Below are 129106 nucleotides of genomic sequence, written 5' to 3'. Positions count from 1 at the left end.
CGAGGTCAGCTCAGGCCGCAATGACCTTCCTGCCATCTTCCCTTGCCTCTCCTCCGGCAGCATTCTCTGCGTCCTACTTGGAGCTCGGCAGAGGCGCAAGGAAGTTACTCCTGGTTCCCAGTTTGGCCACATTGGGGTGGAGCCGACGCCATTTTTGTAGGGCCTCCTGTGTGAGAATGTGGGCTTCTGCCCCTGGTTCGCGCCACACTGACCGCGCCGCCAAGGGGACCCGTGGGAACACCTGCCTCGGGCTTCTTGGCTTTCCGGCACGTGGGGAGTTAAGTCCTGGGAGCGACTCTGAACTTTGAAAAGGGGTAATGCCCTTCTTGCTTTCGTGCCCATCTGGCACCTCCTGCATAGGCTTCTTTATGAACACTTACTTGATACTGTTGAGGCTTCTCCCGAGTAGCCAGTGGTCAGTACGTCCGATGCACTTTTAAAGTTATCTCTTTACTCCATAACTTTACGAGGCATAACTCTACCCTCCCCCCCCCCCGGCACCCCAGAGCGCTTCATCCTATTTAGCCAAGTTTTCCACTTTTGCTACAGATCATGGATTTGTTTTAATGGAAAAATAAAAGCCTTTGAAGTTCCTTCTCTTCTGGGAACATGTTCTCAAGTTATCAGTCATGAGGGCACTTTTAATTTGGTATCTCCAAAATGAAGAGGCTCATCTAAGTAGAAGTACAGCATCCCTAAGACCAGCCTCAGTTTTATCTATTTTGTGGTAGTGGGTTTTTTTGTAGAACCGAATCTATCCTTAGCAGGAGTCTGCTGCTGCTCTGCCCTCAGGCTAAACCGGAACTCACTCAGTAGCTGGGACTAGCATTGAACTTGGGAATCTTCTGCTTCAGTTTACCAAATAGCTGGAATTACAGGCTTGTGATGTTCATTGTATAATTGTGCGAGTAAAAATAGAGGAAAAACTTGTGTTTCCCACAGGAGAGGGACCCATTACCCGACCCTTGGGCCAGTTGGTGGTGGCTCACACCTTTACTCCCCAGCACTCAGGAGACATGCCAGGAGGATCTCTGAGTTCCAGGACAGACTCAGGACTACACAAAGAAACCCCGTCTCTAAAGACCAAAAATAAGATAAAAATGAAGTCGTCTTTGGGCAGAAGAGATATCTTCCTGATTAAGAGAAGCAAAATTGGGTTCCCACACCCGCACGGGGCAGGCAGCTCCTGACTCCTATAACTTCAACTCTGAGGCCAGTAGGATCTCTGAGTTCCAGGACAGTCAGGACTTATACAAAGAAACGCTGTCTCGAAAAACCAAAAATAATAAGATTAAAATGAAGTCTTTGGGCAGAAGAGTTATCTTCCTGGTTAAGAGAACCATAATTAGCATCCCATACCCACCCACATAGGGTAACTCATGAGCGCTTGTAACTTCAGCTCTAGGGGATCCAGTGACCTCTTTTGGCCCACCTGGGCACCCCACCACACACACACACAGGTGCACACGTGCATTTTATTAAAACGAAGTCTTTGATAACTCATCCTTGGGGCCACCTCGCCCCCCGCCTGCCAGTGTTCTCTTTTCTGCTTGATAGCTGACTCCAGGGAGTCTGCTTAATTACCTAGCAATGTTCTGAGTACTTGGTCACAGTTTTGTGGACAAGTTGATTTGAGATCGTCTTGCTGTGTGGCCCAGGCTGACCTTGAACACACTGTCCATGCCATGCTTCAGGGCTTCAAAAATCAACGTTGCCAGTCTTTTTGTGTAGCAAGAATTTTTACTGATTGTCCTGAGAAAAGTGTAATTATAGGCATAATGTGTTCAAAGTCTTCAAATTGCTGTCTGTAGACTTCCTTATTCTGAGATGGCAACTGGATCACATCAGCAGGTGAGGTCTTATTCTCGCTTTAATTCTAGTGACTAGATTTTTGGTTTCCACACTAGTTGTAAGTCCTAAAAGGACGGGAATGGTGTCAGTCATAATGACATTGTCTCGATAGCACTTAGCCTAAAAGATGCTCAATAAGTATTTGTTGGACTTAGTCATTTCCCTCTGGTGACTCCACCCATAGGTGAATAGTAAGTTCCCCTTTGGTCCCAAGGAGACAGAACTATTCTAAATCACATCTTAGTATGTTTTAAGAAAGATCCTCCATCCTCCCTGGCCTTCTCTGAAACACCTCTGTTAAAGAACGAATTTGAGAATTGTTATTAAGCTTAAGAACTAGATAGTCTTTTGGAAAGAAAGTGGAGTTAAAAAGATGGTTTTTCTCTTTATTGCTGTTTTGTTATACACTCAGGCTTGGTCTTGTTTCAGTTTTTATTTTTTTTCTTTTGTTTGTGACAGGGTCTCACTGTGTAACTCTGGCTGTCCTGGAACTTATTCTGTAGACCAGGCTGGCCTCGAACTTACAGAAATCTGCTTGCCTCTGCCTAGCAAGTGCTGGGATTAAAACTGCACGCCACCACTGCCACATTTCTTTATTACTGTATAATATCCCTTTGTATTGTGTCACCATTTGTATGCTTTCCTAGAGAATGGCTCAATAGTAATTCCCAACACCTATATGGCAGCATACAATTGTCTGTAACTCCATTTGTAGGGAATCCAATGCCATTTCCCAGTACCTGTTTTGGCACTGGACATGTCCGTGATGGACAGACATACATAAACGCCAAACACCCTTAAACATTAAAGCACATTTTAAAGGAGGCTCTCGAGGCGGTTGACCTTGCTTTTAAACCAGACTGTCTCAGGTATGGTACATTTTAAAGGATGAGGTTCAGAATCTTTAACTGTTACTAGTCTTCTACCATCATGAGATAAGTATGCTCCATTCCAGTAGCCATAGCTTCATGTTTCTGCCTCCTCTCATCTTTTTACCAGCTCTTCTTTTCATAGGAGGGGTCAGGTATGAGAAAGGCGAGGTGTTTTTGTAAAATTTGTCAGGGCTCAGGATGGTGGCTCACACTCATAATACCAGCATTCAGGGGGCTGAGACAGAAGGACTGCCGAAGTTTCAAAGCTAGTCTGAGCTATAGTGTGAAACCCTGTCTCAAAAAAAAAAAAGAAAGCTGAGGCCCATGTAGTTAAGAGTGTGGTGACAGAAGTCTCCAGAAAGGAGCCCAAATATGAGGACTTTACTAGGACAGAGAGGGTTAGGGTTGGATCTGGGGTCCTGAGCTCATTGACTAAAATCTTGAGTGAGTTATTTAATATCTGACCTTTAGTAAACTTACTGATAAACTGGGAATAAATGTTAATATTCAAGGTGATTGTGACAAGTAAACAGATGGCATTCTTAAATAGTTAAGAATGGTCATTGGTCATCTACCGACTCATAGGGGCTGGTCCCACGCCCAGCAGTAGGTGGCCAGCACAAAAGGAACCCAGCAACATCTTTGGAAGTTCTTTGATCACATGTCCTGTTGGAACTTTTTTTTACCTTAACTGTTCTTTTGCTTATATATTATGGCTTCTGGGTGTGAGTTTTTTTGGGACTCATGTTTGGTTTTGTCATGTATCAATTTGTTTTCATTTATCTTATTGTGTTGTATTATTCCTTAGATGTCTATTCATTTTCTCATGAGAGAAGGGGGTGGATCTGCATGGGAGGGGAAGTGGGGGAAGTGAGGTATTGGAGGGAATCAGAATATATTAAGAAAAACTGGGGGGGGGTTCAAGACAGGGTTTCTCTGTGTAGCTTTGGAGCCTGTCCTAGAACTAGCTCTAGTAGACCAGGCTGGTCTCGAACTCACAGAGATCCGCCTGCCTCTGCCTCCCGAGTGCTGGGATTAAAGACGTACAGCACTGCCACCCAACTGAAAAAACATTTTTAATAAAAGGAAAAAAGATGAGGATGTTACTTAAGATATAAAGTCCCCAGGGAAAACTCTATGAGGGGTGGTGAGGGTAACACGGAAACATAAACCTGAATATGGTAAGTTTAACATGATTGACCAGATTAGGCGGAGTTTTAAATTTAATTGAATTTTAAAGATGGTTTTCTTTCTTTTTTCATAAACTTTTTTAATTTAACTTTATTTTACATGCATTGGTGTGAAGGTATCAGATCCCCTAGGACTGAAATAACAGATAGTCGTGAGCTGCCATGTGGGTACTGGGAATTGAACCTGGGTCCTTTGGAAGAACAGTCAGTGTTGTTAACCACTAAGCTATTTCTCCAGCCCCTAAAGATAGTTTTCTAAGTCTGTTAAACAGTATATGTTTATCACTGGTCCTTTGCAGGATGTTTTGCAGATGATTGATAACCTTTTCTTTTAACAACTCATTAGGAAAAGGAGGTAAAAACAGACGTAGAGGAAAGAATGAGAATGAATCTGAAAAGCGAGAGCTGGTGTTCAAAGAGGATGGGCAAGGTAAGAGCTGGATAGTTGGGTTCTTGTTAGATTTTTCTAGTTTATTTTTCTGTATTGGGGATCAAACATTTTCTGACTAAGAGACTAGACTTCTGGCTTCTTGCCTTTGAGTTTATTTGTACAGACAGTTGGGTGTTGGCTTTTTAAAGGATTTTAGTTAAGAATTTGGCATTTTAGGCTAGGCAGGGTAATGTATACCTTTAATCACAACACTTGGGAGGCAGAGACAGGCAGGTTTCAGGCTAACCAAGGCTATATGGTGATATCCCCACCCCAATCTTTTTTGTTGTTTTTCTAGACAGGGTTTTTCTGTAGCTTTGGAGCCTGTCCTGGAACTAGCTCTTGTAGACCAGACTGGCCTCAAACTCATAGAGATCTGCCTGCCTTTGCCTCCCGAGTGCTGGGATTAAAGGCGTGCACCACCACCGCCCAGCACAATCTTTTTTGTGTGTGTATTTCTTTATTATTATTTAAAGTTATACATAGCTTTGTTTTTTATTTATTTATTATGTATACACATGCCAGAAGAAGGCACCAGATCTCATCACAGATGGTTGTGAGCCACCATGTGGTTGCTGGGAACTGAACTCAGGACCTGCGAAAGAACAGTCTTGGGGCTCGAGAGATGGCTCAGTGGTTAAGAGCATTGCCTGCTCTTCCAAAGGTCCTGAGTTCAATTCCCGGCAACCACATGGTGGCTCACAACCATCTGTAATGAGGTCTAGTGCCCTCTTCTGGTCTGCAGACATAAACACAGACATACACACAGACAGAATATTGTATACATAATAAATAAATAAATATTTTTAAAAAAAAGAAAGAAAGAAAGAACAGTCGGTGTTCTTAACCTCTGAGCCACCTCTCCAGCCCTGCCCAATCATAAGATAAAGAAAATAGCCGGGTGATGGTGGTATATACCCTTAATCCCAGCCCTCAGAAGGCAGAGGCAGGCTGGTCTCTGAGTTGAGTTGGAGGCCAGTCTGGTCTGCAGAGAGTTCCAGGACAGTCAAGGCTACATAGAGAAACCCTGTCTTGAAAAACCAAAATAATAATAATAATAATTTGGTATTTTACCCAAGTAAAAGATAATTCTGGCTTTCTAAGAATAATTATTGTTATACTGATTCAGTAAGGATATCACTAACATTTAAAGTACTTGGACTGAGGATTCCATGAGATTGTTCTAAGGATTCAAAGAAATAAGGCTATGAAACAGGTAAAGATCTGAATGTGAACTGTATGAGGTATAATGTACATACTGGGACATGGCACCTTTGATCTCTAGACGTAGTGCGTGGTCACAAGGGCAGGAGTCAGTCTGTCTCCTTACTGAAAACAAGTAGATAATTAAAACATCTAATAACAGACCCAGGTTGTTATATTACAAAGTCTTGTTTCTGGTTCAACCATTAACTAGCCAAGTGTTTAACTCCCTTGTATTTATTTTATATTTGCCCAATGTATATTTATCCCTAACCAATGCAGTCACATGTTCTTGTCAATTTTCAATGGACATAAAAGGTGCTTTCATCAAAAAAAGCGAATAATATTTCATTCCTTTTTTTCTCCCCTACTCCATCCACGTAGAATATGCTCAGGTAATCAAAATGTTGGGAAATGGACGATTAGAAGCAATGTGTTTCGATGGTGTGAAGAGACTATGCCATATCAGAGGGAAATTGAGAAAAAAGGTAAGTGTGTGGACAGAACAGTTGTTTTGTTCTAATGTGAAAATGTAGAGGAGAGTAGAGGAAATGCCTTTACAGGTAGGGGTGTGTGTTTGTGTGTTGCGGGGAGCCACCCCAGAGCCCCTTAACATGTTACGCACAACCACACTTCAACCACTGAGCTACATGTCCAGCCTCCTACCTCTACAGATTTTATGGACCTGAGGATATTAGTGTAAGTCCAGTAGAAGACCATAGTGATCATTTTACAGATTACATTGTTTAAAGAATCATTTGCCTCACTTGTGTTGCATTCCTGCCCAAAACATGTGGTCTGAATCTGAATCATTAGGAAATGGTCAACAGATCTAATTTGGGGAACATTCTGGTGTTATGAAAGAGGGAAAGGACGAGGGAACTGTTCCAGTTTTAAGGAGAACTAAAGAATCCTGGCAGGTGGCCCTTTGGGTTCTGGGAAGTCCCGGCTCTGAGTGAGAGTGGGGTTCAGGTTGAGAGTGTATTTTATTTTGTTGATATCAATCCTTCACAAGGATAATAAATGATCATGAAAACTATATACATTTGGGTGGGTAAAAGACAGAAAAGTACAGCATTTTTCTGTTTTCATAGTAGATAGCCAAGTGCTTTTGGAACTCATCTGTTTCTAAGTGAATCATCTCTGAAATTTCTTGATTCTGCTTTATTATTGAAAATAGATTATGCAGTGACTTTTCTTTTGTAGGTTTGGATAAATACCTCAGACATTATATTGGTGGGCCTCCGAGATTACCAGGTAAAAATCACTTTTAAATTTGTTTATATTTTGTTGAACTTGATGAACCATTTCCTAAGAGCCCATTCATTGTATTGTAGCCATTATGCTTGGTGTCCCTGGCAGTGTGGTTCCCAAATGCCAGTGTAAGGAGTCAAGCATTTAGCTTGTATAGTGCAAAATGGTTTCCTTATCTTTACTATTTGAACTTTCCTCTTTTAAAATAAGTCATGTGGGACTGGAGAGATGGCTTGATGGTTAAGAGCACTGACTAATTCTAGGTCCAGGGGATCTGGCACCCGTGGCAAAACACTAATGCACATAAAATAAAAATAATTAGAATAGATGATACTACTATGTGGTCATTTTGTTCCTTTTTTTATTTTTTTTCTCTTCCTGTACAGATCTTTAAAAATCTAGAAACCATTATTGTAGGGTCTTACTGCTGAATGAATCCTGTTGCATCCCACAATGGAATATAGCCTGGTATTTTTTTTTCTAATCACTGACAAAAGCAAAAAGAGGGAAGGGTTTATTTTGGTTCAGTTTGAGGGGACAGTCAATTTATGGTGGTCATAGCAGCAGGGACCTGAGGCAGCTAGTCTGTCGCTTGTTCTTTGTGTGCTGAGATTGGGTTTCTGAGGGTCACCTTGAGTTCCTGACCCTCTTGTACACCCCCCCTTGTTGGTATTACAAGTGTGCACCCTTTTATTAAATTCCTATTATTGTGGCTTTTATCATACTTAGTTTTTGTGAGTTTTTTACTTTTGTGTTTCAGATTAAAGCATTGACATCTTTGTTTCAAACCGTAGGGTTCTCTGTGGGTGATTTGACCCTTCGGAGGGTCCTAGGCGGTGTGTGGAGACTCTTCTGGTTACCATAACTTGAGTGAGGTTCTTAGTAAGTGGTAGGTAGGTAGAGTACTGGGGATGTGGGACACCCTCTAATGAACCACATCCCACAGCAAAGATGATCTGACTCAGAATTATCATTAGTGCTTTGGTTGAGAAAAGCTGCTCCAAACTCATAAACCATTCATTCTTTTTAGATTTTAACAGTAACCCTAGAAGAAGAAAGGCTTTAATTCCTTGTTTGAAGGGACACTAAAATTTAGAGAGGCTTAATACTGACTATAATCTCCTATGATCCTTTCTCTGTCTTCTGTCACTTTGAGGGTGGTCCAGAGAGATTGTGGCATTACTGTCTTCTAGGGTTGAAGAGATGGCTTGGCCATTAGGAGCACTTACCCTTGCAGAGAATCTGGTTTCCGTTTTCAACACTAACACCATCAATAGTTCCAAGGGATCTGATGGCTCCTGATCTGTGAGCACCAAGCACACATGTGATGGACATACATAATACAGGCAAAATATTCATACTCAAAAATGAATCTGAAAAGGAAATTTAAGAAAAAAAATTTCAAGTTCTTGCTATCCACATCCCTCTTTCTGTACACTTTTTAAAATTTTTAAAGTGCTAGTTTAGATGACAGTGCCCTTAAAATTGAAGCAACCCATTCTTCACCTTTAGAAAGAGTGGAATTCTTCTCAAATAGGGAAATGTAAACATTTTGAGACATAATGTCTTGCTAGTGCAGCACAGACGAAATAAGATTTTTTTTAAAAAAAAAATTTACGAAGACAAATTGGGTGCCAGTGAGACAACTAGATAAGCCTGATGACCTGAGTTTAGGCCCCCGGAACCCACACCAAGATGGAAGGAAAGGAAAGATTCCACAGAGTTGCCCTCTGATCCATTTATTTTCAAAAAAAAAAGTCTGATTAATACCAAGTATTAGTTTACTTACTATGCAAAGTTACCTTAAAAAAAGCAGTGTAAGTAATCCCAGCACTCGGGAGGCAGAGGCAGGCGGATCTCTGTGAGTTCGAGACCAGCCTGGTCTACAGAGCTAGTTCCAGGACAGGCTCCAAAGCCACAGAGAAACCCTGTCTCGAAAAACCAAAAAAAAAAAAAAGCAGTGTAAGTAAGAATTCGTTTGGTTCACGGTTTAAGGGTGTATTCCATCATAGTGGGGAAATGACAGCTGGAGCTGGGACAGTTGGTCTCACTGCATCTGTAGTCAGGAAGCAGAGGAAGGTGAACGAATGCTAGTATTCTTATCTTTCTGTTTTTTATTCAGTCCAGGACCCCATCCCATGGAATGGCACTGCCTACATTTAGGGTGAACCTTCCTACCTTAATAAACTTAATCTAGAAACTCCACTCACAGAAAGACCTAAAGATTTATTTTTGTTGTGATTCTAGATCTTGTCAAATTGACAAGATTAATAATCATTACAGTTGGCCTTAACATATATGAAAAGGCATATTTATTTCCTTATATCAGGGCTGGAAAGATGGCTCAGCAGTTAAGAATGCTTGCTGCTCTTACAATGGACCAGAGTTTGGTTCCCAGCACTCACATCAGGTGGCTCCCATCCACCTGTAACTCCAGTTCCAGGGGATCTGATGCCCCCTTCTAGCTTCCACAGGTACCCACACATACATGCGTGTATATACACATATACATTTTTAAAATTCCTTAGGCTATGATACCAAGTCTCACTCTTTGGCTTGCATCTGTAAATCTGTTTGATCACTCTGTAAATTGTAGTTTCAGGGGGGCATTTGTGCTTCTGATTAAAGGATAATTATAAATAATATAAAAATGTCATTCTGCTGTTATAGATGTGAGCTATATCTTTCTGAATTTTTAATCATTGCTCAGTTGTGTTCCTAAAATTTCTTTTGGAGTTTAACCTAAGGAAGGTGAGGAGGATTTTATAGCAAAACATTAAGATTTGATCTTTTTAATTCAATTTGAAAGTAATGTATGACATAACAAATAATAGTGTGTTAATCAAAAATTACTTGTTTTTTTAAGGATAACAAAGCCGATGTCATTTTAAAATACAACGCAGATGAAGCTAGAAGTCTCAAGGCATATGGCGAGCTTCCAGAGCATGGTAATGAATGGCTGAGTCTTTATTAACTTGTCACATGCTAGTGTTTAGGCAATGAAATTTTGTTCCTCCTATTTGTTTTTGTGTTTGCATTAGTAGAGTTAAATATACCTGCTTATACTTCATACTAGATACCATAGAAAGGTTATTAAAATTCTGTTCTTGATAAGAGTGTTTAATGAGAAATTACATTGTCAGCCAAAGGAATTATTTCTTATGGTATTTTAAAATCTCTTCAAGAAAAGTTGGCAGTGCAGTTCGGTAGAGGCCACCTTCGCATGTACAAGACCTAGATCGAATGACAAGCACTACTGAAAAAGATCTCTTCAAGAGTCTGTCCTTTATATGTGTAAATACAAAGTCAGTGATTAAGTAGTATGGATTGTTTCCCCCTCAAAATACAAGCCTTCTGTAACCTTATCAGAGGGAAAAGAGATATTTGGTGGTGGAGTAGCATGTCTTATTTCTTTTCATTCCTTAGGGAAAAGTATGATTTGCCCAAATGTTTCTTCCTAATTAATGATTGGTGGGTGTAGGGGATGTGTTACATCTCTGGAGCTCCAAAGATATCCTGGCTTATCAGGAAGCCAGGCTATACTTACAGCCGCAATAGGACAACTCAGCCCTAGAGGGAAAGTATCCTTACTTTATTGGGAAGCAGGCTACCTGAAGCTGTGTTGTGTTGGGGGATAGTCTCTCTGCAGGACATAGCAATCCTGCTCTTCTGGAGAGCTGCTACAGCTGAGCCTCTGTTAAAGGAATGTCCTAGCCGAGCTATCAGCTTGTCCCAAGATGTTACTTCTTTTGCTGACACCGCTAAAAGGCAGCCCCTGCAGAAATGCACCACTCTTCTCCCGCTCTTCGAAAAGTTCTTTCTTTCTCTGCTCAGCCTTGCTCAGCCCCCATCCCCCACCTTAGGGAGCATCCCAGCAAGGTTTCTCAGCTCAATCCCCTAAGAAGTGTCCCAGCCAGGTTCTTCTATTCTGTGCCTGCAAGTGAAGATCTTTAACCAAGACTTTTGAGAAAGAGATTTATTTGGGAAGGAGTTCAAGAGAGTGGCTGTTTCTGCAGCAGGTAGAAAGAACAAGTAGAAAGGTTTACATAGGGCTTCTTAGGGGTGGAGTTTTCCAGGGAGAAGAGGAACTGATTAGTTCTCCCTTTTCAGGGATTGGTTAGTTAGTTAGGGGCAGAGATGGTTCTGATCTCGAGGCCATACTATTTCTTTCACTGGTCTTTTTTAGCCTTGTGACTCTCATCTTAGGACCAGGGCGTATTTCTTTCACTGACTCTGATTCTAGGGACAAAGTGTGTTTCTTTGACACTGGTTTCAGAGTCGGGGCATGTTTGTTTGGTCCTGGGTTTAGGGATAAAGATGTTTCTTTTACTGGCTCTGAGTTCAGGGTGCTCAGGGACTGGTTGGTTTCCTGCTCCAGTTGTCCCTTTTACCCTATAGTGGAAATAAGTTCTTTTCTTATTAGTGTTTGATTGATTAATTGATTGATTGATTGATTGATTCTGTATGGTTCATTTTTTCTGGACACTTGAAACAATCACTAATCCCAAGTCCAGCAAATGACTCCTCCAACTTTTCTCCCTCCTAGAATAACTCACTTTTTCTTTCTTTCTTTTTTTGAGATAGGAAATAAAGTTGTTAGTATATGCACAAATTTCTGAAGCATACCTAGAGGGTATAATTGCTTCAGAGAATTAGAACTTGACTTGCTAAATAGCCCTTGTGTACAAAAGAAATTCTGTATAGCCAAATTAGTAGAAAGTTGGAAGTCAACATTTTGATTATATTATCAGTATTTTTCTTGTGTGTTTTTGTTAGCTAAAATCAATGAAACTGATACATTTGGTCCTGGAGATGATGATGAAATTCAGTTTGATGACATTGGGGATGATGATGAAGACATCGATGATGTAAGTAGATACAGCCTGCTTTTTCTGGTTTCTGTTCATGAGTTACATACATAGATACTGTCCCTTTCCCTTAGATTCCTATAATACTGGGAATATAGAACATTTGAGTGAGAGAGTCTATTTAGGGGTGAGAGGAACATGAAAGTAAAGGCACTGTTCAGAAATAGGAAGATCAAGGTGAAGAGATAAAAGGATAGTGGGTGAATATTGAATAGAGGCAAAATGTACATGTATAAAATGTCACAATGAGAGCCACTATTTATCCCTGGTGATATATAAAAATAAAAAGTATATTTTGAGACTTAGCTGTGTGTTAAAATCACAAGAAGTATTTAGAGGTCAAACTGTTAGCAAGTGTGGTAAGATATACCTGTAATCCTGATAATTGGGAGGCTGAAGCCAGGTGACTGCTGCAAGTTTGAGGTCAGCCTTGATTGTAATACCAGCACATACCAGGCCAGCCGGATCTACATAGCAATACTTTGCACCACACCCAGAGTACATACAATTTTTATTTTATGTACATTGGTGTTTTGCTTGCTTGTATGTCTGTGTGACAACATCAGGTCCCCTGGAACTGGAGTTACAGTCAGCTGTGAGTTGCCATGTGGAATTGAACCCTGGTCCTCTGGAAGAGCAGTCAGTGTTCTTAACCACTGAGCCATTTCTCCAGCCCTACTCAATACATCTTTAAAAACACATAATAGCCGGGCGGTGGTGGCGCACGCCTTTAATCCCAGCACTCAGCGGTGGTGGCGCACACCTTTAATCCCAGCACTCGGGAGGCAGAGGCAGGCGGATCTCTGTGAGTTCGAGACCAGCCTGGTCTACAAGAGCTAGTTCCAGGACAGGCTCCAAAGCTACAGAGAAACCCTGTCTCGAAAAACCAAAAAAAAAAAAAACATAATAACTCATAACCATCTCTGACTCCAGTTCAGGGGACTTACATGCCTTCTTCTTGCCTCTGAGGCCATTAGGCACACGTGTGATATGCACAAAAAGGAAATAACATTTTAACAATAGAAAGTGATTTTTTTAACTTTTTCTTTTCCAACACAGGGTTTTTCTGTTTAACAGCCCCAGCTGTCCTGGAACTCACAGAGATCCACCTGCCTCTGCCTCCGAAGGAGTGCTGGGATTAAAGGTGTGCGACACCACCACCACTCTTGAGCATTTTTAATGTAGTTTTCTTGAGCCTAGCCAAAAGCATTTCTCTAATTACCCCCAACACACACACTTTTATGATGTAGCATATAATTACTGTGTGATTCTCTAGTAATTCAGAAAGAGAGGAGGAAAGGGAAAAATAGGAAGCCACAGGTGATGCCGAATTTATGTTTCCCTTTTTAATTTTTTTTTCTTAAGTGTAGTTTTGGTGGTTTGGGTGCCCATGGAGACCAAAAGAGGGCATCAGGAGCTGGGATTAAAGACAGTTGTGATGCACCCAATGTAGGTGCCAGTAACAAGACTGCAATAGCAGTAGATACCCAATGAGCCATCTCCGCCCCAGAATTTCCATTGTTATGAACATTATTCTGAAACATTTATTTTGTATGTATGAATGAATGATGGACATGTACACTCATGCTAGGGGATGCATGTAGAGGTAAGTTCATGTGGGTTCCAGAGAACCTCAGGCCATTTTTGGGGGGTGATGGTGGTTTTTTGTTTTGTTTTGTTTTTGATTTTCGAGACAGGGTTTCTCCAAAGCTTTTGGTTCCTGTCCTGGAACTAGCTCTTGTAGACCAGGCTGGCCTCGAACTCAGAGAGATCCGACTGTCTCTGCTTCCCGAGTGCTGGGATTAAAGGCATGCGCCACGACCGCCCGGCATGGTAGTGGTTGTTGTTTGTTTGTTTGTTTGTTTTAAATAAGAGTTTGTTGTATCACCTGAGAACTCTGCTCTTTCTCTTGGGGGACATTTCTCTGGCTGTTTTCTAAGTGTTGATAAGTGTTCTATCTGTACTCCTGTAATCAACTTGAAAGAAAAGGTTTGAAGACATACCTACCTAGTTCTCAAAAGAGATCATGTTCCTTCATGTCTGTTGCTACTCCAAAAGTATAAAATCTCAAATCTGGGCTAGAGAAATGGCTCATTGGTAAAGGATGCTTGTTGCTCATGCAGAGGACCCTGCTTTGGTTCCCAGCACACACATGAGGAGGCAGCTCACAACTGCCTGCAACTCCTGCTCCAGGGAACTTGACGACTTCTGGCCTCCACTGGCACCCACATACATAAGTGCACACACAGGTACACCCATACACACAAATAAAGAAAACTTAGTCTTTTTTATTTAAAGAAGTAAAAATGTAAAATAAATTATCAAATACGCAATGCAGAGGGAAGGAGACAGCAAACCTCATTAAGAATATTCTCGTTCTCTGTTAGTTCAAGGCCAGTCTGGTCTACAAAGTGAGTTCCAGTATAGCCAGGGCTATACAAAGAAACCCTGTCTCTAAAAAAAGAAAAATGAATGTTCTCGGGGGCCAGACATGGTGACACAGTACTCAGGAGGCAGAGGTGGGCGAATCTCTTTGAGTTCAAGGTCAGCCAGCCATATAGAGTGAGGTTCCTCCCCCCCCAAAAAAAAAAAACTAAAAGGAAGGAAGGACAATAAAGAATAGTCCCGTAGACTAGAGAGATGGCTGGGTGGATGGTTAAGAGCACTTACTACTGTTACAGAGGTCCTCAGTTTGATTCTCACACTGCCTATAACTCCAGCTCTAGGGAATCCAGTACCATCTTCTGGCCTTGGTAGGTACCTGCACACACAAATATACTGACCTCGAACTCTATACTACCTAACTACCTACCTGCCTACCTGCCTCAGCCTCCCAAGCGCTGGGATTAAAACTGTACCACCTCACCTGACTAATATACATATTCTTTAGAAAAATAGCATGTATCACGTAAAATATTATGAAAATCAGAATTTCTCAAAGTGAGCTGCAATACAGAAAAGCTTATTTGGGGAATTTTCTCTTGACTGGGTGGATTTCCTATATGGCCTGTGAGAACATTTCCCTTGCACACAGAGTATTAGAATTTAAGAGTACTTTTCTCCTGGATTGGCTCAGGGTAAAGTGCTTGCCAGGCCCTCAAGAATCTGTTATAGAGTCCACATACTGCTGGCTATAGTACCTTCTCTAAACCTAGGGTTTTTATGGCAAGATTGGAGGAGGAGGCAGAGGAATTTTTGGAAGCTCTTAGGCCAGCTAGCCTGACATACAGAACAGTGAACAATGCTAAAAGTGAGGGCCAACACCTGAGGTCCTCGTACTCCAAGCCACCTAACACACACAGCACCCAAAGTAGTACATGTAAAGGATCCTTTTAGAATTGCTTTTTCCCTTTGACTTAATGTCCTTTTCTCTTTCAGATCTGAAATGAACTCAACATTTTACATTCCAGTCCTTCTGAAGATTGCCCTGCAAGTTTGGAATCTGGTCATAGACTTCAAGGAAAAGTTTTCCCTGATTGATTGTAATTTGTTGAGACAGACTCAATTCAATACTAAGGTCGCTTTTTTCAAAGCTGAAAATATCTTAAGTGATATGTTAAGCCCACTTTGATCATTTGATGTAATTGAACTCAAAAAAGATCATGTAAGAAAAAATATACATTACTGCCTTTCCTACTTTGACCCCTTCCAGTAAGTAAATGGATGTTTTGAATAAACAATTTGCCTTGTATGCATAAATTATGATTAAGCCCTCCCTTTTGCATAGCTGTTGACTGTACAAAGTACAGTCTTTGTGTATATTCCAGTTGCCCAGAAATTTTGATACAAATGGAGGCAGAAATCTGTTTTATGTTTTATTGTGTTATATTTTGAGACAGAATCCAACTTTGTATCTGAGGCTAGCTTGGGATTCACTATAGTCCTAGTGAACCCATACTCACTATGATCCTCCTTTCTCAGCCTCCTGGGTGCTGAGATTAAATGTATTTACCACACCAGGCAGAAATCTATTTAAAGGCAAAAGTGATAGGTTTGCTTTTCATATTTAAAAGTATGTATGTGGCTATTTTTATACTAGTTTTGATAACATGTACGTTCTTAGGATTTATTTTGCAGTCATCAACTTACTGGGGGAGGAAAGGCATTTCCAAAATGTTTTTAGAAACTGGTTTTTAATATTTTAAATTAAGGTCGGTAGTTGCAGAAATTGAACACTAGGTGGTGCTCAGTTGTCTTAACATTGGTAATAACTTTTAATTAATTAAGATGGTTTCTTTTCTCAACTAGTGTGATTAGGAAATTCCCAAACGAGGAAAAGATTGTTTTACTCATGTGCATAGAATATTTTTACCAAAATATCGTGTGGGAATGTTCCTTTTTCAGGAGTCTTACTCGCCCAAGCTACATTTCTGAGGGCTTTATAAATACATAAAATAGGCAAGTGAAATTTTCAGCTCATAAGAATATGAATATTGTGGAACAAAGTAAAAATTAATGTTTTTTTCAGGTTTCCCTAAATTGAGGGGAAAATGAGGGAAGCAAACTTAAACCTGATATAATGGCATGACCTATAACCCTGCACTTGTGAGGTCTAGGCAGGAAAATCAGTTCAAAAATAAACGTAGTGAAAAGATGTTTTCTTATTTCTGAATCAAAGAGCTGTAGCTGAGAAAATAGCATGCTGCAGAGGATATTATACTTTGACTTTACATTAGGGAGAAGTTTATTATGTAGACAGTCCAGGGGGTTCCCATTTTCTTTCTACTGGGAATTTAGGTTTGCTCTTATTTAGGAGTTATTATTGCAGTTAGATGGGCTAGTCAGAACTCACTGTACGCACTGAAAGCTTGCAAGTTTATAAACTAAGATCCATCGTGCAGTTTGTGGACCTTGTATTCTAGTAGCATCCAGAAAATTTCATTAATGAAAAGTAATACACAAAGGAATGCATATTACATGGTTTCAAAAACCAAGATCTTTTCTGTGATCCCTTTCTTTTTTGGGTTTTTTTTTTTTTTTCGAGACAGGGTTTCTGTGTGGTTTTGGAGCCTGTCCTGGAACTAGCTCTTGTAGACCAGGCTGGTCTCAAACTCACAGAGATCCGCCTGCCTCTGCCTCCCAAGTGCTGGGATTAAAGGCGTGCGCCACCACCGCCCGGCTTGTGATCCCTTTCTTAACTATGACTTCATCTCAGGTTTTCTTACTCAGTTTCAAAATTTATGGAACAGTAGGAAAGATGAAGTGATGTGGTCTGTATTTCTTAATCTGAGGAGTTTCTTAGTGCATATCTATCTAGGCAGAGTATATCTGAGAACAAGGGCTGAAACTAACCTTGAGATACTTGCTAATCATCGTCTTCATCAGTAATTAGACCTCTGGACCTTAAAAGTGTTTCACCAGCTGGATGTAGCATACACCTGTGATCCCAGCACAGGAGAATTTGTTAATATTGGCCAGGGCTACATAAGACTCTGTCTCAAAACCAACAATGAAAACCATTTTTACTAAATTTGCAGAGTATATAGTTAAGCATTTTATGGGCAGTGTTTTAAGTCTACATAGGTGATACAGCTCAAATCAAAAGTTGATTTTCTTCCTGTAACAAACAGGATTTGAAATGTTTTTAGAAATTACATATGACCCCGTTTCCTGTACCTTCTGGTGGTTTTAATCTATTTTCTTGCCTAAATAGTAGCAACATTAACTAATGAGTGTTCTTGTGTCCCGGATGATCTGGAGTCATACTGGTTTAAAGTAGTTGAATACAGTTGTCACTAATATGCAAATGCTACCTGGAAGAGTTCTTTGATGTGTATTTGGTATGGAAATTAATACGTTTAACTAATTCAACTTTATTTCAAATAAGGAAAAGGAAATGGTCTTCAAGGAAATTTTGTATTTTATTTTTGCTTTGACTTCTATAGTATAACTCTATTATAAGCAGTGCCCATAAAGAAAAATAAAATGTTTAAAATCTAAGAATAATGCTATTTTGTTTTGTGTAGGGGAGGGTTTTTTGTTGTTGTTGTTGTTGGTGGTGGTGGTGGTGGTTTTTTTTGGTTTTTTGGTTTTAGTTTTTCAAAACAGGGTTTCTCTGTAGCTTTGGAGCCTGTCCTGGAACTAACTCTGTAAACCAGGCTGGCCTCAAACTCACAGAGATCACCTACCTCTGCCTCCTGAGTGCTGGGATGAAAGGCATGCGCTGACACCACCCAACTGTTTTTGGTTCTTTGAGACAGGATCTCATATAGCCCACGCTAGCCTTGAAATACCAACAGCTGATGCTGACCTCGAACTTCTGATCCCTCTACCTTTACCTCCCAAATGGTGGGGTGACAGGTGTGTACAAGCACACCCAACTAAATAGTATGTCTTCCTGCTAAGATGAAGTAACAGGTTAATTAATTTGATAATCTCACACCAGGCTTTTGTTCTGATCCTGATCACCCCATGAATGAACCCAGAACTCAGTTAATGGGGTTGTCGTTTTCCTGTAATTTTTTTTTCCAGATAGAGCATGAACATGGTGTGTTGCTACAGTGCCTGAGTAACCACACCAAGCATCCCTGTAAAAAGACTTGCTGAGATTTAGTTGTTTGCCTTGTCTGTTGAATCTTTCTTACCATCTTAACTTTTAAGGGAACTTTTAGGAGACTACAAAGTATTCATGACCTGAATTTTATATTTTATTTGGAAAATAGCCATTGGTTTACTCATCCCATGTATGGAATCATAGCTATAAGTTGTCACTTAAAAATTTCGTGACTTGTAATGTTACTTAATCTCAATTGTCTTAGTAAACTTTATATAACTGTTGAACAACATCTTCAATAAGTAGAAGTAGTGTTGGCTGCAGAGTAACTGAGTAATCAAATATGTTAAAGCATGTTTTAAATAGATTTCTACTCAATTTGTATTCTGTACAGATTTAATGATGTCCACTATAAACTGTGGCTTACAGGTAAAGATCAGAATGAAGACAGTTCTGTATGTTACCCTGCCTTTCATAAAGATTAAAAAGATTTGTATCAGTGTATGATATTTATCCTGCTTAGTAAGGATAAAAGTTTCATTTATATAGTGATAGAACCCCCACAGACTTTTGCACAGTACCTCTTTATGTGCGCGGTTTTCCTTAAACCATCATTTTCCATCCTTGTTCAGAAAAGAATAAAATCTGAATTAAGTTGTATTACAAGTGTAAGTAAACACTAGAATGAGCAGTTGAGAGGTTGTACTGAACAGCTCTACCAGTTTCTTGAGAGACAGTGTGTTAGAAATAGAGAAGGAAGAACGTGGGCCCTGGGGCTAGTTGTCCTGTACCCTATACCCCAGTCAGTGCTCTATTAAGTATCCACCACTACCTTTCCAGCTTGTCTCAGCTTCATAAGCCTGATCTGGGATATAGGGCGGAATATAACACCTTCTGTAGAATTATTGGAGGGTTAATAACATGTTTGTATGTGTGACACTATTGGTGTCTGCTTTGCACATGGAAACCCAGGACCACATAAGACAGAAGATACATGTCTCCTGTGTTCACTGTGTCTTGCTTGCAGTTGTTAATTACTATGATAGAAGGAGTGTGTAGAATATATATTTGTATTGTGCAGACACTACAGTTACTACCACACTATTGTTATTTAATTCAACAGGTGGGAGTCTCCCAAGTTGCTTGCAGCTATTTTATGGAATTCCAGCCGCTCTATATTCAGAGAAAGTTTGTAGTTAATAATAATGCTGGCTGTGGTAACGCCATTTTTATGCTTTAATGAGTCCTTTTGCTAGAGATTCCCATCATGTGGAACAATGTAAAGATGTCAGATGCAAACTACAGCAATTAGGAAATAAACCACAAAACAACCCAAGAATGTAAAGAATTGGTTCTTTTCCTACTAACATATTTAACTACTTAGATGTTAAAGGTGATTCTTAGTTTTGTTGGGTTTTTTTTAAAACTTAAGTGTGATTTATTAGAAAAAAAGTGCACTTGTACATTTTATCCAGTTCTGTTTTTATAAATCTGATTTTGATTATTTGAACTGAATGGATGCTTGATGTCATGCTTCTTAGTGCAAACCTGTAGTGAAGAAGACATTTCCTAATGGTAAGTCATTTGTTCAAAATGAACTCAAATTACAAAAGTGGTATTCAGTGCACCTTCTGTGCTATGCAAATACATATATGTGAACCTGAGTTTCTGGCCAACATGTTGGCTTCTACTCTGGTCTTGTGGAGAGTGAGTCAGGTAAGAGGATCACACTGTGTAGCTCATGTGGATCTTAAATTCCCAATACTGCCTCAGCCTCCCATGCGGTGGGATCGCAGGCACACACCACTCACCATCCCCAGCAAGAGACCCATGCCAGAAAGTTTACAAATTTGAATGTAAACTCAATTTTTCCTTTACTGTGAGTTGGCAGACACTGACCAGATATCTGAACTTGCCTCCTCGCGCACCAAGCAGATCTACAGTGTGTGCGAGCTGACCTCTGACGCTGCCTGGAGATTGTCACATCCCACAGGCTGAATTTGTCCCATCTTGCATAAATGCAGGGTATACACCCCAAGTTTTTAACTATGTTTCTAAACAGTAGGCCATATAATTCAAGGTTCTTAAACTCCTTTTTGGCTTTCAGATGATTCTGGGATATTTTGCATGTTTATTTTAAAGGTTACTACAAAGGATACTTTAGAATGCCTGATAAAGATTTGAATGGTGCAGGGGCACAGAGCTACCATGATCTACAGGAGCCACGTCTGATTGGGGCTCTTGAACTTTGTATCCCAGGCTGACTTCAAACTCAGAGATTCACTCATCTTTGCCTTCTGAGTGCTGGGATTAATGGCATGCCCCACCACCACCCTACTGAATGTCCTCCTCTGACCTCAGGGTGGACATGGAGGCTTGCAGGCAAAATACTAAGACAAATCTTTAGAAGGAAAAAAAGACAATCCTGAGGCAGGGAAGTCAGTTAAAGCATTAGCTGTGCAGGTGTGTAAACGAGTTTAGATCACCGCAGCCTACAAAAATTGGTGTGGTGGTCCACCTGTAATTCCACCTTCATAAGATAACTTCATAGATAACTAGCCATATCAAGAGCTCTGGGTTTGAGAGACTGCCTCAACGAATAAAGTGGAAGAGGGATCCAGAGTGATTACTAGCTTTGATTTCGGGCCTCTTTATGATATAGCCACCATATAATACTGTCTACACATGAAAAGGGGAGTGGCCCTGGCTGGGCATGGTAATGCACTCCTATGTATGTATATTCTAGCACTTAGGAGGCTGACACAGAAGGGGCAGAATTTGGCCAGTCAGGACTATGTAGCAAGACTGGGGAAAGGAGGTTGTGGGGTATATATCTCAGTTGGTAGAATACTTCTCTAGCTTACATGAAAGCCCAGGTAAAATCCATAGCACTGCAAAAAATAGCATGGTTCCACCTACCTATAATCCCAGTACTTGGGAGTGGACACAGGAGAATCAGGAGTTGAAGACTGGCCTTGGTTAGCTACATAGTGAGGTCAAGGCCAATCTAAGCTTTCAAAAAACAAAAGGGGGGCTGGAGAGATGGTTAGGAGCACTGCCTGTTCTTCCAAAGGTCCAGAGTTCAATTCCCAGCAACCACATGGTGTGGCTCACAACCATCTGTAATGAGATCTGGTGCAGAATACAGTATAATAAATCTTTTTTAAAAAAGGGAAAATAGAGAGTCTTCGTGGCTCATACCTATAATCCTTACTCTTGAGAGGCTGAAACAAGTGCAGTATGGCCAACCTGGGCTAACAGTTAACTGTATTAGCTGCTCTCTCATCAGTGTGACAGAAAGAAAGCACTTTCCTCTCCTTGAATTCAGTCTGAGACTGTAGTTTATGGGATAGCACCTCCCACATTCAGTTAGACCAAACTTAGACTGGAAACTGTACCGCAGCCATCCTCAAAAGTCTCTTAGGTGATAACAAATCTAGTCAAACTGACAAGCTACATATCAAAATCCCGTATTAATTACATCTACATATCTTGATCCTACATCACAGCTGCATATCAAGATCCTGTCTCAGAAAATTGCATCTATTGTATGACCCCTTAACAGGACCAGGAAGATTTCAGCATGTTAGCATACAGGCACAGGAGCTACTTAAGATTCTTTTAAAACATGGCCGGGCGGTGGCGGCGCACACCTTTAATCCCAGCACTCAGGAAGCAGAGGCAGGCGGATCTCTGAGTTCGAGGCCAGCCTGGTCTACAGAGCTAGTTCCAGGACAGGCACCAAAAAGCTACGGAGAAACCCTGTCTCAAAAAAGGAAAAAAAAAACATGGTGATTCTTGTGCCTGGGGAGACATGAACAAACGATGTTTGCACTGATGCCAGATCAAAGATAAGATCCCACCCAAATCTATCTAGTTTATAGGGGTAACAAAGCAGTTTCATCACAAGCGAAGTCCCCCAACCCCTGCCCCAGCATAGGCGATGACTCATCAGTGCTGTATTTCTGGAGCACTTGCTGTTCTCAGCTCTCAGGCAACTGCATGGAAGAGTCTTCCCTAGCCAGTGCTCACAGAGCCTGACAGAGGGGGCATGTGAATCTCCTAACTTTCTATTTACTGTGTGTGTACATTCTCAACTCTGTGGGTTGTTGCATGTGTGTGTACAGGTGTGCATGTGTGCATGTCTTCACTGGACTCCCCCGGCTCACTCACTAGGCCAGCCTGGCTAGCCCAGGGTGCCTTCTGTGCCTGCCTACGCAGCAGCACCGGTATTGTGAATGTACTCTACCACATACAGGGGTTTTTTATTTATTTTTATTTTATGTGCATTGGTGTTTTCCCATAGGTGTTGGGTCACCTGGAACTGCCGTGTGGGTGCTGGGAACTAAACCCTGGTCCTCTAGAAGAGCAGTCAGTGTTCTATTTATTATGTATAGAGTATTCTGCCTGTATGTATGCCTGTAGGTCAGAAGAGGGGATATGATCTCATTACTGACAGCTGTGAGCTACCATGTGGTTGCAGGGAATTGAACTCGGTACCTCTGGAAGAGCAGCCAATGCTCTTAACCTCTGAGCCATCTCTCCAGCCCGAGCACTGCTGCTCTTAACCGCTGAGCCAGCTCTCTACCCTCCCCATGCAGATTTTTATATGGATACCAGGGATCTAATTTGAATCCTAGAGCTTGCACCCCAAGCACTTTACTGCCTGAGCTGGGTTCCCTGGATGAGCCTGGTAAATTTTCTTAGCTTTCTGAATCCTACGTGTCTCTGTCTTCATTGCAGGAGGAACTGTTTCAATTCTGAGGAAAGAGCTGTACAACAGTGGCTTACTTAGAGTCGTAGCACTTGAGGAGGCAGGAGGATTACCTCAAAAGGAAGCCGACATTGGCTACACGGTGTGAGAACCTGTTAAGACAATAATAACAACAATAATAATTGTAATAATCATACTTTTTTAGAAAAGAAGAAGAAATCATTCCATGGGCTAGAGAAATGGCTCAGCAGTTAAGAGCACTGGTTGCTCTTCCAGAGGACCTGGGTTCAATTTCCAGCACCCACACAGTGGATAACAACCACCTGTAACTCCAGTTCTCGGAGATCAAGTGCCCTCTTCTGGCCGCTGTAGGCACTACGTGCATGTGGTGCACAGACCTGGAGGCAAAACATCCATACACAGAAGGGCGGCATTGGCACATCCCTTTAAGCCCTTAAACCCAGCACTTGGGAGACAGAGGCAGGTGGATCTCTGTGAGTTCAAGGCCAACCTGATCTATTAGAGCTAGTTCCAGGACAGGCTCCAAAACTACAGAGAAACCCTGTCTCAAAAAAACAAAAATAATAATTAATAATAATAATAATATCTCTTAAAAGTCAATTTATTCCAAATATTATATATATATATAGTTTTTTTGAGAATATATATATATATATATATATATATATATATATCCTTTTTTGAGACAGGGTTTCTCCATGTAGTTTTGGAGTCTGTCCTGGAACTTGCTCTGTAGACCAGGCTGGCCTTGAACTCACAGAGATCCGCCTGCCTCTGCCTCCCGAGTGCTGGGATTAAAGGCATGTGCTACCGCCGCCCAGCATAATGTGATATTTGATTCCTAGAAAAAAAAAACCCTTGAATTCCTGTTCAGCAGTGTTATAAAAGTGCATGAAATAAATCTATTACATCAAAGAAAAGAGTATTTGCTGCCTATGAAACAATGAGCTTTTCAAGAAAAATTAGTTTTAATAAAGAGGTTGCAATATTGATGATTAATAAATACAACATTTAAAATTGTAGGATGAGAGGCTAGAAAGAAAGCTGAATGAATAATAGCACTGCTGCTCTTCCAGAGCACCCGAGTTCAGTTCCCAGAAGCTCACAACTGCCTAGATCCAAGGGATCTGATACCTTCTTCTGGCCTCCAATAGCACCTTCACACATGTGACATACACCCAGACACACACACACACAAACTTTAAATGGAAGATTTTCATAGCTCTTTCTACCAATGTTTTCCAAATTTTCCATATTCATGATGTTAGAATTACATCCAAAGTTCAAGACAGAATAATAAACTTTTTTCAGACACTGAAGATAGAATTAAAGGACCTGTATGTGCTAAGCTAGTGCTCTTCCACTGAGCTATAACCCAAACCCAGATCAATGGATTCTAGTATAAAATTATGAAAACTTTCTAATTATGTACTAGAGTCCAGAGGATATGTAACTTAACAAATTATTACTTTGAGCATGGTGGTGCAAACCTTAGATGTTGGAACTATAGAGACAGATGCAGGTGTGAGTTCAAGGCCAGGCTAGTTATATAGTGAGTTCCAGGACAGTTAGGGCTACCTAGTGAGACCCTGTCTGAGAATTTAAAAAAAAAATTATTACTTCTCTGGACTGGGTGGTATATAGGCCTGTAATTCCAATAAGATGGGAAGCAAAGGCAGGATTCCAAGTTCAAGGTCTGCCTGGGATATAGAGACATCATCTATCAATATTTGTTGTAATATGGAAGAGAAACACAATCTTCTGCGTTTTCACCAGGTGCCATGGCATGAATCATAGTCAGATACCCAGGAGAATAATGCAGAAGGTCACTTGAGCTCAGGAGCCTCAAGACCAGGACAAAATTCACCACCCCCGTCTAAAAGATAGAGAAAAATGAAACAAAAACTTCCTTTGCTGTGTCCCTCAAAGCATAGATTATGTAACCAAAACACCATATTGAAACACATTGAATACAAAAGAGATCTGAGAGTCTTCTGCTAAGCCGAGTGGATTCGCAAAAATCAGAAACAATATCATCTCCAGTTGTATTGTTCCCACTTTGCATGAAGAGTCTGTCAATGTGGTCGGGCATGGTGGCACAGGCCTCTAAAGCCCAGCACTCAGGAGGCAGAGGCAGGCAAATCTGTTTAAGGCTAGCCTGGTCTAGGAAGTGAGTTCCAGGACAGTGAGGGCTAGCTACACAGAGAAACTCTGCTCAAAAAAAAATGTGGGACTGGAGATATGGTTCTGCAGTTAAGAACACTGGCTGCTCTTTGAGAGGACCCGAGTTTGAGTCCCAGTAAGCAGACGGTGGCTCACAGTTGCCTGGGACTCCAATCCTAGGGTATCTGGCATCGTCTTCTGGCCCACAGGGCCACCAGCCATGCCTGTGATGCACAGATATACATGCAGACAGAACATCCATATGCATGCAATAACTAAAAGTAAACAAAATGAAGATTGTCAATGCATTGGGTTCATTATTGAATTAATGCATAGAACAATCATAATCAATTCAACAGTGATAGAAAAGAGCATCTCATGTCAGGAAAAGTTAACAGGATGACCTGAGTTCAATTCCCAGAACCCACATAGAGAAGGAAAGAGAAGACTAACTCTACAAAGTTTTACTTTGGCCTGCACACATGCATTGTAACACACACTTGCCAAAACACATCATACACATGCACACATACAATAATAACTTAATTCAATATTTAGAGACAGGATCTCTCTATGTAGCCCTCGCTGTCCTGGAACTTTCTATGTAGACCAGGCTGATTTCAAATTCATTGAGATCCTCCTACCTCTGCCTCCTAAGTGATGGGATTAAAAGCGTGTACCACTATGCCCAGCTCAATAATTAATTTAAAAAGAAAAATTAACAGTGTTTATTGCCAATAATACACTTACAAGTTTGTGTGTGTGCGAGTGTGTGTGTGTGTTTGACAAGTTCTCATGCAGTACAGGTGGACAGGTGGGCCTCTAGCTCTCTGTACTACCAAGTGGCACTGAAGTCTTGGTCCTCCTATTCCTGCCTCCCAACACCTGGGCTTACAGGCAAGCATGCACCACTATATCTGGCTTAATTTGCATTTTCAAGTGAATTTACAGTTTGAAAACTTGTATCTATTATTCTTTTGGTCTCTGGTCCCTTTAAGGTACAAGCCATGCCCACTCCCAGTGACCTCTAACCCCGGCCCCCACCATCTTGTATCTCTCTCTGGCTGTCCCCTCTTGGCATGTGCACACTTGTCTCTCTGTCTCTTTCTCTCCCTCTCTCTCTCTCTTTCTCTCCCTCCCCCCTTCTCCTCTAAATAATAAAGGTTCAGTTCTGATTCATACTATGTGTCTGTCACATGTCCCTACCCATGTGCCTGCTTGCCGATGGGAACTCACCACCGGATCCGCTGGGGATGGCTCACAGCTGCTCTGTGAGCTCACTGCCTGCTAGTTACCGCATGGAGTGACCAGCCCGCCCCACTTTCCCAGGCCACCACCAGCTGCCGCCTGGGACACACAAGCATTTTTTTTTTTTTTTTGGTTTTTCGAGACAGGGTTTCTCTGTGGCTTTGGAGCCTGTCCTGGAACTAGCTCTTGTAGACCAGGCTGGTCTCGAACTCACAGAGATCCGCCTGCCTCTACCTCCCGAGTGCTGGGATTAAAGGCGTGTGCCATCAACGCCCGGCTCACACAAGCATTTTTAAAATCATAAAAGTATCTACCACCGTTGACAAAACCAAAAGCTTTTTATGAGACTGGTAGGAGTTGGCACTCCAGCTTGCAGATCAGATCAATGACCTGTTAAGACTACTTACTCCCTTATGTCCATGAAGTCCCCAAAGACAACACAGGTTAAATGTGACTAAGGTCTGGAGAGACAACTCAGCAGTTAAGAACACTGACTGGGAAAAGCAAAAAACCCAGGAGAGCCAAAATAATCCTGGGCAATAAAAGAACTTCTGGAGGCATCACAATCCCTGACTTCAAAACTCTACTACAGAGCTACAGTACTGAAAATAGCCTGGAACTGGCATAAGAACAGGCAGGAGGACCAATGGAACTGAATAGAAGACCCAGATATCAATCCACACATCTTCGAACACCTGATATTTGATAAAGAAGGAAAAAAATCAAATAGAAAAAAGAAAGCATATTTAACAAGTGGTGCTGGCATAACTGGATACCAACATGTAGAAAAATGAAAATAAACCCATATCTATCACCATGCACAAAACTCAAGTCCAAATGGATCAAAGACCTCAACATAAAAGCAGTCACACTGAACCTTATAAAAGAGAAAGTGGGAAGTGCACTTGAACGCATTGGCACAGGGAACCACTTTCTAAATATAACCCCAGCAGCACAGACACTGAGAGAAACAATTAATAAATGGGACCTCCTGAAACTGAAAAGCTTCTGTAAAGCCAAGGACACAGTAATCGAGACAAAATGACAGCCTACAGAATGGGAAAAGATATTCACAAACCCCACATCAGACAGAGGTCTGATCTCCAAAATATACAAAGAACTCAAGAAATTGGACACTAAAAGATCACATAATCCAATAAAAAATGGAGTACAGACCTAAACAGAGAACTCTCAACAGAGGAATCTAAAATGACTGAAAAACACTTAAGGAAATGTTCAACATCCTTAGTCATCAGAGAAATACAAATCAAAACAATTCTGAAATTCCATCTTAAACCTGTAAGAATGGTCAAGATCAAAAACACTGATGACAACTTATGCTGGAGAGGTTGTGGGGAAAAGGGAACACTTCTGCATTGCTGGTGGGAATGCAAGGTGGTACAACCTCTCTAGATGTCAGTGTGGCGATTTCTCAGAAAATTAGGAAACAACCTTCCTCAAGTCCCAGCAATACCACTGTTGGGTATATATCCAAAGGATGCTCAATCATGCCACAAGGACATGTGTGCTCAACTATGTTCATAGCAGCTTTGTTTGTCATAGCCAGAACCTGGAAACAACCTAAATGCCCCTTGACTGAAGAATGGATAAAGAAAATGTGGTACATTTACACAATGGAGTACTACACCGCACAAAAAATAATGACAGCTTGAATTTTGCGGAAAATGGGTGGAGCTAGAAAACATTATTTTGAGTGAGGTAACCCAGACACAGAAAGACAATTATCACATGTATTCACTCATAGGTGGTTTTTAAACATAATACAAAGAAAGCCATCCTTCAAACCACAATCTCAGAGAACTTAAGACAACAATGAGGACCCAAGAGAGACTTGCATGGATCTAGTCTACATGGGAAGTATAAAAAGACAAGATCTCCTGAGTAAATTGGGAGCATGGGGACCTTGGGGGAGGGTTGAAGGGGGAGGGGAGAGGTAGGGTGGGGAACAGAGAAAAATCTAGAGCTCAATAAATATCAATAAAAAATAAAAAGTGAAGGTAAAATCTGTAAACACAAAGGAAAAGGAAAATATGAATACAGTGGTGCTAGGCAGTAAATTTTTGTTTCTTTTTTTTAGAAAGTAGGTTTTTATTTTTTGAGAATACAATGACATCATTTTTCCCTTCCCCTTTCTCCCTCCAAACCTCCCCACATATCCCCCTAGTTGCTTTCTTTAAATTCATGACCCCTTTTTCTTTGCTGTTACAGATATATTCCTAAATGCATAAATACAATCTAGTCTTAGAAAATATATGTGGCAGTGCTTGGGTTTTTGTTGTTGTTTGTTTTTTTTAATTGGGTTTTACTGTTGTTGTTTTAAGACAGAGTCTCATCTAGCCCTGGCTAACACTAAACTTGCTGTGTAGCCTAAAAGGGATGACCTGGAACTCCTGAACCTCCTGCTTCCATTTCCCAAGTTCTTCAGTTATGGTCTAATAAAAATAAATACCACAATGAGATACAGATAAAAAGGCGAGTGATTCAGTAAAATATTGTTAGACTCTTGCTATATAGATTGGGAAAAGATGGAAGCAAGGACAGTCAGATCTCTGTGAGTTCGAGGCCAGCCTGGTCTACAGAGTGAGTTCCAGGACAGCCAGGGCTATTACACAGGAAGCTCTGTCTCGAATAAAAACAAAAACAACCACCACCACAACAACAAAAACACACTCTGCTTTTCATATTACTTACAAATATATATATACATATATATTACAATAATTTTTACAGAAAAAGAGACCATGAATTGTTTGAATTTGAGAACAGAGTGGTGGGTGGGGTGGGCATGGAAAGTATTGGGAGATGGAGCAGGGAGGGGAAATGATGTCATATTTTAATTAAATAAATTCTAAACTTTTAAAACAGTGGGCTGATGAGATGTTGCTCTGGTAGAGGACCTGGGTTTGATTCCCAGCACCCACATGGTGGCTCAGAATTATCCATAGTGCCAGTTCTAGGGGAGCCAATGCCCTCTTCTAACCTGTATGAACACACGCATGCCTCCAGGAAAAACACTCACACACATGAGATGAGTAAATATGAAACTTTCTAAATAAGTAAGCAAGATGAAAAATAGTATAAAAGTAGAGAGGAATCGTGCCCAGACCAGTGGCAAGCCCTTGATTTGAAGAGTGGGTCAAATTTCCAAGAAGATTCCTAAGAGGCCAAAAAGCTAATAACCTTGGCTTCTTGCTAGCTTAGAAACAGTTTCCAGCACAGCTCCAGGCGTTGGCCTTGACTTGCTGAATTTCCTGCTCTTTGTCACTATCTTAACTCCCTTTCTGGTTTCCTCTTGATACTGTGTCCTCCTCCAGCCATACCCTGGGCTGTCAAGAACACATTTATCACAGAAGCATTTGTGCCACAAAGGGTCTGTGTGCAAGCTTTAGTTTGCCTTCTGTTCTTTTCTTTCTTCCATCTCCCCATAACCAAATGCCACTTTCTACAGGGTTCAACTTCTTTTTGTTGTTGTTTTTTTGTTTTTTCTTTAAAATTATTATTATTATTATTATTATCATCATCATCATTATTTGGCTTTTCAGAACTGTAGTGGCAGCCCTGGGTTCAGCTTTTTCTTAGTTAGGGTTACTATTGCTATAATGGAACACCAAGACCAAAAGCAAGTTGGGGATGAAATGGTTTGTTGGGTTTGCACGTGTATACCACAGTCCATCATAAAAAGAATTGAGGGCAGGAACTCAAACAGGGCAGAAACTGGGAGGCAGGAGCTGATGTAGAGACCACAGTTATTGGCTTCCTCAACCTGCTTTCTTATAGAACCCATAACCACAAGTGTTGTGGGAGACTACAAGCCTAGGCGTAGTCTGATCCACAATGAGCAGGGCTCTCCCCCATCAATCCCTAATTAAGAAAATGCCCTACTGCCTTTCCTACAGGTTAGGCCTTCTCAATTGGGGCTGGCTCCCTCCTCTCCAGTGACTCCAGTTTGTGTCATTGACATAAAACTAGCTAGCACAAGCTTCATTCTTTTTTTAAAAAAATTTTTACATGGGTATGGTGTGCATCCATGATTACATTTATACAGGTGTGTACGTGTGAGGGAATACATGGGAGAAGTTGACATCAGGCATGCTACTGGATGGCTCTACCTAGCTAGTCAGCCTGCCCTATGGGTTTCCTGTCTCGCCTCCAAAGCACTGTGGTTACACGTGGGCCACCATACCTCTGCCTCCCCAGTGCTGGGATTAAAGGTGTACGCCTTTAGTTTCTTTCTTAATCAAGAGTTACTTTCTCTACTAGGTTGAGAATTAAAAATCTCAAGACTGGCCATCTTCCAACAGAAAAGGGTGTAGCCTGAGCTACTTGTAGAAGGGTAATCACTTAGCAGGTTAGGCCTCCCTAAGCACCTGGATGCTTAGGCAGCCCATGCAAAGACGGGTTGGTATAATTCATCTCTCCTCCTTCCTTCCGTTCTCCCTCTCCCCTCCTATTACCCTCTATTTAGCCCGAAATGGCCTCAAATTCTCTACTAGCCTACCTAGACTAACCTCTCACACTTAATAGTCCTTCTGTCTTAGGTTCCCACGTGTTTGGATTATAGATGTGAGCCACGATTAAAAAATATTAATGACTGTTGAGGTGTGTAGTGGTGGCGCACGCCTTTACTCCCAGCATGTGGGAGGGAGAGGCAGGTGAATCTCTGTGACTTCGAGGCTAGCCCGGTCTACAAGAGCTAGTTCCAGGACAGGCTACAAAGCTACAGAGAAACCCTTTTTTGAAAAAAGAAAAAAGAAAAAAAAAGAATTCCGCAAGCTCCCTTTAAAACAGCCTGTGTGCCCTTGGTGTGTCACCGCCATTTTGTGTGGATGATTGAGCCCTGCACGCTGGCTATTTCTGCAGAGTAAATGCTTTCTGTGCTTGCACGCTGTTTGAGTCTGGGGTCTTCCTTCAGTAATCCCTGGACCCTTACAAGGGGTAGGCTCTCAATAGGTATCCATGGCTGGCCTGGAATTCACTATATAGAGCAGGCTGACCTTGAACTCACAGAAATCCACTGCCTCTGCATCCTTACTGCTGGGATTAAGTCATAAACCACGCATCTGGCCACCATGGTTGCTTTGTTGTTTTCTCTCTTAGAAATCCAAGCTGGGCCCTAGACACATCACACATGCTAGGTAAGCAGTCTCCAACAGAGCTATGCCTCCAGCCCCTTCAGTTATGTTGTTGAAACCCTAAGAAATGTGTCTGGCTAGAGAAAAAGATGTGCTGGCTAAATAATACTCCACAGCCTTCTTTGTCCCTCTGCTCCCGAGGCAAGGCATTTAGCAGCAAGAATGAACACAAAGCAAACATGGCGGCTCACAAGTGTAAACCCAGAATTTCAAAGGCAAAATCAGAAGGATTCCCAATTCTGCCTGGGAAAAATGGTGCCGTCTAGGGCAGTCCTACAAAGACCCCGAGTCAAAAACAAAACAAAACAAAAAAACTAACATAAAAATTGACAAACGGGCTGGATTGAATCACAAAGCTCTGTAGAGCAAAGGCAACAATTATCAGAGAAAACCCACAGGAAGAGAGGAAATCTTTGCCAGCTAACCATCTTGCAGAATGTGTAAAGGAAAAGTGAGTCTACTTTTCACACGCCCGGAAAGATGAGAAGTTTAAGGTCATCTTTGACTAAAACTCTGGTTTTTTTTTTTTTGGTTTTGTTTTTGTTGTTGTTTTGGTTCTTTCGAGACAGGGTCTGATTAGCTTTAAGTGTATTTGTGCGCTGATGTGTGGAAACTTGTTTAGTTCGAGTGTGCTCTCTGCATGTGCAAGATATATGTGAACTCGTAAGAAGAAATGTTCTGGGTTTGGCGTGTGTGGGTATGGGTGTGTGTGCGCGCGCACGCACATGCACCATCTACGCTAAGCAGTAAGAACTTGTGCTCACACAATTTGGGTGAACATCACAGTGAACAGTGCACGTGCACGTCCCGCACATTTCGTGTGAGAACAGCGGCGCATTTCACACCACCTAGAGAGTCATCGCTCGGCGGTTGAGAAGCCCTGAGCACTTTGCGCGTGCAGTGCCTCCGCGCGTGCGCGCGAGCTGAGGGGTGACGCACACGCGGGTGCGCGAGGGTCGGGCGCAGCGAGCCCAGGCAGTGCGAGGACAGATCGCAAGGTGGGAGGGAGGGCGCGTGCGCAAGCGGACACGCGCGGAGTCGGTGCAGCGCGGCGGACCAGACAGTGCGCCTGTGCAGCCCGCGCAGCCCGATGGAGCGCAGTGGTGGGAACGGAGCCGGAGCCCCCTCGGAAGGGGTGCTGAAGGGCACCTCGCTGCAGCCCGCCAAGTCCACGGAAGCGAGCGCTGGGCGAGCCTCACATCCCACCCCTCGGCAGCCAGGTAAGGGCTGGGGGGCGGGGGGCGCCCGGCCAGGCCGGGCTGAGAACCCCCGGGGGGGCGGGGCGGGCCACAGTGACACCCTTGCCCGGACGCCCTTTTCCCGAGGCCTAGGTCAACCTGACGCGGGGACCTCAGGCCGCGTCCCTCTATCAGCAGGTGGCGAGGTCCCCTCGGGCTTGGCGTGGGTGAGTGGGCGAGCTTGAGGAGGGGGAGGCAGAACGCGGAGCAAGTATCTTTTTTCACAGTTGTTCCTGAGGTGTCCTCAGCGCCCGAGGGGGTTTCTGGAATGCCAGCCTTGCGGCGCGGGGGACCCCCGCTGAGGTGTTGGGGGAGGAGGGCTTGGCTGGCTCGCACACTGGTTAGCTCGCACGCTCCATCCTGGCTAAAGCGCACCGACCAGGAAGGTGGCCCAGCTTTGCGGGTCCCCACCCCCCACCTTCCTCAGGGTTGGGAAAACTGTCCTGTCGCACCAGGGCAGCGGTGGTTCATGAAGAGAGTGGGCCGCGGCCACCGCGAAGACGACCCCCCTCCCCACACCCCCTGCCGCCGCCTCGGTCCCGAAATCGCCGACATAGTGGCTTCGCTACTGGGGCGTCTGGCCCGCCGCGGCCCCACCTTTCGTGGCAGCCTGGTGATGAGTATCCAAGCCCACGAGACTGCAGCTGAGAGCTGTGGCGTCTGGGGGCGGGGGTGGGGATAGGGGGGATACGGGTCCTCGTCCCGTGTGCCCGAGGGGGACTTCATGAGGACATTTCAGAAGAACGTGATCAGCAGATCTCCCGTCTCCTGGTTCTCGCGCTAACCTTCTGTGTGCTTGCAGGTGGTGCGGAGGTATACGCAGCAAGGAAAAGGATCTCGTTCTGATTTTCCTGGCGACATGTTTTTTTTTTAAGTTAATAATGCGAACTGATTTTCTTTTTTATCCTTTATTGCAAAAGCAAAAAACTCACACAAATCTTGGTATGATTTGGGCATTATCACATCGTGGAGATTTAAGTATTTTATATGAGGTGGAGGGGGCAGAGGAAAGACATCAAATGAAGTGGTATTGGGGGTGTTTGCGTCTTCGTTTTGAGACTGGATCTTGCTATGTGGTTTCTTTGGGTTTGGGCTTCAGAGATCATCCAAGTCACCACACCCAGACTGCAGATGTTCCCTTAGTCACTTGAAACACGCTTTTTGTTGGGATAGAGGGGATTATTTTATTGGACTTTCGGTTGCATCATTTATAGAAGGGAAAGGAAGGATAAAATTAATTCTCGCCGGGCGGTGGTGCACGCCTTTAATCCCAGTACTCGGGAGGCAGAGGCAGGCGGATCTCTGTGAGTTTGAGGCCAGCCTGGTCTACAAGAGCTAGTTCCAGGACAGGCTCCAAAGCCACAGAGAAACCCTGTCTCGAAAAACCAAAAAAAAAAAAATTAATTCTCATTTGTTAACGTGCTTTTTATTAAATGAGCAACTTATTAAAACATTATAGGATAGTGATTAATAAGTATCCTTTAAACAAATACTTACATTTTCATTCTTTTTCTTGAGAGACTCAGGCAATATCTGCCCAGAATCCACACATGAGAGCCAGCTCTCTCTGGCAAAGGGGACCTCATACAATAAAACATTAGAAAGGGGATGTTGTTTTGAGTTTGTATTTTTATTTGGGGGGGTTTCTTGTTTTGGATTTTCGAGACAGGGTTTCTCTGTAGCTTTGGGGCCTGTACTGGAATTCACTCTGTAGACCAGGTTGGCCTCGAACTCAGAGATCTGCCTGCCTCTGCCTCACGAGTGCTGGGATTAAAGGCGTGCGCCACCACTGCCTTGCTTATTTAGATGTTTCTTGTAGTAGAGAATGGGATGTATGGTTGGATATCCGGTTTACCTGGGATTTTTACTTGAAGGAAATACATATATATATATATATATATATATTTGATATTTATGGAGCTACTTGAAGGAATTTAAGAGGACAGTTCTTCCTTTCCCCTATTGCTCTGTTACAGTGTAGACAGTAGTTTTAGAATTTCTAAAATGAGCCAGGTGGTGGTGGTGCACGCCTTTAATCCCAGCATTCAAGGAGGCAGAGGCAGGTGGATCTCTGTGAATTCGAGGTCAGCCTGGTCTACAGTGTGAGTTCAAGGACAGTCAAGGCTATACAAGAACAGCAAAAAACAACAAAGAAAAGAATTTCTAAGATAATTCTAGATTTTAAATATATAACCTACAGTGAATATTTAGAGGTCATTCTTAATAGCTATGTGAAAGAAAATAGATTTTTTTTACTTTATTTCATAGTTGTAGGGATGGAGATATGTGTGGGCAATGCAATATAACCCATTGTTAGGCATGAATTCACGTTCCTGTTCCCCATCACCAACAGTGATAACTAAAGTCTCCCTCCCTCCCTCCCTTCCTCCTTCCTTCCTTCCTTCCTTCCTTCCTTCCTTCCTGTTTTTGGTTTAAGACAGAGTTTCCTGGCTGGCCTAGAACTCACTCTGTAGACGAGGCCGGCCTCGAACTCACAGAGATCTGCCCGCCTCTGCACCCCTCTTCCCCAGTGCTGGGATTAAAGGCATGCGCTGCCACCACCACCTAGCTTGTTTTTTTTTCTGTGTGTGTGTGTGTAACTTAGGTCTCATTCCTCAGGCACTTTGCATCTTATTTTGAAACTAAGTCTCTGACCTGGAACTCACAGTTTTGGCTAGCTGGCTAGGGATCCCCAAGGACCCACCTCTTTCTGCCTTCCCAATGCTAGACTTACAAGCACATTCCACCATTGGACTTCTTTCTTCATGGGTTCTGAAGTTGAGCTTAAGTTCTCATGCTTGCATGGCAGGTACTTTACTGACTAAACTTTCTTCCCAGTTCCATTTTTAATTTTTTTAACTTGTATTTTTTAGTGTACAAAGTAGTGGGTCCCATTATGACATTTTCATGTATATAAACCATTGTAGTTTGCTCACGTTCTCCATTACCCTACCTTGTCCCCCTTCCACCTTACTGGTCACCTTTTTTTCATTGAAATATTCCACTCTAAATCGGTTGGTGATGGCAAACGCCTTTAATCCCAGCACTTGGGAGGCAGAGGCAGGTGGATCTCTGTGAGTTCGAGGCCAACCTGGTCTATAAGAGCTAGTTCCAGGACAGGCTCCAAAGCTACAGAGAAACCCTGTCTCAAAAAAAAAAGGAAGAAAAAAGAAAGAAATATTCCCCCTCTGTTTTCATGTCTTTTACATAGGTATTTTTGAATTTAGGTTCTACGTGTGAGAAAAAAACTTGATACTCTTCTTCCCCACAAGGAGGGATTTTTCCATTTCTGTTTCTCCTTTCCCTGCCCCCTTCCCTTTCCTCTTTCTTTCTATATAGCTCAAATTCTCCTTTAACTCACTATGTAGCCTAGGATGTCCTCAAATTGGTGATAGTAACTACTGCTTCAGTCCCCACAGTGTTGGGATTACAGGGAGGGCACTACACATGGCTTTCTGAGGGGGGATTCTCAATTATACTTATTGTAGATCCATTTAATGAATGCTACTGATAAATTAGTTTTAAGGCTGAGAATATAGCTTAGTGGGTAGAGTGCTTGCCTGGTATGCTTAAGGTTAATAAAATTTTTAGTTGCTGCTCTATTCACAATAGCTAGGAGAATGTGGAATCAGTTTAGATGATCATTAACAGAAGAATGGAGCTAGGCTTGGGTGTCTACCTGTAATCCTAACCTTTAGGAGGTAGAGGCGAGAGGTCAGTAGTTCAAGGACAGTCTTGTTGGGTGGTGACCAAGCACACCTTTGAAAGCAGAGGCAGGTGGATCTCTGAGGTCAGCCTGGTCTACAAAGTAAGCTCCGGGGTAGACAGGGCCACTACATAGAGAACTCTGTCTCTAACAACCAAAAAAGTGCCGGGCGGTGGTGGCACACGCCTTTTTTTTTAATTTATTTATTTATTAAGGATTTCTGCCTCGTCCCCACAACCGCTTCCCATTTCCCTCCCCCTCCCCCAATCAAGTCCCCCCCCCTCATCTGCTCGAAGAGCAATCAGGGTTCCCTGACCTGTGGGAAGCCCAAGGACTGCCCACCTCTATCCAGGTCTCGTAAGGTGAGCATTCAAACTGCCTAGGCTCCCACAAAGCCAGTACGTGCAGTAGGATCAAAAACCCACTGCAATTGTTCTTGAATTCTCAGTATTCCTCATTGTCCGCTATGTTCAGCTAGTCCGGATTTATCCCATGCTTTTTCAGACCTAGGCCAACTGGCCTTGGTGAGTTCCCGATAGAATATCCCCATTGTCTCAGTGTGTGGGTGCACCCCTCGTGGTCCTGAGTTCCTTGCTTGTGCTCCGTCTCCTTCTGCTCCTGATTTGGACCTTGAGATTTCTGTCCGGTGCTCCCGTGTGGGTCTCTGTCTCTGTCTCCTTTCATCACCTGATGAAGGTTAATATTCCTGAGGATGCCTATGTGTTTGTCTTTGGATTCACCTTATTTAGCTTCTCTAGGAACATGAATTATAGGCTCAATGTCCTTTATTTATGGCTAGAAACCAAATATGAGTGAGTACATCCCATGTTCCTCTTTTTGGGTCTGGCTTACCTCACTCAGGATAGTGTTTTCTATTTCCATCCATTTGTATGCAAAATTCAAGAAGTCCTTGTTTTTTACTGCTGAGTAATACTCTTAATATGTATATATTCCATACTTTCTTCATCCATTCTTCTGTTGAAGGGCATCTAGGTTGTTTCCAGGTTCTGGCTATTACAAACAATGCTGCCATGAACATAGTTGAGCATATACTTTTGTTGTATGATAGGGCCTCTCTTGGGTATATTCCCAAGAGTGGTATTGCTGGATCCAGGGGTAGGTTGATCCCGAATTTCCTGAGAAACCGAAACACTGCTTTCCAGAGTGGTTGCACAAGTTTGCATTCCCACCAGCAATGGGTGAGTGTACCCCTTTCTCCACAACCTCTCCAGCAAAGGCTATCATTGGTGTTTTTTATTTTAGCCATTCTGACAGGTGTAAGGTGGTATCTTAAAGTTGTCTTGATTTGCATTTCCCTGATCGCTAAGGAAGTTGAGCATGACCTTAAGTGTCTTTTGGCCATTTGAAGTTCTTCTGTTGAGAATTCTCTGTTCAGATCAGTGCCCCATTTTATTATTGGGTTGATTAGCCTTTTACGGTCTAGTTTCTTGAGTTCTTTATATATTTTGGAGATCAAACCTTTGTCAGTTGCAGGGTTGGTGAAGATCTTCTCCCAGTCAGTGGGTTGTCTTTTTGTCTTAGTGACAGTGTCCTTTGCTTTACAGAAGCTTCTCAGCCTCAGGAAGTCCCATTTATTCAATGATGCCCTTAGTGTCTGTGCTGCTGGGGTTATACATAGGAAGTGGTCTCCTGTGCCCATGTGCTGTAGAGTACTTCCCACTTTCTCTTCTATCAGGTTCAGTGTGTTCGGACTGATATTGAGGTCTTTAATCCATTTGGATTTGAGTTTTGTGCATGGTGATAGATATGGATCAATTTTCATTCTTCTACAGATTGACATCCAGTTTTGCCAGCACCATTTGTTGAAGATGCTCTCTTTTTTCCATTGTATACTTTTAGCTCCTTTATCGAAGATCAGGTGTTCATAGGTTTGTGGGTTAATGTCAGGGTCTTCTATTCGATTCCATTGGTCGACTTCTCTGTTTTTATGCCAATACCAAGCTGTTTTCAATACTGTAGCTCTGTAATAGAGTTTGAAGTCAGGGATGGTAATGCCTCCAGACAAACCTTTATTGTATAAGATTGTTTTGGCTATCCTGGGTTTTTTGTTTTTCCATATAAAGTTGATTATTGTCTTCTCCAGATCTGTGAAGAATTTTGATGGGGATTGCATTGAATCTATAGATTGCTTTTGGTAGAATTGCCATTTTTACTATGTTGGTCCTCCCAATCCAAGAGCAAGGGAGGTCTTTCCATTTTCTGGTGTCTTCTTCAATTTCTTTCTTCAAAGACTTATAGTTCTTGTCAAGTAGATCTTTCACTTCCTTGGTCAGGGTTACCCCAAGGTATTTTATGCTATTTGTGGCTATCGTGAAAGGTGATGCTTCTCTGATTTCCCTCTCTGCTTCCTTATCCTTGGTGTATAGGAAGGCAACTGATTTTTTGGAGTTGATCTTGTATCCTGCCACGTTACTAAAGCTGTTTATCAGCTGTAGGAGTTCTTTGGTAGAATTTTTGGGGTCGCTTATGTACACTATCATATCATCTGCAAATAACGAAAGCTTAACTTCTTCCTTTCCAATACGAATCCCCTTGATCTCCTTATGTTGTCTTATTGCTATTGCTAGAATTTCAAGCACTATATTGAAGAGGTATGGCGAGAGTGGACATCCTTGTCGTGTTCCTGATTTTAGTGGGATGGCTTTGAGTTTTTCTCCGTTTAATTTAATGTTAGCTGTTGGCTTGCTGTAAATAGCTTTTATTATATTTAGGTAGGACCCTTGTATCCCTATTCTCTCCAAGACCTTTATCATAAAGGGGTGTTGAATTTTGTCGAATGCTTTTTCTGCATCTAGTGAAATGATCATATGGTTTTTTTCTTTCAGTTTATTTATATGCTGGATTACATTGATAGATTTGCGTATGTTGAACCAGCCCTGCATCTCTGGGATGAAGCCTACTTGATCATAATGGATAATTTTTCTTATGTGTTCTTGGATTCGGTTTGCCAGTATTTTATTGAAGATTTTTGCGTCGATGTTCATGAGTGAGATCGGTCTGTAATTCTCTTTCTTGGTTGGGTCTTTTTGTGGTTTTGGTATCAGGGTAACTGTAGCTTCATAAAAGGAATTTGGCAATGACTCTTCTGATTCTATATTGTGAAATACCTTGAGGAGTATAGGTATTAATTCTTCTTGGAAGTTCTGGTAGAATTCTGCATTGAAACCATCTGGTCCTGGGCTTTTTTTCGAAGGGAGATTTTTGATAACCATTTCTAATTCTTCGCGAGAAACCGGTCTATTTAGATCATTCACCTGGTCTTGGTTTAGCTTTGGTATATGATACTTATTTAAAAAAATGTCCATTTCTTTTGTATTTTCCAGTTTTGTGGCATACAGGCTTTTGTAGTAAGATCTAATGATTCTCTGAATTTCCTCTGTGTCTGTGGTTATGTCCCCCTTTTCATTTCTGATCTTATTTATTTGCGTGTTCTCTCTCTGTCGTTTAATTAGTTTGGATAGGGGTTTGTCGATCTTGTTGATTTTCTCCAAGAACCAGCTTTTTGTTTCATTGATTCTTTGGACTGTTTTATGTGTTTCTATTTTGTTGATTTCAGCCCTCAGTTTTATTATTTCCAGTCTTCTACTTCTCCTGGGCGCGTCTGCTTCTTTTTTTTCTAGAGCTTTCAGGTGTGTTTTTATGTCCCCAATGTATGCATTCTCCGTTTTCTTTAAGTGGGCACTTAGTGCTATGAACTTTCCTCTTAGCACTGCTTTCATTGTGTCCCATAGGTTTGAGTATGTTGTCCCTTTATTTTCATTAAATTCAAGGAAGACTTTAATTTCTTTCTTGATTTCTTCCTTGACCCAGGTGTTGTTCAGTAGTTGACTGTTCAGTTTCCATGAGTTTGTCGGTTTTTTGGGGGCAGCGTGGTTGTTGCCTTCTAACTTTAATCCGTGATGATCTGATAAGACACAGGTGGACACTGATATTTTTTTGTATCTGTGGAGGTTTCCTTTGTTTCTGAGTATGTGGTCAATTTTTGAGAAGGTTCCATGAGCTGCAGAGAAGAAGGTATATTCTTTCCTATTTGGGTGGAATGTTCTATAGATGTCTGTTAAGTCCATTTGCTTCATTACCTCCAATAATTCTCTTAATTCTCTATTAGGTTTCTGTCTGATTGACCTGTCCCTTGGAGAGAGAGGTGTGTTGAAGTCTCCTACTACTAGTGTGTGTGGTTTGATGTCTGCCTTGAGTTCTAGTAATATTTCTTTTACATAAGTAGGTGCTTTTATATTGGGGGCGTATATATTCAGGATTGAGACGTCCTCCTGATGAATTGTTCCTGTTATGAGTATAAAGTGACGGTCTTGGTCTCTTCTGATTGATTTTAGTTTGAAGTCAGTTTTGTTAGAAATTAGTATGGCCACAAATTTCTGCCTCTTACATATGTCCACAAGAGGGCAGCCTGAGATCGTACATGTCTGTGGAAAAGCCATGTAAAGCCTCAAGGCATTATTGGCAGTTTCAGCTTTTTGACCATTTTTTTCTTTCCAATTTTTGTCTTTTCTTTTTCTAATTGAAGAACATTTTGCTAAGTCCCCAGACTTGCCTCAGATTATAAGCAGACTTGTTATCATCAAGATTGTGGTGCGGTGTACTGATGAAGACTCGTGTCCAGCTTAGGTAGGCACATTGGTATGGGTGCTGGTGGCTGCATCAGATCAGGCCCCCTGGGCTTTTTTATTTTTTAACAGTTTCTCAGACAAAACAAATTCATACCAATGGAACTTAAGGTAGAGACTAAAGCCTAAAAGTGTTTTAAGATAAAAAGGATCTAGCCGGGCGATGGTGGTGCATGCCTTTAATCCCAGCACTTGGGAGGCAGAGGCAGGCGGATCTCTGTGAGTTCGAGACCAGCCTGGTCTACAGAGCTAGTCCCAGGACAGGCTCCAAAGCCACAGAGAAACCCTGTCTCGAAAAACCAAAAAAAAAAAAAAAAAAGCTGATGTTTTCTTTTTTTTTTAACATTTTTTATTGAGAAAAGGAGAAAAAAAATTTCCTCCTCCTCCCATTCCCTCCCCCTCCTCCCACCCTTCTCCCCCTCCTCCCACCCTTCTCCCCCTCCCCCCATTCCTCTCCCCCTCCCTTTCCAGCCCAAAGAGCAGTTAGGGTTCCCTGCCCTGTGGTAAGTCCTAGGTCCTCCCCCCTCCGTCCATTTCTAGGAAGGTGAACATCCAAACTGGCTAGGCTCCCACAAAGCCAGCACATTACGTAGGTTCAAAACCCCGTGCCATTGTCCTTGGGTTCTCATCAGCCCTCATTGTTCGCCATGCTCAGAGAGTCCAGTTTTATCCCATGCTTTTTCAGTCACAGTCCAGCTGGCCTTGGTGAGCTCCCAATAGATCAGCCCCACTGTCTCAGTGGGTGGGTGCTCCCCTCATGGTCCCGACTTCTTTGCTCATGTTCTCCCTCCTTCTGTTCCTCATTGGGACCTTGTGAGCTCAGTCCGGTGCTCCACTGTGGGTCTCTGTCTCTGTCTCCATCCATCCCCATATGAAGGTTCTATGATGATATGCAAGATATTCGTCATTATTGCTATAGGATAGGGTCATTTCAGGTTCCCTATCCTCAGCTGCCCAAGGAACTAACTGGGGACCTCGGCTTGGGCATCTGGGAGCCACTCTAGGTTCAAGTCTCTTGCCAACCCTAAGGTGGCTCCCTTAACTAAGAATTGTGCTTCCGTGCTCCCCTATCCAACCTTCCTTTATCCCAATCCTCCTTTTTCCCCAAGTTCCCCCCATTCTCCCCTTCTCCCTTTTCTCTCCCCATCTCCCCTTACCCCCATCCCACCCCACCCCCAAGCTCTCAATTTTCTCCCTGGCAATTTTGTCTACTTCCCATAGCCAAGAGGACAACTATATGCTTTTCCTTTGGTTCACCTTCTTACTTAGCTTCTTTGGGATCACCAGTTGTTTTCTTCTTATTCCTCTAGCACTAACTTCATGGCTTCCTTACAACACTGTGTGTATCTCTGTGTCTTGGAGACACTGAGAAAGAGGTGGTAGTTGAAACTGGTCAAACCTAGAGCTATCCTAGTTATATGTAGCTCTGGAGGCTGCCAGGGAGGCCAAGTTATAGAGATCTGTTTAGGAAACAATGAATTAAGGGCTTCACCAATTGTATGGAGCATGGGGCATCATGGATCTTGGAATCTTGAAGGTGGGTGAGGTTAAAAAGACGACAGTATTAGTGGTGGTAGAAGACGAGGAAAGGAATGTAAGCTAGACGATGTGCAGGGGGGGATGCTGAGGTCAAACTGGAAAGAGACACATTGTGGGTAGCCTGGAATGAGTTGGAGCTGGGTCTTTAAATCCATGATGACAAGCTGGGCAGTGGTGGCACATGCCTTTAATCCCAGTACTTGGGAGGCAGAGGCAGGTGGACCTCTGTGAGTTTGAGGCCAGCCTGGTCTACAGAGCTAGTTCCAGGACAGGCTCCAAAACTGCAGAGAAACCCGGTCTCGAAAAAAAAGAAAGAAAAATCATGATGACATTCATATTGTTGGCAATCTCATAATAATTAAGAATTGACTAAAATGAATAATAATATTATATATTTACATATAATATATAATAATAAAAATGGATAGTGTTACTTGTGTCAAGGGTTATATTTTTCTAGTACTAGTCTCTTGAGCTTTAATATCCTGATACATAATTTATACTGCAAAACCAAATATATGTTGGAAATCATGACAGTTCAATTTGTCGTGTCATTCCCTACCTATATCTCCAGTACCTACACAGTAGGCCTGGCTTCTTTGACCTTCTCTCGAATAACAAATAGAAAAGGCACTAGAAGTGCATATTGCTATGGCAAGAAAACTAGTATTCCCATATGAAGTTGGTATGATGTTCCCAGAGAAGAAGGGCCCAGATACTGGGGATATGGTTGCATTAGAAATAAAGCTTGTGGGCTGGAGAGATGGCTCAGAGGATAAGAGCACTGACTGCTCTTCCAGAGGTCCTGAGTTCAATTCCCAGCAATCACATGGTGGTGGCTCACAGCCATCTATAATGAGATCTGGTGCCCTCTTCTGGAATGCAAGCATACATGGAAGGAATGCTGTATACATATTAAATAAATAAATCTTTTAAAAAAAAGAAAGCTTGTTTCTCCAAAATGGCATGCTTAAGCTGTATATAGCTAATACAATAAATTATTCTAAACTTAAACGGCCCTTATTTATTTAAACTTGAATTTAGAAAACCCTTTAGGGCCTTGTGGGGAATGGAATGGAGATATGGAGATGCAGGGATAGTTCCTGGACATTTTTGGGGTAGCTGTTACTTGTTTCATCTTATTTGTTACAGATATTTGGATGATAAATATATAGGAGTATATTATTTTCATTTTTTTCTGTGTAGTTCTCAGATACTAAGATTGACACCAAAGCAAACTTGGAAGAACTAAAACTTGAGGATAACATTTTACAGTACTCTCCTGAGGTGCTTGTATGTATTCACAATTGACTTTTTTCAGAAAATTAAATCTTTTTCTTTCTGTATAATAATTGATATCCAAAATCATATTCACCTTTTGGCTTTTCCTTTCTCCTAAATTATTCTTCCCTGGACCTGAAAGCCAGATTAGAATAGGACTGGTGAGCTTCTCTGCACACTGCTAGATTTCTGTGTCATTTAATTGCATTTCTGACCCCCCCCCAGGGCCAGGCCTTGGGACAAGAATTAACTAAAGGGCTGTTGTCAGCACCACTGCACCACTCATTGGCAAACACATGTGGAAGCCATGACTACTGCCCCTGAGTTGTTAGGACTGGCTGAGAATGTTTGATGGGAAGTGAGTTCCTTGAAATGAATTGGTGATAATGGATAATACTTTTTATATTTATGCCCAGGATAATATACCCAACCATCTCTATCACTCAATAGATAAAGACAAATAAAATACTGAAAATCATGTTTTCTATCTCATAGGCATGGATGGATTTTTAAAATCAGATGAGAGACAAAGATTAGCCAAAGAGAGACGAGAAGAAAGAGAAAAATGTCTGGGTAAGTTGTATACTTTGGCTGTTGAAGTTCAAGAAAGTAGAAATGAGATAGTATCTTTTCTAAGGTCATTAGAAATATGTGAATGAATAGGAAGAGAACTAAGACTTGGTAGACAAGTCTAGAGAATTGAGGATGAACTCACATAGTGACTGGCAATGATCACAAACACTGCATAATTCTCTGAACAGTTCATTTACTCACCAAATATGGGGCCTCCACTATGTCCTAGTCTGTATCCTTGGAGCTATGGACAACAATTGTCTCCACTGGGACTAGAGAGATGATTCAGTGGTTAAAAGCACTGACTGCTCTTCCAGAGAACACAGGCTCAATTTCTAGAACACACATGTCAGCTCACAGTTATCAGTAACTCCAGTCTCAGGGGTTTCAATGCCCTCTTCTGGTCTCGTTGGGCACTGCAATGCATAGTGCATATACATACATGCAGGCAAAACACCCATACACATAAACACAACAAAACCATTGCTTCCTTTGATCTGAGGAAAGCCTTGATGTCCTCATTTATCCACTATGTATGCTCACCTTCTATTTTGGTATCTAGAAGAGCCATCCTCAAGAGAACTGTAAAAACCAACACCCATTTTCTGCATTACCATAGTATGCCCAGTTGAGAAAGGCTTTTAACCTCTAATTGGTTGAAGATACCACCATGGAGTGATGTGAGGCAGGTAGATGATAATTTCCCCTATTGGATTAAGGTGAACAAGAAGCTTTTGAATTCTTGTTTGGCCTCCTGGGCAGTTGAGGCACTATCTCCAGGGATCCTTTCCCTTGCCTGCTAAGTAGAGGTAAGGGCTTCTTAGTAAATGGCTTGATGGGAAGACAAGGTTTTACGTATCTTAATGCTTTGCCCAGATCACTGTGCATGCTCATTTAACATGATTTTATTGAATGTACCCTTAAACTATCATTATTATAGTCACTGTATGGCTTAGCTGTTGTATACAAGTTTGGCTTAATGATAGCAATAATAGCCACAATTCCTCTTTGAAGAAACATTATTTTGTGTTCTACATGCATTGTATCATTTTCTTCACCATATTATTATTACTATCTCTGTGTAACTGAGGAGAAAAACAAGGCAGAGAGATAACATATTTGACATGCCCCACACCACTTAACTTAATTACTGCATCCTAGGATTTCACCAGATTATTTCTGGTCTTAACTCAATCTGCGTAAGGAGCTCTTGGAATTACACTTATGCTTCCATTTCTCAGCTGCCAGGGAACAGCAGATCTTAGAGAAACAGAAAAGAGCCAAACTTCAGTATGAGAAACAAATTGAGGAGCGATGGAGAAAACTTGAGGAGCAACGTCAGCGAGAGGACCAGAAGAGGGCTGCAGTGGAAGAGAAGAGGAAGCAGAAGCTCCGAGAAGAAGAGGTGAGGTCCTGAGAACCTCCTACCCCAGCCAGCTCAGCAACTTACATAGGGCAAAAGTGTTTAGGGCATTTTGTATACTGCCCAAGAATGGGCTATAAGAAAGACTAACTCCCAAATCTTGCCTGATGACTTAGCATGCCACCTTTCAGTACCTCAATACAAAAAGTTAGTGGGTGTAGCACTGGCAGAGTTGCAAAGAGACTTAGCCATTAGATTCAGATTTGTTGGATAACCCAGGGTAAAATGCTTGCTCTCTCTGGGCCCTGGTTTGCTTGTCTTTGCCGTGAGAGGTTGAATTTCTGATGGTTTCCAAGGCTTCTTTCAAGCATAATTTTTTATTACTAAATTAAGACACACAGGGGCTTGTGGCTTAGATTTGAGTGATAGAAAACTGAGTATTACAGCCAGGAGGAGGTCTGTGCTTTGAAGACAGACAAAGACCAACGAGTATAATATGATCGTTATTTACTGCTTGAAAACTATTCTATGTTTGAATTCAAAGATGCTAGTGTATTTAAATTTTAATGTAGCTCCCTGCTTTAATCATCCTTTCCAGTTACCTTTTAAAAAAGAAATGGAATACAGTTATCACTATGGAGTCCATTATTACTAAACTTTGGAAGTGTTTTTAGGAAGCATATTTGAGTTATAGATTTTCTTAACAAGTATATTTTAAGGATGTAATCATACCCTTGTATCAGGAGATCATCATTTTTTATTCATAAGGTGTAATGACTCATCTTTTAGTATGAACAATGTAGCAGTTTGTCAATTTCCAACATTATTTAATACACAGACTTTTATTACAAACTTAGTGTTTTTAAAGTCTCTGAATGATTACTATATATATTTACTTCTTTTTATAATAAGATTTTTTTTTTGGTTTTTTCGAGACAGGGTTTCTCTGTGGCTTTGGAGCCTGTCCTGGAACTAGCTCTGTAGACCAGGCTGGTCTCGAACTCACAGAGATCCGCCTGCCTCTGCCTCCCGAGTGCTGGGATTAAAGGCGTGCGCCACCGTCGCCCGGCATTATAATAAGAAAATAAAAACATCAGAATTAGACAGGACAAGAAAACAGAAGGAAAAGAGCCCAAGAATCAGAGACCCACTCATTTGAATGCTCAAGAATTCTATAAAAATACTAAACTGGAAGCCATATTATATAACAGAGGACCTGGTGCAGACCTGTGCAGGGCCACATACTGCTTCAGTTTTGTGAGTTCATATGAGCTTTGATCATGTTGATTTAGAGGACTTTGTTTTCTTGGTATCTGCCATCCTTTCTGGCTCTTACACTTTCCACCTCCTCTTCTATGGGGCTCCCTAAGCCCTGAGAGGAGGGACTTGATGGAAGCATCTCATTTAGGGTTGAATGTTCCAAGGACTCTCGTCTCTATAAAATGTCTAGGTGTGAGTCTCTATGTTTCTTCCCATCTGCTTCGGGAGGAAGCATTTCTGATAATGGCTGAGCAAGGCACTGATGGTATAGCAGATTGTCATCAGGAGTAATTTTATTGCTACATTTGTTTACTTGTTTTATTTTTAGGATAGTGGTTTTGGGTTTCTGCTAGGTCCCTAGTCTCAGGTTCTTGGTCACCCAAGGAGTATGGGTTCTATCTTGTGGAGTGGGCCTTAAATCAAATCAGATATTGGTTGGTTACTCCCACAAGCTTTGTGTCACCATTGCCCTAGTATATTTTGCAAGCAGGACACCATTGTAGATCAAAGGTTTGCGGCTAGCTTGGTGTTTACATCTCTCTTTTGGTAGCATACAAAGTACCTTCCTGCACAAACAACTTAGTTGTAAAGGCTGTATATAGGTACCAGCTCAACTTGTCCATGTTCAATGATTTGTGCATCTTCAGCAATGACACCTTACTGTCAGTTTGTGGATAACAATCAATAGTTTTGGCAACAGCCTGGGTTATATAAGGATTCCCATGGGACTGTTTTGGCCTACAGCTCAATAAGATATAACTAGTTCCAATACTGGAAGCTTCATTTGGTGATCAGAAATGGCCAATTGGGACTCTTGTCTACCTCATTATTTGGTAATTTCATTTAGATCACCTTCATATATGCATGTATTTTAGGAAACTTCTACTGTATTAGGTTTCCATATGACCTCCCCCCCCGCCCCTTAATTTTAGCTGTCTATCCCCATATTCTCTCCCTCATCCCGCTTTCCCCATCCGCTCCCAACTCAGTCCTCCTATTCCAGCCCACCCATCTATCCATAACTGTCTATTCTATTTCCCATTCCTAATGAGATCTATCTGTACCCCAAGTCACTTACTCTTTACCTAACCTCTGTGGTTCTAGGATTGTAGCTTGGTTATCATTGACTTAATGATTATTAGCCACATATAAGTAAATATATACCATATTTTCTTCCTGGCTCTGTGATACCTCACTAAAAATGATCTTTCTTTATAATTTTATCCTTTTACCTGTAAATTTCATGACTTCATTTTTTATATACCATATTTTCTTCCTGGCTCTGTGATACCTCACTAAAAATGATCTTTCTTTATAATTTTATCTTTTTACCTGTAAATTTCATGACTTCATTTTTTAGTCATTACAGAACTGAGTAATACTTTGTTCTGTAAATGTACCACATTTTCTTTATCCATTTTTCTGTTGAGGGACATCTAGGTTGTTTCCAGTTTCTTGCTATTATAAAAAGAACAATGAACATGGTTTAGCAAGTATCCTTGTGGTAGGATGAAGCATCCTTTGGGTATATGCCCAAGAGTGGTATAGCTGGATCTTGAGGTAGATCAATTCCCAACTTTCTGAGGAACCACCATATTCATTTCCATGGTGACTGTACAAGTTTCCACTCCACCAGCAATGGATGAGTGTTCCTCTTGCTCCACATCCTCTCCAGCATGAGTTGTCACTTGTGCTATTGATCTTAGCCATTTTGATGGATGTAAGATGGAATCTCAACGTAGTTTTGATTTGCATTTCCCTGATGGCTACGGATGTTAGACATTTCTTTAGGTATTTCTCAGCCATTTGTGTTTACTATTTTGACAATTCTCTCTTTAGATCTGCAATCCATTTTTAATTGGGTTGATTGTTTACTTGATATCTATCTTTCTGAGTTCTTTATATATTCTGGATATGAGCCCTCTATCAGGTGTGTCATTGATAATATTTTCCCTTTCTGTAGGCTGCCACTTTGAATAACAGTATTATTTGCTGTGCAGAAGCTTTTTAGTTTCATGAGGTCTACTTATTTGTTTTTACATCCCAACTGCAGTTTCTCCTTCCTCCTCTCCCAAGTCCCTGCCCCTCATATCCAATTCTTCTCTTCCTCCATTTCTAAAATAAATAAATAAATAAATAAATAAATAAATAAATAAATACCAAGCTATACAACTGTCGCATATATGCAGAAGAATTAGGTCAGTCCCATGAAAGCTCCCTGCTTGTCATTTCAGTCTCTGTGAGCCCCTATGAATTTGTTGATTCTGTGGGTTTTCTTGTGGTATACTTGGCTTCTCTGGCTCCTACAGATTTTCTTCCCACTCTTCTGCAGGATTCCATGGGCTCCACCTAATGTTTCACTGTGGGTCTCTTGATCTGTTTCCATCAGTTGCTGGTTGAAGCCTCTCTGATGATAGTTGGGCTAGGCACCAATCTATGAGTATAGCAGAATATCATTAGGAATAATTTCTTTTAATTTTTTGGTTTGCTTTTATCCTAGGTGTTTTATTCTATCCTAGGTCTCTGGGCTATCTAGCCTCTGGGTCCTGACCCTCCAGGCAGTGTCAGGGGTAAGCTCCCTCATGGTATGAGTCTCAAGCTAGAGCAGTCATTGGTTCACCACTCCTACAATTGAATATGTTGTGGCTGGGTTGGTATCCCAATCCTTTCATTGGAAGTCTTGTCTAGTTACAGCAGATGGCTAGTTCAAGCTCTGTATCCTCCATTGCTAGGAGTCTTAGCTAGGGTCACCCTCATAGATTCCTGAAAGTTTTCTTAGCTTTTCACAGAAATGCCCCCAGATTCCAATTGTCAATCTTAGTACATGCTCCCTCCATCTCCTCCTTCACCTGATCCCTCCTGTTCCCATCACCACCCTACCATCTTAGACCCCTTGTTGATCTTTGTGCCTGCACTCTTGGTGTTCTGTTCAGAAAGTCCTCCCTTGTGCCAATGTGTTCAAGACTATCCCCCACTTTCTTTTCTATTAGGTTCAATGTGTCTGGTTTTATGTTTTATCCACTTGGACTTGAGTTTTGTTCATGGGGATACATACAGATCTGTTTTCATTCTTCTACATTCAGACATCCAGTTTGACCAGCACCATTTTTTGAAGATACCATCTTTTTTTAAGTGCTTGTTTCTAGCTTCTTTATTAAAAAAAACAGGTGTTCATGGGTATGTGGATTTATGTCTGGGTCTTCAGTTTAATTCCATTGATTAACATGTCTCTTTGCTAATACCATGGTATTTTTATTACTGTACCTCTGAAGTACATCTTAAAATTGGGGATAGAGGTATGTCCCATGGTTTTATTATTATTCAGGATTGTTTTAGCTATCCTGAGTTTTTTGTGTTTCCATGTGAATCTAAAATTGTCCTTTCAAGATCTGTTGAAATTGTGATGGGGATTTAATTGAATTGCTAGATTGCTTTTGGTAGGATGGCTGTTTTTATTATATAATTCTACTGATCTATGAGCATGGGAGATCAATTGTTCCATCTTATAGCTTCCTCAGTTTATTTTTTCAGTGACTTGAAGTTATTATTATGTGTCTTTCATTTGCTTTTATATTTATTGAGGCTATTGTGAAAAGTGTTGTTTTTCTGATTTCTGTTTGCCATTTATATATAGGACGTCTACTGATTTTTGTGAGTTAATTTTGTATGCAGCTACTTTGTTGAAAGTGCTATAGGAGTTTCCTGGTGGAATTTTTAGATTTACTATGTATACTGTTATATAATCTGCAAATAAAGATACTTTGACTTCTTCCTTTCTAATTTGTATCCCTCTGATATCCTTAAATTGTCTTATTGCTGTAGCTAAGACTTCAAGTGCTATACTGAATAGGTATGAAGAGAGTGGACAACCTTGTCTTGTTCCTGATTTCAGTGGAATTGCTTTGAGTTTTTCTCCATTTAATTTGATGTTGACTGTAGACATACTGTAAATTGTCTTTGTTATGTTTAGGTATATTCCTTGTATCCCTGATCTCTCTATGACTTGTATCATGAATGAGTGTTGGATTTTTTTCTAAGGCCTTTTCAGCGTCTAATGAGATGATCCTGTGGTTTTTGTCTTTCAGTTTGTATGGTAGATTACACTTATAGATTTATATATATTGAACCATTACTGCATCTCTGAGATGAAGCCTACTTGATCATGGTGGATGATCTTTTTGATGTGTTCTTGGATTCAATTTGCAAGTATTTCATTGGGAAATTTTGCAACTTATAAAGGAAATTGGTCTGTAATTCTTTTTCTTCATTGTGTCTTTGGGCCTTTATGTGGTTTGGATATCCGGGTGACTTTGACCTCATAAAACAAACTGGGAAGTGTTCCTCCTGTTTCTATTTTGAGGAATTATTTGAGGAGGGTTGACATTAACTCTTTTGTTAAAAGTCTGGTAGGATTCTGTGCTAAAACCATCTGGCCCTTGGCTTTTTTATTTTATTTTTTGATTGGGAGACTTCTAATTCTGCTTATATTTTTTAGGGGTTATAGGCCTATATAAATTATTTGATTTTTTTTTAAAAATTATGTCTTTTTAAAAATTTATTTATTCTGTGTCTTTTATATCATATATCTTTTTTGTTTGCTTTTTTTTGAGACAGGGTTTCTCTGTGTAACAGCCCTGGCTGTCCTGGAACTTCCTCTGTAGACCAGGCTGGGCTTGAACTCACAGTGGTCCACCTGCCTCTACCTCCCAATTTCTGGGATTAAAGAAAGTCTTGCACCACCACAGCATGGCTTTACATCATGTATCTTGACTCCATTCATTTCTCAATCCCTTCTCATCTGCCTGCCGCCCCCACACCTCCTCCCACCCAAATAAAACAAAATTTAAGAGAAAAAAAAGGAAAAAAAATAAAATAAGGAAAACATTAAAAATCTCATCCAGAAGCACAAGTTCTGCCAGAGCCATGTTTGCCATAGTCTCTTCAGTAGAAGTGTTTCTTTTATGAATCTGGGTGCCCTTGTTTCTGGTGCATAAATGTTAAGAATTGCAGTGTCCTTTTAGTGGATTTTCCTTTGAATATTTAGTGTCCTTCTATAGATGGTTGTTTTTACTCTTTGCTCTTTCATGGTGTGTGTGGGGGGCTGTCACTCAGCTTCCAAAGAGATCACACAGAGAGTCTTATTCTTACTTATGAATGCCCAGCTTTAGCTTGGCTTGTCCTTGCCAGCTTTTCTTAGTTTATCCCTTCTACCTTTGCCTCTGGGTTTTTATCTTTATCCTATATGTCTTTCTTTATTTCTAACTCCGTGACTTTCTGTGTAGCTACGTGGCTGGCCCCTGGAGTCCTCCTTTTCTTGCTCCTTGATTTTTCTTCCCAAATTTCTCATATTTATTCTCTCTGTCTGTCAACCCCACCTACCCTTTCTCCTGCCTTGCTATTGGCTGTTCAGCTCTTTATTAGACTAATCAGGTGTTTGAGACAGGCAAAGTAACACAGCTTCATAGAGAAACAAATGCAGCATAAAAGAATGCAACACATCTTTGCGTCTTTAAAACAAATGCTCTACACCATAAACAAAAGCGCATCTTAAAAATAATATTCTACAACATCCTTCCCTATCTATTCTACTTAGTTTTGGTTTGAAGTTTATTTTGTCGGACATTAAAATGGCTAAACAAGTTTGCTTCTTAGGTCCATTTGTTAGAAATACCTTTTCTCATTCTTTTACCATGAGCTAATGTCTATCCTTGATGCTAAAGTATATTTCTTGGATGCAACAGAAGGATGGATCCTGTTTTCACATCTTTTCTGTTTGATTCCTGTTGTTTTGTTTTTAGTGGTGGTGGTGGTAGTGGTGTGTGTGTGTGTGTGTGTGGTTTGCGTGTTTCCCCCCTTTTGATTTCCTGTTCTGGGATTATTTATTCCCTGTATTTTAATAGTTAACCTCTTTAGGTTGGTGTTTTCTTTCTAGTGCCTTCTGTAGAGCTGGATTTGTAGATAGATATTGTTTAATTTTGATTTTATCCTGGAGTGTCATTATTTTCTCCATATATGGTGATTGAAAGTTTTGCTGGTTATGGTCTTCTGTGCTGGATCTGTCCAGAAACTTCTTGCTTTCAGAGCCCCCATTAAGAAGTCAGGTGTAATTCTAATAGGTCTGCTTTATATGTTACTTATTCTTTTTGCCTTGTAGTTTTTAATATTCTTTCTTTGTTCTATACATTTAACATTTTGATTTTTATGTGCTGAGGGGACTTTCTTTTCTAGTCCAATCTATTTGATATTCTTGTGCTTCTTGTATTTTGATAGGCATCTCCTTTAGGTTAGAGAATTTTTCTTCTGTGAGTTTGTTGAAAATATTTTCTATGCCTTTGACCTGTTTTTTTTCTCCTATTATTCTTATTCTTAAATTTGGTCTTTTCATAATGCCCCAGATTTTCTGGATGTTTTGTACCAGAATTTTTTTTATTTAACATTTTCTTTGACAAAGGTATCTATTTCTTCTATCGTGTCTTCAGTTCCTGAGATTCTCTCTTCAATTTTTTTTTTGCTTTTTTTTTAAAGACAGGGTTTCTCTGTAGCTTTTGGAGCCTGTCCTCAAACTATCTCTTGTAGACCAGGCTGGCCTCAAACTCACAGAGATCCGCCTGCCTCTGCCTCCTGAGTGCTGGGATTAAGGGCATGCACCACCACCGCCCCGCTTTCTCCAGTCTCTTGTATGTTGTTAGTAATGTTTGCTTCTTAGGTTCCTGTTCAAGTTCCTAAATTTTTCCTTTCCAGATTTCCCTCAGTTTTGGTTTTCCTTATTGATTCTGTTTCTACTTTCAGGTCTTAAACTGTTTTATTCATATTCCTCTACTGTTTGTTTGTGTTTTCATAGATTTCTTTAAGTGATTTATTCATTTCCTCTTTAAGGACCTCTAATATATTCATAAAGGTTGTTTTGAAGTCCTTATCTTATGCTTCAACTATATTGCATTTCTTAGGGTCTGCTATAACAGGGTTGCTGGACTCTCTTGGAGACATACTGTCCTAGCTGTTAATGATTATGTTTTTTATTCTGGCATCTATACATTTTGGATTGGGGTGATTGTAATCCTAGGTGCTGATATTTGGTCTTGTCTTTGTCAGGTGGTCTATTTTGTACCTTAGTTTCTGTTGCCCTTTCTGGTTCTTAGGAGAGAGTTGTGGCTGTGTGTTGCGTGATAGGAAATTCTTCTGGGATCTTGATATATGTGGCCACTGAAAGTTTTAGGTAAAATGTGTTTTTGAGTATTGGGAGCTAACAGTTAGGAATGGCGACAGGCTGGGGGGACCTGAAAGGGTCTACAGGAGGGAGGAAAACCAGGATGTGGTAATTTCACTGGAAATGGGGACAGAGTGTGAGGAGGGATCACAGCCAAAGCTCTGCTATAGAGGTGGGGATGAGACTTGGAGGAATGCAGAAGGAGGTGAAAATCTGAAGTTAGCCTGCTTGTTTACCTGGTGAGAGTGGCTTGTCAGTTCCCAGGGAGTAGAAGTTGGAGGCTATGGTAAAAAAAAATGAGTAGGGGGAGAGAGACTAGGAGGGGAAGATCTTTGTGATTCACTAGAGATGGGAGCCATTTGGAAGGGAGAGTGCAGCAGAACTGGGCATGAAACTGGAGGGTTGGATTTGGAAGAGCAAAGGGAGTGGTGAAGATCCTCTAGTCAGCCTACTTGCTTCCTTAGACAGAGTCCACTCTCTCTTTTTTTAATTTTAAAGAAGACATATGTACACTGACCATGGACTGAACCACACAAATCGAGACCCACCTTTGCCTGTAAAGTGGCATCTATTGATGGTGATTTGTGTTTTCTTAGCAGATGAAGGTCTAAGCAAAGCTGTGGTTCACTGTTGCTGGCTTTAGTCTGATTGCTTTGGCTTTTTCTGGTCTCAATTTATACCTCATTCCTATCACTAAGCAACTGGTAGCCAGAGCAAGTCATATAGCCCCCTCCCAACCCTGTTTCCTCAGACCCAAAAAGGAACAGGGACTGAAGAAGGTGACTTGTAAAACTGTCCAGCAAGCACCTACCACAGAGTAATCACTAGAAATGTGACACTCTCCAGTTATTTCAGGTGACTTTGGTGGAGGCAAGGTCAAGATAGAGCTCCAGAAGATATGAAACAGTCTATGTACTGTTTTAAAAAAAACAGTAAACCACGTGAAAATAGAGGCTGAATGTTCAGAAGTTCAAGGTTATCCTTAGTTTCATAGACAGTTTGAGACTAACCCAGGCCATGTTTCAATAAAATATAAAAAAACCTTGGATAAAAATCCAAAAAAGAAAACAGAACAAAATTCACATAGGCCTGGTGGTACAGGTTTCTAATACTAGCTACTTAGGAGTCTAGGATTGTAGGATCAAAAATTCTCAGGGGATTTCTTGGCTATAGAACAAGTTCAATTATAGCTTGAGCAATTTATTGAGACTCTATCTCAATGTAAATAGTTTAAAAAGAGTACTGAGGGTACAACTCAGTGATAGAGCACATCCCTAACACATATATATCCTTAGGTTCAATCCTCAGTATTGGCAGGAGGAACCAGTGTATGAGAACTGTTTGGGTAATTTAAGACAGATGTATCTATTCTTAGCCTGTGTGTTTTTCATGAGTCACTGGCCCATTTTCTTCCTTTCCCATCCTCCATTCCTTGATGACTTAGAGTTTGTCCCTTTCTCCCTGGCATACCTATTTTAATTCTTGACATCCTGCTGAATTGCTGATTCAAGATAAAGCTTGTAACTGCTTCTTCCAGAAAGGAACACTATGAAGATACTTCTTATGCTTCAGCACATCTTGCAGTGTGACAGAGGTCCACTTTGGCGACAATTTCTATGCATAATTTTCCTTTATAGAACATTAGTCTTAGAGGCAATTAATGTAATCAGTCTCATACTCACTGTTAATGAGGGGATGTCATGTTAGATGGTTGATCCTGATACAATTTAACGTTTAGTAGTTTAACTTCTGGATGTTTTCTGGCTTTGTGCTTTCTTTTATCCCTAATGTAATAGAGGATATAATATTATCAGCATAAACACAATCTGAAATTACTTTTTTCTTTTTCCTAGGAACTACGTGGCACAGCTTTAGCATGTCAGGTCTAAACTGAGAGCTGGGCTTTGTAAGGTTGTGTAGCAAACCCAAAAAACCAGGAGCTTGCCTTTGTCACCTGCTCCCACCCTCAGGGCCTCAGGAGACCCAGGTATAGCTTAGGGACTTTCCACACATAGGGTAACCAGTTAACCACATCAGGGTTAGTTATACTGCTGATACAAAAACTTAGCGTTTTCATGAGTGATCTATAGGGTAGTGGGTTTGCTCTGCCCTGTGGAAGTCCTCTAAAGGAAGCCTTCTGTGGTCAACTCTGGTTCTTGGAGATCTCAGTGAGGGCTGTTGAATGCTCAGCACCTGGCTCTAGAATGTTAATTTTTCCCTTAGTGCTGAATTTAAGTTCTTTCAGTCATGTTCTGTCTCTGTCAACAAAGAAAACACTTCAGTGGAAAGATTATTCATTTGATATAGGCCATTTTGCTTCTCGAGCCTATTGTAAAGTGTTGCAGGAGTCTTACTCTTTGGCTCTGGTAGTTCGAAGATCATAAGTCCGTCATGTCCTCTCTCCTATGCACCCCTTTCCTGTTTCATATTCCTATGATGACCATGATACTGTTCTTCTAACCTTATGTGTCCCAGCACAGAAGTGGGTGATCTCAGTATCCCTTAATACCATACTAGGAGTTTAAGAATGGCCAGAACCAAATAAAAAATTATTCTGAAGTGAAACCAGTAATGAGTCAGATACATCAAGACCAGATAATCTGGCATGACATTCTGTTTTCTAATGCAAAACCAATACCCTGACTCTTAGAGGTTTTGAGAATTAGCAGGAGTGTAGCAGTGGCAGCAGTTTCCTATGAAGGGAGCCTTGTCCAGTGTCTATTTGAGAACCTGTCCTTGAACTAACTAACTGCACTTGGTGGAAGTCACCTTCACTTCTTGAAGTATCCCTTACCTTCAGAGTTGAGCTGCGCCAGGCGGTGGTGGTGCACGCCTTTAATCCCAGCACTCGGGAGGCAGAGGCAGGCGGATCTCTGTGAGTTCGAGACCAGCCTGGTCTACAAGAGCTAGTTCCAGGACAGGCTCCAAAACCACAGAGAAACCCTGTCTCAAAAAACCAAAAATAAATAAATAAATAAATAAAGAAATAAAGAAAGAAAGAATTGAGCTGCTAGAACAAGTTCTTGTCACCTTAAGTTTTGGTGGATAATTCATTATGCTCACCTAATCTTTATTCAGTGTAGCTTCTTGACTGATTGGTGGGATTTAGAGAAAGAGCAACTCTTTTTCTAACTAAGAAAATCTTTCAAAGAGTAGCTTCACCTTTTTAAGTTAGGTTGACATATCTAACCTTCTTATAACTGTCAGTGCTTAGTAATTAATAAAAATACTGGATATAAGCCGGGTGGTGGTGGCACGTGCTTTTAATTCCAGCACTTGGGAGGCAGAGGCAGGTGGATCTCTGTGAGTTCGAGGTCAGTCTGATCTATAAGAGCTAGACAGGCTCTAAAACTACAGTGAAACCCTGTCTCAAAAAACCAAAACAAACAAACAAACAAAAATACTGGATATAAAACAAGAAATTTATGAATTTGCCTAAACAAAAACTAGACTCAGCTGAAGTCTGGCCACTCCTAGAGGGACTTGATTGACCATGGGACTGGATATAGAAATCTGTAAAGAAGAGACCCCTGGCCGGGCGGTGGTGGCGCACGCCTTTAATCCCAGCACTCGGGAGGCAGAGGCAGGCAGATCTCTGTGAGTTCGAGACCAGCCTGGTCTACAGAGCTAGTTCCAGGACAGGTTCCAAAGCCACAGAGAAACCCTGTCTCGAAAAACCAAAAAAAAAAAAAAAAAAAAAAAAAGAAGAGACCCCTGTGAAGCCTGTTGTGGACTACTGGGGAATTGTCTTTACAGTGTCATCCATGAGCACATACAGTAAAGGCAATAGAAAAACGTATAGCTTGCTCTCTGTCTTTGTCTCTGTCTCGCTCTCCTTTCTCTCCACTCTTCTCTCCCTTCCCCTCCCATCATAAGTTGTGATCTTTGATCCATTTTTGACTTTTTGCACAGAATGAAAACTAGGATCTAGTTTCATTCTTCTAGGTGTGAATATCCAATTTTTCCAAATTCTCTACTGGGTTTTTAATCCAGGTTGGCCAGCTCAGTTGGTCACAGTTTTCCAGATTGGTCTAGACATCTAGTCATCTAGTCAAATGTAGACTCATCCAGAGGTAAAGAGATCAAGGGATAAGATCCCTTTCTTTTCCTTCTCATAACCCTACATGGTAGAACAAATTGAAGAGACAAGAATATGTCTTGTCCTTCCCCAACCTCTGTTGGTTGCCAGTGATACTCAGGAGAACCACAGCTTAGTAGGCACTATGTAGTTCTAGTATTTATGAATACTCTTTTTCTAGTGTTACTAAACTTTATTTCCCTTGCTTTCTCATGCACAACCTTTTATCTGTAAACAATGGTTCCAAAAGTATGATCCTACTAGGAGTAGCACCTGAAGCTAGTTATAAAGGTAAACTCTTGGGTTAGGTTTAATTCAGTGTTTGCTTAACATGTACAAGCCTGGAGCTCTAATCCTCAGTACTGCCAAAAATAAATATAAGAAGGCACTACCTTCAGATTACTGAGAAACCCTAGGAGTAAATCCAAATCCTTTGTGCAGTTCTGATGTATCCACATTGAAAGCCACTGTTCTAAATTGTCTTATTCTTCTTTCAAATTCAGATTTATTTAGCACTGATTAAAAACTTAAGTGCCTCGGGTATTAGATCTAGCTGTTAACCTTGTATGACATGGTGATGTAAGTAATATCATCTTTATTTTATAGGTGAGAATATTGAAGCCCAGAAATGTAAAATGGTTAGAAAGCTAAAACATGCGCCACACATCTACTCAAAGTTTAAAAGAACAAGCTTCCAGTGTTAGAATCTGAGCAGCTTAAGAAATTGAGGGTGTTGAGCATGAAAAGATTTTTTTTGCCTAAGTTTTCCAGGGATATGTCTGCTTTAGGAGAGCAAGAAGTTCTTTATAATTCTGCCTCTTAGATAGCTGTTCAGTGACAAGGCTGACTTCAGTGGTCTTTGTTCTGACTGTGTCCACTATCTTATGTGGTCCTTCTGACATGTAGAAAATCTACCAAAACTCTTCCTGAACTAAATTTATTCCAGGGTCAAGTGTTTAAAACAAATTAGGTTGCTAGTTAAATACTTACTGTTAAATAAATTCATGTAAATACTATTTAGTCTCAGTCTTGGGTAGCTGTGTTTCACTCATCTGGTAGTAAAGTTCTGTTCCTTCCAAGTTCCAACTTTTATCTGGAAGACCACCACTGTTCATCATCAGAACTTAATGGCCCAAGATCATCAGGATAGGACATCCAAGAAGTGCACACTCATGATTGGATAGTGCCTGACCCCAAACTAGAACACTGATGTTTAAGTCATGATCACTCAGGTTTTGCTATCCTAAATTAATTTTTCTTGATTGATTTTATTAATCCACAAAAAAAAACTTAGCTACATATTTGTAGTTCAGTAGAGGCTTAGTCTATTCCTAGAGCCCTATCTTGGGCTTCTCTAGTAGAAGCAAGGAGTGGTATTTGCATTGTCATTGAGGTAGTGGAGGTGCAGAATTAGAACACCTTTGCTTCACTGTCAAGAACAACTTTTTGAAACTAACACTTTGGTTAATATGGGTAATTTGATAAATCCTACTTTAAAAGAGAAGCTTGGTATCTGTTTTTATTTTCTAGTTAAAAATTACTTAGTTCCTGACACCACCCCACCTATACACATACACCTAACTGTGGCAAAGCACTAAGTGTTTTATTTTGTAGATAGAAGTTTCTGTATCTTTGTCAAATCTTGGACTATGCAGTATTATCTTAAGAGTAATATGAGCAGAAAAGTATTACAGTATAGAAAAGGAGCTCAAAGATGAAAATGGGGCTTTATAAAATGTGTTTCAAAGTCAAGTGCTGTTCTCAAAGCTATATACAGGGCTGAAAAATTCAAATTATACTTCAATTTAAACTTTTCTCATGTTTTCAATTTGAAAGGCTATATTTGGTATTGGGACCAAATTTCAGTTCTCTTAACCAGATTTGAGACAGGCTTGAAAGAGTTAATGCTTACTGAGCATTATTCATACGCAAATCGGGAGCTGGCAGAGCAACAGCTTCTCCCCAGGGAGGAAAGGGGAGGGGACAGGACAGGATATGGTGTTCACAGTCTGTGGTTGGAGAAAAGCACTAGCCTAGCTGTATTGTTTACTCTCAACCCACCAAAAGGCATTTGGTGGTGAAGAAAGCACACATACATGGATTTGGGATGCTGAGCACAGAAAACCCCATTTGGTGACTCGTCTAGGCATCAGTGAAGTATAACTGAGTGGTTGTTACTGTTTTCTGTTAATATTCTATGCTTTTTGCTTTGGGGGATTTGGGCAGGAACGTTTGGAAGCAATGATGCGCCGGTCCCTGGAGCGTACACAGCAGCTAGAGTTGAAGAAGAAGTGTTCATGGGCAGCATCACTGGCCTCAGGGCCTGCTGGAGGACGCGATGGTGAGTTTAATGTTATCTCTGCATTGCAGGGCCCCTATGGGGAGATCACGGGCATGACTGGATGTCTGCAGGATTGGAAGATGCTATGCACAGCTTTGTAGGCACCTTTTCAGATGCTTAAACTGCTGCACTTCTTGTGTGTGTATACATTGCTCATAAAGGGAGCTGTCATTCTTCTTGCTATCAGATAGTTGAAGCATGAATACTGGGCTCTGGGGGAAAAGCAAAAGAAAAGCAAAGAAAGCAAATACAGTCTAGCTGGACTAAGCACACAGGACCAAAAATAATCTCATTTTAGGAGAGAGGTAATGGCAGGAGGCACAGTCACAGCCCTAAATGTGACTGGAAAAGGTATAGCAGTTACTCTCTAAGAAGGGCCAGCCTTTTCCTTCTTCCTCATGATTTTTTGTTGATTTTTTGATTATTTTATTTTAAAGCAACTTACTTCATTATCCAATTCATAATCATCTTTCAATTTTCAACTGCCTAAATGGATAATATCAGGATGACTTTTTCTTCTTTTCAGTGTCATAGTATATTTCAGGTATCTCAGTGTTCTGTTATGTAGGAGTTATGTACTAACTCTTTTTGAGAGCAGATGTTTAAATTACCATATCCTGACTTTGCCATCTTGTCCTTTTAATTATTTGGCAGTGAATATACATTTTCTTTTTTCCTTTTGAGAAGGCAATAACTAATTTGTTACTTTTCTTATTTCTTTATTAGAAACTAAAATACAGCAACAAATTGGAACTTTTTTTTACCTCTCTTTGCTCTGATTTTTTTTTTCTGCATAGGTGAATCAGAAAATACCCCACCCCTTCCTCTAACTTTAGCAGCCAGCACTCTCCCTTCGGACACAGGGACCACTACAGCTGCTGCCGAGTCCACCAACGGTATACCCGAGCATCACCATACCATAGTGTTTTGTGATGACCGTTCTAATCACCCTCCTCCATCACTGTGTCTGTCTCACGTACTTTCACAATTGATTTCTTAGTCTGACTTGTCATGACTTTTTCTCTAGAGCTGTGAACAACATTCCCATATGTTTTTGTTCTTAGAGCTGCATGCTTTATATCTTAGTGTCCTGGAGACATTTCATCCTCAGCTCACTAACTTCTTCCTTTAAAAAAACTCATCAGTATTTGACTTTTGTGCATTTAGACATTTAACAGTTGCATTGGCCATCTTATTTTAGGTATCAAGTAACAAGGCATTTTTCATTGCTTCTGGTGAAAAAACAAATCACACAGATTTCTAAATAGAATATTTGAGCTTGGCTAATGTGATAAATTTCTGAAGAAGTGTTCAAGAGGTAGTAATAGGGAATCCACATAGTTAGACAACTTGGCTTTATGTTTAACTCTGTCTCTCTTTCCAAAAGGCTTTTTGTTTCAGATACAAACATAGAAACTACTTATGATCTAGACTAAGAGAAACTTAGTTTGCATTTAGTAATGAATTTAGAAATACTATACATTTGAATGATAAACTGAAAATGAGAAATAGAAGGCATGTGATATTTGCCAGCAATATAGAGAGGAATATTAATTGTAGGAATAAATATTTTATTTTTGGCTTTCCTCTGACACAGAATATCCTTATTGGTCTTATCACAGATTTTGCTTTATGGGTTGAGATTTGGTTCTCTCCCATGGAAAGGTGAGAACAGAGTAGTACTATCTAAGGCTAGTAACAAGGTGAGGTGTGTGACTCAGACATATAATTAATTTATGGAAATTCCAAAAATATCAAGATGATATAATATTTTAATGCTGTATTTTAAAAGATTTAAACCATAGAACAATCCATGTCAAACATAATAACATTGCCTCCCACTTCCGCTCTCTCCCTCCCCTGCTTCCCCAGGGAACCCATTGTGTTACCTATTCTAAGCATGCACTCCACCACTAAGCAACATCCCTGACCATAATATTGAATTTCTGGAGACTAGTGCTATGCCAAGCCATATCAGAACCTGAGACAAAGGGGGAAAAGTGTACAGTTATATGCATGGTTTTATAATTTCTAGTGGTTGCTTATTTTTATGGAAAGTTAAAGTCATTAAAAATCAAAGAGTAAGAGTGTTAAAATTTAAAACATCATTTCAAGTATAAGTATTTTATGTATCCTCAATTAAAACATGTTATATTTTGATTTTATCTTAAATAAAATGATTTAAGATTGCCACTTGGTCAGTAGAAATTGCCCTATACAAGGAATTCTCTCATTTGAAAATATAAGCTAAGCCGGGCGGTGGTGGCCCATGCCTTTAATCCTAGCAGTCTGGAGGCAGAGGCAGGCGGATCTCTGTGAGTTCGAGACCAGCCTGGTCTACAAGAGCTAGTTCCAGGACAGGCTCCAAAGCCACAGAGAAACCCTGTCTCGAAAAACCAAAAAAAAAAAAAAGAAAAAGAAAAAATATAAGCTAAATTTTGAAAATATTAGGCGTTTGCTTCCTCAACAGCAATGCATGCATAGTTTTACTTTTGCCTTGGGTTTTAACATAGTTTCACATGCACTGTCAATTATTTTCTGTTGGTTGTAATGATTTAATTTAGAAGTCAATCTAAAACAGTGACTGGAATATGAGAACACCAAATCTAGGGCCAGACGTTTAAATCCTTACTGTACTGTTAAAGCATTTGCAGAAGAGCCATTTTAATGTTATCTCTTAAAATAGGAAAATCAGCAACTGCTGATTAAACACAACTCCTTGCATTACAAATTGCATTCTTTTTCCAACCTGAGCCTCAAATAATTCTGTTTCATCACATACAGTTTTAGTCAAGGTGCAAGATATTTCTAGCAACAGTTGTCCCTGGTGGACACAAGAAAACACTAGGTGGGATTAGTATAATTTTTAGCTGAGTATCTGAGTGAGTCTGAACATTTAATTTAACGAGAAGAACATGGTAAAGAAATTGCAAACCAGTGGTTGCTGTAGCCTGGACACTTCCAGATTAAGATAATGAAAGCAGTGTGCTATGCTGCAGTGGAGCACCACTGAATTATGTGTGGATGAGGACAGGAAGGACACTTTGAGATTTGATTTCACAGGCTACAGTGATATGAAAACCAACGTCTTTAATGCATTTCTCTGCAGCATGTGACAAACTTTCAACATCAACCATGAATTTGCCAAAGCAGACGGACCCTCCTATGAGTAAACGCCTGTCTTCATCCACCGTGGCAATATCTTATTCCCCAGACCGAGGCAAGTGAATGGGTAGACCTTGTCTCTCCAGTTTGCTTCTTTCTGGTGTGAATGTCTTGACAGTGTCCTTTGCAAAAGCCTCCTCTCAAGCCTTCTGCAAATATCAGTACTTTCTTAACCTCTAGGGTCAGTCAACAGGACTTTGGAAAGTGATATTGTTCCATAAGGAAAGGTCATTATTGATGGATAGGAACTGATATTCTCCCAGTCTGCAAGAACCTATTCCACAGAGCATGGAGAAGGTTTTTTTGTTTTTTTTTAAGCTCCTGCTGGGTCAATGATATCATATAATTGATTAGCCAGAAGGAGCAGAATTGATTAGTTAGTTATCCGGGAGACTTGATAACATAGAAAAAATGGGACTCTAAAGTCATTCATGGTTTGTAGGCCTACCTACTTTATAAATGAAAACAGAAGTACAGAAATAATATGAGAATGCTTTTTTTCATTTATTTTATATTCCCCCTAACTCCCATCTACCTGCCCCATCCACTCTTCCTCCATTCAGAAAGGGGCAGACCTCCCATGGAGTCAACAAAGCATGGCATATCAAGTTCAAGCAGTACCAAGCTATTCTCCTGCATCAAGGCTGGGCTAGGCATTCCAGCATGGGGAATAGGTTCAAAAAAGCCAGCTCATGCACCAGAAACAGATCTTGATTCACTGCTAGGGGCCCCACAAACAGACCAAGCCACACAACTGTCACCCACATACAGAGGGCCTAGGTTGGTCCTATGCAGGCTCCCTAACTGTTGGTCCAGAGTCCATGAGCTCCCACTAGCTCAGGTCAGCTATCTCTGTGGGTATCCCTGTCCTGATTTTGACCCCCCTCCCATTGCTCATACAATCCCTCCTCTGTCTTTTCCACTGGACTCCAGGAGCTCAGCCCAGTGCTTAGCTGTGGATCTCTGCATCTGCTTCCATTAGTTACTGGATGAAGGTTCTCTGATGACAATTACGGCAGTCACCAATCTGATTACAGGAGAAGGCCAGTTCAGGCACCTTCTTCACTTTTGTTAGGAGTCTTACCTGGGGGTCATCCTTGTGGATTCCTAGAAGTTTCCCTGGTCACCAGGTTTCTCCCTAACCCAATTTTACCCTCCTCTATCAACATATCTCTTCATTACTCTCCCCTTCAGTCCTATCTCACAACTCGACAAACTCGAGTCCTCATGTTCCCATCCATCCCCTCCCCCTCACCTTGCACACTCCCAGTTTACCCAGGAGATCTCATATGTTTTCCCTTCCAAGGGAAATCCATGTGGAGGATGCTTTTTCAAGCAGTGTTTTGGTTTGGGAGACAGTGTATATAGAGGGACACATAACTATTTTCAGAACCTGAGTATATGTAACAGTATCTGTGTTCTGATGGAGGCTCAGAAGATTAATTGGAAGCCTGAATTTTTGCCTTTTGTTATACATAGATTAAAAAAAAGAGGGCTCTTCTTGTGTAACATGCATATCCTAAAGCACCAGCAAAGGAAAGTGGGGTACTATAAGACTATTGAGCTTGTCAGATTGGCCAAGAGATGATCAGGAAGAGATTTGTGACTTGGAAGAGGATAGTGGGACTTCCTGGTTGTCATTCACTGGCATTGACTCTATCCCTCCATTCCAGAGGCATGATGTATGTAGCAGAGTCCCTATAAGTGTCATAATGCTGCTGATTTCTGATACCCATTCACGGTAACTACTAGACACATGGAGGGAGGAAAAAGTTTGAAGAGAAAAATGCTTGACACTTTTGACTCTATAGCTATTCCTTTAGTGACCATACTCCATATTTTCTCATTTATTTCTTTGCATTGATGAACATGCAAACATAAATATGTTATATCATGGTTGACAACTATTATCTGCTTGGTATTCTAAACTGAAAAATGTTAATCTCCATACCATTTACTAAATAGCTATCCAAACAATATCCATTGTCATATATTATATCCCCAAACCAAAACATTTTAGTTATTAGATTTTATTTTATTTTTTCTTTTTATTTTTGAGGTTTTTTTTTTGTTGTTTTGGCATAGATTTTTCAGGCAGGATCTCATTCTATACTTCATACTGACCTTGAACTCCTGATATTACTACCTCCATTCCCAATGCTTGATGTAAATCATCACATCCTATGATCATTGAATTTTGGATCATGAATCCTAGCTGATAATCGGTTGACTATTATTTTTGTGCTGTTTGTGTAATTTTGCCCTTAAATCATTTTTAAAAGATTGTTATAGGATGGCACTTTTCTTTTTTTAAAAAAATATTTATTTATTCATTTATTTATTTATTCATTATGTATACAATGTTCTGTCTGTGTGTATCCCTGCAGGCCAGAAGAGGGCACCAGACCTCATTACAGATGGTTGTGAGCCACCATGTGGTTGCCGGGAATTGAACTCAGGATCTTTGGAAGAGCAGGCAATGCTCTTAACCACTGAGCCACCTCTCCAGCCCCAAGAAACCAAGTTTTAAAAATGAAAAGTGCCATCCTGGGGCTGGAGAGGTGGCTCAGTGGTTAAGAGCATTGCCTGCTCTTCCAAAGATCCTGAGTTCAATTCCCGGCAACCACATGGTGGCTCACAACCATCTATAATGAGGTCTGGTGCCCTCTTCTGGCCTGCAGACATACACACAGACAGAATATTGTATACATAATAAATAAATATATATATTTTTTTAAAAAATTGGTTTTTTGTTTGTTTTGTTTTTTTGAGACAGGGTCTCTCTGTGTAGTTCTGGCTGTCTAGAACTCGCTTTGTAGAGTGGCCTGGCCTCAAACTCAGAGGTCCACCTGTGTCTGTCTCCTGAGTACTGGGATTAAAGGCATATGCCATCATGCCCGACTTTGTATGTTTTTTTAATCAGTTTTTTAAAAAATATTTCTTTTAATTAATTTTTTAATTTTTTAAATCTTTTATTGAAAATATATTCTCTCATACAATACACCATGACCTGACCACAGTTTTCCCTTCCTCCACTCCTCCCAACTCCCTCTGACCTCCCCTCTCCCTGATATTCACTCTCTCTCTGTTTCCTTTTCAGAAAAAAAGAAGGCCTAAAATGAGTTCTTGTTGTTGTTTCATAGGCACAGTCCTAATTTTTCTAGTGTTAGATGTACTTAGGGAGTACTTAATGAGTCCATATAACTTTTGAAAGGGGTGTTAATTCTCTTCAACTAATACAGGTCACTGTGGTTGTTTTTTTGTTTATTTTGCTTTGTTTTGGTTTTGAGACAGACCCTTACTGTGTAGCTCAGGATTCTCCTTCTTCAGTCCCCAAATGCTGTGACTATAGGTGTGTACTATTACATATAGCTCAGATCACTGTAATAGAGTATGAAATTAGTTCTGATACCACAAGAGTGAGTGAACTCTCCTAAACTCTTAAGTTATATCTTATTTGTTTGATTTTGCTAGGACAACCAAAGCTATCCTTTGTTAGAATTATTTTTATTTCCACATTTGTTTTGCCACCAAAATGTTAAATGTCACATGCACTATCTTGTTTAAACATTATTTTTACTTTAATTCTGCTTTTTAAAAATTTAACTTAATTCAGTCCCTTAGCTCATTGCATGCACCCTAGATCCATGGAACCCTTTCTTGTTTTGAGACTGCTAGTACCCACACAGGCTTCTTTAGCCAGAAGCAGAAGTATATATATGCTCTCAGCAGGCCAATGACTCAGGTAAAAGAGGCCAAGCTGTGAAGTCAAAGAAAATTCCTGAAGCAATTTTGATCAGACTTGGATTCCTGAATTTTTGCATTTTGCTTCTCATTTGCTGGCTTTATGAAGTTCTTTGAATGGTTAATAGCATTTTCTGCCTGGCTATGTTTAGCTGTTGCTGTTGCTTTTAAAGATAATTACTATATAGGTGAGTAAACTATTTTATGACTGACTGGTGGTATGTGAATGAGGTAGAAAATCGACTTGATGGTCTGTGGAGGTTAGTTCACTTTTCTTAGATGGTTGGAAAAGTAGCATATATATCTTACTCCCTGGAGTACCACAGCTGGCTCTACCCCTCATTATTGCTCATATATAAAATTGGAGTTTTTGTTTTTTATTTGTTGTAATAAAAACTATATATAGTGGTGAATGTTTGTAATGCCAGCTACTCAGGAGGCCAAAGTAGAAAGAGTTTAAAGCAAGTCTGGGCAACATAGTAAGACCATGTTTCAAAAATTTAATATTAAATTATCACGAGGATTAAATGAGATCATAGTATAAATAAGATAACACACTGGTAACACACAGAGTAAGAGCTCAAAAACTGTCTAGAGCCTTGCTACTTAAAACATGATCCATGATCACCACAGGGCACAAAGCCGACAGGAGGAAAAGCACTTTGAAAGGCTGTCAAGCAGTGATGGCTTAGTGTGATCAAAAGTGCACTGTGGAGGTTGGAGAAATGGCTCAATGGTTAAAAGCACTGGCTGTTCTTACAGAGGTCTTAGAATCTGTTCCCAACACCTACATGGTGGCTCACAATCATTTTTCCCTCCAGTTCCAAGAGATCCAATGTCTTCTTCTGGCCTCTGCAGGCACCTGTCATATATGTGGTACGCAGACTTATATTTAAGCCAAACACCCATATTTTTAAAAAATGAAAAAAAAAGCCAGCAATGGAAACTTTGTAGAAAGGCGGCTCTGAGATCCTCCCTAGCCTGCACATTGAAGTCTGGCAAACACTGGCTTTCCTTAACCAAATACAATTAAATCATGATGTCAAGATTTAATGCAAGCATTATCATTTGCATATGTGCAGCACAATGTCCACATAAAGTCCAGTCTAGACTCCATTACCAAGATACAGTGATTTGGTGAAAATGACATCAAGTTACATAGGGTCTATTCTTTTTATTTGCTTTGGGAGGGGGACAGTGGGGGACAAAATCTCATGTAGTCCAGGCTGCTCTCAAACTCACTATGTAGCTGAAACTGGCCTTGAACTCCTGATCTTTCTGCCTCCATCTCCTAAGTGTTGAGATTGCTAGTATATGTCACTATGTCTGGGTATAAAATCTCTTAAGTGGTTAGTATTTGATTTGCCAATTCTGCTTCTGGATATAGACCCAGAAAAATTAAAAAATATTTCAAAATCAGTAGAGCATTATTTACAGTATCCACGAGTGGAAACAGCTTGAATAAATAAGCAAAATGAAGTATATATGTAAAGTAGAATATTATTCAGCTTTAAATAGGAAAGGAGGCTGGGCAATAGGTGGTGTACACCTTTAATTGCAGCACTCGGGAGGCAGAGGCAGGCGGCTGTCTGTGAGTTCAATGCCAGCCTGGTCTTTAGAGTGAGTTCTAGGACAGCCAAGACTGTTACACAGAGAAACCCTGTCTCGGGGGGGAAAAAAAAGGAAGGAAGGAAGGAAGGAAGGGAGGGAGGGAGGGAGGGAAGGGAGGGAATGCTGATAGATGAAGTTTGAAACTATTCTAAGTAAAAGAAAGCAGTCACAAAATACCATAACTTATATGATTCTTCTTATGTAAAATATCTGAAATAGAGAAATCCATAGAGACAGAAAGTAGATCAATGTTTCACAAGGAGTAGGGGAGGAAAGAAAGGTTAGTAACTGCTTAATGGGTAAAGGTTTTATTTGTGAGTCTTAAAATGATTTGGAGTTATGGTTATAATTGTGAATATACTAAATAATCACTGAACTGGACATTTAAAGGGGGAATTATATGGTATGTCAGTTCTACTCAACAACAAATCCCAAATTATTAGCAAGTAGGAAGTATCCCCATTTTTGAGGTAAAATGTTTCAGGGATTCCCTAAGACTAAGCTCAGATTTGATGATTTGCTCAGAAGATTCAGCATACAGGTATACTCACCTCTTTTATTTATTATGATGAAAGGATATACAAAAATCCACAAAGGAGAAAACAACTAGGAACAAAGTCTAGAAAAGACAAGGCACAAGCTTCTATAGTCTCTCCAATATAGTCACTCAGGATGAGTTTCGTGGAGTTAAGACAAGTTAAGAATGTACTGCCGACCATGGAAGCTTGTTGATACTGAGTTACAGAATTCTGATCATGTGAACTCCCATTAACCTTAAAGGTATATCTTAGCCAGATTGCTTCCTTGTTCCTTCTAAATATTTTTCGCCTGGCCCCAGCACAGTTCTGGCCAGTAAGTTGAAGCTTACCTCACCACCTTTCAGATCTCAGGCAGTGTTATGACATTAAGAACACATACAAGAAGTGCCATTCTTGAGGGCTCATAGATTCCTATGGAAAACAAGAAGCTAAGAACTTCAGGACACTTGTAGCAGGAGATTCATTATCAAGAGACACCCCACAATGTGACCTTCCACTGTAGTGCCTCTCACCATGCCCCAGAGTGCTTAGTACAGTGGGAGTAATTCCTTTCAGTCTGTGATTCAAGAGGGACTGCCTGAGGCTAATCAGTCCCAAAGCCCCCTCTGCTGGTGGTACTGGTTCATCTGCCTGATGAATGTGAATAACATCTTAATATGCTGTGTTGGAACTATATCAAAATTACCCCATCACGCTTCCTCAGTTATGTGCAGTCAAGATCCAGAAATTCATGCTCATGGCAGCTTACACAGGCATTGTGGTAAGTTTCTTCTGGAAGAGAGACCTTCCAAGACCAATTCTGGAAAACAAAGATCATAGATACCTTTGTGACAGTGTCCTCCTCCACGCCACTACAAGCTGGGTTTTATTTGTATTCTATTCACAGTGTGCAGCACAATTAATAAAAACCCAGAGATAGATTTTGGGGTTTTAGGATTCATGGAGGCAGGATCACCATTTTCGGACTTAGGTAGAGGTAAGAGTCAGTGGCTGGCTGCTTTGATTTTCTGGTTTGAGCCCCACTATCTGTCTCTGAGTTTTTATTAATTGTGCTTTACAGTCAAAACTTGATTTCTCAGTTATTCACCACACTTGTACAAGCCTCTTTTTAAAAGGATATAATATTTTTATGGGTGGGAAAGGAAGTTCAAGAAGCAAATAGAGAAATATTTAAATAAGCTTAATCAGAAAGATACACTATATTTAGGGATCATTCAAAGTAAACTACTAAATTAAAAAAAACTTAAACATAGGTTTATGCGACTTCTGGTTATTTTGTTGTTGTTGTTTGTTTTTTAGCTTAGTCATTTATCTAGTGACAAGTGTAAAAAAATCATCCTCCTTCTTGGGACAGCTACATAGGAGAAACAAACATGCATAGTTTATCTTAAGTGTGAATATTAGGAAAAGGTAAAGTAAGTAGAGTCAGGTCCTAAGTCCATTATTATAAACCATAGCTCCTTTAAAAAAATCAAACAGAGCCGGGCAGTGGTGGCACATGCCTTTAATCCCCATTCTTGGGAGGCAGAGGCAGGAGGATCTCTGTGACTTTAATGCCAGCCTGATCTACAGAGCAAGTTTTAGGATACTATCCAAAACTATACAGAGAAATCCTATCTCAGAAAAAGAAATCAAGCAGGAAACAGCAATGATTCATCTTTTCAACCTTTCCCAGACTATAACTTTTCCAAGAAAGTATCCACACTTTGCATCAGAAATACAGCTCTGAAGAGCAGCTTGGATTTTTTGGATGTTGCCATCAGAGACCTGTTCTGTGGACATTTATATGTAACCAAGGTAGCCCAACAGTATTCAGGATGTTTCACAGTTTAGAGACCAAAGGAAGGATGTATTTGCTGCAATCTCTAGTTGAATTTTAAAACTCTATATCTCTTCTGGAAGTTGATTTTTTTCAGTATCTATTTTTATACAAAAATTATAGTTAAAAAAACATTAGTTTGAAACTTGTTCTGGTTTCAGTACTTAGTTCCAACTCACCTACTGATGACAAAACCAAGAAAAGGTTGGTTTTTTTTCCCATTTCTGTTGAAGGAGAAAACTAAAATCATTCCCCAGCCGTGATTAACCTCAGTTTAGGTAGCAGGGCCAAAAGTAGCCAAGAAATCCTGAGGCAACTCTGTTGGTGTTTCAGTAGTTATCTTCAAATTCTGTAGGCAACTTTCACCTCACAACATCCTGACTGTTTCACAGTATGGCCAACAATTCCATAGCTACACAAACACCACAGGTCTATTCTCCCACTATTCCCAAACATTATTTTTACTTTGTTTTTGTGAATTGGAGTTATTGTACAAGTTCCCACCTCTGATGTCAGTTGCTTCTGGGGCCCCCAAGAACATTGGAACTCTGAGGACTCATAACTTATGGCTATGATTTATTACAGTAGCAAGGTACACAACCAAAGAAGCAAAGGGAAAAGTGTATGATAAGTAGAGGAAAACAAATGTAAGATTCCAAGGTTCTCCTAAGATAGTCATACAGGATATACTCCATATAACAATACACATAAAGTATTGCCAACTGAGGAAGCACTCTGAAGATTCAATGCCTTGGGATTTTACTAGGAACTAATCATGTAGGCAACTTTACTGAGCAAATACCCAAATTTCACACACTTAGAATGTATTATTTTTACAAACAGTTTCTTAGCACTCACTAGTGAATTACACAAACCTTCCTAAAATCTAAGCTCCTAGATACTGGCCAAAGCGCAATCTTGTAAGCAGACTTGCAAAGACAATAGTCAGGGCTTCTGTGTTCTTCCTGTGTAAGGAAATTGAGTTTAGAGACATTAAGTAGCCTTCCCAAGGTAATCCAGCTATTAGATGGTAATGCAAAGTCTGCTTAGCTCCAAAGTGCACTTTTAACCCCTCAAATAAATTTGACTCTTGAATCTTGGGAATCTTATTTAAGATAAGATCTATTCTGTATACAGTAGAAAAAACATATTTCAAAAATGTGGATTATACATTATATTCTTATAGAATATATTCTTTTCAATCTCTGATTCTCCTGCCTTTTCCATCTGTGTTTCCTGTATTTTCTGGCTATTCTGTAACTCTCTAGTATTCCATGCCTGTCCTCTTGTAGCTCTTGGAAGCCCTCTCAAATCTTCATACAAGTCCTCTCCAACCCGGACCACTGAGAGGAAGAAAGGTACACCTTCATCTGGTGTGGGAGATGCTGGGAAGGGAGCCATGGCAGGAGCAGAGCCATCTCAGGTAGGTTTAACTGCCCTCTGTCACTCTTTTCTGTACTGTAATTTGTCTGACTGTGTGATTGTTTCTATTATTGACCTGGGGTCTATGTTTCTGTCAGTCTTCAGGGACTGTTCAAGGGATATATTTGGTTTTTTTTCCCCAAACTTTGGAAAATTTTTCTTCTATTCTTTAAGGTTCTGGTTCTAGGATTCTTGCTTCTGTATACAACTCAAACTGAGGGTCTAGGTCAACCTTCACTCACAATAGCCTTTGAATATTTTTATATCATATAGATATTGTCAGTAAAATGACTGTTAAGCAGGAACCCATTCCCTTCTACTAAGAAATGTGTGTTTTGCACTCTACGTTATACCATGTATGCCTCAGAGTTTACAAACTGGCATCTTAGATATTAAAATCACCTTCTTCTGGTAAAGGTTTTGTAATAAGTGTATATTTTATATTTATTTGAACTTAATCTTTTAAATTATTTTATTTTTTGAGATTGTAATTACACCATTTCTACCTTTCCTTTCTTCCCTCCAAGCCTTCCTATATACTTCTTGCTCTCTTTCAAATTCATGGCCTCTTTTTCATTAGTTGTTTGTTGTTATACAACACATATGTGTGTATGTATATTTATGTGTATGAATGCATATATACATATATACATATTAATTCATATATATATATATATATGCAAGTGTGAGAAGTTCTCTTTTGAGTTGTTAATCAGGGTTGTCCAAGAGACTCCCAAAACATTATAGACTATTGTTGTTGCCTGTGGTTGCCCTCCAAGAGATGGGAAGTAAGTCTCTATTGCTGAAAATACCATGTACTTCAGACTCAGAGCCCAGAGGCCTCTGAGCTAAAAGTGTATGTTTTTGTACCCTTTCCAGTTCTTTTATGTTTAGAGCCTTAATATGGTTATGCTGTTATTTCTTGGTAATATAACAAAGTGTAGGGCAAAGGATCTCTATGTTGAGCAAAAAAAAATCATTCCAACTTGATGACTTAAATGCAATCTCATGGTATCACAAATCTCTATAAAGATTCATGCCACATGAGCATTAGACCTTTATATTGATCCCACTGGAAAAAAACTGTATCACTTTCATCTGAGGTAGATTTTCAACTTGTAGAAGCAGTACCAGTCATGGGCTGTGGCTATCATATTCTTTGTCCCCTATAGATGGAGAAAGTGAAGAAGGGACGAGTGACAACTTCTGTTTCCACTGGGGGTCTTGGGTCCCCACTGAGAAGATGTGAGCCTCCTGAAGACATTCCTAAGAGGTCATCTTCTCCTGTGAAATCCAAGTAAGCACATCTTCCCTTGCCAGAACTCTGATGGTTGACAGTCAGTTTAGTTTAGTTTAGTTTGGTTCCATCCAACATTGTTGCTTCTGCTCTGACAAAAGTATGTCCAACAGGAATGGGTGAGCAGGACAAATGCCTGCCTTTGGAGTATATGTCTATACACTTAATGTATCTTCTGAATAAATGATGAACCATTTATAAGTTTATTGCTTGGTAACATATATAGGACCCATATTTGCCAAGGTGATATATTCAGCATCTTCTCTTTAGGACCTTCAATTCCATTTTTTCTCTTCTTTATTTCCCCTGGCATTTTCCTTTCTCTTTTAATTGTACCATTTCTAACTCTAGATTGAAGTGACTGCGTTGTGCATAGGTACTTGCTTACCATCTCCTTTCCTCCTCATCTAACTGTCTCACTGTCTGTCTCTTTAACATATTACTGATGGCTAGCAATTTTGTTCTGAAGACAAGTTTACTCAGATGTTTTTTTCTGCAGGGTTCTAGAAGATGATCTACATGCAAGTATATAATGTACTTTGAGCATATGTCCCTCAGTGTAGCAACTGAATGGAGACTTGTATGAAGTGAGGGGTCAGGCCTCAGTTAGAGACTTGTTAATCTGAAGCTCATTTGCACTGTATCAACATTTTATGTTCAGTTAGTGTTCTTCCGCAAAGCTTCTTTGAGACTGGAACTGTCTTTATTTCTTGTTGTAAAACAAGTCCTCAGTATAGGTCTGTCTTGGTCCATTAGGACTGCTTGGAACTAGGGGTGCTTCACATTTCAGTTATTTAGATTTGAGAAAGCTTGCTTAGATTTCATTGGTTAAGGATCCTTGATCTGACCATTTGAAATCTGAAACATATTTTTTTTCAAGACAGGGTTTCTCTGTGTAGCATTTTAGAGCCTGCCCTGGAACTTGCTCTGTAGTTCAGGCTGGCCTTAAAGTCATAGAGATCCACCTGCTTCTACCTCCCAAGTGCTGGGATTAAAGGCATGCGCCACTACTGCTGACTTTGAAAATTTTGAGTAATGGTATCATGTTCAAGAAGCATTGGAACGTGGATCATTTCAGATTTCAGAACTTCTTATTAAGAATGATTAATGTAGCATAAATAATAAAAATCTACAGACAGATATTGGGGTTCAAGCTGGAGATCAGAAAAGCAAAGCGGCCAGTTACCTTAGACTGAAATGGCGATCTTGCCTCCATGAATCCTCAGGATGAGTCTGAGCATGAGACCTGTCTTTTCCCGTCTTAATATTCTTCTCTATTTTGATTTAAGGTGTGCACTACCACCACCTAGCTTCTATTGCTGGAATTAAAGGTGTATGCTACCACTGCATAGTTTATATGGCTGACTAGTGTGGCTGCTTTGCATTCTGATCTTCAGGCAAGATTTATTTATTAAAACACAAATACTATACCACTATAGATTAACCTAAAAATAAAGAAAAAAGACAAAACAAAAATAAAACAGAAAAAAAGATCAAAAAGAATACTTAACTGTTGTGGGAGCTGCGGGCCTGCTCTTTCGTCCCGCCCGGCTCCCGCATGGCTAGCTTTACACTAGAAATAACAACACACAAACTGTATTCATTTAAACACTGCCTGGCCCACTAGCTCCAGCCTCTTACGGGCTAATTCTCATATTTTGCCTAACCCATTTTTAGTAATCTGTGTAGCACTAGTCTTACCAGGAAAGATTCAGCATGTCTGACCTGGTGGCTTGCTTCATTGTGTCTGCCCTGGAGAGAGCTGCATGGCATCTGAGCTCACTTCCTCTTCCTCCCAGCATTCTGTTTTGTTTACTCCACCTATCTAAATTTTAACCTATCAGGGCCAAGGCAGTTTCTTTATTTAACCAATGACCTTCCTCCATCACTTAACTTTTGTGAAAGAGTTGAGAGGTCTCAAGAGAAGCAAGTATTTCTTGGTTTTACCTTTTTAAATTAATTAATAAATTCTCTCATACATTACATCCTACCCACAGTTCCCCCTCCCTTCTATCCTCCTAGTTTCCACTACACCTTCCCTTTCCCCTAGATCTACTCTTCTTCCTTTTCCCTTTAGAAAAAAAAAGCAGGCCTCCCAAGGATATGAATTAAACATACATGACATAACAAGTCACAATGAGACTAAGCACATCCCTTGTATCAAGGCAAGATAAGGCAGCCCAGTAGGAGAAAAAGGATCCCCAAAGCAGGCAAAAGAGTCAGAGACAGCCCTATTCCCACTGTTAGTAGCCCCATAAGAACACTAAGCTACGTAATCATAACATATGCAGAGGACCTAGGTCAGACATATACAGGCTCCCTGTTTGTTGGTTCAGTCTCTATGAGCCCCTATGAGCCCTACTTAGTCGATTTTGTGGACCTTGTTCTGGTGTCCATAACCCTTCTGGTTCCTACAATCTTTCTTGCCCTTCTTGCATGGGATTCTCCAAGATCCCTCAACCTAATATCTGGCTATAGGTCTCTGCATCTGCTCCCAGCAGTTGTTGGATAAAGACTCACCAATGAAAATTGCTCTACAATTAATAGCCGAATATCATTAGGAATCATTTCATTTACTTTTTTTTTACCAGTTGTATTTTGTTCTATCCTAGGTCTTGAGCCATCCAGCCTCCAGTTCCTGGCCATCCAGGCAGTGTTAGCTATAGGCTCCCTCTCATGGCATGGGTCTCAAGTTGTACCAGTTATTGGTTGGCGCCACACCTACAAGTTTTGCACTATCTTTACCTCAGCACATCTTGCAGGCAGGACAAATAGTAGGTTGAAGGTTTTGCAGCTGGTTTGGTGACCCAATCCTACTGCTAAAGGCCTGCCTGGTTAGAGGAGATGGCCAGTTGAGGCTCCCTATACCCCATTACTAGGAGTCTTAACAAGGGCCATCCTCATAGATTGTGTTTCCATTGCACTAGGTTTCTACCTCAGCCCCGAATGCCCCCAGTACTAAAAAGCTAGATGTTTTGGTGGTACGTGTCTATACACATCTATAATCATAATATTTGGGTAGCTGAGCCATAAGAGATCATATAAATTCTAGGCCAGCATGAGAATAGGCTATATATTGAAATCCCTCTCTCCAAATAAATAAAAATCAAGTGCCAGGAAATATAGATTTCCCACTGGTTGAAAATTAGTGGATGAATCACAATGGTTATAGACTGGTCTAGAAAATCATAGGAACTCATGTGCAACAAGCTTAAATTATTTATGAAAATTCAGCCAAACTATATAGTAATAAAAAGACATTGGTCACAACCACGCACAACCACAAGCGGTTATCTCAGAAATGTTACGAATGAAAAAAACAAGTTATAGAGGAATGCCATTAATAGATTCCATTTATTTTTAGTTCCAAGATGTACTACCTAAAAAATGTTCTTCAGAATTAAATATGATAAAATTAGTTTTTACAAAAATAAGAACATGACAGAAATAATATTCAGGATGATACTGGCTTCTTTCAGTGAGGGAAGAAGGGGCTCAGACAAGGGAAGGCCACACAGGAATCCTCAACATAATGATAATACCTGTCTTATCATTTTGTGAATGTTTGGACATTTGTTCTTTCATTCTTTATATATTTTTAAAAATATATATATATATTTATTTATTTGTTTATTATGTATACAACAGTCTCTCTCCATGTATACCCACACGCTAGAGGAGGGTGCCAGATCTCATTACAGATGGCTGTGAGCCATCATGTGGTTGCTAGGAATTGAACTCAGGACCTCTGGAAGAACAGCCAGTGCTCTTAACCACTGAGCCATCTCTCCAGCCCTCATTCTTTATATCTTAACATATTTTATAAACTTTGTTTTATATATTCAATATTGAAGAAAAAGAAACTTGATATTAAAAATGATGTCACACATAAATAAGCTTGATTTATTTTTGACATTTTATCTGCGTAGACTACTGATGGCTCTAATTATTTTTTAAACATTTTTTTATTTTTTTCAAGACAGGGCTTCACTCTGTCCCCTGGAACTCCTGGAACATGCTCTGTAGACCAGGCTGGCCTCAGACTCACAGAGATGAATTACCTCTGCCTCTTGAGTGCTGTGATTAAAGGCATGTGCCACCACTACCTGGCAACAATTTTTAAATATTATTTTATATAAAATACCCACATATATGTTTGTGTACCAGAGTGTGCCTGGTATCCATGGAGGCCAGATTGCCATGGAACTGGATAAAAAAGGTTATGAACCACCATGAAGATCCTGGGATTTGAATCCAGATCCTCTAGAAGAACAGCCAGTACTCTTTTTTCTTATTGATATTTATTAAGCTCTACATTTTTCTCTGCTCCCGTCCCTGCTACTCCCCTCCCCCCTTCAATCCTCCCCCAAGGTCCCCATGCTCCCAATTTACTCAGGAGATCTTGTCTTTTTATACTTTCTACTTCCCATGTAGATTATATCTATGTAAGTCTCTCTTAGTATCTGCATTATTGTCTAAGTTCTCTGGGATTGTGGTTTGTAGGCTGACTTTCTTTGCTTTATGTTTAAAAAACACCTATGAGTGATAATTGTCTTTTTGTGTCTGGGTGACCTCACTCAAAATAATGTTTTCTAGCTCCATCCATTTTCCTGCAAAATTCAAGCTGTCATTTTTTTTCTGCTGTGTAGTACTCCATTGTGTAAATGTACCACATTTTCCTTATCCATTCTTCGATTGAGGGCCATTTAGGTTGTTTCTCTGCTCTGGCTATGACAAACAATGCTGCTATGAACATAGTTGAGCACATGTCCTTGTGGCACGATTGAGCATCCTTTGGATATATACTCAAAAGTGGTATTACTGGGTCTTGAGGAAGGTTGTTTCCTAATTTTCTGAGAAATAGCCACACTGACATCCAAAGGCGTCATACCAGCTTGCGTTCCCACCAGCAATGCAGAAGTGTTCCCTTTTCCCCACAACCTCTCTAGCATAAGTTGTCATCAGTGTTTTTGATCCTGGCCATTCTTTCAGATGTAAGATGAAATCTCAGAGTTGTTCTGATTTGCATTTCTCTGATGACTAAGGATGTTGAACATTTTCTTAAGTGTCTTTCAGCCATTTTAGATTCCTCTGTTGAGAGTTCTCTGTTTAGGTCTGTACTCCATTTTTTATTGGATTATGTATTCTTTTGGTGATCAATTTCTTTAGGTTTTACTGGTATTGTGTTGCTCTTTGTGGTGTAGCATGTGATTTTTACCTTTTCTACTCATCTTTTCCTCTAATAGGTGTGGTTGGGGTTGTCTGAGATTCTGTTGAATAATCTAGGTGCCAGTGAATCCAAAGCTCAAATGGTCGTTCATCATGGTACAGTCAGTGTCACAGTTCTAGTTACCCCATTGGTTATTCCTGTTCCTGGAGGTAGCTCAGTGCTCCTTTGCTTTGGTCTGCTAGGTCCCTTGGAGTCTGCTGTCTCAAGCCTACTTTGGCCTAGGCTGCGGCATTGATCTGTTTCTGTAAATGCTGGTCTGGATCTCCTCCTGCAGAAGCCCTGGCTTGGAGTTGGACCTGTTGTGGTGATCACTGACTCTGGATCTGGTCGCTGGCTGGCTCAGTCCTGATCCACCCGTGTCCCAGGACTGGGTTTTCTCCTGGCTTCTGCTCCTAGTGGAGCTTGTTCTCTCTGTGTCTTAGGTAACTGGTTCAGTCCCAATCTTGTTCCGGTGGAGATAGCAGACTCTGAGTCAGGTTGCTGGCTCAGTCCTGATCAGCCAGTGTTCTGGGACTGGGTTGGCTCCCAGGGTTCGATTAGCTCCTGGCTTCTGCTCCTGGTGGAGCTTGTTTCCTCAGGCTCTCTCTGTCCTAGGAGTCTAGTTCTGTTTCACTCCTGTGGAATTTGTTGCCCCAGGTGGAGTTCCTTACCTCAGGGCAACTTTGGCTTAGGTAACTGGCTTTGACCTGTATCTGTAAATCCTGGTCTGGATTCCATTCTGCAGAAGTCCCTAGGTTGGAGTTGGACGTGGAAAGGTTTCTGGTTCTGGTCTATTGCCTGGAAGGTTCCAGGCTAGGGTGCGCCTGAACCCGCAGGGGACCTGCTTAGGTGCTCAGACCCGCAGGGGTTCCAGGTTCCTGCCTATTCCCTTTGATGTCACAAACCAGTGCTGGAACCCACAGAGGACCTGGCTCAGGCCTACTCTCTCTGAGGTTCCAGACTCGCGCCTGGCCCTGCCAAGATTTCTGGTTCTTGCCTATTCCCTCAGAGGTCCAGGTTTACTCACACCCAGGATGACAGAGGTCCTGGCTCAGGCCTAGTTCTTGGGAGGTCCTAGACTCTGGCCCAGATCCACCAGGGTGTTGGCTTAGGTCTACTCCCTTGAAGGTCCTGGATTCACATCTGGACCCTTAGCAGTCTCTATCTCTGGCTCACTTCCTCAGGGGTTCCTCCCCCGTACCTGTTCCAGTGGAGATTTTTGACTCTGGATCTAGTAGCTGGCTCAGTCCTGATCCGCCTGTGTCCCAGGACTGGGTTTGCTCCTGGCTTCTGCTTCTGGTAGAGCTTGTTCTCTCTGTGTCCTAGGTAGCTGGTTCAGTCCCACTCTGGTTCTGGTGGAGGTCACCAACTCTGAGTCAGGTTGTTGGCTCAATCCTGGTCTGCCAGTGTTCCAGGACTGGGTTGGCTCCCAGGGCTGTATTTTCTCCTGGCTTTAGCTCCCTGTGGAGCTTGCTTCCTCAGGCTCTCTGTCATAAGAGTCCCGTAAGTCAAGATGCCTGTTTTTACGTGGTGAAGGTAACCAGGTTTAAATTTGTTTCCTAGCATCTCTTCACTGAATGTCATCCAGAAAACTCCCCCAGCCAGTACTCTTACCCATTGAGCCATCTCTCCAGTCCTTTAAAAACATACAAAAAAGCTTGTGGTGAAAGACCCCCACTCACTAAGCAGCAGTAATGCCATTTTGCAAGGCTTAAACTTTGGAGCAACGCAAGTAATTAGAGCAGGGAAGTTCGACTTGAAAGCAAGGGTGGAAAAGCCAGGCAAGATATCCGCGGTCAGCCGGTCAGCCATCTGGCCCCAAGCGATAAGGAACCCGCAGCTGGCCTGCTCTAATGAGAACATCCCGGTTGCTTAGGGAAACAGGATGCCTATAGTCAGTATACGTGCCCAATTTAGAATATCAGTAATTCACAGAAGAGACAACTCCCCCTATGAAAGATCCCAGCTTATCTGCTGTAACGTCATTTCACAAAGCTTTTGACGTACGACTATAAGTGCAGAGTAAGGTCAGGGTCCCTGGCTGCAAAACAGGATCTTTATATCCATAGATTAGGACAGGACATCAATTAACAGGATGTCTGTTCCCATACATCTGTGCTGGGAAAGGAAAAACCCCCTGTGCCCCTGGCCCCATTCCAACTGACCACTAACGATGCATTTGCTTCTGTAATCTGCTTCTGCTGCCCTCTTTCCTATAAAAAGACCTTCCCCCAGTCTGCAGGCGCGCTTGTCTTCCGAAAGACTAAGTCGCCCCAGGTACCTGTGTACTTAAGTACTTAATAAAGCCTCTTGCTATTTGCATCCGAAGAGTGACTCGCTGCTCCTTGGGAGGGTCTCCTCAGCCTGAAAGACTGCCCAGCACTGGGGTCTTTCAGTGGCTTTGAAAGGTATGCTTAGTGTTGTTTTTTAAAAAATGCTGCAAGATCCCCGCGGCAGTAGGCAGCAGAAATGCTGTAGGTCCCAAATGGTGGTAGCGGGCCATGTGGTGGCAGGCAGCAGGCTCTGGGAGCAGCCAGTCCCAGGCAGAAATGGCTGCCAGTCCCAAAGTGGTGGCCTGAGTGGTGGTGGCGGGCCGTGTGGCGGCAGACAGTGGGCCCTGGGAGCAGCCAGTCCCAGGCAGAGACAGCTGCTGATCTCAGAGCAGTCGTGGTGGGCCATGTGGCAGCAGGCAGTGGGCCCCAGGCAGAGAAGGCTGCTGGTCCCTGAGCAATGGCTGGTCCCAGGCAGGGAGACATATGGCGGGCGGGCAGAAGACAGAAACATGGATAGACACGACATGCAGGGTGAGGTTGAATGTTTATTCAGGGGGTTATGGAGGAGGAAGGGTGAAGGGAGGACAGAGAGAGAGAGGGAGAGAGAGAGAGGAGGAGGAGGAGAAAGAGACAGAGAAGGGGAAAGCAGAGAAGTGGGGAGAGAGGCAGAAGCGAAGCTGCCTCTCCAAGAGGAAGATGGAAGAGAGATAAAAGGAGAGAGAGAGAGAAAACACGTGAGCAAGTCAAGGAAGCAGGACAGGTCAGAGGTAATGGGAGTGGGCGTGGCTTGTTCCTTAAAGCGACAGGAAAGCACAACACTTAATTATTTTGAATTCTGATCCCAAAGCTCAGGCTACTTATGTGATGAATGTGAACTCTTAAGCTCTGACATTACAGTATCCTCCTTGATCTCAGGTAAATTAAGCCCCGGTTTGATAGTTATGTATATTACTAGCATTACTCTTTTAAGTGGTTGTTTCTTTTCATTGTTTGTATTGTCAGATATTTCTATGAGTTCTAGAAGACTTAGCTTCAACTACACTCTGAAACTAGTATATGGAACAAAGCTAAAAATCTAGAGAGAAGAAATCAAATGTGGCCAAAAATGTTTCCTTAGCCTGTTTCTGCTTCTGAGTCTTAATATATTACTTATGCTTCCAATTGTTCTGTGCTAAATATTATAAGTTGGTGTTTGGTCATTATGATAGTCATGTGGACCGGTTTTCTTTATTTCTTTTTCTTTTCTTTTCTTTCTTTTTTTTTTTTTTTTGGTTTTTCGAGACAGGGTTTCTCTGGAGCTTTGGAGCCTGTCCTGGAACTAGCTCTTGTAGACCATGCTGGTCTCAAACTCACAGAGATCCTCCTGCCTCTGCCTCCTGAGTGCAGGGATTAAAGGTGTGTACCACCACCGCCTGGCTTGGCATTTACATTCTTATCTGAATTTTTACTTGTAAAGGATGACATCTTTTGTACCTGGTTCTGCAGGTACACATATTTGTATACTTACCCAGTATACAGATATACTATATGTTTAAGTCTAAACAAAGGATCATTTGAATTTGGACCAATTTTTAAGCCTTTCTATTTCAACTTTTTCAGCTTTAAAGAACTGAAAATACCCTTTCATCTACATTTGTTTCACCATTCTTACCCTGTCAGTAGACATCTATCTTTTTCTCCCAGAACTGTTGAAAGTATGTTTCTGATGATATGTCCCTAAAGAACAAAGACATTCTTTTACACACTGTGATAGTTGGTCTTCACTGTCAACTTGGTTGGATTTGGAATCACCTAGGAGAAACACCTCCGTGCATGTCTTTGAGGGAGTCTCTAAAGAGGTTTAACTAAGGAGAGGAGACTCACCCTGAATATGAATGGCACTATCCCATAACCTGGAGTCTCAAACTGAAAATTCAAAAATGAAAGAGGGGGCTGGAGAGATGGCTCAGTGGTTAAGATCACTGGCTGGTCTTCTAGAGGACCCAGGTTCAAATCCCAGCACCCACATGGCAGCTCACAACTGTCTGTAACTCCAGTTCCAGGGGATCTGATACCTTCATACCAATGCACATAAAATAAAGTTAAATAAATTTTAAAAAAATAAAGAAAGAAAGAAAGAAAGAAAAAACGGAGGAATATGAGTAGAAGCATTTCTCTCCCTTTGATTAATTGGATGAAGTTTAACTGACTATCTCCTTCTCGCATTCATGCTGCCATACTTTCTGTACCATGATGGGCTGCATGCAGTCCCTTAAACATAAACCAAAATAAACTCTTTCATAAGTTACTTTTTTGGACATTTTGTTGAAGCAGTGCCAAAAGTAACTAATACACATACTCGTGGTATGTGAAAATTAGAAAATTACTTTGATATACTTAATCTATAGTATATATATATATATGTATGTATGTATATACATAGTTTTGGTCAGTTGTCTTAATAAGGTACTTTATAATGTTACTACACCCCAGCCCAGGAGCCAGTCTGCAAAGAGTACCACAATGTATTTGATAATTTAATCACCTTAGTCTTCTTTATTTTGTTATTCACTATTTATCTTTGTGTGTGTTTGATAGGATTTTATATATACTAGGCCATCCTTGAACTCACTGTGTAACTGAGAATGGCTTTGAATTCCTGATCATCTTGCCTCCACCTTCCAAATTCTAGGATTATAGACATGTGCCACCATACCTCACTTTTAGGTCTCTTAACTTGTAACAACAGTTCCTTAGTTTTACTTTTTTCATGATCTTGACATACAAGATAGTTCATTTGAGGGCTGGTCTTTGATTTAGGTTGGTTTGGAAGTTTACTTGAGGTTAGATTCAGGTCAGAAACCCCATGACAGTGGTGTTGAGTCCTCGTTACTGCCGCATACCATGGTGTCAGTTTGTGAGGTAAGGTAGTGTATATAGGCTTTCTTTTTCTCTCTGGAAAGTAATAAATTTCAGACTGTTGACTGAGTTGTATTTAATCATAGAACCCTCTCTCCTATCCAGTGTGTCTACTGTGGACTGTGTTAACCATACTTAGCATTAGATAGCACTGAAGAAAATAAAACCAAATTCCAGGAGGTGTGTATGGGGATTCCTTTGGGGTTCCACTTTGCAGTCCATTCACATACAGAAGTATGAAGCTGCCTCTAGAGAATTATTTTTGCCATTGTACTTACAGAGGGAGGTGTTTGTTACTATTGTTTGCTAGTCATGCAGCTTTAAAAAGTTATATACTCAAGTTGGGCAGTGGTGGCACACGCCTTTAATCTCTGTGAGTTTGAGACCAGCCTGGTCTACAGAGCAAATTCCAGGAACAGGCTTCAAAGCTACAGAGAGAAACCCTGTCTTGAAAAACAAACAAATAAAAAATCCAAGTTACATAATCCTGCTCTGTGCTACAAGAAGGCCTCCTTCAACTCCCCAAGCATACTTTTTAAATTCCCTATTACAGTATCATTGAACCTGAAAAAAAATTAAAGTAGCAAACTAAAACTAAAAACTATAAAAGCAAATATCAGTACTTGGATGCCAGCCCTGTTCTCACTATTCGTATCTCTTAGGAAAAAGTCATTTATGCTCTCAGGACTGTTTTTCTTATTTAAGAAAAACTATAATTAATACCAGTTTCCTTCCTGCCTACATCACTGACATTGGCTCTGAATAAATAGATGTGTACATACTTCGAAATAAAGCTCTATAAAAAGCACCATGACTTCTCCCAATTAACTTAAGCTTATTTTCTTCCCTCAGCTTAGATACATATTTCTGGGACCTAGAAAAAAATAACACTGCCAAGCTTCCCTTGGCTTGTAGTACTCTGAGTCAGCCTGACTAGAGAATTATGGAACCTGCCAGACCAACTGTGTCTTGTTCAAGATGTACTCCTCTTGCACGTTGGCCAACAGGATGCTAAATCCATTTAAACATATATAGAGGCAAGATGTTCTGGATATTCTAAACACCAATAAAATTAAGAACTTCAAGACTATATTTTATATTTTGGTTGCCCATTATGCCCCTCTCTCCCTCCCTCCTTCCTTCCCTTCCTCCCTCTCTGTATGTGTGTGTCTGTCTGTATATTAGCATATTTTGTTTATTAATGAGGAGTTGGAATGAGGGATTATAAACAGCCTTCATGAGTTTTATCCCAAATAATCTATTCTCTCTTAACAGGTAGAAGGGTTTTTGTTGTTGTTGTTGTGTTGTTTTGTTTATTTTTTTATTTTTTTTATTTTCGAGACAGTGTTTCTCTGTAGCTTTTGATTCCTGTCCTAGAACTAGCTCTGTAGACCAGGCTGGCCTCAAACTCACAGAGATTCGCCTGCCTCTGCCTCCCCAGTGCTGGGATTAAGGGCGTGCACCACCACTGCCCGGCTTTCTCTAATCTCTTGTATGTTGTTAGTAATGTTTGCTTCTTAGGTTCCTGTTCAAGTTCCTAAATTTTTCCTTTCCAGATTTCCCTCAGTTTGTTGTTTTTTAATGTGTAGTCATGAGTGCTTGGCCCAGTTTACTTATAACAGAACCTCAACATCAGTGGTGTGATGTTAACTTCCACCTGACCATTATGCTTCAGTTCTGCCAGATAGAGAATGTGACCTCATTTTGCATTAGTGAGCCATTTAAAGCAGATAAGAATGTCATGTTGGCATTCTGATGGTGACTTTAAGGCTGCTAAGCTTGTGACCAGTTCATGCTTTATATTAGTTGCTTTTCTCATAACTGTGACAAAATACTTGACAAAAGCAACTTAAGGAAAGGTTGAATTTGATTCACAGTTTGAAGGTACAGTTGGGGAAAGCATGACACTAGGAGCTTAAAGCAGCTGGTTACATTGCATTCATAGTCAGGAGGCAGAGAGAGATAAATGATAATGCCCAGATCCTCACTTTCTCTTTTTTATTCAGCTCCCCTCCTCATTCATGGTGTAACCCATATTAAGAGTGGTTTTTTTGCCAGGTGGTGCTGACTCATGCCTTTACTCCAAGTACTCATCAAGATGCAGAGGCAGGTGGATCTCTGAGTTCAAGACCAGACTGATCTACAGAGTGAGTTCCAGGACAGCCAAGGCTACGCAGAGAAGCCCTTTCTCAAAAAAAAAAATATGGAGGGTGATATAGAAAGACACTGATATCAATCTCTGGCCTCCGCATATACACATACAGACATACATGCATTTACACATTTACTAATTGTATCCAAACCATGGTACCATCCTAAACATTGTGATAAAGCATAAATGATTATGTTTTAACATAATTTGGACATGTATTACCAGCTGAATTTCTTAAAATTTATCTCTTTTGGGATGACTTTTGGGAGAGTATAATAAGCCCTTTTATTGTTTCTATAGAAGGATGAAGTTATTCAGTTTATTCTGTTTTCCTTTTTTGTTTTTTTTTTCAAGACAGGGTTTCTCTGTAGCTTTGGAATCTGTCCTGGAACTCACTCTGTAGAATAGGCTTGCATCGAACTCACAGAGATCTGCCTGCCTCTGCCTCCCAAGTGCTGGGATTAAAGGTGTGTGCCACCACGGCTCAGCTGGAACAAAACTTCTTACGAAGAGTTTTATGGTCAAGTACGGTATCTGTTCTGCCTTATTTTTGTTTTCCAGGACAACTTCAAAAGCATATCCACAGTCTCCAAAGAGAAGTGAAGTCTCCAAAGTGAAGCCCCTATATATAGGGTCTCCTGTGAAATATCGCTTTCCTCCCATTCCCAGTGAAGAAGCACTCAAGAAGAAAGCAGAGAAGGAGAAGAGCAATAAGGAAAAGGAGGGTGCCACTGGTCAGCAGGCCACTGGCATACCCAAAGAAGAAACCCTAGAGAAGCACATGGCTGACAACTTTGCCACTGAGAAGCACATGGTTGACAAACCTGTCACCGAGAAGAATGTGGTTGACAAACCTGTCACTGAGAAATATGTAGCTGATAAGCATGCCACTGAGAAGCATTCTACCACCGGAGGGAAGACTGAGCACAGTACAGGTAAACATTCTCTGTTGATGTTGCCAGTTAGCCTTGGCCTTCCCCTCATAGTTCTTCCTCTGTCCTGATCTGTATCTCATTCTCTCACGTTTTGGAGAAGAGAAGGTTTTCCCTAGGACAATGTCATCCTCTTTTACTGTTTCCTTAGGCTTTCTATCATTTTTAATAGTGCTTTATTTATGAGACCTACACCTTGATTCTGCTTATGACTATGGAACCTAAGATGGTTCCCATGCAGCCTATATGTGCTCTTCTACACAACAGAGCACTAGCCTTAGTTCTTAAAGTCACTAAGATGGGAGTGTTGTTGAACTTACTTGTAGCTCTATCCTTAACTGTTTCCTGTCCCCACTGAGGCCTAAAAACACCAAGAGTCGGCACAGGCTGCTGGGAGGCCGCCTCTTCCCTCTTGGCCTCCCAGTTTCCCAGTGTGTTTTGGGTCGCCAAATGGGAGGGGGAGACGCAAGATGGCTCCAGCCTCCGGCTGTTCGACTGCCTGACCTAGGAAGGCAAGCCCCCACCTGGCTTGCATCTTGTAGTGAAAGGAGACACTGATTATTGAAGAGAAGAAGTATTACTTATTTGGGAGAAACCCTGATTTGTGTGACTTCACCATCTATCACCAGTCTTGCTCCATGCAGCACTGGTTTACCACAAGCACCTGAAGAGAGTTTTCTTGATAGATCTCAGCAGCACTCATGACTCTTTCTTGGGTCACATTCGGGTGGAACCTCACAAGCCTCAAGAGATTGCCATTGATTCCGCGGTCTCATTTGGTGCATCCACAAGGGCATACACTCTGCGAGAGAAGCCTCAAACATTGCCATCAGCTGTTAAGGGAGATGAGAAGATGGGTGGAGAGGATGATGAACTCAAGGGTTTTCTGGGACTTCTAGAAGAGGAGACCAGGCTTGATAACTTGACAGATAATACTGCCCACAACAAACGAATTTCAACTCTCACTCTTGAGGAGGGAAATCTGGACATTCAGAGACCAAAGAGGAAGAGGAAGAACTCATGGGTGACTTTCAGTGAGGAAGATGCTACCCAGAGGATGTGGATCCCTCTGTTGGTAGCTTCTGGAACATGGTGCAGTGGTTCCAGTCAAGAAGAAACGGATGGAGGGCTCTGGCTCTCTGGGCCTGGAGGAGACAGGAAGCAGGCACATACAGAACTTTGCCTTCAGTCGAGGACTATACGGGAGCCTTCCCCCCACACATAGTGAAACAGGCTCCCAACCTCATGGCATCCATGGGACAGCACTCATTGGTGGCTTGCCAATGCTATACCCAAACCTCGCCCCTGACGTGGACTTCCTGTTGTGCCATTGGCAGTGACCATAAACCCCACACCAAACCCTGCAGTCTATAACCCTGAATCTGTAAACGAACCCAAGATGAAGAAATACGCAAAGGAGGCTTGGCCCCACAAGAAGCCCACACTTTCCTTACTGATTGGATATTTTTGGCTATGAAGTGGGTGGGATGGGTAGGATGAATGGAGGCTGGCAACGGGGGCTAATGAACTAGGGAGGAGACCATACTGTGTGTGGTATCGTCTTTCAGAAAGTCTCCTGGGCTCCTAACATGTAATATTGAGACTAGGGGTGGGGCTGAAGTACCAGTTGGAGACCTGAGTCAGAACACAGAAGTGTGGAGAAAGGCTCCCCAGGCACTAAGCAGACTGCCCTGGTGTTCTCCCTCCACTTCCCAGGGCCATTTTCATGTGAAGTCACACAGTCCAGGTGGAATCCAGAGCTATGGAGGAGGCGGTAGTCTCATTTAAATTCATTTCCCTTGTGAGTCCCAGGTAGCAAAATGATTGTCATGGATCCCAGGTTGGTTGGCATTCTTCATTTTATTAAAGTAAGGTGTAAGTCCATGGTTTTGAGGTCCAGTAGTTAGGCCTTTCTCCTCGGTCCTTTCTGCTGGAATGAGACCATTGAGTTCCCTTTGTCTGTGGCCAGTGTCATGGGCACAGATTTATGGGTTTTTACGGTATTGTTGGACTTGATCTATTTTCCTTGTCCACTCGGAACACTCCACTTGCTAGTTGGCATTTAGTTCCTGTGCTGCCCTCCTGTGGCATCAACTTTTGTGTGTGCTATGAGGCAGTTTCTTAAGAATATGACTAGATAGGATGGCTCACGATGAACAGGAAAAGACTGTACTTTGCAAGGACCAGGTTGGTATCAGGAGGATAGTGCCCAGCTCTTGGTTTGGAGGTTTCCCCGAACCCCCTCCCAGTGTAGCATTCTGGTTATTCAGAGCTCCAGGCTAGACTTGGCTAACAGGAGACCAGGTAGGAACCATTGTATGAGCTTTGTACAGATTTGTACATTTGTGTAATAGGGCTTTTTACCTGTAACCTTTATTACATTGTAAATTAAAGGTAACTTTTGTCAAAAAAAAAACCAAGGGTCACAGCTTCTTCGGCCTAGTGACTAATTGTAACTGTGTTGCAGTGTTTGCCATCACTACACTGAGTTAATAGTTATGTGTCCACTTCTATGTGAGTGGGCTCATTGTATTCATTTTGTATTCATTTCCCCTGATTTTTTTTTACTACTAAATGTCTTACTGCCTCAGGAAAACCCACAGCAGGCACCACTGATGCAGAGGAGGCTACAAAAATTCTAGCTGAAAAGAGACGTCAGGCTCGGTTACAGAAGGAACAAGAGCAAGAACGGTTCGTGAAGGAAGAACAAGAGAGGTATACAGGAACTCAGGCTTGTGTGATCTGATGTAAAGGTGGGGTTGGAAAGATTGGCTTGCCTTTCTTTTTACAATTTTTGTGTTGCCAAAACCTGGACAGTAGTATAGGAATCTAGATTGCATGCATTTCACAGAAGCTATATGTCATTAACAGTGGCAGAACTTTGCTCTTTTTTGAGAACCTAGAAACTCACATTAGCAGGATCTAAATGTTACAGGTACCTTCCTTTCCTTTCTTAGATATAGAGACAATTATATAGGCAACTCTAGTAGAGCTATGAGGAGAGTTTGAACTTTGGTGATAGATTGAGTCTCCCTGGATAAACAAAAGATTCTGGATATAGAGATTTTGACTCTATTTCCCAGACGATCCTAACTCATGCTCTAAAATCAAGGAGGAAAGAGAGTAAGTAGGTCAGAGTCCCATAGATAAGAAGCTCGAGAGAAGAGTCAACCCCCTAGCCCATGACAATGAAGTATGTGGAAATCCTCTCCTGGAGAAAGACAAGGGATGTCATTGCAGTAGTCTCTAGATGTTGGAGGGAATCTATCAGAAGTGTTCAGGGAACATTGTGAAAATGTGCTGGCCCTGTCTCATTCTACCTTAGCAATTCATCAATGTTTGAAAGCCACTGTGGCAATAGTACTTTGATGTGATACAGGCAGTTCTGCTTTTTATGATCTTTATGTTCAGAAAAGAAACATAGTTAAAGGACAAGGTCAATTTTATCACTACAAGGAGAAAAGATATTGTTGGGATGATCACAGAGTACAATCTGGTACCATGTAAGGAATGAGACAGGAAATAGTGCTATAGCACTTGAAGACTAGCACTGAATTTAAGGTAACAAATAAGACATTCTTTAGTAACCTTTAAAATCTTTGTGGTTTCTTTTTTCTCCCTTTTTAAAAAATTATTTATTTTATTTGTTTAATTGATTATACCAGTCCCAGTTCCCCCTTCTTCCTCGCTCTCTCCCCTCTCCCCCTTCCCCGCCTCTCCCCTTCCCCTCACTCCACCCTCATCTACTCCTCAGAGAGGTTAAGGTCTCCACTGGGAAGCCAGCTAGGTCTGTCCCATCATCTTGTTGATAGTTCCCCTTTTCTTTTCTTTCTTTTATTTTCAAGACAGGGTTTTTCTGTGTAGCCCTAGCTGTCCTGAAATTCACTCTATAGACCAGGCTGGCCTTCAACTCTTGAGATCCACTTGCCTCTCCCTCTCCCTCCCGAGTGCTGGGATTAAAGGTATATGCCTCCACTGCCTGGTATGTGGTTTCTGATTAAATGTTTGTTGATCTATTTTTTTTTACAGTTGAGAGGGGTACCTTCTTCAAATTCTGAACATCTCTGCTTATTTTCTTATTCCAGTCTTCTACATGTTTTGTTATTGTTGGATGGTATATTCAGGCTGGTTTGGGTGGGCTGGAAGTTATGTGAAGGGAAAGGTAATGTAATCATGGGATTTCAAATGACAGGCTTGGTAAAGGTAGCCACAGGAATACAACATCCCCAGAACAGGTGAGTGATATGATTGTTGCTGTTTACTTTAAAGAAAAAAAAGGAAAGTTGTTTACCTTCTTAGCTACTTTGTTCTCTCTCATTTCCTTAGCAGTTCAGCTGCAGAGAGACTTGGTTACCTTCCTGTCTTTATTTTTGCAACTCACACTATTCACACTTCCACACACTCTCCATTCTTTCATTACCAGATTCTTAATTTGATGTTTGGTTTCCTTTGGCTCTGTGGAACTTGTCCTTGCTTTTCTTGTCTTCCTGTATCTTACCTGTTAAATCCCCTTAGATATTACCTGGACTCCAAGCCCTTATTCCTTGATCAGCTTTTTAAAAAAATTTATAAAAAATTTAGCTATATATTTTTCTCCATTCCCCTCCTTCTTCTCCCCTCCCCTTCTCCCCTCTGCCATAGTTCCCATGCTCCCAGTTTACTCAGAAGATCTTGACTTTTTCTACTTCCCATGTAAATTAGATCCATGTATGTCTGTCTTAAGGTCCTCTTTGTTGTCTGGGTTCTTTGGGATTGTGAAATGTAGGCTGGTTTTCTTTGCTACATGTTTAAAAACCACTTATGAATGAGTACATGTGATAATTATTTTTGTGTGTGTCTGGGTTACCTCACTCAATGTTTTCTAGCTCCATCCATTTTCCTGCAAAATTTAAGATGTTGTTATTTTTCTCTGCTGTACAGTACTCCATTGTATAAACGGACCACATTTTCCTTATCCATTCTTCAGTCGAGGGGCATTTAGGCTGTTTCCAGATTCTGGCTATGACAAATAATGCTGCTATGAGCATAGTGGTATGATTGAGCATCCTTTGGCTATATACCCAAAAGTGGCATTGCTGTGTCTTAGGAAAGGTTATTTCCTAGTTTTCCAAGAAATCGCCATACTGATATCAAAGGGGCTGTGCCAGCTTGCATTCCCACCAGTAATGCAGGAGTGTTCCCTTTACCCCATAACCTCTCCAGCATAAGTTGTCATCAGTGTTTTTGATCTTGGCCATTCTTTTTTTTTAAAAAAAATATTTGTTTATTTATTTATTATGTATACAGTATTCTGCTTGTAGCACCAGAAGAGGCCCCAGATCTCATTACAGATGGTTGGGAGCCACTGTGTGGTTGCTGGGTATTGAACTCAGGACCTTTGGAAGAGCAGTCAGTGCTCTTAACCTCTGAGCCATCTCTCTAGCCCTGATCTTGGCCATTCTTACAGTTGTAAGATGGAATCTCAGAGTTGTTTTGATTTGTATTTCTTTGATGGCTAAGGATGTTGAGCATTTCCTTAAGTATCTTTCAACCATTTTAGATTTCTTAATCAGCCTTTTGCCTGAGAAGTCCTCCCTGAATACACTTATTTATATATACATATTTATACACATTTTCCCTGGCTTCAAAATATTTATGGCTGACAGTTCATGCAGCAATGTGTTAAGTGAACTTGTTCTCATCTCTCTTTCTGACTTCATTTTCTATTTACCTTGCATTTATCACCTATTTTTGAAGCTAACTGTAGCTTTGTTTTATAAATCTTCTGTACTTTCTGGAACACAGCGAAGATTCCTGAATCTGTGCCTAAGCCCTGAATTTAATCTAAAGCTGCATTGTCTATACCATAGTGCTTATGTATATGTAACTGTAAATTGAAGAAAATTCAATTCTTTAGCCTTGATAGACACATATCATTGTTTATAGCCACATGTGGCTAGTAGTTACCAGAATAAACACATAATTCTTTTTTTTTAATTTTATTGATTTTTATTGAGCTCTACATTTTTCTCTGCTTCCCTCCCTGCCTCTCCCCTCCCCCCTTCAATCCTCCCCCAAGGTCCCCATGCTCCCAATTTACACAGGAGATCTTGTCTTTTTCTACTTCCCATGTCTATTAGATCTATGTATGTCTCTCTTAGGGTCCTCATTGTTGTCTAGGTTCTCTGGGATTGTGGTTTGTAGGCTGGTTTTCTTAGCTTTATGTTTAAATACATGTGATAATTATCTTTCTGTGTCTGGGTTACCTCACTCAAAATGTTGTTTTCTAGCTCCATCCATTTTCCTGCAAAATTCAAGCTGTCGTTACTTTTTTTCTGCTGTGTAGTACTCCATTGTGTAAATTTACCACATTTTCCTTATCCATTCTTCGATTGAGGGCCATTTAGGTTGTTTCTCTGCTCTGGCTATGACAAACAATGCTGCTATGAACATAGTTGAGCACATGTCCTTGTGGCATGATTGAGCATCCTTTGGATATATACCCAACAGTGGTATTACTGGGTCTTAAGGAAGGTTAAAGAATAAATACATAATTCTATAAATTATTTCCTTCTCAGAAAGTTCTGTTAACGGGGCTGGAGCGATGGCTCAGTGGTTAAGAGCATTGCCTACTCTTCCAAAGGTCCTGAGTTCAACTCCCAGCAACCATATCGTGGCTCACAACCATCTGTAATGATGTCTGGTGCCCTCTTCTGGCCGGCAGACACACACACAATACAGAATATTGTATACATAATAAACAAATAAATAAAAAAAAAGAAAGTTCTGTTAACTAGCTTTTGTCTTTGGTCAAAACATATATATATATATATATATATATATATATATATATATATATAATTGTGTCCCATATTTACCTCAAATTCAGCATCTTGAAGGCATAAATTAGTATACATCACTCAGAGTTCTTGTTCATTTCATGTACTCCATGTTGTTCCAAAGTTAGACATCTCAGAGCTGCTTTCTCCATTTCCATTATCCTTCACATTACATCAGTTGTTATTTAAGTCTTCATTGGCACTCATCTTAGCATCTCTATTCTCCACTATGCTCCTCCCACACCAGATAGGTCAGCTAGACTGTATATGTGGAATCTTTTGTTTGTTTGTTTGTTTTTTCGAGACAGGGTTTCTCTGTGTAACTGGCTGTCCTTAAACTCGCTTTGTAGACCAGGCTGGCCTTGAATTCACAGAGATCTGCCTACCTCTGCCTCCCAAGTGCTGGGATTAAAGGCATGCACTGGCTGTTTGTGGAATCTTAACTGAGTGCTCCAGACCTCCCAGAGTTTGTCCACTGTCCACACTGTTTCCAGAGTGACTTTTCTTAAATAAATTATGGTTGTCCTTGCTAATGAGTCTTTTTTATTTTATTTTTGAGACAGGGTTTCTCTGTAGTTTTTGGTGCTTGTCCTGGAACTAGCTCTTGTAGATCATGCTGGCCTCGAACTCACAGAGATCCACCTGCCTTTGCCTCCTGAGTGCTGGGATTAAAGGTGTGCGCCACCACTGCCTGTCCCCTGCCTGGCTTCTTGCTAGTAAGTCTTGATTACAGGATTTATCCAAACCTACCAACAATTCTTCCCTGAACTGGCCATTCCTTGCTCCTCTGCCTTCTCTCTCTCTAGGCAAGCCTGCATCCCTCCTCATGTACTCTAGTATGCAGCTCCATACCACAAAAGCCTGGCTTGTGCTTTGTCTCCACATGAACTCATGCTCCTTGTCACATGATATGTCTTTCTTTCTCAAGATGCAGGTCAACTCACTTCTGTGGCCTTTCTGGTCCTGTATTGGGGAGGGAGCTGATTTCTTTCCTCTTTGAGCTTAGCTTCCAGCTGACTAACATAGCCTCATTTGTTCACAGGCTGTCTCCGTTTTCTAGTTAATAGTTTAAAAGGCCAGAGTACAGTCATGGATCACTGTTGGTTGGTGCTCAGTGAAGTGGAAGAAGCTCAACTAAAATGACATCAGTGACAACAGTGGGTTTAGTGGACTCACGGGCTGAAATTTCATGATGAAGGCAAAAGAAAAGGGTGTATACAGACTCACACAAGTAAAAAGAAAGAGACAGATTTGGAGGGGATGGTATTTAAGATGATGATATACCCAATAAGAAACCATGGAAAGGCAAAAAAGAATCAGTCTGAAAAGCTAAAAAGTAACCACCTGATAGAAGATAAACCTAGATGCCTGCAGAACACACAGATAGTTGGAAATAAAATAGAAGCCTGTGACCTAGATGAATCTGAGATTAATACACTTAATCCCAAATCAGTTTTCCTCTCTCTTGTCAGAATGTGAAGCTTTGATAGTGCCACATGCGAGGTGAGAAAGGAAAGTACCAGACAGCCTGGGGCTGGAACACAGTGGACATCTCTTGGAATAGGATCATCCTGACATCTGTTTTGAGTAGTTTCAATAGTTAAAGTTGCAGCATTGTGATTACCAGTTGAGAGAATGTAGCAAAAAAAATAAAGATACTTGCACTAAACTCTGAAAAGTCCAGTTATTGTCACCAGCTGTTGAGGGAAACACTGTCCAAATCATGGATCTGGGAGACTCCCTTTGAAGAAAGGGCTTACTAGGTGTTTTGGCTACTAGGCCCTAAGAGAGCAAAAAAGCTTGTCTAGTTCCAGATGGTTGTGATATCAGAGCTTTCTCAGATGCCCGCTTAGCAATCCTAGCCTCTGGACTTGGGGATAGCCCAAGATAAACAATGAGATTCTTGGAGTTGGGACAAGAAACCCGATACCCTAGATGCAATCTGGGAAAGACATTTGTAGAGACTAGCAAACAGGAGAGCTTCCTGGGATTACAGAATACATTCCATGTCAAAACTGAAACAATGGCTAGGAGCCCATATCAAAAAATACTTGAGTAAGGCTTCTCATGACCAGGCCACACAGCCAACCTGAAGTCATTGTCCAAATGAGAGTACAGGCCTGAATTTGCAGGCAGAGGTCTACAATGCTATTCATACCTGACTTCTGGCTACCTAAGTTTCTAGGTGGCAGGTGGTTTGGGTACAAGCTAGGGCAGGTGCTGGCCTTCCAAGTGTAGCAGCAAGGTAACACAGAGGTGGAGGGAGATAGGACAGCAACACTCAAGTGGCTAGAGTCTGTAAAGAGGGCCTCGAAGGAAATTTAGTGTTGTCAGACTGTTGCAAGACATACATACAGGTTTAGACTATATTTGTCTTGATATTTAGGCAATGAACATATTTTTGGAGATAAATTATTAAGAAGATGGGTATAAAGACAGGAAGCATCTTGAAATAGATAAGAAGGTAGCCATAAGCAGAAGGCAGATGGGAGAGAATTTAAGAGGGTGAATTGGGTTGCCTGAGACCTGAGTATTTTGCAGCCCATGCAAAGTTGTATGTAGAAGGGTAAAACTGGCATAGGAAGGAATGGGAACTAGCAAAAGAAGTAAGAGCAATGGGGAGGGGATGGAATTAACTGCACAAGTGGTAGTAGCATTTATGTCCTTTCCATATTAATCAGAACAAACAGGGAACATTCTCAGTCATAATACAGTGAATGAGTGAAATTTAAGAAGCAAGATGAAATGGCCCCAATTTTCTCTGTAAAGTAGTGGTAATTCTGTCAAGTAGAATGATGGTAAAGGTTGACAAAAAGTAATTGTCCATATAGAATCCAAGGGATGAGACTAAAAACATATCAGCTGAGGCTAAGGAACACAAGATTGATCAGCTTTGTGCCTTTCTCTAGCTAGTCCAGGAAGACAGGGAATGGCATGAGGACTAAGGACTACCCAGCCTGGGAATTGGGAAACAGAGTGGCCTCTGTGTCATCATAGGAATGCTCAGGTGGGGACTAGAGGCATGGGGGAGATCCTGAGGCAGAGAAGAGGGTAGAAGTTGTTTGTACAGTTCTCACTAGGGAAGGTCACCAAAGACGTAGAAGGATGAGCTAAGATCAGATCAAAGATTGATAGCAAAGATGAAACTTTTTCAATGAAAACTTAAAACACATAGGAATAGTGAACAGTGGAACTCACATATTCATTCACAAGACTAAACAATTAAAGGCCCAGCTCATCACTGGTGTGGGCAAATTATGACTCAAGAGGGTTTGAAGTGTTAAAGAATGAGAGATGGAGGCCATTATATGAAGACTCGCACCAGTGGCCAATGACAAGAGATATCCATTAACTACTGAATGGTAACACTTTCTGCTTGGTAGGGAAGAAGTCCTGGGATTGGATGGGTATGATAACAAGGATCAAGAGGATGACAGAACTGCTCACAGGTTTGGTGAACTCGAGATTAGTAAAAGAAAAGATTTCTACTGTATGAAGAGAAACTAGAGCCTAGAGGTAGTTTAGTGACAATGACAAATGTGGGCTTGGGTGGCCTATGCTAGAAGGCTGGTATAAAAGGATGAAATTGGGAGGTTCATACTTGAAAATTGTGAAATAGTTTCATATGAGAAGGCAGTCTTTTTATGCTACTTTTATAACTACTTTCATGGAGGTGTGGCTTTGCTGGTGGAAATGTGTCACTGTGGGGTGGGCTTTGAGATTTCCTATGCTTAGTCTACCACCCAGCATCTCAGCTGATTTTCTGTTGCCTTCTGAAGATGTAGGCAGCACTGTGTCTGCCTGCACACCACCATGCTCCCCACCAAGATAATAATGGAATAAACCTCTGAAACTGTAAGCCAGCCCCAATTAAATGTTTTCTCTTATAAGAAAAAAAATAAAACTACTTTCAAGGGAAGTGAAGTGTATGTAAGAGGGAATCTTTTCGGTATGAGAATGAGATTTCCGTGGATGCACGGAAAAGGATAAGCAGAGGTGGGTAGGTGTGTGGGAAGGAATGTATGTTTTCTGTGATAATGAGGTTTAAGGAGATTTAGGACCATAAGGGTGTTATTATAACACTTTCAGCCTCTCGCACTCTTGTTCACTTTCTCTGTCTCCGTGTCTCTCTCTCTCTCTCTCTCTCTCTCTCTCTCTCTCCCATGTATGTGTATGAACATGTTGAGCTTTACCTGCTATGGTCAGCACATGGTCTTTTAGCAGTTTGCCTTTGGAGTGTGTCATCCTCTAACAGTGCTTTTTTTCTCAAAAGGCTGGAAAAATAGGAATTGAAAAGAAAGGCAGAAGAGGAAAGGCTACGCCTAGAAGAAGCCCGTAAGCAAGAAGAAGAAAAGAAGCAACAGGAAGAAGAGAAAAGAAAGGCAGGAGAGAAGGCAAAACAGAAGGCTGAGGAGGAGCTGTTGTCAAAAGAGAAACAAGAAAAGGAAAAACAAGAAAAAGCCATCATTGAAAAGCAGGTACAGTCTGAAGTCTCAGACTTGTTTTTCAATGGTCTTAGTTAATATTGGGCAAAATTTGTTCAGTGTGAATGACTCATAATAATAACTTGAAGTTTTTTTTTTGTTTTTTTGTTTTATTTTTCGAGACAGGGTTTCTCCATAGTTTTTTGGTTCCTGTCCTTGAAGTAGTAAGGGCAGCGGGGCTGCATCCACAGCACCCCGGCTGCCTGCTTGGCGGCTAGCTTATGCCCCGAAATAATTACACGGACACTGTATTCATTTAATCACTGCTTGGCCCTTCTGCCCTAGCCCTTACTGGCTAATTCTGATATCCCGATCAACCCATCTCTAATAATCGGTGAGCACCGGTCTTACCGGGAAGATTCTAGCCTAGTCCATCCTGGGTCGGAGCTTCATGCCGGGAGCGGGGCATGGCGTCTCTCTCAGGAGTCTGCTCCCTAGAGGAGAGCTGTCAAGTCTCTGACCTCACTTCCTCTTCCTCCCAGTGTTCTGTCCTGTTTTCTCCTCCCACCTATCCTCTAACCAATAAAATGGGCCAGGGCAGTGCCTTTATTAGCCAATGACCTTCCTCCATCATTTCCCCTTTTTCGGTTTAAACAAAAAAAAGGCTTTAACTTTAACATAGCAAAAATACATATAACAAAACAGTTATCAAGTAAAAGTTACAATAATCTTTATCATAATTAAGGAAAACTATAACTATAACTAACTATTCTTAACTCCATCAAAGACACCAGAAAGATATAATATTACCTAAGTAAACAAGAACTAAGAAACTTCAAACTCTAGAAATGACAAAGATATCTCGCTGCCTGGACAGTCACCCAAAGTTCTTTTGTACCGTTGGGGCATCCATCTTCAGCCTTCAGGCCCATGGTATCCAGCAGACATTTCCATAAAGCAGGAAAATTCAAAGTCAGTTCAGTCACTATCTGTTGTGTCCTGCAGAATGTCTCGCAGACTCTTTCATGAATCAGGAACCCCGAAAGATCATCTCACCTTAGGCAAGTTCAGTAGTCCTCTCTCTGTGGGTTCTCTGTGTCCAGTTTATGCAATAGTCCAGGCAAGAGCAGTTTCTTGCCCAAATGGCTATCAAAACTCCATAACGAGCCTCTTCGATGCCCATCTTCCTCTTGAAGTACATTGGTGCTGCCAGGAGCAGAGTGTCTCATTGTCATGAAAAACCCTAAGTTATTAAAACATTAAATGTCCTATTCTGTAATCTTTGAAAGACATGAAGAATGTCTATCTAAAATATATCTCTATATATCTAGAAAATCTAACATATTTACAAGCTTTACTATTATCGATGATTATCCATTAACAACCTATATTTCTTAATTATACAGTACATATTTAAATGAACTACACAATCACAATACCTTAATCAAAATCAGAAACACTTATACATATAACAAAATTGACCTTAAATCTCTATCAATAAAGCAAAATCTATACTAATGCAAATTATTCATATCTATATCATATCCCCCTTTAAATGTAAAAGGACGTTTATAAACCATATTTGGGAACATGGGCGCAGTTTTTTCTCTCCAAACTGCTTCCTGCTGAATGGGGGCGTCGTTAATTAGGTCTTTCATGGTATAACCTGTGTGCTAGTTTCATCTCAGTTGGCAGTTGAGCGAAGCAATTTTCTGAAGATGTTCACTGCAACCCTTCAGGAGGGCGTGGTCCATCATACCAAATCGGAATAGAAGAAATGAACAGCGTCTCATCCTCTGTGAAAACAAAATAAGAAACTCCTTTCCAAAGCATCATGTCCTTAGATCCAAATTTCAAAGTTAAGGCATCAAAATATCTATGTCGGATTAGTTCAGCAGCATTTATCAATAAATATCTTTTAGCAGCTGTTGCTTCTTCCTCAGCATTCAAACAATTCAAAGAGAGCATAATAGCATACAGTATCAAGATTCTCTGTGTATTTTCCATCTTTGTGCAGCTTTGTTTTAACCTCTATTTCGTTTATTTTTACTTTTAACTTTTTGCTTTTTGAGACAGGTTCTCTGTATCTTTGACCTGAAGTAACTCTGTAAACCAGGCTTTGAACTCTCAGAGATCCGCCCGTCTCTGCCTCCCAGGCATTCAGGATTAAAGGTGTAAGCTACTACACCTTGAACTCACAGAGGTCTGTTTGCCTCTGCCTTCTAGGCACTGGGATTAAAGGCGTGTGCTACCACACACAACAACTCTCTTTCTTTTTTTGTTTTTTACTTTAAGAACTTCAACTTTTAGTCTGCCTATATTTTTAACACACTTTAAACCATTCAGAAATTTTCTTTGTCTTTGAATCTCTCTTTACTGTATATCTCTCTTTTTCTGACCACACGAGCCTTTAAATTACTGAGCAATATGGGTAGGATTAAAGGCGTGGCTTTGCCAGCTAGATCCAGTCCATTCCTTAGCTTTCCAGCCTCATGGCGGATATACAGGCTGTAGCCATGTTTACTGCAACAACTGTGTGGCATTTCAAGGTCCCTGCCAGCAAGTGAGCTACAACAGACAACACTCACGTCCTCTCTTGGTAGCCGGCCCTCCTGCCTCAAACGGTCAGAGTTTGCCCTGGCAGGACAGCCCAGAAAGCCAGCATTTTTAAATGGCGCAGCTTTTTTCCTGCTAAGGCTGAAAACCGAAAAGCATGCGTTCAGCTTTTCGTCAACACCGTTTAAGTGTTTCGTGGCAGGACCTCTTAATGAGCTGCAGGCTTTGCAGCTAAAGCTGAGTCAGGAAGCCTCTCTTAGATGAGGCGCTTGCTTGCCTCTAGTAAGCAGAGTAGAACTGAGAAAATGCTGCTACCAAGAAACCAGGCACAATGCTTTCATTTTGTTCTAGAATTACTTCCCAAGCTGTCTCAGGCTTTATGTGGAAGCAGTTGTCCACGTGGGCGCCATATGAAGTAGTAAGGGCAGCGGGGCTGCATCCACAGCACCCCGGCTGCCTGCTTGGCGGCTAGCTTATGCCCCGAAATAATTACACGGACACTGTATTCATTTAATCACTGCTTGGCCCTTCTGCCCTAGCCCTTACTGGCTAATTCTGATATCCCGATCAACCCATCTCTAATAATCGGTGAGCACCGGTCTTACCGGGAAGATTCTAGCCTAGTCCATCCTGGGTCGGAGCTTCATGCCGGGAGCGGGGCATGGCGTCTCTCTCAGGAGTCTGCTCCCTAGAGGAGAGCTGTCAAGTCTCTGACCTCACTTCCTCTTCCTCCCAGTGTTCTGTCCTGTTTTCTCCTCCCACCTATCCTCTAACCAATAAAATGGGCCAGGGCAGTGCCTTTATTAGCCAATGACCTTCCTCCATCATGTCCTGACACTAGCTCTTGTAGACCAGGCTGGCCTCGAACTCACAGAGATCCTCCTGCCTCTGCCTCCCGAGTGCTGTGATTAAAGGCGTGCGCCACCACTGCCCGGTTTAACTTGAAGTTTTTATATAAATTCCATGTGCTGGTTATTAAATATAACTTATATGGAATAAAGTGAAGTTATTAATGTGTGCCATGTGAGCTTGGATTTCTCTTGTAGAGGTAGACATTGGAATAAGAATTTGGGTGCCACTGGTTTATCTGGGAGAAAAATCCCATGAATCTGGAATGGGAATGAAGTCAGTATAAGTACACTGATGAATGTGGCTGAGTGCCTTTGGGATCTCTGAGGCTAAAGCTCATGACTTAGGATTTTCTTCCTGAGGAGTAAGGAAACTAGACAATTCACTTATCAAAACCTTATCAAAACTATTCCTTAGTGTGGAATACTGCTCCTTGGGGGAATTAACTTCTGAAATTGTCTACCTATGTGCATATTTCCTGGCCTGCTCACAAACACAGAGGCCTTCACCATATGTGAGAACTATTTCTTGGTTTATTTGTTTCTTTCAGAAGGAAACAGCAGAAGCAAAGGCACAGGAGGCTGTTAAACAGATGCGTTTAGAAAGAGAACAGATCATGCTGCAGATTGAGCAGGAACGACTGGAGAGGAAGAAGGTAAGAGTTGAGGGATCAGGAAGACTTAAGGAACAGAAAGTGAATCCAGTCTATATCTTTATTATGTTCTTTGTCATCATGTTCTATTGGTTACTGAGAAAGGAGTGATCATAAAGCTCCACTGGTGGGCTGGAGATGTAACCCAATGGTAAGATTATTTATCACATATAAGCTCATTTATTCAACCCTTAGCCCTGAAAACAATAGATCTCTTTTTGTGATTTCGAATTTTTCTATCTTGCCTTTCATTTCTGTCAGTTTTGTTACACACACACAGTGTATGTTAAAGCCTTGTTACTTGAATACATATCAGATAATTACATTTTTTTTGAATCGACAGATTTTTTTAATGAAATTCCCTTTTTAGTTCATTTTTTGTTTGTTTGTTTGCTTTTGAAGATGATGTTTCTTTGTAGTACTGGCTGTCCTGGAACTTACCCTGTAGATCAGGCTAGCCTTGAACTCAGAGATCTGCTTGTTTCTGCCTCCTGAGTGGAGTGTTGGGACTGAAGGCATGTGCCAACATTCCCAGTGTTAGCTCTAATACTATTTCTTAAAGTCTCCTTTGGCAGCCTTTTTATTTTTATTTTTATTTGTTTAGTTTCTCGAGACAGGGTTTCTCTGCAGCTTTGGAGTCTGTCCTGGAACTAGCTCTTGTAGACCAGGCTGGCCTCAAACTCACAGAGATCCGCCTGCCTCTGCCTCCTGAGTGCTGGGATTAAAGGAGTGCGCCACCACCACCCAGACAGGCTTTTTATGATTAATGTCTTGATGGTAAATCTTTTTCCATATTTTTCTTTTAACCTGTTTGTTTTTGTGAGCATCCTTTGTAAATAACATATAGTCAGGACTTGCTTTCTGAATCTAATATAACAGTTTTGTCTTTCAGTTGAAATATTTATTCCTTTTAAACAATCTACTTACATATAAAGTTGGATTTAAGGAGACTGATTATGAAGGACTGTTTTTGTGGTATCCTGGGCCCAGTGTGGGCTTTGTATTGCTGTAGGTCTAGGAGCTAAGAGATCTGTGACCCATCCTGAACTACTATTCAACTTTGCTTTCTATAGCAGTCCTCTTGAATGACATTTAAGGAGGAGAAAGCTGGTATACAAACTGTATGTTAGTTCTAGATCTGTATTTGTGTACTCCTTTGACCTTGTTTGTAGCAGTGGAAGACTTCTGCAGAACCAATGGAAACCTTTCTCTGGTACTTTTCATCTGCTGACATTAATCTTTTACATGTTTTCAAGAAATATGAATTGCATATGGAGCCAGCTTTTAAAAAACTTTATTCTTACTTAATTTAATTTATTCTTACATTTTTTTATTCTCTTACACATTCCACACACAGAGAATAGATGAAATCATGAAGAGAACAAGGAAGAGTGATGCGTCTCTAGAAGTGAAGGTGGGAATTCAGATAACCATTATGTCGTGAGTGAAGAAGAGCAGAATACATTTAGTGATGTTGAAGGTTTGAGACAAATGTCTAGAAAAAATAGACTTATCCTCTTCTGTTCAAGACAAGGCTCAGGACGGAACTGAGACCTGAAAGGAAAGAGAAATTTCAGAGATGAAGAAAGTAAAAGATTCCCTCAGAGCAGTGGGATAGTGACACAAGGAAAGACACAGTAGTTTGAAGAGAAAAGTGACATAATAATTAATAAAAACACAGAGCATCAAAGAATCACTTCCTGCTATGTCCCAGAAGGGTTCTGAATACTCCCTGGTGCTTTAAAAAAGTGTTTTTCTTTATAGTGTCAATATTTCAACCTTTAGTGCCTTCCTAATTTCTTCTCCAGTCATTGCCATTGAGTTTTTAAAAACTTTTATTTCCTTTTATAGTTATTTTTTATTGGATACTTTTTCTTTTTTTTTCTCCCTTCCCCATTCTTTTGTAGTCATCCCCTTCTGTTTGTTTCTAGAAGGAAGACCCCAAAGTAGAGATTCAGCCTGTGGTAGATGTGGAAAATAAGACAAGACCAGTTGTCCCCAACAAAATAGGTGAGTGTGAGGTCTGGTGTCTGGGTCCTTTAGGTGAGGAGGACTAGTGAACATTACTGCTGGGGCTGGGGTTCAGGGGAGTGCAGCTAGGTCCCAAGGCAGTGTGGCTGCTGGCCGTTTTGCCTCCTGAGACATCTTTCCAGCATAAGGACTGTTGACTCCATTTGGGAAACCACTGCCTTTCTCACCTGCTCTAATAACTGATGCATGGCCCAGGATGCTTTCCAGGGACCTTGACTATACATCAGGTGTAGTGATATTTCGTTTGTATTTTAAGAGATAAAGCTTGTCTGAAGGTCAGAGAGTGAAACAGCCTCATTGGTCAGCCATACATACCAGGCAGTGGTGACACACACCTTTAATCCCAGTAGTCACACTAGTTTACCAAAAAAACTGGGTGGTATTGGTGCACGCCTTTAATTCAACCACTAGAGAAGTATATAAGACAGGAGAAGACAGCTCTCAGTTTGGTCTCATTCTGAGAATTCCTGGAGGCAGGATTACCATTTCAGACTGAGGTAGAGGTAAGAGGCCAGTGACTGGCTGCTTTGTTCATCTGACCTTCAGGTTGAGCCCCACTATCTATCGCTGAGTTTTTATTATTTGTGCTACAATCAGGTATTACTAAGAACTGGCTTATCTCTTAAACTGAGGCCCTGTAGACACTGATAGTTTGATCATATTTTCTTCTCCTTTGTGAAGCTGATTGCATGGAGTTATTGGCAGTTCTTTCCACTAAACAAACAAAAAGACCCCATTGTATTACTGGTGAAAGGATGAAAATAATTGCCTGGTTATGTGTTTCTTACTACTTTATCAAATTTGAAAGTTTTGATTCATCTGAAGACTTGTGTTCTTGATCAGAAATCAGTGGATTGAACACCTGTCAGGAAGTAAATGACTCAGAGCATGCTGCTCCAGAAACCTTTCCCCAAGACATTTTCTCCAATGGTCTTAAACCAGTTGGGGCACCTGTTCATCTGGAGGGCCTTGATGGGAAATCCAACAGTCTGGATGATTCAACTGAAGAAGTTCAATCTATGGATGTGAGGTATGTTATTTATTTTGCATTTAAATTTTATCTCTTTGCCATTTACTGCCAGTTGCTCCATCTTTTCCCACCTTTTTCATTTCTTTTAGTTGTTTGTTTACAATACACCTTTTCTTATTTTATCTCTTCATTCATCTTCCCCATCCATAATGAAATCTCCTCGAAAGGAGGTTTTGTTGGTATAGAAAAGGTGTCACTGGTGTAATATAAGTGTCTTGAGTTTGGCATCCTAGAAGCAGAACGGAAGATGGGTTTTCATGGCTTGTCATTTACTGGAGAAAGACTGTAGAGGGAGGGAAGGCACTAAGCAAGATGTGTTCTCAATCTCCCGGGAAATCTAAAGGTTGGTTTTCCACCTGGGCATCATTTTTTTAAATGTATTTATTTATTATATATACAGTATTCTGTCTGTCTGTATGCTTGCTGGCCAGAAGAGAGCACCAGATCTCATTACAGATGGCTGTGAGCCACCATGTGGTTGCTGGGAATTGAACTCAGGACCTCTGGAAGAGCAGTCAGTGCTCTTAACCTCTGAGCCATCTCTCCAGCCCCAGGGCATCATTTTTTATCGCTATATTTGGTAATATATATTAGTCATTCAGTGTGGACAAGGCACTGCATGTTGGATGATGCAGGAGTAACTGTGACCATAATGGCTCCTGTTAGTTAAAAGAAATTGTCGAAAGTAAAGGAAGCAGCTGTGAATCTTTGACTATGCAGCACTCTGAAGCTGGGAAGTAGGTGCACCTGCAAGTAAAGGAGGTATAGCCCAACCACCAACGGGGTCTCCTGTGTCTACAAAGTCACCAGCAGAGAAAATTCTGTATAGACTGATAGTGGGGCTCCCCACCAACCCTCTACTGGATATTCCCATATCCCCAACACAGCCTTCCCCTGACTGATGCCACTCTGCTCCCAGGAAAGAAAAATAGAGGTAATCATAACTGTTAACACACCCATATTGAGCCAAGTGTGCTTTATTTTATGTTTTGGGATTTTTTGTGTTGAGGGGAGGAAGACATGGTACCACTGGCTAGGATTCATAAAAGTGAATGGGCTTCATACACTGAATTTTTAGAGAGAGACATCTACTGAAACCACATGTAAGCTTATGGTGGCATTCTCTTTATTGTTGTTGATGGTGGTTGTAGTTGGCTTTTTTGAGACAGAGTTTCATGTAGCTCAGGCTGGCCTCAAAAATCACTGTGTGCTTCACACTGACCTTGAACTTTTAATTCTCCTAAGTAATGGTATTGTAGGTATGTGCACCCATGTCCAAATTTTCTCTGTGTTCTTGAGTTGAAATGAAGGGAATTGTGTGGAAAGGTGTGGGTGGGGCCAGATGTTTCTACTTAATAAGGCAGCTTGCACAGATACTCAAAGATCTTAGGTCAGTTACTGTGCCTTACCGTGGCTCAGGTGTGAGGGCAGTAGATCCTTTGAGCTTCTACAAATCGACTGGGTTTTCTAGTTTCTTCCCTAAGGTCTCATGAAGGAAGAAGAGACTGGCATCAGCCTTATTCTAGAGGTTAAGAGTCTTCTGGGACAGGCCCTTCATTCCTAGCCTACTAGTCTTCTGGACCTGGATATGTTCCTTTGCATATCCTATGGCAGACAGCAACAGTGAAACGCCTCTTATCTCTAGGGAAAGGAAGAAAAAGCTAGCCTCAGCTGGGTACATTTAGATAAGTCCGGGTGGATTGGAAGCCTGGTTTTAGAAAGGCAGTGGTTCAGATTGGGTCTGTAGTTGCCCAGGGTTACAGTGCGTTCCATGTTCCCATTCTCCAACCTTAACTAAGCACATACTTACTTCACTTCATGTGGCCCGGCATCAACTATTCTCAGCATAGTTATTTCACATCTCAAAAGAGTAGTAGGAGGAAGAAAAAAAATTCTTCTTCCCACTTTACAGGGGGAGGAAACTGAGGCCAAGGACAGAAAAAAGCAGCTCACCATAGACAATACTGCTGTAAGGGCAGCACCAGGAGACCCCAGGGCAAATTAGGGCCCTTTTCAGCTCACTTCGAACTTTTAGTCTTTACTTACTCTTGGAATGTCCCAGCCTAAAAGCTCCGGGAGGGCATTGCTTCTCTGTAATAATGTGGTGGTGCCTGTAGGTTTTTTCCTTTCAACCCTCAGACACTGAGTTCACTCTTCTTCACTGCCCTGCCTGCCTGCTTCCCTTGTTCTCATCTACAAGGATTTTGTGTCTACCCGCTTACCAGATGTGAACTCAGTTGTTGTTTTCTTACCTCATCTTTTCCATAACAGCAGTATAGCAAAACCACACAAAAAGGACAAAGTACATTAACACATCATGTTTTATTCTCATGTTTTCTCTCCTCTCTGTCTCTCATTCTATGTTTCCCTCATCTCTTCTAGTCCTGTTTCCAAAGAAGAGCTTATATTCATCCCAGAATTTTCACCAGTGAGTGAAATGATTCCTGGAATGTCTCTGGACCAAAATGGAACTGGTAATGCCCGGGCACTTCAAGATATCTTAGATTTCACTGGCCCGCCTACGTTCCCCAAGAAATCCAGTGAAAATCTCAGCCTTGATGACTGTAACAAAAACCTCATCGAAGGATTTAACAGTCCTGGGCAAGAAACTACTATGAACACCTTCTGTTGACAAAGACAGCATTCTTTTAATGAAAGGTATAGCCTTTTAATGATACTCTAAATATATAATTCCCCAACTGAGATTTGTAAAGATTGAATAAATACCACCCAGCCTCTTGAACAACTAATTTTATTTGAAAATAACAAATAAAAAATTGAAAATAAATGAATATTTATTGCAGCACACACAGAAGGAGAAAGAGTCTAAGTAATTCCTTTATATGTGAGTCCCTAATGTAGTATCCTACTCACGTTGTCCTCTTTGTTTGGAGTTTTGGGTAGAAAGGTTGAGAACGTTTGATGGCCAATCTATTTCAGGTAGCATCTTTTTCAGAGGCCAGGAGAGAATACTGAGGGTAATTCTTCCAAAGAGAACTTCTCCTATTAGTTTTCTTCCATGACATCCCATTCTCTACCTATAAACACTCATACAGACTGATGAATTAAATGGTCAGCTGTTCTATTGATCTATTCTGGATCCTTCCCAACCAGACATCTGTTTTTGGATCCTAACTTAAGTGAGAGAGGAAAGGTTTTCCCCCACCACTGAGCTTGTTTGTTGCCAAAGTGCTTTTGTTCTCACTGGCACTCTGATGCTCACTCTTTTCTGATTTCTCAGTTTCTATCATTTTGGCCTCTGGAGTTTCTTATTCTCTCCCTTTACCCCTCTCCATGCTGTGTTTTACATGCTAAGCTCATATTCTACTACTGAACAACACTGGTCACTCTCTTGTTGAGAGTCTTTATCAGTTATATGCACTATACACTTGTGTACACTTATATTTTACATTTGATTTATTTCACTTTAGGACTTTTTTTTTGGGGGGGGTGGTTCGAGACAGGGTTTCTCTGTGGTTTTGGAGCCTGTCCTGGAACTAGCTCTTGTAGACCAGGCTGGTCTCGAACTCACTTTAGGACTTTTAAAAAATATTTTAAGTGTGTGTGATACACACAGGAGTGAAGGCCCTGGAGGTCAGAGGCATCACATGTCCCCTGGATCTGGAGTTACAGGCAGTTGTAAACCTCCTGACATAAGTACTGGGAATCAAATTCAGGTCCTGTGCAAGAACAGTAAGCACTCTTAATCACTGAGCCATCTCTCCAGCCCCTGGGACTTATTTTTGAACAGTGCAAACATAGTTAGGGTCTATAATCAAATCCTTGGAGAAGTTAGTAATTTCTATTGCTCCTGCCATTTTATATTAATTTTTCGGGTTTTTTTGTGTATGGTGTCTGCTTGTGTGTGCACAAGTGCTCTTCACCATATTCCTTTGAGACAGGGTCTGTCACTAAACCTGGAGCTAACTTTTTTGGCTAGGTTATCTGAACAATGAGCTGCAGCAATCCCACCCCCACCCTACACTGTGATTACCAGTACCTGTGGCCACGTACATCTTCTATGTGTGTGCTGGGGAATCTGTACTCATACTGATGCCTTCACAGCGAGCACTTTTCCTACTGAGCTTTCTTCTCAGTCCTCCTGTCATTGGACACTCTTAAAAAGGGTTTTAGGCTCTTATAATTCCATCACTTTTTTTATGGTTCTGTATTCTTCTAATAGAAATTTGATTCCTAACCTGATTTAGTGTAATTTTTATATCCAAATACAGTAATAGAACGGGAAGACTACAAAGTTGTATTTTGTGTACTTATTTCCACCTGACCTCAGTCCTTGCCTGTAGAATCTATAGTATAGACAGTGGGCTCTCGAGACTCCTTCAGTCAGTTTTCTGCAGAGTCCCTGGAGTCCTTTGACACAGGAGAGGAAATACAAAACAAGCCACTTTTAATATTTTGAGAGAGGATCTCACATAGACTAGGTTGACCTTGAACTTATGTAGACTAGAATGATCTTGAACTTCTGCAAGAGTGGCTGCTTTCTTGAACACTGAAAATGCAAATTTACCTGAGCATTCTGTCTCCTTGACAGTTGCATGACTTAGTATTCATTAAGAGGTTTCTTTTGTTGTTAGTATACCTTGATTTAATTAACTTCCATTCAATTCACTTACCTCACTATCCAACTTTAGACTAGTGCCCAAATCCTTCTAAACCAATGGTGGTTTATTGCCACAGTGCTTGAGATATTAAACACTTCATGGTTTGTATGCAAGGACAATCTTGGTGGCTTGGAGCATCCCATTCTTTCATCCTTCCTGAAACTGTGCACTACTCCTACTTCCTCATTGGAGAACTGTTCTTCGCTCAAGGGCAGAAAATCTCAAAACATCTGCCAATTTTAAAGAAGTCCCATATGAGGAACATTTGACCCTACTAAAAGAATGATTCTGTAAAAACTGCTACTCTATTTTTCTTGAGAAATACTGTATTAGCCAAGGAAGAACTAGAGTGCAAGATACTGGTTTCTGCCTTGGTCTTACCTGGTTTTGCTTTTGAATTGACACAGGTGGTGTTTGGATCACCCATGAAGCTGTCGGTATTAAATCTGAGCTGCTAGCCACCTGAAGAAGCTTCTTTCGCCTTTAACCGCTGGATTCCAAATTACTAGATCAAGAATGTAACTGTATTCCTAGGTTGTTTGGCAAACACTGGCCTCTCTTGGTAGAAACCTTGAGATTTTTGCCTTGTTGGGCTTTAGCAAAGTTTCATTTTATGATCCTATTTATGAGCTTCAGCTGCTGCTAAAGCATTTCCTTGTCCTTCTCTGATATCATATCCTGCGTGATGCTGGCTGGGAACCTCACTTTAGGACACTTGCATTCCCAGAGTTGGAGCACATAGACATTTAGATGTCTCTTCCTATAAAAATCTTCTATTTATCCACACTCTAGTTAAACATGTACTTGACCTGGGCTGCTTATATTCCTGTATTTTTTTAGTGGGGGAGAAATCTAGCCATTTTCTCTCCCTTTCAGGTTTCTGTTAATTTATTGTTATTATTAAGCTTCATCACCTGCAGAACATTATCCCATATTACTTGTTTGGACATTAAGTAAGTTCGGTTGAATAAATAATTAAATAGTGGAAATTATTTCTTTCCCCTTATGCATACATGGGCAACATAAGATAGCAAGGACCTTTTCATATCATGCCTTTAAAATCTTCAAATTGTCACTCCAAACCATTGAATGACTTTTCAGTTGAATGAATCACGTCTCCTGCAGGTGGTTGTTTTTATGGTTTTGCTATTGTTTTTATATTGGATCTTGGGAGATTCTTTTTGTTCGCTCCTATGTTTGCTTAACTGTAATAAAAAAAGTCACAGTGCTTTGAAAAGGGGCCTCAAGTTGGTCCCAGTATGTCACTTTAATAGACTTTAACGTTAAAAAGTCTGAACGTGGAAAAATGACACTAGAATGTATCACTCCATACATTTTATGCCATATAATGCTATATTTAAAATTTGCATTTCTTGTGGTGAAATGTAGCTTTACTATTAAAATGACCTTTTCTTTGGAACTTTTTGTTTTGACTTTACCTTAAGCCTTTTGAAAAGATCTGTAATTTTGAGATTTACAACCAAGAGATATAAACAAATCTCAGTAGTGATCTTGTTCTGTACTTTTAAAGCTGGTACAGTTTAAGAATGTATTAGTCTCAGAAGCTATGTATGTTTATGTGATATAGTCTAAATAAAATGCATACCACTAAAAATGTGCCCTTGACCTTGATGAATATATCAAAGGAGATATATCTTTTATGACAAGCACACAGATGATAGCATGGCTTGACATCTAAAAATATAACCGGGCATTTTTCTTTTCTTTTCTTTTCTTTTCTTTTCTTTTCTTTTTTTTTTTGATTTTTGAGACAGGGTTTCTCCGTAGCTTTTGGTTCCTGTCCTGGAACTAGCTCTTGTAGACCAGGCTGGCCTCGAACTCACAGAGATCCACCTCCCTCTGCCTCCCTAGTGCTGGGATTAAAGGCGTGCGCCACCACCGCCCGGCCTGGGCATTTTTATTAAAGCTTTATTTTGCTACGCATCCATCTCATTGAGCTCCATTGTACCTCACAGCACACTGTGATCATGTGATGCCTCATTTGCATGATGTGCACATTCTGTTTAATGTTAAATACATTTTCATTGAAGAGTCTGATGGTTTGCTGGTGTTTTGTTTCTGTACACTCAGTAAAGAAACTTGCCGAAACCAATTTAGATTTTTAAAACCTGAAACCAGGTAGAGCAAAAAGACCAATTGATTTCTGTGTAGGTGTTCTTTCTCTGCCAAATCATTAAAAATTCCTCAGTTGTCAGTGCCAAGTGGAGCTGTGACTTTGGTGGTGGCCTGTCCCTAGAACATGATGAACTTCAGAGAATGTTAGGTTGCTGTGCTTTCATACAAGAAATGGTTCAAGCAGTTGTTAGCTAAGTGAAGAAATAACTGATTGTGGTATAATTGATGAGACTTTGATATAGTATTTTGGCATTCAGATGAATGTAGTGGTAGTATTGGTTCTTACTTTCAAGGATGTGGAAACCCCAGACCTGATGTTTTTTTTTTATGCTTGTGGTGTGATTTTTCCTGGGGAGATATGAACAAGTATCTGTTCACCCAAGATAGGCACTGACAGTGACAGAAACTCAAGCCTGGCTTAGTGAACCAGTTAGTTTATTGGGGTTCCTTCAGGTGTATGGACAAGAGATCATTTACAGACACACAGATGAATGAACAGTAACTGTATCACATAAAAAACTACCTCAGTGTGGTGATGACTCTCAAAAACTCAATTGCTGGTATAACGACTAACTGGAGGTTTCTCATTCAGTCTTGCCCTGCATCTGCTTTTAAAATAACCACTCAGGGGCTTGAGAGATAGCGCAGAGATTAAGAGCACTTCCTGCTCTTCCAAAGGTCCTAAATTCAATTCCTACCACCCACATGGTGGCTCACAACCATTTATAATAGCATATTTGAAGCCCTCTTCTGGCTTGCAGTATACATTCAGGTAGAACACTGTATATATAATAAATTAATTAATTAAAATAAAATAACCACTCAGAGGCTTAATATTAATTACATACTGTGGCCTGTTAGCTCAGCCTTATTAGTAAATAGCTCTTACAACTTTCTTTTAGTTTATATTTTACTGTGTGGCTCATGGCTTTTTACATCTTGCTTCCCTGGCAGCTGCTTGTGCCTCCCTTGTCCATCTTCTTTCTCTGTGCATTCAGTTTGGCTTTTCCTGCCTAGATATTCTGCCCTGTGCTTTTTTTTTGATTTAATAAAGCTTTATTTTTCCAAAAGTACAGCTAATTGAACCTGTTCATGCATCTTCACCAGCAGCTGGGGCACTTTGTGTTTCTGGTGTAAATTACTTGGGCTCTGTGCTTTGAAACCAGCTTGATAAGCCCTTTACTAAGGAGCTCCTGAAGAGCTGCCCTGGCCAAGGAACCGCGAATCTTCAGTCTCTCAGAGACCACGGCTGGAGTAATAAGTTTATAGTTGGGCACTTCCTTACAGAGCTTGTCGTATGTAGCCTTGTCAAACAGGACTAGATTGTTGAGCTTGTCCCGAACTTTGCCTTTGGACCACTTCTTCTTTTTGGCCTTGCCACCGGACTTATTTACTGGGTCTTTGTCTTTTTTGGCCGACTTTCCGGCATCTTTCTTCTTCTTGTCATCCTTGGGCGGCATGATGAAGTTCGGAGAGTGGCGACGACCACTGCAGCCTCCCTAAGATGTCGGGAAAAAAGCTTGCCCTGTGCTTTTTTATTAACCAATGGTAATAAAACATATTCACAACATACAGAGGGGCATTTAACATCATCCTGGAGTTTTAGAATGTTCTTACAAAGCACATGCAGACAGATTAGCCAGCAGGAGGCTGCTCTCACCAGCAATTGTTTATATAACTTTGATGGGACGTGTGAATCTTGTAAATTTCAGGAGTCTATTATTTTTATTTACATCATCAATCTTATAAATAAATCTTTTTCCCTTGATAGAAGGGGTATTTCTTATCAGAGAAAATATCTGCACACAATACATGACCATAGACTTGTTACTACTCCCTAACTAATGGTACCAACCTAGAGATTAGACTTTTGAATCTTCATAGTGACTTACTTTAGAGCAATCTGAACCTAAGGGCCCAGTCAGCACAGCCTTCCCAGGTTCTTCTGACAGAGCCTTTGACAGGGGATTAGAAGTAGTTTATGTCATCATAAGCTCTGCCATTGGGCTGACAGTGATGACCAATCATTCCTAAGAAAAATTTTTAGTTCATGAATATTCTAATTGTTTTCATGGTGTATGCAGGTTTCTTATTAAATGCTTTGAGAGAACAAATTTAGGTATAATACAAAAAAGTAAATTTATTTGTAAGTATATACACTTTATTTTGGATAGAGTACAAGGCGACTCCAATTTTCACTTCTCAGCATTGTTTGGGAGTCCTGATTATGAAAGAAAGTGAGAAATTTTAGAAATGGAAACAAGAGTTTACTATATACTTCCACCCAAGAACTCTTAAGGAACAACTGAAAACAATTTCACAGGAGGGCAACTATTAAGAAAAATTCAATAGTTTGGTTTTTTTCTGTTAGAATTTTTAAATATCCCTGTAAATCCTCCCCCACACTTCTAGAAATGGATATCTCTTGAGAAATTATTTGAAGGTTCTATCAGAGAAGCACAGCTGCTCTACACCCTGTGCAGAGACTTGTCCTCTATCAGGGAAAGTCGTTATCTTCAATTATCCAAGCATGAAGCTTGGATGGAAGAAGAAGGGACAAGAATGGACCAGGGAGAGAGTAACAGGACACCTGCCTAGCCAGCTAGATCAGCTGAATCAACCCTGGGGATAAATGGGATGACAGATGTTACAGTCAGATGGGCCTCATATCCAAGAAGTAACTTTCTGAAGCTTGACCAAGGAATGTTAAGCTAGATGGGAAGATCTGTGCATGTGCAGATGGTGAATATTGTGAAGAGGCACTCACATTTTGGCTAACCGATGGGTTTTTTTTTTTCAGACAAAACTAGAATTGTACAGTTTATGTAAGAAAACAAAACTAAAAAACAAAACTAAGGAGCTTAAGTTTTTGGAAGGTGAGATTTCTCCCAGCAAACTGTAAGATGCATCAAACTTTTATTACTTAAAACAGTATAGTCTGATAGAGAAATTTAGAATACCATTGGAAATAGCACTGGCAACAAGCAAGATTGAAGGTACATTAGCATTTAATATTGTATAAAGCTGGAGGTTGACCATTTGTACCTGTACAAAAGTAACAGATGACTTAGGGGTTTCAGAGGGTCATCAAAGTTTAGGTTCTAGAATGGAGTGAGAGAAGAGCTTAGAAGTTATAGTGAAGAAATGAAAAAGCAGCATCTAAGGTGTGGATTCTCTTCTTAGAATTCTCCTGCCCATTGCTCCAGAATGTGCTGCATTAAGGAAGTGGGAGACAGAAGTTCACTAAGCAGCAGGATTCTGTGTATGCTACAATGACAGGAAGCATGAACTAAGCTTTGTTATTCAATGTGGTATTAAGATTTGTTCATGCCATAAGGTAGGTACAAGAGGGCAACACACACAGCTAGAATTAGGCAGAGCTGGCTTTAGCTCAAGGGCCCCAGATTGGTTCCCTGAGGGGAGGCTGCCATACTGTTCAGGCACCAAAAGCAACACACACACACACACCAAACACACACACACACACCAAACACACACACACACACACACACACACACACACACACACACACACACCAAACAAGCTACTACTTATAGCAGTGAAGAACCAAAGCCCTTATGGGGAAATCCTAGCTCTGAGCATGCTTAATTACAAAGGGATTTCTGCCTTCTCTCTGAAACCTCTTTTTAAGAAATTCAAAAAAAGCTGAACATTGTGATACACACTTTTATTCTCAGTAGAGGCAGGCAGGCTAGCCTGGTCTATGTAGTGAGTTCCAAGACGACCAGGGTTATCTTATGTAGAGAGACCTGATCTCAGAAAAGCAAACAAAAAAAAAACCACCAAATAAATTTTTAGACAGTCTTGAGATAGAGTTGACAAACTATAAAATTTCAGCTTTAAACATTTACAATCAGAGCTAATAATACACCTCTGTGATAAAGTACTCACCTAGCACACAATTCTAGCACTGAATGAAAGAACCAATTTCATGGTCTTCATTCACAAAATTTTTGCAATCTTGCTGCTAATAGTTGAATATTTTCATTTGAGTGTACTTTTTATGGGGAGGAAGTACTTTGTTTTAAAACAGGGTCTCATGTGATCCTTGCCGGCCTTGAGCTCTCTGTATAGCTAAAGATCCTGAGTCTTCTGCCTCTCTCTTCCAAGGCTTAGGTTTACAGCTTTCCGTGTGTCTTTTCAAGGGTTTCTTAGCCATGTGCACAGCCTGGCTTTTAATCATTGAGTTATGTCCTCATTGCACCTGGAAGCAGGACTGTGGACTTGAAAATAGTACTCTCAGCAAGAGCCATTTGTTCAACATAAAAATTAGGGTGGTGGTTATGTAACTTAAGGCAGGCTATATTGTGGAGGTCCACATTTGTGCCAAAACCTGGGCTCACATGCTAACTGGTGTCACATATCAAGTGTTCAGTATGGGCTTCTATGTTAATAAGAGATAAAGATTAGGAGAAACTGATTTAGGATTCTTCAAAAATCCTGAGCCAGGGATGGACAGTGGTGGTACATGCCTGTAATCCCAGCACTTGGGAGGCAGAGCCACAGGGATCTCTGTGAGTTTGAGGTCAGCCTGGTCTACAAAGCAAGTTCCAGGAGAGCCAGAACTGTTAGATAGAGAAACCCTGACTTAAAAAAAAATCCTGAGCCTTTGGAGATATGCCTTTAACAATGACCATGGACTCAAATGTGTGAGAAAACCTACAGTGTGAAAGATTGCTCCTGTTAGTTAAGCACTAAAGAGACAAAGAATGCTGCTCTGCTGCCAACTTCCAGGTCAGGATACAAAGGCAATTGGGAGTTCAAACTGTAAAGAAATAATCAATTGCCACGACCCAAAAGGCCATTTGCTAAAGGCAGAGCGTAAGAACTGAACACCTTCAGGTATTACACGTACAGAATTTATTTCCATTCTCCACCCTTTTGTGTGTATGACAGTTTTGCCTGTGTGTATGTCTGTGCACTGTGTTCCTGTAGTGTCCATGGAGGCCAGGAGAGGGTATTGTATCTCCTGGGATTGGAATTGCAGATATTTCTAAACAGCAAAGTGGGTACTGGGAATTGAGTTTAGATCTTCTGGTAGAGCAGACCGTGAACCATCTCTCTAGTTCTGAAAATAGATTTTAAACAAGAAATTATCCATAATGTAACGCCATACCAAAAAGATAACTAGTATGTCTCTCTCTGTGTACGTGTTTGTGTGTGTGTATGCATATATGTGTTTGGGTATGTGTTTGTAGAGGGCAGAAGTCAACATTGGATGTCTTCTTCAGTCTCTTTCCAACTTATTTTTTGAGGTGGGGTCTCACTAAATCTGGAGCTAAAATATTTGGTTAGACTTACAGAGATCCACCTGTCTCTGCCTCTTTAGCACTGGTATTACAGTCATGTAATGCTGCACCCAGATATTTATGTGGGTACTGGGAATCAAACTCAGGTCCCTATAGTTACATGAAAGCACTTTACTGGTAAAGCTATTTCTTCAGATCAAGCATACCCTGTTGAAATTTTATTTGCACATTGTTTTAACGAGGTGGCCTAAGGACCTGCTGTGTCTCAAAAAATGTAACTCATATAATAGACTGTGTGTTTTTGCTTAGAAACCAGTAGCCAGTATCTGGACTAGCTAGTTAATTATAGATGGAAAGGTGAAGTGGTTTTCCCCTCCCTCCCCCTCTACCTGCCTGTGGTATTTTTTTTTAGATAATATCTCTCTATTAGGTAGCTCTGGCTATCCTGAAACTTGGAAAGTAGACTAGGCTGGTTTCAAACTCACTGAGATTCACCTGGCTCTGTCTTCTGAGTGTTGGGGCTTGGCAAGTTAGCTCAGTTGGTAAGAAGGCCAGGGTTTGATTCCCAGCACCCATATCAGGTAGCTTACATCCATCTGTAACTTCAGTTCCATGGGATTCAACACCCTCTTCTGGACTCCCTTGGCACCAGAAAGACATGTGATGCACAGACTTAATTGTTTTCGTTTTGTTTTAGTTTTTCAAGACAGGGTTTCTCTGGAGCTTTGGAGCCTGTCCTGGAACTAGCTCTTGTAGACCAGGCTGGCTTCGAACTCAGAGATCCGCCGGCCTCTGCCTCCCAAGTGCTGGGATTAAAGGCATGCGCCACAACCTCCAGGCTCACACAGACTTAATTGTAAGCAAACACATATACACATAAACTTTTTAAGGGTTGGTGTTTTGGTGTGACACATACCTTTTATCCCTGAGTTTTAGGCCAGTCAGTTCTACATAGCCTATTCCTGCCTAAAGCTAGTGAGTGTAAGTGTTACAGTCCTGAGGGGAAAGGTATCCTCACAGTCTGGAGCCAAGGAATACCACAAAGTCACACAGCACAACAAATCTCACATAAGAGACTTACTGGGAACGGGTTTCTTGTGGTGGGTGGGCTTTCCAGGGTGGCGTGGGATTAGTGGAATTTTGTGGCCTGATCTTGGAGTAATATCAGGGATTAATGGGATTCTGTGGCCTGTTCTTGGTGCAAACTGAGGGATTAGTGTGATTTTTGTGGCCCAATCTTGGGGCAAGATCAGGGATTGGTTTGATTTTGTAGCCTGATTTTGGAGCAAGAGCAGGGATTAGTGGGATTTTGGAGCCTGATTTTGGAGCAAGGTCAGGGATGGGTAGGATTCTGTGGTCTAGTTTTGGGCTTTTTGTTTGTTTGTTTGTTTGTTTCTGTAGGGCGGAGTTTGGCTCCCTGCATCTTGAAGGCTGGCTGTTAGGGTAGTCTAGGTGGAGAGTTTGCTACTGTTTCAATTTCAAATGGTGGGAAGAAAAAGGTGCTCAAAGGAGAATAGCCATATATCTGGCAGAACCAACCAAAGAGAAAGAGATGGCAAGACCAATCAGGTAGAGTGGAAGGAGTCAAGAACGGAAAGGACTCCAAATCCTATAAAACATGCAGCTACTCTAGACCACTTGGAGGACTCCCCAGCCATGACTGACTTAACACCAGCGCCACCCATCAGGAATAGATGAATCGACTTGTTGGTAGGAGATCTGGAATAGAGAAGGACTTGGGGCTAGAGAGATAGCCCAGTGGTTGAGAGCCCTAAGCCTACCCACAAACATTTTTTTCCAAGCAAAACAAATCATTTTTGTCTGTGCTCTGCCATTGACCAAGCTATTGCAGGAGCGAGAGTGATGCTGGGTGGGGGGTTCAGTCAGTAAGCACTTGCTTGCAAGCACAAGCCCCTGAGTGTGGATTCCAGAACCCACTAAAAACAAGAGGAATGATGGCACATACTTGTAATTCCAGCACTGGGGAGACAGAGACACGAGAATCCCTTATCTAGCCCATTTGATAAGCTCCAGGCCAATACAAAATTAAAAAGAAAACAAAGCAAAATGAAAAACCCTGCATGCACACACGTGCACACACACACGCATGCACATGCACGCACACACAAACACACGCAGGCGGGCACGCGTGCATACGCACGCACACCGAGAAAAGATTACCCAGGTGCTGCCAAATTGTAATCTCAGCCTTGGACAGTGGAGGTACAAGGATTAGTAATTGAAGGCCAGCTTGGGCTACATGAAATCTTGTCTCAAATAAACAACAGAAAAGAAAGGAGAGCATCCATGAAAATAATGTTTGTATTATGGGACTGAAGAAAGGGTGGAGAAATCAGGGCCAGCTCTACATTATCCATCAGAAGTCATTAACAGTTAACAGAAAACATACGTGCTTCTTTCAATTGGGGATATAAATGCTGATGTTAATACTCAACACAACCCAAAATAGAACACACACAAAAGCTCTGGGGAAATCTAGGCCAGCAGTGTTTTCAAGGGAGCTATCTGCCCTACTTCATTTTTTTTTCTCCTATCAGCCGTTAGAAAAGAAAGCCACATAGAAGGGCAGCTGTAATACACGTAGGCCCACCTATTAATTTTCCTGCGACATGGATGATGAGCACTTTGCCTAAGCCTAGTCAAAGCATGAATTAATTGCTCTAATTTTTTTAAAAAAAATTCTGATTTAAGCATGTACTAGTTGTATAGCATTTTGATACTAATGGGAACATTCCTTCCAGGAGAAAGGCAAGACTCATGATACCCAGGGTGTAAATAAACACGGAAGCAAACAAACAAAAACCCCAAAAGCAGCATTCACAAGACTGGAAAAAGGAACTTGCAACATTCACCAGGCCCTTTCCCAGTGTTATCCAAGCAGCAAACAACCACTGGGGAGTGGACTGAAAAACAAGCTGCCCAGAGAAGGCTGGGCTGCCCAGAGGCAGTTTCTGGCGTCTCTCCACCTGCCTGCAAGCTGTGCAGGCAGCTCCAGGTTGTCTGCTTCCTGGTCTGTCTCCCATGTCGAAGTGGGCTTTTCAGATGCCTCTGCTTTGAGTCATCCCTGCTCCTGCAGGTCACCTTGTACCTACATTCCTGTTAGCAACCCTGCTAAAAACACGTTGGTTCACCAAGATGGACTTTGGTGAAATGGTTACTTTGGTCTGTTTTGAGTTCCCTATTTAGGGTGAGTAGGGGTTTCTGCATATGATGGGAGAAGAAAAGTGTTTCACAACACACACACACACACACACACAGAGGCACACACAACTACAAAAAAAAAGGATTTGTTAGATTATTTCCCACAATTAGATGCCGGCTAATCCAAACGATGGCCGTTTGCCCTCTGCAGAAGCAGAAACCTATTAGATACTCAGTCTAAGAAACGGGAAGCCTCAGAACAAATGGCACCAATGATTGCCTTCAAGCCCTCAGAGAGTGTCTGTGTGGGTAAATGTTGAGAAGTTGAGGACGTTGGAGTCTAATGGTCACAGGCAATGGCATGGACAATAGACATCCGTGGAAGAATGGAGCTTACACACTCTGGCTGGACACTTTCTTTCCCCCACCTTTATTCCATTTGAGTTCCAGGCCTATTTGGATGTTGCCACCCACATTCAGAACAGGTACTTTCCCCCTCAATTGCTGTCCTACATGTCAATCACCTCTGACAACACCCCCACAGATACACCAAGAAGTGTGTCTTAATAGTCCCCTAGGCATCTCAATCTAGTCAGGTTGACAGTCAGACCATGACACATAATTTTTACACTCCCTTGAATTTCACTGAGCCTTGAATTTCACTGAGCCTCTACATTTATCAACTGCTTTACAGGGAATAGAAATGATAGGAACGGCTTCTTCAACTTGAGTGTGTATCCGACTCCCATAGAGGCTCTCCTTGTTGGACCCTACTTCCAGACGTTTTCACTTGGTAGCATTATGTTCATTCATTTTTCATGTATTTATTTTTATTTTGGTGCTGGGAATTGAATCCAGGGCTTTGTGTAAGTTAGGTAAGTGCTCGTCTGCGAAGCTATACCCCTAGACCACTGAGTCATTATTTTTAAACAAAAGTTTTAAGATACAATGGAGGTGGGCTGGAAACGTAATATAGCATTAGAGTATCTGTCTGGATACAGGAGGAGTCCTTGTTTAAATAAAAAAGAAAGAAAGGTATAGTGCATGGTTGTGCCCTTGCTTTTTTCTTCTGCTATGACATCCATAGTATCTCACACAGGGTTGATTCCTTTAGTTTGAGTTCCAGGCAGAAGAACCAAAGCTGACCTGTAATTGCCATGCATGTAAGCAAGCAACAAAGTAACTCCCTGAAATGCTGGGATTGTTATTTTAACAGAACGAGCTATGCAAACTCCTTATACTAAGTGTGCTTGATATGCTGTAACAGGTTTGTGTCCTTATGAAAGCCAAAGAAATGAATGGGAAAAGCTAATACTCTTCCATTTCAATAATATTCTGTGTGTACATGCATATACACCGTTCAGATAATAGCAAGAATCATATTGCCACACACAAACTGTTTTTGTTTTGAGACAAGGTCTCATGTAGTCCAGGTTTGGCTCAGATTTGCTGTGTAACCTAGAATGACCATGAACTCACCAATGCTGGGATCACAGGGATGAGCCGTCATGCTCAGCACCATGTGCAAATTGTTTATCAGCCTTCTCCATGGAAACAGACAGGAAATAGAGCCAAGAGCCATCTGCTTGTCTTGACAAAGGTCACCTTTTCAGAGATGAGTCTAAAAATAATACACACAAATCAGAGAGACATATATACACGCACAAACATGAACTATACACAAAATAAAGAGAAATAACATATTTCTTTTTGTTGTTTTTGTTTTGTTTTGTTTATTTGAGACAGGATCTCATTTTGTAGCCCTGACTGGCCTGGAACTCACTAGGTAAACCAGGCTGGCCTAGAACTCACAGAGATCCACCTACCTCTGCCTCCTGAGTGCTGGGCTTAAATGTGTGCCACCATGCCCAGCTTCCTTACATCTTCTAACCAAACAGAAAATAATAGTCATTGTAAAAATGAAAACATTTCTGTGCATTTAGAGCAATGAATGCCGGGTAGCCAGAGATGAAAGAGGTTAGACACAAGCCTGACCTGCAGGCTCACAGATGACTCAAAAGCAGTGACATCTAAAAAGCCACTGCAACGTGGGAGACAGGCCAGGAAACAGAAAACCTGGAGCTGTCTGCACAGCTTGCAGGCAGCTGGACAGGCGCCAGCAACATCCTCTGGGCAGCCAGCCTTCTCTAGGCAGCTTCGCTCGTCAGAGTCTCCTCCCCGGTGGTTGTTTAGTACTTGGCTAACACTGGGAAAGGGGCCTGGTGAATCTTGAGACTTTCGGCTTTCCCTGGGGTGTGAATATATGTTACCTCCTCAGTCTCATAAGCCTCCTCCTTCCCTCCCTTCTGGAGGAAATGCTTTAACTCCAAGGAAACTGAAGAAGTATGAAGCGTGGGTTTAAGTTTATGTGACGTGAGAGTTCTAGAGTCAGTGACGACTATGTGCTCAGAGACACTATAGCCAGGGTGGGGATTGTGGACCCAAATACACAGGCTGTGAAAATGCAAAACGTAATAAATGGAGCAGTCAGGTGTCTCCTACGTTTCGTCACCACAACATCTTATTGCTGCATAGAGAGTTCATGCTTGAAAATCACATACCTGAGTGACAAAAACACATAATTGAGTGAGAAAAAGAATCACAAAAGATCTATCCCCCGCTCCCCAGACAGGGTTTCTCTCTGTGGCTTTAGAGCCTGTCCTGGAACTAACTCTTGTAGACCAGACTGGCCTCACAGAGATCCACCTGCCTCTGCCTCCTGAGTGCTGAGATTAAAGCCGTGCACCATCATGCCTAGCCACAAAATGTCTTTTAAGTAAATTTATAATTTTATGTTTGGTTTCGTTCAAAGTTGTTCCAAGACACACATGGCTTATGGGCTAAAGGCTTGGACACACCTGGCAGATTTTTCTAGAGTACATTAACCTGAGAATGGGTGCATACAACAGGAGTAAAGGCTATTGGGTAGCTAGGGAGATAGCGAAGTTGGTAAAGTGCTTGCAGACCTGAGGACCTGTGTTGGATGCCTGGAATCCAAGTAAACAAACTGGGTGTGGTGGCTGTCAGTTTGTCATTCCAGGCTGTCAGGAGGATCTCTGGGGCTTGCCAGCTAGCCAGCTTAGACTAATTGGTGAGCTTGGGTGTTCTACTTAGGGTTTCTGTTGCTCTGATGAAACACCATGGCTAGCTGGGCGATGGTGGCGCACGCCTTTAATCCCAGTACTCGGGAGGCAGAGGCAGAGGCAGAGGCAGGCAGATCTCTGTGAGTTCGAGACCAGCCTGGTCTCCAGAGCTAGTTCCAGGACAGGCTCCAAAAGCCACAGAGAAACCCTGTCTCGAAAAACCAAAAAAAAAAAAAAAGAAAGAAAAGAAAAAAAGAAACACCATGGCCAATAAGCAAGTTGGAAGGAAATGGTTTATTTGGCTTTGACTTCTACCTTATAGTCCATTATTGAAAGAAGCCAGGACAAGAATTCAGGTAAGGCAGGAACCTGGAGTCAGGAGCTGATGCAGAAGTGATAGAGGGGAGCTATTTACTGGCTTGCTCCTCATGACTTGCTCAGCCTGCTTTCTTATAGAACCTAGGGCTACCGGCCAAGGGATAACACCATGGCCCTACCACAGCTAGAATCTGTAATGATCTCCATGGCCTGTGTTGCCACCAAAGCCTTGTGGTTGCCTGGCTTCTGGGCCACACTGTCTTTGAGGACATGCTGATGTGAGTAGCCTGCACTGCCATGTAGGGCCATGATGACATCCAGGCCAAGCCAGAGGTATGGCTGAGGGTCATGTCTGGTCCCGTGATCCTACGACAGCCAGGGTCTGTTGTGTTGATGTCCATGGCCCGTGTTAACACAGGGGTTATAGGAGAACTGGCCCTCCTGACCTGAGCACCAGGGAGCTGGGTCTGCCCCTCGTTAGCCACCTCAGAAAGAGAGCTGTTGCACCCCATCCCGGGAGAACTGGCCCCAGTGGACTAGGTGCAGGAGAGCTAGCCCTGACCCTTCACAGCCCCAGGAGAACTGTCGCCGCTCCTTGCCAGCTACCACTACTGGAGAGCTGGCCCTGCACTTAGGGGCGCTAACCCCACCCCTCACCACCTGTTTGGGAGAGTTGGCCCTAATGGCTTAGGCACAGGAAAGCTGGCTTAGACCTTTGCCTGAGGTGGAGGCCCAGACTGAACAACTCAGCTACCACTCAGGCCCGCATCCAGGGTTTTGAGTTGGCCTACCCTAGCATCTACCCGACCTGTGACCTGCTGGAGCACATGATTGACTGGTTCTGTCTAGCCATAGTCACAGGATCTCTGTGACTTAGGCCAATAGCCAAATATCCCAGAGAAGTTCAGATGATGGGCCAGTATTGATGGTGGACCAGAAGCCAAGGCCTTGAACTCGGCCAACAACTCGTTGCAATGAATATTTTGTAAGGAAAGCTCTTTGGGCAAAGGGGTCTACTGCATGACAAACTGCAGCTCACAAGGCCACTAGGGCCAATAAACACACGATGAGGAGACAGGAAAGAGAGAGAAGTAAAAAGAATTCTTTTTCCTTTGGGGAGTGGGGAGGCTACAAGGGTGGGCGGCAGACATGGGAAGACTGGGAAAAGAGTGGAACTGAGCTGCATGATGTGAAATTCCCAAAGAATCAATAAAAATGTGTTTATATAAAAAAGGAGAGAAAGAAAAGGAAAGAGGAGAGCAAACAGAGAGGGGCTGGTATTTATGGGTACCATTAACCTATCTGCAAAGTTCAGAAGTTGCTGTTTTCCAAGTAGAAGCTTCATTTGAGGCTATGGGAGATGGGTAAAGTTAGGTGGCAGGTTAGAAACTAAGTAGGCAGGAATGGAGACCAAGAATAAGCAGGTTCAGGTAAGTTGATTCTGGAAGACCTTTGAGGGTCGAGCTGGAAGTGCTTGGCAGCTACTTCTGCCCCTTGGTACCTCGATCTGCACACAAGGCAGGGAACCAACCTGAGGGCTGACCTCGAGGCCGCGATCCTTTCCTCAACTCCAAAGAACTCAGGCCTTGCACCATCCAGTATGTTCCTTTTCTCCAGCCTGAGGATTTGAGGGGCACTCTCAGGGAATGGAGGTGAGCACAGCCAGCCATGCGCGCTAGAGCGCCCTCTGGGGCAGCCCGGGCGGGGCGCGAAGCCCGGGCTTCTCTGTGAGAACCAGTTTGGCTGGAGGAGGAGGAGGACACGGTGGGCGGTGCTGGGGCGGGGCGGGGGCGTGTCCAGGGCGGGGTTGGAGCCGGACCATTCCGGAAGGAAGTGGTTCCTCTCCTAGAACCACGAGGGCGCCTGGGTGCTGTTGGAGCAGGAGGCGGGAGCTGAGCAAGGGGCGAGGCCTGGAGGAACCTGAAGCGGCTCTGGTGTTGAATGCGACGGCGGCTTCACTGCGGGGTGAGTGGTCCAGGAGCAGACAGAGCAAGGAGGCCCCGGCCTGCCGGGGAAGGAGGGTGTGTCCTTCGCTCGGGAGAGGCAGTTCTCATAGAGGCTGGAGGGGTGGCCGGGATGGGGTGGCAGGGATCTGGCGGCCGGGATGGGGCAGCTGGGATGGGGTGGCAGGGATGGGGCGGCCGGGATGGGGTGGCAGGGATGGGGCGGCCGGGATGGGGTGGCAGGGATCGGGTGGCCGGGATGGGGTGCCAGGGATCGGGCGGCCGGGATGGGGTGGCCAGGATGGGGCGGCAGGGAAGGGGTGGCAGGGTTCGGGCGGCAGGGATGGGGCGGCTGGGATGAAGCGGCTGGGATCGGGTGGCGGGCAGGCTAGGCTTCTTCGGGGACCGCGTCCCTTCTCTCTTCTTGCCTGGCCACCGCCTTCCCTCTGTGGCGGCCGCCGGTGCGCCTCAGGGCGCCTGGCTCTCCGGGCGATAGGTGACTGTCGCCACCAGTGCCTTGCCCGCGGCGCCCAAGGCGACACCTGCCCGCTGCCTCTGCCTTCCCCGCCCACAGCGTCGGGCAGGTGGCGGCTCCGTTCTCGGAGTGTCCATCCTGGGGACCAGGAAGGGGGCGGTGCCCCGGGGATGGAGCGCTGGTTCCTCAGGCGGCCCCGGGACGTGTCCGCCCGCGGGACCCAAGTGCCCACTTTGTCCGCGGGAGACACTGGCCGCCGTCGCCGGGTCTTCCCTGGGGAAAGCCGAAGAGTAAGGGAAGACGGCTGGGAGGATTTTAGTCACCTGTGCCACTGGCAGGACTGCCCTGGAGAAACTTAGTCCCCGAAATAGTTTCCTTTGGAGGGGGACTTTGGGAGGTACACCTTAAGTGGTAGCTTTTCTGGAACACATTACCTACTACTAGTAGAAAATGGGCTCCGTGAGATTCCTGTCAGGCAACCTTTGGAGCACATTTTTTTCTTTTGTAGCCCCAGGGGTTAAAGTTAGGCCATCCCCCATGGCAAGAGAGCACTCCACCAGAGACAGATGTGTATCTGTGCAGACACAGCCGCTCTCACCTCAGGCTGCTGTGTAACTCATTCTATAGGTCAAGAAGGCTTCGAACTTTCTAGAGTAGTGTAATTGGGATTATAAGGCCTGCACTGCCAGGCACGTTTTTTAACGTCTTTTTTTCCCCTAGGTGTGAACAGGTTCAAAAAAATCTAAAAAAGGCTTTTCTGTAATTTTATAAGTTTTCATAAGCTTTCAAAAACTCTAACTTATGTTGGTTTTTTTCTTCCTTCCTTCCTTCTTCTTTTTTTTATTTTTATTTTTTGAGACAGGGTTTCTGCATAGTTTTGGAGCCTGCCCTGGAACTCGCTTTGTAGACCAGGCTAGCCTCGAACTCACAGAGTTCCCTCTGTCTCTGCCTCCTCCCGAGTCCCGGAAGTCCAGCCACCACTGCCAGGTATCCCCCCCCCCCCCCCCCCCCCCGCCAAAGTCTTGATCGCACAGTGTGCTAAGTCTAGCCTTGAACTTCTGATTCTTCTGCTTCTGGCTTCTAAACAGTGGACTACAGGAAAATATTAGACATGCCTGTTTTATTTTCCTTGTTTATTGGTAGCACTTCAGCTTCTTATTTAGTTCACTTTTGTAAAAAGAAAAATAGTTTAGTGTTTTTAGAAGTGAGCAAGGCATTTGAAGTTATGACCTTTGAATTATATTATTTCATTACCTTGGCCAAATCACTTTACTTTTTCTAAGGTATTTCCTCAACAATGGACAAGGTGTTATAATGTGTTTGCCTTACCTTTCTTTCAGGATCATATGAGACATTTATGGAAAGTACATTTCATATACCTTGTCTTATTGCAGTTTTTGCTTTCTTGTAAAAATTTCAGAGCACAGGAACATTTTGTAGCACACAATTTCGTTTATTTATTTAGTTTTTTGAGACAGGGTATGTCTCTAACAGCCCTAGCTGTCCTGAAACTAGCTCTGTAAACCAGGCCTGCCTCTGCCTCCCAAGTGCTGGGATTAAAGGCGAGTGCCACCACCATCACCCAGCTAGGCACATAAAAATTTAAATTTCTTGGGACTGGGGAAAATGACTAATCATGAGGACCTGAGTTCAGATCCCCAGTACCCAAATAAAAAGCCAGAGCTGCAGTTACCTCTAACTCCAGCTCTCAGGAGGCACAGGGAGGAGGGTCCCTGGGGACCATCCAGGTAACTTGAAATGGAAGACCCCTGTCTAACACAAATAAGGTGGAGTGCTATTGAGGAAGATGGCTATTTCTGGTCTCCACATGGTTGCATACACATGAACACACATACAAGGAAGGACATGCCCACAATCACACAAAAAAAAGTTAGAGTTTTTGAAAGCTGTTCTGGGGCTAGGCATGGATTTCAGTTGATAGAGAACTTGCTTAGCATGTTTGAAGCCATGAATTCAATTTTCA

The 129106-nt window shown here is 41.5% G+C and overlaps 3 protein-coding genes and 1 pseudogene across 3 annotated transcripts in view; 3 read left to right on the top strand and 1 right to left on the bottom strand.

Annotated features, from left to right (window-relative positions):
• The window catches only part of LOC121441313 (eukaryotic translation initiation factor 1A, X-chromosomal), a 15169-nt gene extending 117 nt beyond the window's left edge, over positions 1 to 15052 (top strand). Inside the window, exons 2-7 of the mRNA XM_041642449.1 lie at positions 4260 to 4343; positions 5931 to 6034; positions 6753 to 6803; positions 9667 to 9748; positions 11577 to 11668; positions 15047 to 15052. Of these exons, the coding sequence (XP_041498383.1) occupies positions 4260 to 4343; positions 5931 to 6034; positions 6753 to 6803; positions 9667 to 9748; positions 11577 to 11668; positions 15047 to 15052 (419 nt within the window). The remainder of the gene's footprint in view (positions 1 to 4259; positions 4344 to 5930; positions 6035 to 6752; positions 6804 to 9666; positions 9749 to 11576; positions 11669 to 15046) is intronic.
• A 17439-nt stretch (positions 15053 to 32491) lies between these two features.
• Positions 32492 to 111249, top strand: LOC121441353 (MAP7 domain-containing protein 2-like). Its single transcript, XM_041642483.1, is given in 17 exon segments — positions 32492 to 32680; positions 44366 to 44443; positions 45685 to 45848; positions 60578 to 60692; positions 61490 to 61588; positions 63802 to 63912; positions 72863 to 72993; positions 74165 to 74289; positions 87383 to 87756; positions 90345 to 90468; positions 98845 to 99049; positions 102951 to 103055; positions 104410 to 104466; positions 104984 to 105062; positions 105927 to 106113; positions 108496 to 108771; positions 111143 to 111249. Coding segments are annotated over 16 exon segments (2334 nt in total). The 5' UTR covers positions 32492 to 32550; the 3' UTR covers positions 108746 to 108771; positions 111143 to 111249.
• Positions 87980 to 89230, top strand: LOC121441300 (annotated as a pseudogene).
• A 2722-nt stretch (positions 111250 to 113971) lies between the features above and the next one.
• On the bottom strand, positions 113972 to 114385 carry LOC121441352 (40S ribosomal protein S25-like). Its single transcript, XM_041642482.1, has one exon. It carries the CDS (start codon positions 114329 to 114331, stop codon positions 113972 to 113974), a length of 360 nt encoding a protein of 119 aa, XP_041498416.1. The 5' UTR covers positions 114332 to 114385.
• Positions 114386 to 129106: the final 14721 nt, after the last annotated feature.

Source organism: Microtus oregoni, unplaced genomic scaffold, assembly GCF_018167655.1.
Source record: "Microtus oregoni isolate MIOR12 unplaced genomic scaffold, Mior012 000074F_ref0000038, whole genome shotgun sequence".
In the NCBI taxonomy this organism is placed as follows: Eukaryota; Metazoa; Chordata; class Mammalia; order Rodentia; family Cricetidae; genus Microtus; species Microtus oregoni.
Note: the sequence above shows the minus strand (reverse complement) of the source record. Positions and strands in the feature narration are given on the sequence as shown.

Coding starts and splice junctions, on each gene's coding strand:
- LOC121441352 (XM_041642482.1), bottom strand. CDS start 114,331: ATGCCGCCCAAGGATGACAAGAAGAAGAAAGATGCCGGAAAGTCGGCC.